Genomic DNA, 134976 nt, shown 5'->3' with positions numbered 1-134976 from the left:
CATTCATTGTCTCACACGTATATTCCGTCGTGATCCACACGAAGGTGATAATTGAAGCTTAAGCGGTGGGATGAAAACTGTAAAGTGGCATCTGTGGCATGGATGAGTGTTGGCAGTAGATTCATAGCATAGGAGGCTGGGTGGGGGTGACGGCACTGAGAGCTGAAGAGGACGGGAACTTTAGAAGAGTTAGGAGGAATTTGTGCTTCGTGGCCCCTTCAATGATAATGTAAAGACAAATATTAGACTTTGTTTTCAATTACTTTTGGTTACTGACCTGTTTCTTTTTCCCCTCTTATGTTTTTGTTTTTTCTCCCACCACACGGGCTGCCATTAAAAGGGTCACGTGCAGGAAGCAGATGGCCCCAGTTTTTCGCAAGCACACGCTCTGGCACTGCAACCTCACCAGCCCCACCCCCATGTGCCACCTGCCATGCTACCTCCCAACCCCTGCCCGCCCAACGTCTCTGCCCCCACCCATGCCCCTGGCCCCGCCCATGCTGTCACAGCCACAGCCCCTCACCCAGTCCCCACTCTTCCCTCGGCCCCCATGCCCCCCAACAGCGCCACCCCTCACCCAACCCCTAGCCAAGCTTGCCCCTGTTGTGTCCCCCACCCCCACCCCAGCACAGCGCTGCTCCCTGCTCAAAGCGCGCGATGCGGGGGGCTGAAACGCAGCACCCTTGGCCTGTTTCTTTAAAAGCCTCTCCAGATTAGATTGGACGTAATTTTGTGTTTCAGAATTAGAACGAGAATTACACAGTGAGGGAGAGAGAATCTTGGGGATGATGTGGCTATTTCAGCAGTGACTAGCAGAGGTGTGAGTGGAGTACAGAAGGGATGGGAGATGCATGACAATCACACAGGGAAGCTCTGTATGTACATGGAGATTTATTTCTTTTTCTTGTTTCCCTTTCATTATTTAAAAATATTTTGTTGTTTGCTTTTGTTATACATGAGTATAGATCTCATATCTATATGGAGATGTATCTGTAACATATAATCAGCATGAGTATCACCACTTAGAAATATTCATTGAATGAGGATTCCTGGTTTGTAATGTCGCACCTTGCTTATTAATTCAGGTATCATTAGGTTTCAGAAGATAGCATGGATGCTGGCAGAATCAACAAGAATGCTTCTGTTAGAACAAGTGCAGGTATCAAGAAGTGACTCTGGTTGGAAAACAGTGCTCTGATAGAACCCCTTCCTGAGATGCCTGAGTCAGTCAGTGACATATGAGCTGCCCTCACTCAGGGGACTGTAGAGAAGCTCAGCAGCATGGGGAATGGTGGCAGTCAGCACTGAATTCCACTCCAGACATTGTCAAATGTTTGTATTATTGGCTAAATGTATATGCTTGTGATAATCATGCAAAGGATGTAAGCTTTATTATTATGCAATAATAAGTAAACTTCCAGACTAGGGTGTGGTTTTGGTCACTGTGCTTGTATTGGTCAGGATAAACTGTGCTATGCTGTATAACAAATGAACCCGGAAACCTCAGCGGCTTTGATCTTCTCCCAGGTAAAAACATGATTCTCCATAGCTGCTGTTGCCTTTGTGTGACCCTGCCCACGTAACACATGGCCTCCAAGACTCTTTTCATTGCCTTAGCCCAGAGGTGACCTGTGGCACTTTTACTCAGGCCCCTCTGGTAGAAACTAGTCATGTGGCCCTGCTTAAGTGCAAAAGTTAGGTGGAGTGGTTTTCCCGAGAAGACGGGGAGGAAATGAAAGGTTTGGTGGACACACATCATTGTTTCTACCAAAAGGCTTTAAACATTATTTTCAAGTGAAAAGGGTTACAGACATGCTTTGGGGCTGGGCCAAGTCGATGCCAAGTTGGTGTGAGAAGCTGGTTGGGTGTAGTGCATAGATGTGCACAGGTGACTGGAGGGGGCTCTGTCTGGTGGGAACCCACATGTTGCTTCTAAGGAGGGTAGTAATCATTGCATTTGTTGCCCTGCAAGATTTTCTGAGTCTTATGTTACAGATCTTCCAATCTTTCAGAAGTACAAATGCAGATTTTAAGGTAAAATCTCCCAGTTTTAAAATGTAGGCTTAAGTATATGACAACATAAGCCAAACAAAATGAACTTGCAGGACAGATTTGACCTATGTGCTGCCAGCATAAGATCTCAGCTCTCTGACGTAGGAACCTGGATCTTGAATGGCCCTTTATTTATTTGTGTGGTAGAGCTAACTTCAAGTTTCTAAGAAGAATCTTGGCTCTGCCTGTGAGCATTCCCTCAAGTTCACCTTGGTTCAGGTTCAAGTCCTTGATCCTTGCACTACTCCATGCTCAGCTGACCACTGGAGCACTTGGGGCCACACTCAAAGGACAACAGATTCCTTGCATCCGAGGTCACTGCCAGGCTGTGTACTCTTGAGGCATCTGGGAAACCACGAAGTGTTGAGAGGGATTAAAACATGGGATGGTGGTTGGGCACTCTTTAGGAACTTGGAGAGCTGAACAGGAAGGTCATTGGGTAAGCTTTGGACAGGACCCCAAGGGCTGTGGGAAACAATGAAAGAGTTATAAATGGGGGGAGGGGTTCATCCACACAGCCCAACCTACATCTTGGACATATCATTCTGACAGGCCCTAGGGGTGGGGAGGAGAGCTCTCAGCCAACAGCACCCGTCCCCCACTCTGTACAATACCCTCCAGGGGATCCCATGCAGGGATTTCCCGTGGGCGTGACACCAGCGATTTTGTTCTCCCTTTTTCTGGGATGTTCTCAGAAGAGCAGGTGACCCTCTGAGGGTGGCCCGAGTTGTTGGGTTAGTGACAGCCAGCAAACAGTCAAGTGCAACCACCTTTCCCTTTCAAATGGTAGAAGCAGCTACTTTAAAGATTGCCTGAGGTCTGGGAAGCCCAGCTTTTTGCAGGGGGCCTAGATGAACTTCCGAGCAGAGCCCATTAAGGACTGTCTCTCCCCTTTGCTTTCTCAGTGTCAAAATGTCAGGTTAAGAACACGGGGAGGCAAAAGGCAGCTCCACAACACTGTGGGGATTGATTGTGGGAGCAGTGGGTGGGCTGGGCAGAGGAGGGCAAGGGGGAAAAATTGGGACAACTGTAGTAGAATAACAATTTAAGAAAAAGAGCACAGGGAGGCAACCAGAAGCCTTGACCACCTGTGATCTGGATTCCAGGCTGCAGATCCCTGTGCCCCAGGCTCAGGGGCAGAAATTTCTGGGCCCGGTGGTGAAGGCCTTGTGCCCTGTGGCCACTCCTTCAGGTATGAATGGTGATGAGGTGAGGACGGGTTCCCCCACCCAACCCAGGCTCCCAGGGCCAGTTTCCATGGCCAGGAAACAACATGGACTCACACTGCCACCACGAAGAAGTTTCAGTGAGGAGAGGTCCCAAGTTCTGTGCCTGACAACCATTGTCATCAAACAGGGCGGGATGAGGTATCAGCCAGAGGCCCACTCATTGCCACCTGCTCCTAGACCTGAGCCACCTGCCCTCCCTGGGTCTTTTTGTAGGGAATGAAACAATGGGAGGTGGTCTCTTTTATTTACTAGACTCCTTCCCAGTTTCTTTTCTGTCCTTGGCGACCATCGTAACCCCATCTTTCCATCACTCTCTGTCTCTCACACACATTCTCTCTCTGTCTGTCTCTCTGTCTCTCTGTCTCGCTCTCCCCCCCCCCCACAAACACACACATACACACACACATGAACACCTCTCTCTGGGTGTTAATGAGCCCATAGGATCCAGTCTCACCGCTGCCCCCCCCCCCACCAAGATGCTATCTTTCTGGACCTTTCCCTGTCCTTACAAAGAAAACATGTTTCTCAGACTTGCTCCTGTGTTCTTGGCTCCTCCCCTGAGAAGTGTTCTTAAGGCCTTGGAGCCAACAAGCCCATCGTGGCCTCTGGGTGGGGCGGCACAAGGACAGGGTCTTAGTCAAGTGTGGGTCTTCCCACGTGGGTTCTGCAGCCCCCAGTATTTCACATGGGCACTGGCCATTAGCGGTGCCTTGTGAAATCCAGCCCCTGGGTTTCGGTGCATTTAATGGGGCTGAACAGAAGCCAGCAGAGAGCATGCAGCATGCAGTAAGGGTCGATGCCATTCTGTGAGAAGGTTGTGTCTCTCCTGTGTCTTGTGGGCAGTGTGTGGTAGCGCTATAGGCTGCATTAAAGTCACTTCACATGCTCTTCGTGCCTGCCCTGTGGGCCTGACTGGCTCACTTCCACTGTGCATAAACCAGCGCAGTAACATGGACCTGCCCAGGTGATGTGAGGCTGAAATGAGACGAGCCTGTGACTGACCCTGTGTGGCATACAGAGCAGTGAACCTCAGTCTGACACGCGTGAGTATCCCCTGGAACTTTTTAAGCCCAACGCCCACTCTCCTGACCAGTGACATGGGAGTCTCTGGGGGCCAGTCCTGAGCTCCAGGAGGTCTTGCAGCTTCCCTGATGATTCTGGATGCAGCCAGGGCTGGAAACAAGCATCTAGTCCAGTGCTAGTCATTACACAGCTGGGCTCCTTGCCTGCCCTCCCTCGGGGCAGAGGCTGGAGTCTGGGCCCTGTGCTCTTCAGTCCGCCCGCCCTCTTCTTCCAGCTCCCTTGGAGACCTCACCTTCTTCCTTCCCTCTGTTCCACTCCAAGAACGCCACCAACCTTTTCCTGCTCTATTTTCCTTGCCCCCTCCATACTGGTGTTATCGCTTCAGCTGCATACACTTTAGCATGTGAAATCCCCAGCTTGCATCTTAGCCCCTAAGGGAAGGCAGCTGGAAAGGCCTGGGCCTTGAGCCTCTCTTACTAGCGAACAGTTTTCCATTTCTAATGGGCAAATAGGCACCTTTCTGAAAACTTGGGCCCTTGAGAATTTTCAATCTGGATCTTTCCTCAGATGTGAGAGGCTCACAAACTAGCTTTCAACAGAGACGAAAGTCATCAGTCAGGTAGGTGTGCATGTCAGGACCACTATGGGCAGGTGTGTCCTGTGGTTGTTCCTGTGGCTACCAGCAGGGGGCTCTGTCCCCTCAGCTCAAAAGGCTGGCGGAGAACTGGGTGGCTACTGTGATTGTTTGAACATCCTTTTGTTGTAAAGGCTCCTCTACCAGTGGCAGAGAGGTCAGATGCTCTTATACGGGATGAACAAGGGATATCACTTTCTACAATCACCTCACAAACCCTTTTCAAATACAGTTGGCCTCAATTTATCTAATAGCTGTGTTCCTGAGAGTTTGCCCACATCCTAGATCATGTTTAAAGTGTACTTAAGAAAGCTCTGCCATTAAAAGAAGAAACTGCTATTATGTCTTGCAAAGTAAATCTGTATTTCTAATTCAAATAAAGGTTCATCTGCTCTCAGACATCAGCTATTAGTAAGACAGGTTTGATAAAAGGAAGTACAGCTCTATATGTTTACCTCTGAGGAAGGCCCCATTGCCCTGCTCACTGGGTTGCAGGTTTCTGGAGCTATACTCCCCTATGGGGCCACTAAAAAGCTGCTCCTTGGCATGACCTTCAATGGCCTGTGGGCTAGGCGGTGGTCTCTGGACAGGCCTATCTCTGAGGGCTCTCTGAGAGCCCCATGCCTTCCCTGGAGGACTATCCACTACAAGAGAGGAAGGGAGTGGTGGCCTGTGTGTACCCTGGACAAATGTGTTATGTCATCACTCCCCACAAGAAAGGCAACTGAGTTGTGGTTTCATAGATGGAGCATCCAAAGCAGAGTGAGGTTTAGGGACACGCACCACACTGTGTCCGTGGTCAATTTTGCGTTTGAGGTTTTGAAATCCCAGTTCGTGTCTCTTTCTCTCATTTTTTAACTAGTCCGTTTTCTTAATGATGGCGAAGTGATGAATGCCTCTCTTGGGCCAAAAGAAATGAAAATGAGATAATATTTATGTTGCGTCAACTATTAGTAGTCTGCAGGAAGGCACAGAAGTTCTTAGCTAGAAACTCACTTTTAGGGAATAAAGTGGAATCTGAAAAATATGCTAGCTGAAAGGAAAGGCTTTGTAAAATCAGGAATTTCCATGACTTGTTGGCCTTGTTCCCTCTATTACTATCTGTAAACAAAGTATAATAAAAACTACTTTATTGATTTTTCTGTCCTTGGTGTCTACCATTTTAAAGATGAGGAAATGGTAACAAAGAGGTTAATTAACTTGTCCAAAGTCACACAGCTAGCAGAGAGTGGAAGTCAACAGTAACCCAGACTCTGTAGCTCTAAAACCAACAACTCCTAACTTATACCCAGGGTCCATAGCCACTTAGGTACAGTGACAACACACTGTTCCTAGTTCTGACACAGAAACCTCCTGTGCTTGGGTGTTTTGCACATTTCATGACAGAAGGCTACCTGAATCTAGAGGAGGATTTAATGGTTCATTCTGTTGGTTGAGTTAGAGTATTCTTGTTTCATAAGCCAGCAGGGTAAAGATAATGAATTGAAGCATGGAAAGAAAATATTGAACCTCTTTATATTTGTTTCATTCTTTTAAAATTTTGATTTTTGCACATATTTTATAATTTATACATTTGTAATCCATGCATGTATGTTATAAATAAATCCACAAACTCTGAGGAGGTACATGCAAAAACATTTTCTTTGTATACCACCAATGAGATTTTGACTATTGTTTGCTTTATTTTCTAAGTATATTTATACAAATGTAGAAAGCACTTTTGAAGAATCCATCTGGTTTTGAAGAATAGTGAAACATATGATTTAAAAGAACCAATCAGTACATCTTTTTTTGCAAAGAGAATTGGAATTCCAGGTATTTCTGTTTTGCGTGTCTGGATTTCAATGTGCTGTACTGGTCTGGCTAGGAGGGGCATACTTGTACTTTCCCCATGGGCTCAGTTCAGTCCACACACGTTTATTGAGGGCCTTGTGAATGCCAAGCTCTGTGCTAGGCATGTAAAATATAATGGCTTTGACCTTGGCCCTGCAGGACTTTATGGTATACTGGGGTGGACAGAGATATAACTTCAAATTGAATGGTGGATAAGATGATATAAGTTTACACAGAGGGCAGGAGATGACTTTAGCTTATGCTGTACAGTCATGGAGAAATTTTTGGAAGTGTTTTCAGCTAAATCTTAAAGAATTACTCAGACTAAGGAGGTGAGGAGGAGCATCGGAGCACTCAAAGGTGGAACCACAGAGGCTTGTGTTGGCAACTATTAACCTTCTGTGTTCCTGGAGCTTACATGTGGGGGTGAAGTCTGGAGTTACAGCTACAGAGGTGGTCTGGGGCCCCATCTAAGAAGGCCTGACATGGGAAGCCTCTATAGTATATGGGATATATCCAATACCGAAACCTTTTATGCAGCAGAATGACATGGTAAAACTTGGCTTTTATCAAAATTATTCTGGTAGATGTATAAAAGGCAGATGGGGGTTGGGCAGCTAAAATGAAGGCATGGTGCTCACCCAGTCTAGAAGCCATTTTGAAAGTCTTGGCAGAGGATGATATGGGCTGGATCAAGAACAGTAAGTGTGGAGGAAAGGAATGATGGATTTGAAGAATATCAAGGAGGCAAAGTCAGCGAAGCAGGGGATGTATAGAAGGTGCCAGATGGCTGGATCTAGGTCAGGGGTGAAGAAGGGAGATGCTAAGTTCAGTTTTAGGGATGATGAGTCTGAAGTACTTAATGAAACCACCCTGTGAAGATGGCAGGTTGGACCTTGGGTATTTGGGTCTGAAGAGAGAGAGGAGGAGGAGGAGGGAGTCAGGGTTGGCGATAGAGAGAAAAAAACATAATCAAGATGTTGGAGACAATGAAAACAGCAGATGAGGTCACCCTAGGAGAGCACATGGAATGAGAACTGTGTGCCTGAGGCACTGTCTGCTATGGAGAGAGAAAGAAACAGAGGGGCAGCAGCAGTACCATCTGAGGATGCAAAGGGAGGGGGTAATGAGAAAGACAGGAGAATGTGAAGAGAGATGACCAGGGGAACTAAGGAGGAAGAGAGAGGACTTCATCCTGCACCTCCAACAGGTCAGGAAGATGAGACCTGAGAGGCAACCATGGCTCCCTGGGTAAGGGGCCTGTCTTCAGGAGCTTACAGCTGAAGAACTGAAGAATCAACAAGATGGGAAAGGTCTTCCCTGGCAGCATCACTCCCCCGTAGAAGGAAAGGAGCTGGGGAAGATCTTCCCAGAGGTAGTACTAGAGCTGAGCCTTGCAGGGTACTGAGGAGGCCATTGCTAGGGAAATGGGTGCCATTTCCTCTTCTGGGTTAGGTTATGGATGAGAGACAGTTGGCCAGTGATGGCTGTCCAGGCATGATCTGCTGTCATGGAAGCTGAGAAGGGACATAATTGGAAGAGATTTTTTTTTTTTTTAAGTGAAGACAGGCATCAGTGTGTAGTGGGCATTGGGGACAGGAGAGCCAACTAGAGACAAACAGCACCCCCTTCTCTGGACGGTCTGGAGGGCATCACGTCATTCCAGCCCAGGCCAGCCACCAATGTCCGTTGTAATGACAGACTCAAGAAAAGTTTTTTTCTGCTGAGATGCTTAATGCATTTTGAAAAGATTCCCATTGAAAACCATTGTAATGAGAGGTCTCAGAGCTTAAAGCATTAGCCTGGCTCCTCCCACTGCCTGGTTAGTCACATTCTCCAGCCACACAAAGCAAACAGACAGTTCTCATCCACCCTCAAGTACCTTTGGAGCACCCATTCACTTATAACAGCTGCTGCCCTCTTCACAAAGAATGTAATCCCTGGGTCACCACCACTTCCCCAAGGACTTCTCGAATACAAGACCTTGTTATCTGGCTTCCATTAGTAAGGTACTTGAAATCATAAAGCTGCATTAAAAAAAAAAAACATTTCTTAACAACAACAAAACCAGTTACTATTGTGTGCTGGCCTTGCCTCCAGGAAGACTGAATTCCCCAGGGTATTTCAGTAGTCTCCACTGCCATTGTGGCCACCTTGGGGACTGATATCTGCTGACATCGTGGCCACCTTGGGGACTGATATCTGCTGATATCCTGTAATCAGGGGCTGGGTGTTTTGTGAGGATAGTGCTTAGATCCTGATGGTTTCTGTGCCCCGGGACCCAACACTACTTCTGAGGGACAGAATGATGACTAGGAATCTGGTCACCTAATTCTGAGTTGCAAGGTCATTAGACAATATGTGCCCTGAATGCTCCCTCTACTCCTGGATAAGATTTAAGATAAAATAGTAGTAGGCACACTACCCTGGTATCCAGAGTCCTGATGGAGAAGGTATGGAGTAGGATAGCAAAAGCTGCATTTCTAGGGCATTTTTGGTGACACCATTGTGCAGTAGCTTTTGACAACCACGTACAACCATGTGTGGAAGTCCTATAGGACAAGGGGACATTCAGGTAGGACTCCAGGCCAGAGCAGCTGCTGTTCTGTGACTTTTTTATACACTGGTCGTTCGTGTGATTTTGTTTGAATTAAGAGGCCTGTGGCCAAATATAGTTTGAACCCTGGTAGAGAAATGGTGAGGACCAACCTGAATGTCTGGGAAGGCCTGTTCAGGGCAAACCACTTGGAGGAAGAGTTTTCAGATTCTAAGGAATGAGACATGGGGGATGATATTTCAAGCAAAGTTTGAACCATAAAGAGAAACCTGGGAAACTCAGATAAGGGAGGTCCAAAGGGAAGTGAAGATGAATTAACAGGCACATAACTAAGCAAAGAAGGAGGGGCCAATGGGAAATGGGGATATACTAACAGGTATATAACTGATCAAAGATGGAAAGTAAATATTCCATTCTAGCAGGCTTTGCTGGAACCCAGTCAGTTCTCAATTTCTATCTGGGGTTCTTTATTACTTTTAAAAATGTAACAGCTTTCTTGAGATATAATTTACATATACAATTCACCTATGTAAAGAGTTTTTTAAAATATATTCAGATTGTACAACCATCACCACAATCAATTTTAGAACATTTTCATTACTTACCCGAGGTTCTTGATTCTACATAGTAAATGGAGAAACTGGGGAAAGAGCAAGCAAGATGATGAGAGGATTATAAAGTAGAAGCTCAGAGGGCATGAGAGGAGATGGGACTCTTGAGCCCTGCTGAAGGAGGCTGCAGAAAGGTCTGGTGTTTAAAATAGGGAACTACTAAAAGGAGGAGATTTGGCCTATGTTTCCATTAAGGACAAACAAAAAACTGGGCTCAATTACAGCAAGAGGATTTAGGTAAAACATGAGGGGGGAAAAACACCCACATTCCTGGCAATATTTGTAAATTCCTGGGTTATGCTGCCCTTGGAAATGAGACTGATGAATGGTCATTATGGGGTGAGTTTTGAGTAATGAGTTCTTCAAGTTTCACAGTTTTGGTACAATGATGAGGCATCTCTTCAGAACTGGCTGAATGCCTGTCCTTTCTGTGAGGTATAGTCCTGCCAAACCCTGTTTACTAGGAAGAAGCTTCTAGAAATCCCTGTTACATGCTAGATGAGTGATGGCTCTGTGGATGGATGAATGCAGGTTCCAAATAATATTTCCCTGGTCATATCAGTCTTGTGAAAGTCAACAAGAAAATATGTCAGGAGCACAAGAGAGCACAGCTACAGATTTTTCTTCCTGATTATTTCTTGATTAAATTATTTCTTCAAAGAATTTTGAGCTCCTGTTGTGGGCCAGGTGTAAGAGAGGCCCTAGAGATAAAGCAGTGGTTCTTAACCAGGGGGGACTTTGTCCCACCAGGGGCCTGTTGGCCATGTCTGGAAACATCTTTGTTCATAATCAGGCAGGGTGTGGAGACTGCTACTGGCACCTCATGGCTAGAGTCCAGAAACGCTGTTAAACATCCTACAGTGCACAGGACAGTGCCCCTCAACAGATAATTATTTAGTCCCAAATGTCAATAGTGGAGAGGTCGAGAAACCTTGAAATAAAAAATTAAAATTCAGTCCCTGCTCTCAAATAATTTGGTCTCTTCATTGTGCTGTTTCTTAATATGGCTTGGAATGTGTGCTACTTAAAATTTCTGCATTGAAAAAGAGACTCTTCAAACTCCTTATTTGAAGCAATTATACCTAAAACTGAATTTCCCAATACCATTCGGGATTGACAACATGCTGCTATCGATGTAAAGGGGTTCATTACATTCTTACTAATAGACTGGATTATTAAACCTTAGATTTAAAAAATATTTAGCAGAAGAAGGAGGGCAGTGTGAGGTGACCTTTATCACGTTTATCAGCAGAATAAGCTTACACTTTTATTTGAATGTATATAGAGACTGTAGCTAGATGGAAAATAACCTACTAGTTGGGATTATATAGTAAACCTCAAAAGCTCATTTCCTTTAACTTGAATTTATTTGCAATTTCAGCAGGGCATAGCTAAAATCTCACTTTGCTTAGAAATCCCTTGGTTTAATAACAGTTGCACATGTATTATTTGCAATATTTTAGAACTAGTTATTTCAAGCACTCGTATATACTGCTTACTGTAAAATCAACCAATATATTAATTAAAATAAAAAACCAATTTATTAAAATGGCACCCTAAGGACCTCAAATACACCCTATTTTGTTTAGCTGATGTGGGAGGTCAGTTATTTGACCTGGTGACAGTGAGCTGTTCTGGAAAATTGCCTTTTGTATTTAATGAGTAAAGTCAGCCCGAATGACTGCTAATGCTTTTTCCCTGCTGTTCAAGTTTTCAGCTTAGCAGCTTTTGAGTGTGGTTTTTAGAGGCCTGGCAAAGCCATCCTCCAGCTTGAAATCCCCCCCACCCTTTACCATTGTGCCAAGTGCTGCGGGCATTCTAGTTAACTGGAATGGTCTTAAAAATAATTTAAATAAATCTGTAATTCAGATTCTTCACTAATTTATACTGGCTTTTGCCCCAAAGGAACCAAATTCCTGTGGGTTCATTGGGCTTCAAACCCAATATTTAAGAATCATCACAAAGTACATACTTTTGAGCTATTGATGCTTAAAAACTGAAAGCAGAAAACTCTTCTGAGCCTCAATTTCCTCACTTGTAAAATAGACTCTAAATACTTTATTAATTATGCTATTTATGACTATTCATGGCTATATTGACATAGTCTGTCAGTAACTGGCTATCTTTCTCCTCTTCTTCCCTTCCTCCCTCCCTCCCTCTCTCCTTCCTTTCCTTCCTCCCTTCCCTCCTTTCCTTCCTTCCTTCCTTCCTTCCTTCCTTCCTTCCCTCCCTCCCTCCCTCCCTCCCTCTCTCCCTCTCTCCTTCCCTCTCTCCCTCCTTATTTCCTTTTGTTTGGAGTCTTCACCATTGAGGACATATTTTCTCATGCTTAAAGTATGAGAGTTTTGCCTTTGAATATAAACAAATTTTTACCTAACTTTAGAATTTTCTACTCATTGTCAAGGATTTCTTTGGTTAGGACATTAACTGTATCCTCTTTAAATCTTTCTTTTTTTTTTTCTGTAGATAAACTAGTTTTTACTTTATCAAGAAGATCAGTACCCCCAAATACGGATCTTTGTAAGTTGTTCTCCCCCCTTTTTTTAAATCATATCTGAACTGAAGCCAGCTGAAGCCATCTTGAGAAGTCTGAGCAAATATCAACATTCCTGGGGCCTAATCCTATTTTCTAAATGACTCTGAAAGGCTGTTCTTTAGGTTAGTTGGCCCAAATATTTCTTTTTGGTAACGAGATGGGAAATTAAGTCCTGAAAAAAAGCCTGATGGAAATCCTGCATGGCTGAAACCTACAAGCGGGTTAGCTAGAGACAGTTGTAAGGGGTAGGGATATATGAGTCACTACAGTTGCCTACATCAAGCAGAAAAATAATGGCTCCTGAAAGTTTGCCAGTGGCCCACTCTGTGAGCCATGTGGGGATCACGTGCCTCCAACCAGGCACCATTGTTCCAGGCTGATGGTTCTTACTTAACTTAAGGTTTGTAAAAAGGCTACAAACTTCTGAATGAGGTGGGAGCATAGCATTGAACCATCAGGGAACCCTAGGCCCACTCTGACCACAGCAAGCTTTTGCCCTTCTCCTGATTCCCTGGCCTGTGTTCCAGTTTCCATCAAAGGCTGGGAAGGGGGTCAGACAGAGGATGTCCCTGCCTCAGTAGCACAACCCTGGTCCCAACACAATACTATGAGCGTAGCCTTCACAGATCTCAAAGGGCAAGTCTCCCAACACTACAGCTGATCCCCACCACAACAGCCTCCACCCTGAGGCCCCCAGAGATAAATGGCAAGCCCATGGATGGGCACAGCTGGGATGGGCACAGCTGGGGTGGGTAGGGAGGCCTGCTGCAGGAACCTGTCCCAGAGCTTGAGGGATAGCCCACAGCAGCTCAACACCCAGGTTTGGCTGTGGAGCCAACATTTCTTACCCAACTGGAGCTGACATCTGAAGAGAAAAAGGCATTGCCAGATACAACAAAGAGAAATCTGTGGCTTGAAGTTTTATAATGTAATTACAGCCTACCAATGCATTCATTTACACCTGTGTGTCACTCAGCTTTAAGCAAATGCTTCTAAAGGGCAAGTAGGGAATTCTGTTTCCTCGAAGAAGGAGGAGAAGCAGTTCTTGCCAGTACTCTGTGAAGCCAGGGGCCCTGCTATGGTGGCAGCAGAAACAACTGCAACATGGTGAGAAACGATCTCAGGTGAATGGGAAGTGCTAGTCCCTAGGCACATTTGTTTTGGTTGTATTTGAAACTAGAATACACAGGCCATGCTCAGGAAACCTACAATGGGAGTAAAAATGGAAAAAGTCTATACCATGTTGAAGCTGAAAGGATAGAGTATGGCTAGGGCCAAAGAACCAACTAGTTAGCCTGACAAGAAACAGCTATTTGGTTATTTACCATCATGCCCCACTTTGAAAAAGAAATTTTAACAACACAGAAAAAGAGCAGGAAAGAGAAAAGCCATTCTGGGTGTATGGTACAGGACCAGCTAAAGTTGTAATCTTATACACAGAAGGCCTGGTAATAAAAGAACAGTCTTGCCTCCTGTCCATGTTCACAGTAACAGCTGGATACATACTAATTGCAAGAAGGGAAAGAATGAGCTTTAAGTTTAAAAGCAGGCATGCCATAATCAATGTCTCACCAGCATGGTTTCAGACACAAGTGAGCAGTGGCACTTAGCAGGTCTGTTTGAAATGCACGCTCACAGTTCTTCACTTGTGTGGCTGTCTGAAGAGAGCAGTACACTGTTCCCTCCTTCCAGGTACCTCACTTCCATCCATCAAGAAGTGGCCTAAACAGGGATTCTCAGCCTCTCTCTGGTGAGTGCTGTCTTGTGCATTGTGGGATGCTACCCACCAGATCCCAGTAGCACCTGCCCCCTCCCAGCTGTGACAACCTGAAGTGTTTCCAGGCATTGCCAGATGTTCCCTGGGGGCCATGGTCACTCTCAAGTGAGCCCCACTCTGCTAAACTAACAAGAAATGACTTTCTCTTCCCTCCCAGACCCCACTCCCAAAAACTACCTAGGGCCCGAAACACTGATGAGATAGACATCTCCCCATCCACCAGCAACAAACTTTCCTCTCTTTCTGAGTAGTCTTTGATAATACTTGTCACTTGCTAGGCTTTCAGTTATTCAGAACAACGCTCTTATTACCCTTGAAAATAAAGTCCTTTCCAGCTAAATTCTGGGGCATGGGTGAGAAGCAAGCAGGTAAATCGTCATTTTAGAGACATTTATTTTAGTCTACAGAAAGTTCAGACACAGAATTCTACACACCAGTGTCTCTGTGAACTGAAATAGGCCTCGGGTACTTGAAACTCATATCCTCCCACCCCATCCCCTTTGACACATTTTCACAAATGAAGAAACTGAGGCCTAGAGGAGGAAGTGACTTGCTCAAGGTCATATTCCTAAATATATTAGGCCAATAGAATCCTTCTTTGCCCAATATGCCTGAAGAGCTTTGGTCTCTAAATGCAGAGAACTTGTAGCACTTGACAGCCAACAGTTTGGGCCAAACCGTGCGAGTTAAGGAATGCATATTTTAAAAATGATGGAATGCTGCAACCAATTAGTGCAAACAAAGATTTATTGTGAAATAGTCATCCTACCCTTTATTAGGTATTACATCATCAAAGCACTTTGTGGCAATGAAAATAGCTTTTTTACCCCTCTGATTCACCCAATATTCCATTAAAGCTGCAAAAAATGTGCAATCTGCTTGAAAAATAGGCTGCTCTTATTTACTCATTTGTGAAAAGTCAAAAATTAAAAAAGGAAATGATACTAGCTTACAGGGCCTCTAAAACCAACTCACCTTCCTGCTTTCCAACTACTCCCCAAAATAATTAACAAAGATAATTTGTTTTAAATGCCTTTTTATAAAACGAATGCACCTTTCCCCATATTATAATCATAAAAATTTTTAAAAGCCATTATTTACTTTCTTGGAAAAAAGGTGGCCAGCCGCTGTTTTTTGATTGGGAGCATGTGTATTTCCTGGGAGTTCACTTTCTTGAACTTTATGCTCCGGCTTTTGACCGGTTTCCTAAGGAGCTCTGTGTTTCCCATGGAGTCTTCTCCTTGGCTGTTGATGTCGTAGCCCTGAAGCACGGAGTCTTCTCTTTTGAAAGAGAAGTTTTTGGTGGACACGCCCGAGAGACCTTTGATCTTGCCACAGAAGATAGTTGGCATGGCGTCTTCCACAGAGACAATTACCTTGGCCACCTGGGAGTTGCTCACCATTTCAATGTTATTTTCAGCCTTGACCTCACCGCTGGGCTGGCTGGGCTGGTTGGGCTGGCTGGGCGGCTGGGCAGCGTTGCTGCCCGTGTGGCTATTCATCATGGCTGAGGCCTCACAGGGTGTGGCAGGGGCAAAGGGCATTTCCACGCCTCTGGGCATTTTGTCCATCACTGTGTGATGAGGGCTGTCTACTGACCTGCTGCTGTTATACAGAGTATCAGGGGGAGGCTCAGATTTCCGGTGGGCTGCCAGTGACAGGTCTAGAGCTGCATCCTCCTGGCAGATTGGGGGGCTGACTTCTCCAGCCTTGAGCCAGGGCACTGACTTCATGGAGAGATCCAGTGCCTCATTCTCACCCCCCATCTTTATGACTGTATGGCGGCTGAGCTGGAAATAGTCCTTGGGCTGGAGGATGTCAAAGGGCTTCAGTTCCTCCTTCTCCAGAGGGGACTGGGTGCCTTTAAAGGGATGCAGGCCAAAGGAAGATGGTGGCTTGGATAAACTGGGGCTGAACTTGGACTCAGAACTCTGAGGCACTGGGATGGGGATGGGAATTGGGACAGGCACAGGCAAAGGGACAATTACAGGGTAGGGCACCAAGAGGGTGGCCGGTGGAACCAAGGGGGACAAGGGGGAGTTAAAGGGCTGGGGGGGCACAGGAGCATATCCAGGAGGAGGCTGACAGGGTGGGGGGCCAAGAGTGCCCTGAGAGGGAAACAAATTCTGGAGCACAGCTTCAAATGGCAACGTGGGCTCCTGCGGCTGGCTGGGGATACGCAAGTCCAGGAGCTGGGGTTGGGTCTCAGGGTCCTCGGCTGCCTGGAAGAGGTTGTTGTGGATGGCATTGGAGGAGCATGGGGCCTCCTGTGGCAGGACCAGAGGGGAGTTGAGGTGCTGAAAGACATGCTGCTCCAGCACCACGGGCAGCTGCACGGGGCCCTGCGTGGTCATAACATAGGTGGCATTGCCGTTAGGACTGAGCTCAGGTGCGGAGCTTCCCTCCACCTGCATGTGAATGGGCATCACCACTGGGCTCTCCCCGAGGCACAAGGGCTGCAACACAGTAGCAGCCACCTTTAGAGCCATGCCGCTCTGGGACTCGGCTGGGGGGTTCAGAATGGATGGGGCTGGCACTGTCACCAGGGCCTTCTTTACCAGGTCTGTGGAGTTGATGTTCCAGGCCTCTGTGGTGATCAGCTGGGCCATACCATTCTCCAGTCTGTTATTAGCCAAGGCAGGAGAGGAGTTGGTCATGTCCATGGAGAGGTTCTGTGACTGCAGATCATCCATCACTCACCTCTGATGCAACTCAACCTGCAACATATAACATACAATATGAATCTTCCTCCGGAGACAATTTGTAATAGCCTTAAGATCTCTCTCTACATATTTGTTAAGCTTCTATATCTTGGTTAACCGGGGAGCACACCCATCTCTCTATGTATACATGCAAGTCACAGACATTTCCTAATATATACGAACACACCCATGGGATCAGCTGAATGTGAAGAGTCCCAATTTAACAGATGATTTTGATATAAACACAGATGATGTGATGACTAAATAGCCAAGTGGGGTTAAACAGAGTATTTTTAAGCCTAATACTCAGCTTATATGTTTAGCCTTCACAACAGACACAAAGATTCATTCTACACTGCTATATCAGACAGTCAAAATATGCAGAGATTTGGCTCATTCAAATTCAAATAGACAGTAGGAACTTACTTTCCTTTAAGAAAAAAAACCATCACGTTAGAATATTCTATGAAAATGGAAGGGGGCTACTCCAAAACTGAAACTGAAAAAAATATTTAATTAAAAAAACAAAACTCTCTAGCAATAATTCTTTTGAAAGAGGCTTAAGAAGAGGAAAGCAGTGCATTTATACAAGGTGGTCATTACAGTTGTCTCACCATCTCCCTCCAACCAATTACATCTCTTTTCCTCCCAGCTCTCTACCAGTGAAGATGCAATAACTTGCATGAATGCTCATCAGATCCAATGTCACTTTCCCCAATCAGGTCATCTGTCTGACCTGTGACCTCTCCAAACTTCTAACTGTCAAGAGGAGGGGATGCTGATAATTCTAGGGCTGGGGAAATGGAGCACTTGTTGGAAACAAGCATCCTTAAGGTGAGATATACTCTCTTGATATCCATGACACCTCTGGCCACCTTCAGAGAGGCCAAAGGAACCCAGTACAGGTACTTCCTTGAGGAAGCAGGGCTGCAGCTGCCAATATGGCTCTCCATGGAAACGTGTCTGTATTTAGCCTGGTTACCATGGAGAAGGCAGGCACCATGTCTAACTCTGGGATCTGTGAAGCCCTAGAGTCTGGTTGGGATCAATAATAATACAATAATCCTCAGTATCGCTGGCATCTCTGATCCTTGACCTCACCTGTCTGAGCTCTCTAGACTTTAGTCCTGTGGTCATCTAGTCCTCTTTTGCTCATCACCAAACTATCAACACAACCTCCAAAACAAGTAAGACAGATGGGCCAGCACTCCGTGGGGTTAGAAATAAACAAATGAGACATTGCTACAGGAAGGCAGCTTTAACAAATGAATAACTCTGTGATATTTCTAGATAATTCAGACGTGTCAAGTACACAGAACAAGGAGTTTCTCTGAAGCAGAAGGAGGGGAGGGCAAGAGGAAGGATGCTGTGCAAAGCATAACTTTGTGCAGAAAGACTGGTGGGTGATGTCCTTGGCAGGGTACACTACAGTGCCTCTGAGAGAAGGCTCTGGAGCCTGGCTCCCTAGGGGTAGTGTACCCTCTGGAAACCACAAGGTGACCCAGCATACTGGCCAATAATGCTCTTGGGGCAAAGTAGGGAGGCAGCCTGCCTCCAGGAAGCTGAAGGGGCTTGCACTAGCTGCAGGGCCTGGTTTTTCCTGAGAAGAATGCTCCCTGATTCAGTCCAGAAAACACTGTACATCCAGTATATCATTCATTTATTCCTGGATGCAGGCATTCATTCACTGTTCCAAACAATTAATTTGCTGAATGCCTACTGTATGCAAGGACTTTGCTGGGGGGCTACAGATGCTGATGCTATCATGGGCCACTGGGAGAAGTCACATTCTGTGCTTCCTGTGGGTTCAGGATTATCCAGCAGGGAGACTGTATTTCTCATAATGGGCTGTGCCTGTCCACCCTTCCAGACGTGGTGGCCTCCCTCAACACTCCTTCCACCTACCAAGGGAGAGATGACAAACTCCTCAATGTCTCCTTCCCCTGCTCCTGGAACACATCTTCAGCTTAAGTGCCAGCTCTCATCTATTCCTGCACAACCTTACTTCTCTCCCTGCCTGGCCCTGGTTCTAGGCCTGGTACTCCCTTGGAACCTTCTTCCTCAGAGTGTGAGGAGGGGACCTTGCTAGGGCAGGGCACCTCCCACGGTCCCCTGCTCGTCCCTCAGATGGTGGAGCTGAAACTCATGGAGCATTTGCTATGTGCCAGGCCCTCCGCTGAGAATGCTGAGAACTCTCTATGAATTGCCTCATTTAATCCTCAGAACAACCCTATGAGATAGGTTCAATAATTGTGCCCATTGATGAGAAAACTGATTCCACAGAAATGTTAGATAAATAGGCGAAGGGTATATTGAAGCTAGGATTAGAGTTCAGGGTCAATCCCAGGCTCCTTCTCCTGCGGGAGCTGTGAAGGCCTCAAATACCTCTCCATGCATTTAGTTTCTTGGCAGAGAAGCCCCTACAGTCTCCTGTTCGATGTTGAGTGCAAGGTGCCTGCAGAGGTGTGTGTGACAGAGCATTGAGAATAAGATTTCTTCAAGGTGGTGGCCAGATCCTTTCCAAAAAATCACTGAACTATTTGGTTATTCAATTTTTTCAACCAGGGACCTCCTCTGTCCCTCTTGCCAGGGAAAGAGCTGAAGGGGTCCCCAGAGTTCTTATCCTTTGGCAGTGAGTGCAGCCCAAAGTGGCTATGGTTCTGTTACTGGATGGCTAGGAGGCTTCTATCCTTTCAGCCTCCTTCCAGTTACCCACCCACCCCACCCTGCCTTCCTGAGACAGAGATCATGTGGGTGGGAGGGCACATCAGCACTCATGAGTTCCAGGGAGGCCATCAGACCCTGTGCTGGGGCCTCAACTCTCTGTGAACAGGGCTGGGCCAGATAGGATGCAGGACAGGGCACGGTGCAGTGAGAGTGAGCAGTGTGCAGCATCTCAGGGGTAAAAGGGCCAAAATCTCACTTCCACCTCCTCCCACATGGCAGCTTTGGTCCTGCCTGATGACTCAGCCAATGCAGCCCTTTCCCTAGAGAGCCACAACCTGCTGAGACTGCCTTTCCTCCAGCTCTGAGTTGCAGCTCTCCACAAGGTAGAGCTGGGGCTAAACCAGTAAAGGAAGCAGGAGCTTGCCTTAGTCATGAACCCTCCCCCAACCATCCAGAAAGGCTCTCTCTCTCTCCTCCCCCACCCCCGTCGGTTACCCTGCCAGCAGGTACCTTAACTAGAGGTCAGCAGCAGGGTGGGGGCAGAGGGCACCCAGTGTGGGTAGAGTACCCCTGAAAGTAATAATCAGCTCAGGGATGAGGGTTCAAAGGGTAAGTCTCCCTCCCTCAGGATGAGCCCTGAAGTCAGATAATGACTGGAGAGAAGGAGGAAGCCTGTGCTCCCTGCTGATTGGCATGGAGTGAAGGGTGTACTGAGAACTTAGTCAAATGAAGCAGTGTCTCAGGAGCCACCACTAATGATCCAGCAGAGGGGGTAGTGCTTTCTTCTAAGGCCACAGGGAACTTTCTGTTTAGGTTTTTTGAAACATTGTTTACAAATATATTTAACCCTTTGAGTGCTAACTCGCTGTGAGCAACACTGACAAATTTTCCCAAAGTGCCAGCGTCGCTCCCAGCGGCTCTTTTATCGATGGCTATAAGTGTAAATAACAATGGAATAATTCATATTTTATGTTTTGTTACCTTTTTTTGTACCTCAGGTTATATATTGATATAATTTTTTCTCATGTTGATCCAAATTTCGAATTATGCATGGCACTCAAAGGGCTAAATGAGGTTACCAATCCATTCCCCTGTGGCCATTATTACTGGGAGTAGGGCAGGTCAGTAAACAAGGCAGTGTGGCTAGTGCAAAGAGAGAGATCTGGATCTCGGTTGTAGGAGACCCTTACCATCTTGGCCCTTGGCTGGGGTTGTAGGGTTGGGGACTGGGAGTTGGGGTCCAGCGCAGTGTAGGCCCTATGCCTATGCCTACTGCCTAACGACAGAGACTCTGGGGAAAAGCCCCAGGGCCCAGGGCAGATGGGAAGGTGTGGAGGGACTGTCTGGGGTAGCAGTTGGGCTCAGAGGCCTGTGGGGTCACAGAATTGTTATCTAAATCCCTCATCTTTCTATCACAAAGAACTAAGTACACCAAGAGCAGATTATACTAGGATCAGCCCCTCGATCTGGAGTCTTGGGCTTTTGAGGTCAGCCAGTGAACTCCTGCTCACCTGTTAAGACTTTGGGATCTCATCCTCTGAGACATCCCCTCTCACTCACTGAGCTCCCACAGGACCCTGATTTACCCTTTTTTTTTCTTTTTTTTTTTTTGGTTTTTCAATTACAGTTGTCCCATTTTCCCCCCATTGCTCCCCTCACCCAGCCCACCCCTTCTCCCACAATCATATCCCTCCCCATTGTCCATGTCCATGAGTCGTTTATACACGTTCCTTGACTAGACCCTTCCCTTACTTATCCCCCTTCTCTCCCTCTCCCCTCCCCCCTATTGACTGCTATTCTGCTCTTTGTTCTATTTAGTTCCATTGTTTGTGTTGTTCTTCAGTTTCCTGTATTAGGTGATATCATATGGTATTTTTCTTTCTTTGCCTGGCTTATTTCACTAAGCATAATTGTCTCTAGTTCCATCCATGTTGTCGCAAATGGCAGGAGTTCCTTCTTTCTCTCTGCTGCATAGTATTCCATTGTGTAAATGTAGCACAGTTTACCCTTGTCTAGTCCTGACTCTCCCCTTATACTGGGGTTGCCTATTTACTCCTGCCTTCAGGAGGAAAGAACTGTCTCACCACCTCATCTTTATATCTGTCAACAGCAGGTACTCAATTAGTACTTTCAGAATGAAGGAGAGCACGAATGAGTATCTCAACCTTTCTGGGCCTTGTGGTCTCATGTCCAGGCTCTTGTCACAGCCCCACCATTTATAAAATCATGGCATGTTAAGGCTGAAAGGAGCATTAAAGCTTACAGCTCTATCTTCTTCCTGACTCTTTACAGATGAGGAAACTGTGACCCAGAAAGATTAAGTAGAACTCACCTGAGCCCAGTTATTACAGATGGCACAGAGCTCTCATTGTGGAAAGAGCAGAGGGTCAGGCCCCACACGTGCCATGGAGGGTAACAGTGGCAGCCACATACTCTCACCAGCCAGTGGGAGCCTCCAACAAGACAGTAGATTCAAAAGCACTTTGTGGACAGAGAGAAGTCCTACGGGGGTGAGTGTGAATGAATTCATCTTGGGCTCCTGTGTTTCTCTGACACACCCAGAAAAAAGAAAACCAAGCAAAGCCACATGTGTGCTATTTTCCTTATAAGGAGTTACATTCGTGAAGAAGCCAACCTGGGGCCTAACTATAGTCAGTGGCCCACCTGCTTCTGTGCTGCACCAGCCATGCCTGTCTCTCAGGCTTTTGGCCTCCAGAGCATTGTACAACATGCTCATTTCACCCTATGGGCCTCCATACAAGTGCATATTTTTATGAGGATTCATTTATGGCTTAATTTAAAAAGTGGAAACACTTGACCATTCAGATCATTTAGACTCTTGTCCAGGTCCTGGAATCCATCTATTTTCTCATTGTGGGCATTTAACACTGTCTAAGTTACACACACACACACACACACACACAGTCCCTTACAAATAACCTAATACCCTCACTCTCAAGGCCCTCACACACATCTTAAATGATCCCACGGGGTCCGCTGAAGTAAATGTACCAACTCAAACTGAAGGAAGATCAGAATGTGACTGTGAACCCCACACTGACCTAAGGAAGTGTCTCTGAGACTACCTCGGGCAAAACCTGGTTTCTGGGCCAGAAATTTGTACAATAGCCCTAGGGTGTGTTAGGAGTCTCTCTCAAGAGGCCCAGATCAAGTTCTAGAAAGGGGCTTGATTTTATTTCTTGAATTGAATGCATCTTCACCACAAAAGCAACTACCAAGATGAATCAGAAGGACCCTGGTCCACAGCATCAAGCACTCCCGAGCAAAGGTTTTAGGACTGGGTACTTGGTATGGTAAGCACAGGTTAGTTACTTCATAGCAACTCAAGGCAGGGGCTCTTGCCTCCTTGGGGACACTGTGAGGATTCTATGACTACCAGAGTGAGTTCTCTGGAAGGTGAACTGAGCTTCAAGGGAAGCCATCTTAGTGATTTGGGCTACACTGGACAGATTGCACCTCAGGACCCAGCTACTCCAGTGTGAGCTTCAAAGTCTTCTCCTCTGGCCTCTGTCCCAATGCTGGAATCTGGAAAGGCTGAGACATAGGCACTGCTCCTGGGCATGCGCCCCTCAGCCCTAGTAGCTTGTAGATGTGGTTTGCTTTCCTCTTCCACTGAAATAAGTTTCATGTAGGTTGTGTCTAGCAAGATAAATTTCCTCCTCTAAAGCATTCATTTTAAAAAAGATATATATTCTGATAATTCTCTGAAGAAATGTGTTTCCCAACTATATTCTTGACAGCTGTTTTTTGTGGAGCCTGTAGGTAGTTATCAATCTTTCCATGTCAAATTTGGATCATCTGTGTCCTTGTGGCTCAAAGTGGGGTCCTTGTAGCAGCAGCAGCATCTCCTGAGACCTGGCTAAATATTTGGATTCTCAGGCTCCACCCAAATCTTCTGAATCAGAATCTGCATCTCAACAAGCTCCAGGTGATTTGTGTGCAAGTTAAAATCTGACAAGTACTGGCTTAGAGTTCTCAAACTTGGCTGCACATTAGAATTGGCTGGGAACTTTCAAAAATAATGATGCCTGGGCCCAGCCCCCCAGACTCTAATTTAACTGGTGCAGCCAGGGCATTGGAGTTTTTTTGGAGCACTGGGGTTTTTTAAATTCTCTGAGTGATTCTAATGTGTAGTCAAGTTGGGAACCCTTCATCCAAAGGCCAGAGAACAAGGCAGCTTGTCAGCCAACCTTCTTTGTAGCTTACCTTGCTTCTTGCTTCACAGAAAAGACAAAAGACTTCCCCCCCAGCCTCACAGTGTCTCCCCATGTTCCCCTGCCCCCAGGGCAAGGTGAGATGTCTTTCCTTCTTCAAGGGTGACTTTCCAGGGACCCTCTGCTAAGAATCCTACCCCCTTCCAACAGCACCCTATTCTGAGTCTATCTGCTGCTTTTGATCCAGTATTTTGGGTGTACCCTCACTGACTGACCTAATTCTGTATAAAATTCACCAACCACTTACTAGTTAGATAAGCAAAGCATAAATTTCATCCTTTAGTACAACATAGATATTGTTTCACCATTCAGGACCTGATATGAGCTAAATATCTAAGAGGTAATTCCAACTGGGTAAACAATGGTTTTGTTCTCTTGATAGGGTGTAATAGTTGTCAATTACTTGCTCCACTGATTAAATTTTCTGAGCTTTAAACATCAACACAGGGCCTTTTTACCAAATCTGTGAACAGAATTACCACAAGAATGTTTCCCTAAATTGTTTAAAATACAGAGAATACACAAAATAGTCACCCACCTTATGGCCAATCATCTTTTGCACTCAGAGACCAACACAGCCTTCCAAAAGGAATTCAGCTACCCAGGTTAGCTCCCTAACATGTTACTTAATGTATTAAAACAGTGGTGGCCACACAGTTCATGACTGAGTCTCACCTTCATGAAGATGGACAGCAGCTGTGGGGAAGTTCTGCCGCACAGAACAGAGTGCGAATCTTAGATTTGATGTGATATTGATGGAAAGTGGAAAAGGTGGGTAAGTCAGACAGAGAAAGTGGTGGGCCTGCACACTGGGCCATAAACTGGCCATCGACACCAGGGGACACCAAGCTGTTCCCAGAGAGTGGGTAAGGGAATCAGGGGGTGCCATAAAATTTAGTTATGTTCATGTTTTCATCTTATTCTTTTTATTCTCATATTTATTTTATAGCATATGTAATAAATACAGGAAGGCATATATAATGTAATGATATGTGCATTGAAGGAATGTTCAATTTTTTTTTCTGATAAGTGCAAAAATGAAAAAGTTGTGACTCAGCTGGAGAAATGACGCTCTAAAACCGCAGTGAGAGTTCAAGGGTTTCTGTCCCTGAAAAAGTCTTGGGGACACTGGCCCAATTTACCCCTCCCATTTTTCAGAGCAGGGAACTAAGGTTCAGAGTTTAAGTGAGGCTTAAAGGTTGTAGAGTTCACTAACTCCCAGACCTGTGCTCCTTCAAAAGCCCAGTCCTTCACCCATGGATTTGGTTTCAAATTTCACTTGTGCCTAAGAGGTCCCTTGCTACATCTCCATCTTTACCAGCACTGAAAACCAAAATATGTGAGATGGTCTGATTCAACAATCAAAATGTCAAACAGAGTTTGATGGGCGAGATTCTTGATTTAATAAAAAAGGTGAAATAAACCTTTGAGTCTATGATACCTAATGGGACAAGTGATTGAAACAGAAGAGATGAAATTCAAGACACACATATACATGAGCTTTTTATGACAGTGGAAAAGACATTTTGTGTCCCTGGGACTCGGTTTCTTCTTCTGTAACATGGGGGTACTGCCCCACTCTCATTGTGAGATGGAAAGTTAATTCAGGCTTCCTAGAAGTGAGTAGTGTCTACTGAGGAGTCAAACCTGGCCTTCTAGGAATTGCTGCATGCCACAGGATGGGGAAGTGTGGGCCTTCTGGGAGAATTGAAGGAAAGAAAGAAAGGGCACAAAGGGGTGGGGGAAAGAACAAAACTTGGGTGGGCCTGGCTGGCCACTCCCATGACCACTGAGAAGATTCCACTTCCCACCCTCCTCACTCTAAAGACAAGGCCACAGGGGGATGAGGGGAGTAGCTTTGAGGGAGGGGCCAGGAATCATGAAAAGGAAGACATTGGAGAATCAAGGTGGGTTCTTCTGAGAGTTCTAGTTCATCTTTAAACCAGGCCAGGGTGAGTGGAGTCTGAAGGGAAAGCAGAAGGTAAGAAAACCTCTTCAGCTTCAGTCAGAACATGGTTTGTTTTTCTTGGGACTCAACTTCCCATAGTAGGGCAGTCTCTGTGGATTAAAGACAGAATACCGGCAAAGGACCCACTATGTGCCCAACGTACCTACCATGTGGTTTCTGCTGGGTCTCAGGTTAAGGCTGTGCCTCGTGAAGTAAACAGGTTTGTGAAAAGAGAGAGAGTAAATCTGAAGAGTAAAGGGAAAACTTCACAACTAGAACCAACAGCTCACAGGCCTGGGTTTCTGTCAGTGGCTTTGACTTGGTCCCACCAGAGCACAAGATAGATCTGGGAGACTGCCCTGCCTCCTTTCTCACCCAGGTGGAGAGTGTCAGCTGTCTTTGCATTTCTGATCTCATTTGATATTCCCCATGACCTCTAGCCTTCCCACAAAGGATCTATGGCAGCCACAGGGCCATGTAAGCCTGGGTACAGGGCTGGAACAGGGAACCAGGTTTATATTCACTCATTTATTTATCCTTTCAAAAACTATCTGAGCCCTGGCCAGTGTGGCTCCGTTGGTTGGAGCGTCATTCCATAACCAAAAGGTTGTGGGTTCTGTTGCCAGTTGGAGCACATACCTAGGCTACAGGTTCAATCCCGGGTCAGGTGCATACAATCCCCAGTCCGAGCATGTATGGGAGGCAACCGACTGATATTTCTCTTTCACATTAAAGTTTCTCTCTCTCCCTTTCTTTCTCTCTAAAAACAAGGAAACAATGCCCTAAAGTGAAGATAAAGAGAAAAACCTATCTGAGCACTGACTGTGTGCCAAGGAGGCTCTTCCTATTCCTCCACCCTGACACTGTTTTCTCCATAGGCTTGTTGCTTCTCTTGGCTCAATTCCCAAACGATTAGCCAACTGATACTCTGCCAGGGTTATCTGCTTCTAACAGGGCCCCTTCAAGACCCATATTTCTTGCAGAGATAAAGGAATAAATCTCCAAAGAAGAATGTCAGTCCCTAGACAGCAGCAGAAAAAGACATTGGTACAAGGACCTCTCTGAGGTAGAGAAGAAATGCTTATTCTCTTGAGAACTGCCTTTGAAACAAAGAGGAAAGAAGTGCCCTCCTCAAATCCTGGTGAACCTCAGTGGTAGGTGAGAGGCACACCTCACAATCACAGGAGAAAATTATGACAAATTGCTGTTGGTGGCAGTGGGCTGTGAGAGTCAACGAGGATCTGACCCTGTGTCCAGCCAAGGCTCCACGGCCTTCAGCTGGACATGCAGAACCCCAAACACCATCAGGTGCTGCTGTCGGAGCAGCTGTCTTGTACAGGAGAGCACATGTCATGTTTAAGGTCTCAGGCCAGGGTCTGTCATCTTAAAAAGCTATGGTTCTTGGAGATTTTTTTTTTTTTTCTGGCAAAAATAAACCTCTTAAATATGGAACAAAGAACAGAGTGAAACCTGCCTCTGGAAGAGAAAATACTTCTAATTAGATTGAGATACAAAGGTTAAATTTTTGTTCTGGGAAAAGGGCTGTTTATAATCCCGTGTCATTAGCAGGACATTTTCCAGAGACTAGTATGCCAGAAATAGACCCTCTAAAGGGTCACTGGAAGGAAGGGGTGTAGATTTGTGAAGTACTAAGGACTGGAGTTCAGATTTTCCCTTTCTCCTAATGCATGTGGGACCCTTACCAATCATTGATATGAAAACAGTGCCAGCCTCCCCCTGAGTACTGGGTTCCTTGGGAGAGCGGTCAGAAGTACTAGCTTTGAACTGAGACAGGCCTAGGTTCAAATTTCACCTATGTCTACCTTTGCTAGCTGTTTGACCTTAGGCAGGTTAGTTCCAAGCCTCAGTTTCCCTCTGTGAAAAACAGATTTAAAAAAGACCCGGGTTGGTTGTAACAATTGTAGGAAATAATCTATGCGAAATACTTGGCACAGTTCCTGGCACACGAAAAGTGTTCAATAAAACATGACCATTGTTGACCATTGCCACGCTCATCATCATCATTGTCATCTTGTCACCAGAGTCATGGTTATCATTATCAGATCACTGCTTGAATTTCCTCTGGGCATCTTAAGTAGCATTACAAATGCTCCCAAGTTTCCAAGTTAAAACCCTGTTTATTCAAAGATTCATTTTAAAATCAGCTACTAAGAACTGGAAAGACATTTATCACAGAATTAATGTTACACCTGATGGTGAGGTTTCCACAAAAACTCACTTAATACTCAACATAGCTGAAATACTCCTATCAGACATTTGCACTGAAAATAGAAAGCCACATTATTGCAGTGTGGGAAATGAAAGACAATGAGAAAACAATTAAATACATACAAAAATCTATTTCTCATTTGGGCTGAAAAGGCTTTTGTATCTTGAATATGGACTTATGAGCATGTAGAGGTGCAGAACAATTCTCCCCAGAATGTGCCACCCTGGCATGCAGATTATTTTGTGCTGAAACAATTTCCAACAAGTTCAAGAAGAGATTTTCCCCCTCCCCCTTTACCTGCCTAAGGAATTGCAATAGCAAAGCCTGTTTCAGGAAAGGAACCTCAGCATATTCACCTCAGCACATAGGAACTAAGTGTGGCAGACAGGAAGGGCCCAAGCAAGTCTGTTTGTTAGGCCCCTGTGTACCATTGCTTCTGGGTGGCCTGGTAAGAATTTGTGTACCAAACGTTTAACCCCTTCTCATCTACCTGTAAACTGTCTACTTCCCCTTCGGAGTCCCAGACCCTTGCCTCCTTTTTCTTAGCCCAGAATGGCATATCAGCCTCAACTGCCTAATGTATCCTGGGGTCCCATATTCTTAGGGAACCCACATAGGCACATATGTAATATAAATCTGTTATTTTTCTCCTGTTAATCTGTCTCGTGTTAATTTGATTACTGGACCAGCCAGAAGAACTTCTAAGGATGGAAAGAAAAGCATTTTTCCACCTCTACAAGTACTTGTAAGGTTCAGAAGTTACTGCTAATTGGCTATGGTATATAATTCCACTTCAGATCCTATGGTTTTCCCTCTGGTTGTTGACACAAGGACCTAAGTAGCTGTCCTCTCCTGATCAGCAGTGGAATTAGTCATTTTTTTTACTCACAAGAGGGATTAAAACAAGGGAGGGATGGAAGAGGAGAGGAAGGAGAGTTAAGGACAAGCTGGAGACAGAAAGCAAAGAGACTTTCTAATATAACTGGGCAAGAGTTGAAGGAGAGAAGGAGGGAAGAAAATTAGAAAGCATGTGTAGGTCCAAATGAGGAAGAGGCTGCTCAGGTGCATGTGATAAATCAGAAACAGGAAAGCTATGAGGAAAGCATTCTATGAACGTTATTAAGATGGCCACAAGGAGGCGCTACTGACCTACAACAGCTTGGTTACTGCACAGTGTGGTGGAGAGAGGGGGGACTGGAGCTTCTTAGTAGAATGAGAATGTGGAGAAAATATGAAATTGTTCACTAGTACTAGAGGTACATAAGGAAGATGATTCAAATTTGGGGAAAGCGTCCTCCCGTCCAAGCTTTAAAGCCACCAAGCACATTCTCTTGTGACTTGGCTGTGCTGTACTAAAAAAAAAAAAAAAAAAAAAAAAAAAAAAAGATTTATCTTTTTTTGGTGATTAATCTTCATTTTTGTCTACCTCTCACCCCTCCTTGGGCAGTTAGAATTGGGTTTCCCCCATCAAAATTGAGTTTTCAAGAAAGAAGCTGAAAAACTCATTATCACTGAGGTCTATGACTGATAGGTTCAATAATTATGTTACCTTTATTGGTATGGACAAAGAAATGAAACTCTAAATGAGGGATTTAAGACACCAATCATGGGGAAGGACCTTCCTAATTGTCTTGAAATCTCTCCATACAGACAAGAGCCTACAATTATGGCCAAGTTGGCTGGCTCTGTTAAAAGGCATTGAGGTTCAAAGTTGTGGTGGGACATAGCCTCAGCCTTTAAGCACTCATAGGTAAGAGAGGAAGTGAATGCAAGTCAATTCTCCATTCCTCCTATGCTCAGTCCACAAACACTGTTCACACACCAGGAACCTCATGAGTACATGCCTCCAGGCTCCAGAGATTTTAGCAGTACCCAGACTGTCCTTCCATCATGTACTTTGTGGTCCTTACCCTGTTACTGAACTGGCCACCTCCTGCAACTCTGGTTTCTGTTTTAGCAGATTTCTACGCAGAAGTCAGGGACTCTCAAAAGACTGCAACCACCACCCCCCACCCTCTCCTCCATGCACAACATGCTATCTCAATGCTACAGCCACAATGGAAACTTGACCACCATCACCAACCGATAGTGCTGGACATGGTAAGGCAGGTAAAAGAGGGAAGCTTGTTTTTCGTGACCCTAACTGGCTAGTTATCTTAGTGGGGTTCCCCCACAAACAGACTGATTTGACTGAAAGTAGTTTATTTGGGACAAGATCATGGAAAACACCGGTGGAGGAGTGGAGAACATATGTCTCGGAGTTGGTGTGTTTATTCACCAACCCTCACCCATTACTGATCAAGGGCCACTCCTAGCATGTGTGTTAATTCTTTAGCAGTTCCAGCTAGCCCAGTAGGCAGGTCTAGTGTACTTCTGAGAACAACGACAAAAAAGCTCTCAGGGAGTCACAGGTATTTGCAATTAACAGTCTGGAGTAAGGAGGCCAGTCTGATGGGACATAGGAGCAGAACACCAACCATGTCTGCTTTACACCAGCCATACCCTGGAAAGTTCCAGTGCTTATTATGTGAAGACACAAATGTCACAAATTCAGGCCACCACAACCAGGTGTTTCCCCAATGGCCGACACTTTCAATGACCCTTGCGAAGAAGACATTGTTATGATAATCTCCAAGTCTGCTAAGACAGAAACCAGAGTTGTAGGAGGTAGCAAGTTCAGTAATAGGGCAAGTAAGGACCATGAAATACCATGACGTAAAGACAATTCTGGATACTGCTAAACTCTCTGGACCCTGGTGGCACATACTCATGAGGTTACTGGTGCGTGAACAGAGGAATCAGCTCACAAGACCTATGCCTTGAGATCTCATAAAAAGCCAAGCACATAAAGAGGCCAGGGATGGTTCTCTTTCCAAAAGCAAAATGGTTCGGAGATGGGCAGCTTGGCTAATGTGTTCCTTTGCTAGACCATAACTGGGGCTCTCGAGAAAGTTCCTTTAATCTTATTTGTGCTGGCTGGGTTGCAAGATGTTCCTGAGATGAGTCACAGAGGGAGTTTCTGTTCTGATGATCTTGTGTTCCAACTCAGGGACCAAAGAAACAATAAATAAACCAATGCCACTTCTCTTCATCAGCTGCATACCACCTAAAAATAACAATAACCACCTCAACCCAAGTAGTACGAGACAATGCAGGAAGATGGGGGTGGAGAGTGCTCATCTTTCAAACAAGGAGCCTGTTTTCTGGAATTGTTTTGTCAAAAGCACCCCTCTGCCTGGAGGCAAGCTTTCTCAAAAGTAGAACAATGTACTCTGAAGAACCTTAATATTGGTGAGTCTTTTGAAGCACAATAAATTCACTATATTTATTATCTTAAAGAAAGTATGGTGGTTGCACCTAATACAGCACAAATAGTGCAAGATTATGGATGTTATTTCCTATATTCTTTGGTGGGGGAGAGTTCTGGAATTTGTGTGTTTACACACACACACACACACACACACACACTGCCCCCATGGTGGACGAGTAGAAAGGAGGCCACCTGTTGTCCCAGTAACACTCGAGGCAGATACCCAAAGCAAGATTCACACCTGTTCCACCTCCAACTTCAGTCATTAAATCTTTATTCTTGGAAGTGAAATGTGAAGTGGGCTGGGCCTCTTGGGGAGGATCTCAGCATTGGGGAAATGCTGAAATGGGGGAGGTCCAGAAGTGCAGGAGAAAAGGCACAAGAGGAAAGGTGTGCGGATTGGCCATCAGGCTGGGCAGCTGGAGCACAGGGCTTGGAAGAGCTTCAGGGAGAGACAGGGTTCTGTGAATATTAGAGGGGTGTCTGGCTCTTCCAAAGTGTGTTAAAAGTTGCACCTCAACAATGAAACTTATGCCCCAAAGGATAGACAACTCAACCAACACAATCTTGATGTTTTCACAGGCCCTGAGGAGGTCAGGTTACAGTACTAAGGAAGGTTGGGAAGAAAAAAAAGGACATTAATTGGCAGGGCTGTACTAGCTTCCCCTTCTCTACCTTTCTCACACACTTTCCAGACGATATTAATAAACTATTAAGATTTACTTATTATGTGCCAGGCACCCTGCTAGGTACTTTACATTCATTTCTCATCTCAGTTTCTCAGCAACCCCAGCAGATCAGTACCATCTTGGTGTGAATTGGTTTGTTGTTTTTTTGTTCTTTTTTTTTCCCCCAGGAACAGAGCTGTGAGCCCCCAGGGAACGGTTGTTTTGATGAGAAGGAGGGAGAATGTTCTAGAATGTGAACAATATTCAGTGCATGGAAGGCAGGTCTTGGGGAGGTGAGGAAAACATAGGGCAAAGGTTCCTGATTCCATATGCGGGGGCCGGTAGGGGTGGGGAAGGCAGGAAGGGAGGAAGAAGGAGGAACTGTCTCCTCACCTCTGACCAGAGGCTAGAATTCTTTGACTTTCTGCACCTGGGGCAGGCCCAGCCCTGAACTTCCCCCTCCATCATTAGCACAGCAGCCAGCCATTACTGCTCCAGAAAAGACACAGGTGCTCTTATTTCTTCTTGGAGCCCAAGTCTCCCTTTCTACACCTCTGGACCAGCTTGCATCCTAGTCACGGCTTACCTCCCAGTCGTCCCAGGAATATACAGGGTGAGGCAAAGGTAGGTTTACAGTTTTTGGTATGGAAAACAGTACAATAACAAATAATAATACAGGAATAAATTCTGTGTTTCACATACTCACCCTTGTAAACCTAGTTTTGCCACACTCTGTATTTCATCTGTGGCAGTCTGGCTGCCTGTTCATCATACCTATTTCCTCTCCTGCCTGCACTACGTTTCCCAGCTTCCTTTGCAATTAGGGGTGGCCATGTGCCTGAATTCTAGCCAACAGAATGTGGGTGGAAGTGATGTGCACCTCTTCCAGGCCTGGCTCCTATAAACCTTCCTTAAATGGTGTTCTAATCTCCCCTTCCCTCACCTTGATGCACAGAAACCTCTTGAAAGCCACCTATTGTAGATAGTACAGCCACAAGATAGAAGGGCCTGCATGCCTGATCATGGTGTGAAGGACAGTAACTCACTGGTCATCGGGAACTCCCATTTTGCGCTTTATGAGAATGAAGAATAAACTTCCATTGCTTTTGAGCCACGGTACACTTTCATTTTGTTTGCAACAGCAGCTAGCATTACCTTAACTGACACACTGGGCACAGTGAGTGCTAGGGCACACTGACTTGCAGCCTCAGAGCATCCTGTACCCCACCAGCTGAAAACCAGACTGAAGTAGCAGCCCGACTGCCCAGAGCCCAATTCTGAGCTTCTGTGTGCTACCTTATTTGCACTAAAAGCACTGACATCTTTGGCTATTCCTTCTGTCTTGAATAGATTTATTGATGCGGTTCAAGACCATCCCTGCTTGGTTCCTGCATAAATATCCACTGAGTCTATTTCACTGCCATTCAGAGCTAACAAGGTTGGGGGGGAGGGGCAAGGCAGTGTGGAACCGCTTTCACAGAACAGGAGAAGCAGGCCTGCCAGCAGCTTCAACCCACCCCCAGCCCGACCCCAGAGCTCTGCAAGTGGCCCTCATCCCTTTGAGTGGGTAGGGGTGCTCAAGGGGGAAGCAGCCCTGGCACAACACAGGCAAATAGACCCTGGGGAGCTGGCACCCCCTTCTCTCTTTATATCCTTGGGTGTTTTGTTGTTTTGCAGAACAGGCCTGGGCTTTCTGCCCTTTCCCCAGTCACACTGGAGTCTTCCTAGGAACAGTCCCTGTGGATTTTCCCTTGGGGGAGCTTACCACCTATGGCTCACAGGCCTGGGCCAGCTTTCCTCTGGTGCCCTACATAATTAATTTTCTAGGCAAAAGACTGCCCACTCAGTAGTATCCTCCCCTTCCACCAGCCACTAAACTTTCACCACTAACAAGCTCTTGCCTTATGTCCAACATTATTGTCCTCTTTCTGGGTTCCTTTCCAAAACACCAATCTACCTAAAGACTTTGGGTCATTGCTACATTGGAGTGAATTGATCACAACACTTTCTACATAATAGCGTCACCAGCACCCACAGTGGAAACATTTGCTGCCCGTGCCTTAGGTGAAGCTCCAACCCACTCAGCCAGCAGAACTCCAGTTATCGTTTCATTTCCATCAATACCTGAGGCTTGGCTATAGAACACTGGGAATATTATAAATGTTCTTTGGGTGGTGAACTGGGTGCCTTGCTAATTAGCATGATGACTGTAAGAAATGGGTAAAATTAACAATATTCAAGATATATGGATAGATAAAATATTTTAGAGGCGCTCCCCATTTTGTGTGCATAGGGTTAGAGAATCAAGGAAAGCCTGTAGCCAGCCACAAAACTTGCTACCTAACTGATCCCATCCCTGGCAACTAACTGGTTTTTGAGGATTTCCAGTTGCCTATGTCAACTAGGAAGTAGCAAAATTCTGCCTTGGAAATGTTGTCATATCTGTGTTGAGTGGAGCTTTTATACCAGGTGTGGTCACAGCAGCTAAAAGGACAGCAGGTTGGGACTCCCTATCCTAGCACAGGCCTATGAACATGTCTGTGCCTATTGGCTACTTACATGACAGATTTTCATTGTTTGCGTGTGCGTGCCACAATTTGCCCTGAGACTGGCTGTCAGTGAGATTCTGAGCTCCCCGTGAAGGAGAAGCCCCTCCACTCTCCACTCTGAGACTCTGGCCCACCTCCTTCTCCTGCAGAGCAACCCAAAGACAGCCCTCAGGGCTGCAGAGACTCCACTTCAGGGACAGGATGATAAGCAGAAATCTCCTGTCTGGAAAAATGTAACACTTGGCTTCCTCTCCCATAGGACCTTTCCAGTGTCTGAGCTGGCATTGATTGACGTGCTTGAAAATTCTTATAAATGTCTTCAAAATCAAAAAGGAATGGCATCACATGCATTATAACTAAAATTAAAAAGACTGTAACAGCAAAAGTCAGCGAGGATGTGGTCCAACCGGAACCCTTGCTGGTACACTGCTGGCTAAAAGGTACCACCATGAAGGGGACTTGTCTGGCAGTTCCCAGTGAAGTTAACCAACTGCCCGCCCTGTAGTTCAGCAATTCCACTCCTCGGTATCTTCCCGAGAGAAATGAAAACATAGTCACAAAAACTTGTACACAGATGTTTCTAGCAGTCTGGTCATAAGAGCCATAAATTGGAAACAACCCAAATGTCTGTCAACAGGTGAACGGCCAATAGGCTGTGTAACATCCACCAGTGGACTTCTACTCAGCAATAAAGAGCAGTGAACTCCTGCTGCATGCAACGACATAGATGAGTCTCGAAAACACTGCTGAATGAAAGAAGCCAGCTACAAAAGTGTACATGATATAAGATTTAATTGAGGCAAAATCCAAAAACAGGCCAAAAAATGTATAATGATAGAAATCACAGAATGCTTGCTCTGGGGAGGGGGAAGGGAAGGACTTTTCTGGGGCTGATGGGAATCTTTTATTGATTCTTTCATGCAGTGTTTACACAGGTGCACACAATAGTCAAAACTGATCCATCTGACCACTTAAGGATCATTTGATTTTATGTTAATTATTCCCTGATTTAAGAAAAAGAGACATTGAAAATATTATCAAACTGTAAAAGAGAAAAAAAACCACCCAAGTGGTCCTAGGTGCCTGTGTTGCAAATTGTGATCAATTCTGAGTGTAGTGGACGGAGGGGAGATGGAAGCAGAGGCTGCTGGTGGTGATGGGGTGTAGGCACACCCCCAGAGCACCTGCCAGGGACTTTACCTCAGCTACAAATGAAGGAGGCAGCATAGTCAGCCCCCAAACAAACAAACCCTCAATGAAATAAAAACCAGAGGCCCCAAGGAAAGCTGGCCCAAGAGTGTGGGATAGCTATCAGGCTTTGAGCCAAAACCACTTTCCAGGAAATGGCAATATTTTTGTGTTTGGGAAAGGGGAGGGAGTATTAAGGCCAGCAAGAGCCAAAACACATTGCTCTTCGGACAATTGCTGCCCAACTAAGGGGCCCTGTGGGGGAGGCTTCAAAGTGCTGCTACTGAGACCTCCTCAGTGGGTCACTGGGGTGGTGAACCCAGGAAAGCCCCAGCTAGAGCAGAAGTTCAAAGTTCCTTAAGGGTGAAGGCCTCCTATTTTGCAGGGTTGAGAGGAATCTTTTATTTTCCTAGTAAGAGGTCTGGCAGTCCCACCCATTTGCCCTGTTCAGCCCACAAACAGCCCAGGGTAGCTTTATAAGGTCCTGGCGCTGGCATGAGCTTGAGAATCAAGCAGCCACAGACCCTGGCTCTATCCCTTCAGAAAAGAAAAGCAGGGGACTAACCACATGGCCTCCTAACTTTCATTTTACAAACACCATCTAGTATAATCCATTTTCAGATAAGGAAACAAAGGTTCAGAAAAAGTGATTTGCCCCAGGCTAGCATCTAGTTAGGGGCTGGATTATGGTTACAATTCTCCTTTGTTCAAAGCTGTGTACATCTTCCATAACAATGTGCTGCCCTTGGGCCCTCAAATGTTTAGACTTCCACACAATGCCTCCAAGTGGCTTTCAAGTATTGAGGTGACAAATAGTATATTGGAATGGTGTTCCCCCAAGCAGAAGTTCTTTCTGGCAAAAAAAGAAAAAAAAAGGATTATTTAAAGACTAATTAGGATTCTGACATTCTTTAATGGCCCTAGGGCCATGTCAAAATCTTTGTGAATATCTCCAAGTTATTTTCTTATCATGGGTGATATTTATTCTCAAGAGAAAAATCAAAGATATGCTAGTGACATTCTTTGAAATTTGAGTTGGGTGCTATGATCATATAACCAGAAACAAGAATTTTCCTTAAAAACCTACAAATAATTTAGAAATATACAAGTAGTAGATTAATAAGTTTACATACATTTTGATGCCATTCCTTCAGTTCAATAAATGACAAGAATTCTTACTCCTAATAATATGCATAAAAATGTTAAGGTTAAGGTTTAAAGGCTCATCTATCCCCTCATTTCATTCTTTTTATATAACTGTCTTAATTTATTTATTAATTTTAATGTTTTTATTTTTTAGTTTTAACAACAGTTTTTAATTAATTAATTAATTATTTAACCCCACCCCCCCTAGCCAGGCCTCCATTTTTTTCCCCCTGACTACAGGTATTTTATTTTTTTAAATTGTTGTTCTACTACAACTGTCCCATTCTCCCCTCATTGCGCTCCCTTGTCTGGCCCACACCCCCTTCTCTCACAGTCAATCCCTGCCCTGTTGTCCATGTCCATGTGTGATTTATACTAGTTCCTTGACTAGACCTTCCTCTTCTTTCCCCTCTTCTCACCCTCCCTTTTCCCCTCTGGTCACTGTCAGTCTGTCCCTTGTTTCCGTGTCTCTGGTTATATTTTGCTAATCTGTTTGTTTTGTTCATTAGGTTCCCATAATAGATGAGATCATACAGTATTTGTCTTTCGCCCTGTCTCATTTCACTAAGTATAAAACTCTCCAGTTCCATCCATGTTGTCACAAAAAGTAGGAGTCCCTTCTTTTTTCTGCTGCATAGTATTCCATTGTGTAAATGTACCACAGTTTTTTGATCCACTCATCCACTGATGGGCACTTTGACTGTTTCCAGTACTTGGCTATTGTGAATAGTGCTGCTATGAACATAGGGGTGCATAGGTTCTTTTGAACTGATGTTTCAGGATTCTTAGGGTATAGTTCCAGCAGTGGAATCGCTGGGTCAAAAGGCAGTTTCATTTTTAGTTTTTTGAGGAAATTCTATACTGTTCTCCACAGTGGCTGCACCAGTCTGCATTCCCACCAACAGTGCACTAGGGCTCCCTTTCTCCACATCCTCGCCAGCACTTGTTGTTTGTTGATTTGTTGATGATTGCCATTCTGACAGGTGTGACATAGTATCTCATTGTGGTTTTAATTTGCATCTCTCTGATGGCTAGTGATGGTTGAGCATTTTTTCTTATGCCTATGGACCCTCTGTATGTCCTCCTTGGAGAAGTGTCTGTTTAGGTCCTTCGCTCATTTTTTAATTGGATTGTCTGTCTTCCTGGCATTGAGTTGTATAAGTTCTTTATATAGTTTGGAGATCAAACCCTTGTCCAAGGTATCATTGGCAAATATACTCTTTGATATGGTTGGTTCCTTTTTCATCTTGCTGATGTTTTCTTTCACTGAGCAGAAACTTTTTAGTTTGATGTAGTCCCATTTGCTTACTTTTTCCTTTATTTCCCCTGCCCTAGGAGATATAGGAGCAAAAATATTGCTGTGTGGCATATCTGAAATCTTCCTGCCTAAGTTTTCCTCTATTACTTTTATGGTGTCATGACTTATATTTAAGTCTTTTATCCATCTTGAGTTTATTCTGGTGTGTGGTGTAAGTTGGTGGTCTAGTTTCATTTTTTTGCACGTCCCTGTCCAGTTCTCCCAACACCATTTGCTGAAGACGCTCTTCTCACTCCATTTTATGCTCCTGCCTGCTTTGTCAAATATTAATTGACCATAGAGATCTGGGTTTATTTCTGGGCTCTCTATTCTGTTCCATTCTACAAGAGACCCACCTCAGAACAAAAGATCCACACAGACTGAAAGTGGAGGGATGGAAAAAATATTTCAAGCAAATAGACATGAAAAAAAAAAAAACAACTGGGTAGCAATACACATACCAGACAAAATAAATTTCATAACAAAGGCCATAAAAAGAGACAAAGAAGGACATTTCATAATACTTAAGAGAACAATCCATCAAAAACATATAACCCTTGTAAACATATATGCACCCAACATAGGAGCACCCAAACATATAAGGAAAATCTTGGACAACTTCAAGAAGGATATTGCCAGCAACACACTCATAGTAGGGGACTTAACACCTTATTGTCAACGATGCACACATTTTCCAAGGAGAGAAACACCAAGGATATTGTGGCATTGAACAACACTCTAGGTCAAATGGACTTAATTGATATATCCAGAACCTTTCACCCCAAAGAAGCAACATATACATTCTTTTCAAATGCACATGGAATATTTTCAAAGATAGACTACATAGTAGATGCAAAACAAGCCTCAACAAATTCAAGAAAACTGAAATCGTATCAAGTATCTTCTCAGATCACAATGGCTTAAAACTAGAAACCAACCTCCAGGAAAAAAATCCCAAATCATTCAAATTCATGGAGACTGAATAATATGCTGTTAAATAATAAATGGGTTAACAATGAGATCAAGGAAAAAAATCAAAAATTTTCTGGAAACAAATGAAAATGAACACACAACAGCCCAAAACCTATGGGACACAGCGAAGACAGTCCTGAGAGGGAAGTTCATAGCAATACAGGCCTACCTAAAAAGAATTTAAAAATCTCAGATAAACAAGAACTAGAGAAACAACAACAAACAAAGCCCAGAGGGAGTAGAAGGAAGGAAATAATCAAGATCAGAGCAGAATTAAATAACATAGAGACTAGAAGAACAATTCAAAGGATCAATAAATCCAGGAGCTGATTCTTTGTAAAGATAACAAAATTGACAAGCTTTTAACCAGACTCATCAAGGAAGAAAAAGGGAGAGGACCCAAGAAAATAAAATTAGAAACAAAAAAGGAGAAATCACAACAGATACCACAGAAATACAAAATATTGTAAAAAATTACTATGAACAACTATATTGCAAGAAATTTGACAACCTGGGTGAAACGGACAAATTTCAGGAAACATATAATCTTCCAAAACTGAATCAAGAGGCAGCAGAAAACCTGAATAGACAGATAACAACTAGTGAAGTTGAAGCAGTAATCAAAAAGCTCCTGGCACACAAAAGCCCCAGACAATATGGCTTAAGGAGACTTTTACCAAACATTTAGGGAAGAACTAACTCCTATCCTTCTCAAAATATTCCAAAAAATCCAAGAAGAGGAAAGACTCACCAATTCTTTCTATGAGGCCAGTATTATTCTAATTCTAAAAGCAGGTCAAGACACAACAAAGAAAGAAAACTACAGCCCAATATTGCTGAAGAACATAGATGCTAAAATCCTCAATAAAATATTGGCAAACCAGATCCAGCAATACATTAAAAAGATCATATACCACTATCAAGTGGGATTCAACCCACGGATGCAAGGATGGTATAATATTCACAAATCAATAAACATAATACATCACATAAACAAAATGAAAGAAAAAAACACATGATCATATCAATAGATGATGAAAAAGTATTCGATAAAGTACAGCACCCATTTATGATAAAAATTCTCAGCAAAGTGGGAATAGAGGGAGCATACCTCAATATAATAAAAGACATATATGAGAAATCTGCAGCCAACATCATTCTCAATGGGTAAAAACTGAAAGCTATGTCCCTAAGATCAGGAACAAAGACAAGGATGTCCAGTTTCTCCACTTCTATTCAACATAGTTTTGGAAGTTCTAGCCTCAGTGATCAGACAAAAAAATGAAATCAAAGACAAATAAATTGGAAAAGAGGAAGTAAAACTGTCATTATTTGTAGATGACATGATAATGTACATAGAAAACCCTATAGGCTCCACCAATACAGTACTCGACCTAATAAGTGAATTTGGCAAAATAGCAGGATACAAAGTCAATATTCAGAAATCAAAGGCATTTTTGTACACCAACAATGAAATATCAGAGATAGAAACTAGAAAAAAAATCCCATTTACCATAGCAACAAGAAAAATAAAGTACCTAGGAATAAACTTAACCAAGGAAGTAAAAGACCTGTACTCGGAAAACTGCATAACACTGAAGAAAGAAATTAAGGAAGAAAATAATAAATGGAAGCATATACCATGTTCATGGATTGGAAGAATTAACATCATTAAAATGACCATGCTACCCAAAGTAAGTTATGGATTCAATGCAATCTCCATTAAAATACCAATGACATATTTCACAGAGCTAGAACAAATACTTCAAAAAATTTATATGGAACCAAAACTGACCCCGAATAGCCTCAGTAATCTTGAGAAAGAACAAAGTAGGAGGAATCACAATACCTGATATCAAACTATACTACAAGGCCACTGTAGTCAAAACAGTTTGGTACTGGGATAAGAACAAACAGACCAATGGAACAGAATAGAGAGCCCCTTCCTTTGAAACTCTGAGCCAGGTACAAGATAAAACCAGGACAGACAGTGTGGAAAGACACTGGAGTAACTCTGACCTGCATTCTCTTTTAAGCTGCGTAAATAGAGTTCTCAAATCTGTTTTCCTCCTTGACTGGCTAATCCCTTCCTTCCAGGAGGAGATTTCAGCCCTCTATTCTGCGTCTCTTCTATGGCCAGACAGCCACTTGCTGTTTGCATCTGTGTCCCCACACTGAACTCTGATAGAACTGCAGAAATGACTCAAGAGGTCACAATCACTGGCTTCCAAGAGCATCTGACTTCCCCAGGAGAATAAGCAGATGAGAAGTTCTATGGATTTTCAAAGAGATGAAGTCAGACTGTTCCTAAATCATGCCAAGGCCTTTCTCCACCTCTCATTTTCCTTGAGAGGACAATTCCAAAAGTGGGCAGATGTATCGATGCTAATGGCAGAGAGGCCAGACATCTCTTGGCATAGGTGAGAACCATCTGCTTTTAGTTACTGAAACTGTGTCTCCACAAGACCAAGACAACTTGGTCCAGTGGATGTAACTAAAGTGACTCCAACTGTTGGCTGAGAAGCTGTTGACAGATTCCTTCGCTAAACTCTTTGTCTTAAGCCACTCTTCACCACTATGAAAGGAATGGGGCCTTGGTAGAGCTCACAGGTGCATCCTCACTCACTGCCTGTAGTTCTAACTTGAGAAAAAAATACAATGTAAAAGCAGAACAAATCCAAGACAAACCCTTCTGACTTGTAGTAAAGAGCCCTACTTAATGAAATACATTCCCAGCTCAGCCATGGACTGGCTGTGAGAACAGGAGCAAGTTCCTTATCCTCTCTATGTCTCAGTGTCCTTATCTGTACAATGGGGGTAGTAACAGTATACAAGGTCTGTCCAGAAGGTATCCAGCCATGTAATATGAAAAATGGAGACATTTATTGAAGGAGATACAAGATACAAGAAAGACTGTATACAGGACAATGACACCTTAGTCCCCTTCAACGTAGGCACCTTGGGACCTCACACAGTTCTCCCAGTCACCATCAGTTTCCCCATCATATTTTCCTGAATCTCATCAATGGTCTGAAATCCCTTCCCTTTCAAAGGTGACTTTAGTTTTGGGAAAAGCCAGAAGTTGCGGGATGCCAAATCTGGGCTGTAGGGGGGCTGAGTCACCTGAGTGGTTTGATGTTTCACCAAAAATCTCTGCATGAGACGTGATGCATGAGTGGGCATGCTGTCGTGATAAAGCTGCCAATCACCCATTTCCCATAGCTGCAGCCTTCTGAACCACCCAATAGTTTCTGTAGAGGAATGTTCAAGCTTAACACAAAATTTGATGCAGATTTGTGGCTCTGTTCACTCAGTCATTTTGAATGTGATGGCCACACAGTACACACACTCACTCAGTGGTACCTACCACCCCCACTGACTAGTACAGTGAAGTCATCATTGTTCACGCATGCGCATTCCAGTCCCCTCTCCTTGGCTGACAGGTTATATCGATGTTGCGCAACCGTTCTCATTATATTAACAATGGTTGGACTTTTTTCTGGACAGATCTCGTACATGCCACAGGGTTATTAAGGGGAATGAGTTAACATTCAAAACATTTAGAACAGTTCCTGGCACACAGTTAAGCACTCGACAGAGATTAGCTATTGTTATTTTAATATAGGGTGTGAAAAGACAATCACTGTGAAACAGTAAATAAATAAGGTGATAATTTCATTTTAAACTTTAAATACACAATAAATAAAATGAAAAGGAGGTGTTCTTTCCTCTCAGTAGTTCTAAGCCTGGCATGGCACTGGCCTCCCATGGCCTACAGTGGCCAAGGTGCACAGGGGAATAGTAACTGCCATAAAATCTGAAGTGACAAGTTAAGGTCAAGAGCAGAGGGAGCAGTGGAGGGTTTTCATTAGGCCAGACTGCCAGGGATAAGGGGTGGGGATGGACACTCAGCTCAGGCTACACCAGAGGCTCAGCTGAGGCACTTTGAAACCCCAGGCCACACTGACACCAATGAAATCAGAATTTTCCATGGTTACCTGGGCATTAGGATTTGTTAAAGCTCCTTAGTTGTTCCAGTATATGACCCGGGGTAAAACCCCTGACTCCAAGCCTGGACACCCCTCCTCCCGACATGAATGAGTGCTTATTCTGGTTGGTCCTCAAGAAGCCCAGACACAGTTTCAATCCTCTTCACAGGGACCGAGAAACCCACAAATCCTCAAACCAGGGCAAGAATTGATTAGGATTTGTGTATGAGTCCACAGTGCCTTTGACAGTCTTGGTGCTGAATCATAAGTGAATGAATAGACATGTGGATGAATGAATGAGTAATGAATGAAACAGCACCATAGCAGATGTCTGCTGATATGGAAATGGTTAAAAACTTCTGGAGAGCAACTTAAGAGCATTAATACCCATTGACCCAGAAAATCTACTTCTTGGAATTGCCCCAAGGTAATGCAGGCCTGGCTGGATTTTTTTCCCAAGTGCCTGCAGTTCTGATTAAAGAGAGATCTGTGGGTGAAAGAAGGGCACCCTCAGACAAAGCCAATATTTTTTTTGTTTATTCCACTAGGTTTGAGATTTGTACAGAATTTCAGATAAGAACTCAGCTTAGACCCTAGAGTTCAGCAGCATAAGCACAAAAGAGACTTTCCTAGACAGGTGAAAGATTATAGGAGGCTCTGAGGCATTATGGCAACACACAGAAGATGGGTATTTAATTTGGGGAAGTTAACAACCTTCCCTTTCTGAGAATGGGATAAATATGCCCTTGAGTCCATCTTGAAGGCACTATACATCAAGGTGAATCCATTCATCAAAAATGAAGGTCTACCCTTCAGCTCACTCCCATGCAGGTGATAGGGGGCCTTCTCTACTGTGTATGCAACAGCATTAACATGATGGGGCTTTGAATGAATGGTTGGAGTCAAGAACACCAATTTTGCAAATATGCCTTTAAAAAAGGTCAAATTATTCCATCTGAACCTTTTAAATGTATTTGCATGTGTATGTATTTCTTAAGAGAAAATAGAATCATCTTTAAATTTAAAAACATTGCCTGAGTAACACCACTTATAAGAAGTTTAGTCCAGAAAAAATATTATTCTTGTGTTACAAAATCAAAGCAGTGGAGAGAAAAAAATCAAAGGGAACAATCAGTCAGGAAAAATGTCACGGCTCCAAAATGCTGCGGGAGACCGCATAAAAAGCACAGTAATATTTAAGTTTGTGCTAAACATACTTTTTTTTTTCTACACTTTTCACCAAGTGTGACTTTATATATGCTTTGTTGAATGCTTCTTTAAGGATTTATTCTGAGGGATTTCCAAACATTCTTGGGCTTAAAAGTTCAGGCAGGGTTAAGGAGGTGGGTGGACTTTGGAAGTAAAAGGACACACAGAGGACAGCAATAAGAACATGGCACTAAGGACGCTGAGGTCACCCCCTCTGAGCCCTGCATGGCTCACTTAGAAGGGGCCTGGGTATTTCTCCCATGTCATAGGCAGCCACAGCCTTGGCCAGCCATTCTACAATGAGCATGGGTAATGAATTGCATGGAGGCCCAGGGGCTGTGTGTGGCTGGGCCAGCAGTGTCCCATACTGGAAAATCACCAGAAGGCTGATGGTGGACATGCAGTGATGTCTTAGATACCGAGGGTGACATAACCACCAACACCATCACTGTGACCATTGCTGCAAGACTCTTACTAAAGAAAGAATAAAACCAATCCCCTGAAAACTGACCAAAGCAGTGTTAAGAAATGTTATCGAATTATTGATCCCTTCAAATGCAAACACCTATTCCTGGGTGAGACTGTCTGTTCTAAAACCAAAAGACAGGGAGCTCAGCTGCTGTCTCCTTCTCCACTGCAATTGCTATGGTTTAGGTTGTGTTGATTTCCACATGGCCAGATCCACTGAGAGAGTCTCTTGGCCCTCATATTACTCATCTCAGCAGTGTTCCACACAGCTGACCATTCCTTCCTTATCTTCAAACATAAATCAGATTGTTTCACTCAGCTGCCTAAAACTCTCCGATGGCAAGCTCTTTGGGACCTGCCCCACTTTAATGCCTCCAATCTCATCTCCTATTATATTCCTCCTCCATCAGAATAGTGCTTTTCCTAGAAGCCACCTCACTTTTTCCTGCCTCAGGGCTTTTGCACTGGCTGTTTCTACAGCTTGGAATATCCTTCCTGAAGCTGGTTCCTTCTCAGCCTTTGAATGTTTCAAATCAAAGCAAACTCCTTAGAGAAGATTATTCATTTGGATGAAGGAAAGAAGGACAGAAAGGAGAGAGGGAAAGAGAGAGAAAGAGGGAGAGAGAGAAAAGGAGGGAAGACAGTGTTCCCAACTAATGTGCTCAATGACTTACATAGTTCAAATTACTCAGAGAAGTGCCCCTAAATTTTGAATAATGATTCCATTGATTTTGGATACATTGAATAGTTGAGGCCATGTAGAGTTGAGCAGTTGAGCTGCTATCAATGAGATGTTGAGCTGATGCAGAGTAAAGTAGCCTTCAACTTTGGATGAGTAAGAAGCACTGCATGGGCCCTAAGGCTGGAAGGCATGTCCATTGGGATACTGAGGACCTTCCCTGGGATCAGATAGGACAACACCATCAGTGCAGTGGGCTTTGACACCACAGTGCTGCCTAGAGATCAGAGGAAGGAAGGGAGTCTTTGACACCCCCTCCATCCTCCCACCCTGCCCTTGCAGGCCAAACTCTGAGCAACTGGAATATAGAGGTAGAGCCTTGTTCAGCACTCAATAAACATTTGTTTACTGGCTGTATTTAACAGAGGCTCTTCATTCAGAAAATTGATGTCTTATTCGTAAAACATATAAATTATTATGTGCTGATGCTGGTATTCTTCTAAATATTTAGAAATATTCAGTTCTCACAAACAGTCCTACAAGGGGGATGTTGTTATCATCACCACATTACAGATGAGGAAACTGAGGCATGAAAATAATAGGGTACTTGCTACTTGGTGGTCGCACAGCTGAGATTTGAACTTGGGCTGCAGCACTGTGTACCAAGGTCAGATGGGAGGAAGGGCAACATAGAAAAAAGGAAGAAGAAAGTTGGACCCTAGATGGTGAAGTCTCCCACACTTTATATGCCTGAGGGAAGGTAGGGAGGGGGAACTGTGGGAATCTTGCCAGCATTTTCTACTGTGCTCTTGGCCCTGCCACAGATCTCTTTCCCTTTCCTGTATCTACGATAGGTCTAGGCCAGTGGTTCTCAATCTGGTGCCATTCTGTCTCTGCTGCCAAGGGGACATTTGGCCCTGTCTGGGAATATATTTTGTTGTCACAAGTTGGGGATGGAGGTTCTACTATCATCTAGAGAATGGAGGCCAGGGATGCTGCTAAATGCCCTGCAATGCACAGGACAGTCCTGACAAGAGGTGATCTCACCGCAAATGTCAATGGTGCTAAGACTGAGTAATCCTGGTAGTCCAGACACCACCACCACCACCATTCAGAAAATTAAAGAAAATGATAGCAAGGCCAGCAAAGGAAAGCCCATCTGGGAGTTCCTGAGGAACACCAGTCTGGATCCTGCTTCACTGCTATAAAACCTCAAGGGCAGAAGTCTTCCTGCTTTCCTGCTTCTCTCTGCTGTCTCCTGGCACCACAGCCACCCCCTCCCAAAAGCAGCCCTTGGTCTACGTGGCAGACAGCAGAGGCTGCTAATACCCACTTCCTTTGGCAGCTTAATAAGCTTCTTGGCTTAGAATTTGGCATTCCTCAAGCCCTTTTTCTTAACTACATTCTAGAGATGAAGGGAAACATACGTGCAATTTGGTATTCCTTGAGCCCTTTTTCTTGATTACACTGTAGAGATAAGGGAACCCTATGTGTATATAATTCAGAAATGATTGATCGTACCTTTGATTGCTCTCAAACATGCCAGATCAGAACAGAGTGGTACTGCTTCTCCAAAGAGATTATAGAGGTCTCTGTAGAAGCTAGTGGACCTTGATGAGCCAAGCTGTGGCTGAACCAGATCTCCAAGATGGGCCTCAGAGCAGTGCCCAAGAAGATTTAAAATACCCTTTATACACGATAAGAAGAAAACTCAGGATCTGACTTAGGGCAGAAGAGAGTAGGTGGCGTGGTAAATTCGGAAGACTGCTCTGTGACCTGGGATAATCACTTCCCCACGCCCACTTCTTAAATGGGGTGTACAACATCCCCATAAAAATGTTTAAGGGTAAGCGGGGGTGCTGTAAAGGATCCAGAAGCTATTTATGTCTCTAGCCCACCAACCCAGGAGCAGTCAAATTTCCTGAGCAATCAGTAGAATAACAAACAAAAATAAACCCTGAGAAGTACTGCATGTGACCTGATTTGAAGGCATTTGAAGTTGATTGGATTTTAAAATTGGGCTTCTGCTAATGAATAAACGCATAATCTAGAGTCCATAGCATTTGCCAAGATGCTATTTCATGGCCATCTGTGTGGCAAAAAAACTGTCTGGGACGGTATGGATAAAATCCAGTCCAGATAAATGGACCAGGCCAGCAGTTCTCAAACTGAGTTAATCATCAAAATCCTGTAGGTGAGCTCTCTGAGCATACAGAGTCTCTGTCAGACCCAATACATTTAATGGGGTCCAGGACCTTACAGGTTCCAAACTCTTCCCAAGTAATTCTAAGGTCAACCAGATTGGCTTCAGGAACCTCTTGACAAGGTTTCTAAACGGTGTGAAGCAATTTACCAAGTACCAGGTACTAATCCATGATCCTTAAATCATTTTCAAAATCCTTAACCAAGGTATTTCCCAAGCATTGTTTGAAGCTGCCTTTGCTTTTACATCTAAGAGAAGGTTTTTAGATATGAGGTTTGTTTTCCTCCCAGCAAGATGCTCTACATCACTACTACCAATTAGGCAAGTTAATTTAAACACTTTCAACCCATAGTTTTAACCGCCCCCCCCCCCCCCGCTCATCCAACTTTATGCCTAAGCAGTGCAGTGGATGACTGTATAGTTCCATTTGTGAATTCCACTCTTGTGAATGTATTTCCAAAACTGTTTCAGAATTTCTTTGTCTGGGAAAGCCAGGACTGCTGGTTTTAATAAGAACATGGTTTAAACACAGTTATCCATGCCACTGAGATTTCATGACTTCCCAGAACACAGGCAGCATGCAGCACCCAGAGTACCCTCTCTTTTTTAATTTAATTTTTTATTTTTATTTTTCATTGAATGTATTGGGATAACATTGGTTAATAAAATTATACAGGTTTCAGGTACAGAACTCTACAACACAGCATCTGTATATTGTATTGTATGTTCACCAGACAAAGTCAGGTCTCCTGTTTACCCTCTCCTACCTCCCCCACCCCTTTTCGCTCTGGTGACCACCATGCTGTTGTCTGTGTCTATGAGGTTTTTTAATTTTTTTTTTACTTAATCCCTTCACTGTACCTTCTGTTTTTAAAACAAAGACTGCCCACAGACATCCATACCCTTTCCTCTTACAAAAGGCCCCCCTCCCTACTCCCTTCTCCCAAAGTTTTCTTTAGAAAGTGTGACCTGACTTAAAAGAATGAAAACTGAGTTTAGACCAAGTGAAAAGCAAGTCCTGCTCTCAGATTAAAACTCATTGACATCACAAAGATTCATTAACAGTGGCTAGAACACAGTAGGTGCTCAATCACTAACAGAATGAATTCAAACTATTTGATAAAAGTCTGGCACCTCCTTTTATGAAAACCCAAACAAGAATTCTCTGAACAACTGAGATATTTCATAGCATTCACAGCTGAGAACATGTTCTATTATGTAATCAACAAAGTAAAAAAGAACTTTATTTTTAGGTACTGAACTTCACATGGAAGATCCCAGTCCTTTTAAACTTCGCTTTCATCCCTAACCTTCAAATGACACTCACATGATTTGCTTTTTTTAATTTGTATTTTTAAAGAAAGACTCTAAAGATGGCCTTGAGCATATTTAAAACAATACAAAACAACAAGAGAAATAAAGCAGATGCCAAAACGTCATAAATCAGGACTAGCACGCTGAACAAGCTACAAAGGAAGGAATCTCAAATTGTAAAAGGGAAGAGGCACTTCATTCCTCATGGCTAAGTCTCCGTTGTTGCTCCCTTGCAAAAGAAAGCTGGGAGATCATTTAGGGGAGGGTGTCACCGTCCCTCCTTAACTTTTCAGTCTAGACTGGAAAGACCTGCATGATAATTGGGAAGCCCAAAGGGTGCCTACTGAGAGCAGGTAGAAGGAGTGTTGCTTCTCACATGATAGAAAAAGAATGGTTTGGAAGGGTCTCTCTTTTTTTATTTTCAATTACAGTTGACATTCAATAGTTTTTTGTATTAGTTTCACGTGTACAGCATAGAGGTTAGACAATCATATACTTTACAAAGTGAGTCCCCCAAAGGATGTTTTAATTGTCCAAAGGCACAGGTAGGGAAAGAAGAAACAAATAAACAAAGGAAACTAACCCAACGTATGTTCGCTGTTTGTAACACATAAAGAAAACAACAAAAACTCTTTTCTAGAAAAATCTTCCAACCCTATCTTTTCTATAGATATCAATAAAAGGACACCCCTTATAGAAACACCATTGACACCCTCTAGGCTGAGGAATATAGTCATGGTCACATAACGATATTTTGGTCAACCACTGACCCACCTGTATGAAGTGGTCCTGGTCCCAACAATTATAATGAAGCTGAAAAATTCATATCATCTAGTAATACCATAAAACAACACATTATACAAATACTTACCCTTGTGTTACAGTTGCCTACAGCATTCAGTAGAGTAACCTGCTGTACATGCTTGTAGCCTAGGAGTGATAGGCTGTACCATGTACCCTAGGTGGGCGGTAGGCTACATACCATCTTGGTTTGTGCAAGTGCTCTCTACGGTGTTCACACAGTAATGAAATCCCCTAACGGTGCATTTCCCAGAACATATCCCTGTCGTTAACTGACACGTGACTATACAAAAGAGACTCTAAAATTCAAGACCCATACTATTTGGCTGTCTTTGACACTGGACTATATTTGGATCATCCCACGGAGATAAAGGCTTTAGTTTTGAGGGATTTGTTTTCTTTTGTTTGATCTAAGTGATGGCTGGGTAGAAAGTAAAATATTCAGGAGCATATATGCCAATAGGTATCTGTGGAATGAATGAATGAATGAATGAAAAACTGCATTGGGCTAGCCTTTCAGATCTTACAACAGCTGTCATGTATTTCTAATACATTAAATGGGTTTTTCTTTTAACCAACAATAACTGGGTCTGTTAGGCAAGAACACATGTTCATTAGTTTCAGGTCCTTTTGGAGTACATGCTGTTCTGTTGTAACATAACAGAGAATCTAGCACGAACTTTTTGCTCCTAGAGCCCTGTTTACAAACATACTGTACTATTAACCCTAGTACATCAGCTCTGCATCCACTACCACATATTATCTACATGACCCAAAAAGATGCAGAAGGTTTGCCAGGGCATGCTTATAAATATGAATTCATGGGCACAGACAACTCCAAGATCTTCTGCTCACCCTACAACTGACTGCTTCATAACATCTAATAATTGCCTTCTTGAGTAGAAGGCACAACTGGGAGTCTAAGCACCACAGAGGATTACATCAATAGACCTAAATATGTCTACTTCCTTGTAATCCCCATGCCTACCATCTTTGTTCCACAGCATTTTTAATGCATCAGAGTTTGCTGTAAATTGCTTTTCTGAGCAGCTCTAGAACTCTGTGGATAAACTAAGGATATAAAGAACTGGCAGTGCATTGTTCCCCACCTGCTTCATCACCTCTGGCATTTCTCCAAAGCATTCATTGCCTTATCTCTATCAAGACAAGCTGTTTCACTGTATTTTAATCACTTCTTTAAACCCACTTTTCTCTCTAGTGGAAGCAGTCTGGAAGGGGGGAGGGATCACTTGTGCCTTGTTGATTAGCACTCTATCCCCCAAACACTGCAAGGTGCCTGATGTGTATGAAGTTCAATAATATTTGTTAACTGAATGCACAAAAAAGTGAGTGAAAAGCTAGTGTGATCAACCATCCTCGAGCAGGGGCCTTCCCAGGACTGCAAACTTTCTGTGCTCAACTGGCAACAGTCCCAGGCAAAACAAGACTGTTAAATGCTTACGCTCTCCCTTTGTTTCCAGCTTGTAGACCCACCCTTCCCAGGAGTTCCCAACCTGCCAAACCTATATGTACAGCTGCTTGCCTTACCCATCAAGCTGGAGGAAGCCTTCTAAGGTGACAACCCTTTGTGCCCCATTTCTACCCAATGATAAATGCCTACCCTAGCCGTGCTGCCTGGTCAGCTTCTATAGGATGATAATAAGTTTCTTATTTCCCAGATTCAGATAATGGGAAGGTGTCAGAATGATCAGGCATGATGCCCCCATTTCAGCTACATCTCTGAGTGTACCCAGATGAGAAATGGGTCCACTCCTAGCTGCCTTCAAGCCACCCTGAGGCCCACCTTCCAATCTGTTTGCTAAGCTGTCTTGACATGACTGGCTGAGGTCCTGCTCACCTCCTTTCCTTCTATCTCAGGGTTAAAGGAGGTGAGGCAATGAAGCAGCCTCTTTGCACCAAAATTCTATGGCGGATGCAATAATAGAACATGGAGCTGGCTTTATTCTTAGGGGAGAGATAACCCAAGACAGTCCTGGCCTTCAGGATATAGTACGCTTGCTTATGCGATGATGAGTGGATTCTGCCACCAGTTTGGAAGAAGTTCACCTGGGGCCATCTCATTCCTGCTTATTTCTCAGATGCTTATCTACAGGCTATCTAGAAATATAAGTTAAAACAGAAAACAAGGGCAGAAACTGTGCTCTAGTCTCATAATGGAATATTACAGAGCAGTATTAGAGAATGAATTACTGAGACATGCAACAACCTGGAGGAATTTCACATTGAGTGAAGAAAATAGACTCCAAAGGAACTTCTATGACATCCAAAAACAGGTGATGATTTTCAAAAACTTTTAGAAATCAGGGTAGCAGTTACCTTGAGGGCAGGAGAGGGGCATTATATTGATTGGAAATGGTCTATATCTGGATTTGGATGGTGGCTTTACGAATCTACACAATGGAAAACATTTATTAAGTTGTACATTTAGGGTAGGCTCACTTAACATACTTCATATTGTCAATTAAAAAACTAAAACAGGGTGGGCCGGACAAAGGAGGGCAAAGGGGAAAAATTGGGACAACCGTAATAGAATAACAATAATAATAAAGACATTTGGGAAAGAGAGCAAATGATTTGTGACTGCTTCCCATTTTTGCCAAGTTAATCCCTATTATATAAAACCATCCTCCAAAAACTGAAAACAAACAAAAAACTCAAACAAAACCAAATAACAAAAATAGAAAAGCAATAGGGGAGAGATACTTACTGACATGTGATCTAGCAAGCAGTGTCATTTACCTCCTGGGATGCTTTCTTACCTCCTCTGTAAGTACATTCTTCTACCCACCTGGCTTGGCTGTCAAATTAAATTAGATGAAACCGAGTGAGGTGGTTGTTCACTCTCATTTGTTAAATGTATGCTTGATGAAGGCAACACTGTCAATCTCAATGAAATTAGGTTTTGTCAAACTAACGATCGGATATTTTTCTTTTTTTTAAATAAAAGACAGCTTTCAGCATTTAGGACTCACTCTCAGATATGTTTCCAGCAGCTGTATCTCTCATCCTATTAGTCAAGGGCAGGCACCCAGCCAGCTGTTTGCCGTATTTGGCTTCCCTCTACATGACTATTTCAAAGGTTGTGTATATGTTAATTTACTACCTGGTTGTTATTTAAGAGGATTTTATTACATCATTTTATGTTGATTTATTCTCTCTCTTCCTCTAGGAAATTCTGGATTCTAAAGCAGCCAATGGTGGGGTAGCCTTGGGTGAGTATGAGACTTCAAAGAAATCACTGTTGTCATTTTTCAAATTAAAAAATGAATACACACTGACAATATGTTTTGATCGAACAGGATTATGATTGCCATTGTCTGGAGCTAGAAGAAAGAAGTGGCTTAAACAAAAATTGTTCATGTGAAAAATTTAAAAAAGCAAGTAAAATGACAGCCACAGCATGCCCTATTTAAGTTATTTGACAGTAGCAATGCCCCGCTGGCAAATTTCACAATGTCTAGGTCTTAAAATTTTGATTCAAATTACTTTTTCCTGGAGGCAACCTAAAGGCTTAACTATTTTATTATAAGGCTACACAGTTTCATTTTCTATGGGTTCTGTGTGGCCAACAGTATTGTAAAGCTGGAATAATATGGGAAGAGCCTGAATACCAGGTGGAGAAAGAAGGAAAGGAGAAGGCGAGGTTAGAGGTGAGATACACTCCCTGTACCCCCACCAAAGCAGCTTCCAGGAGAGGAGGGAGGGTTGGCGGAGTGGGGATCCTATGTGTAAGGCCTTTCCATAGGAGGAGTTACAGAAAACAGCTGGTGCTGATTGGTTCTGCTGCTTCAGGGAGGAGAATGATGATGGGAGAGGGAAATGGCAGAGAGCCACAAGCTGAGGAGACCTGGAGAGATAAGGCCCTAATAAAAGCACTTACTGGCTTTCAAAAAAACAGTTCATACCCCTTTACTTTTCACCAGTACCTGTATCTGTGAGGCCTCACCTCAGAGAGTGACTCACACTCAAAACTGTCAAGTGAGTGATCATCACTGTTCTGCTCAAATGTCACTTCCAGACGCCCCTATGCTGCCATTCAGAGTAACTTTCCTGACCTACATGTACCAGAAAGGGGAGCTTCTAATTCTGCAATCAGTAAAATGGCAAAATGATTAGAAAATGTGTGTGTTGCTGTACCAGATCAACCCAGGCAAATACAGCCCTGGGGAAAGCTTAATAGAATGCAACTTAAACAGCTTTTGTGCTTCTTCTGAAGAGTGGGGGGATGGTGAGAACCAGACAATAGGGAGTCCTTCAGAACCAAGAGTATGTCCTCCCCCTCCATCAGCCTGACCCCTGTATAGTGAGTTTATCTGTGCCCTCAAATCTGCTCTCACACACACTCTTGCTGCTCCATGTCCTCCCACAGATGAACGGTTATCTGTGCCTGCAGTGTGACACTATGCTCTCCCTAATGCCTCCGGATTGCCCCAGTCCCATAGACATAGGAATAAACACACAGGACCTATTCCTCTAGAACCACAAACCCAAACTCCAACTCCACCTTCCTCCTCTGTTCCCTTTCTTAAGTTATGTGGAAAAATACTCTTCTAAGGAAAAAATTGGAAAGAAACTGGACAAACTGCTTTGTGCTTTATGATTTTTCTCCCCAAAAGGATTAATCTTAGAATTCTTTTAAGAATGTCCACAGCTACATTACAACTGCATTTTGGAAAGTCAAAAACAAAAGAAAAAGTTCATTCAGGTATCTTAGGCCCTCAACAAATAAAAGCTATTCATTTGAGTTTATTGTTTTATTTTTTAAATGAAATGACTTATCATGGCAGGGATATACTTTTTGTTTTTACTTTTTCATTCTGTATTTTATAATAAGTCATTTTCCTTGGGGCTACAGAATGGCTTGGAATCCCTTTAAAAAGCAACACCCACCTCCATTCCACTCCCAGACCCCCATGTCCCCTGACACTAGTGGGTGCTTTAAATGATTCCGTTTACCCACACCCTTCTGCACTGTTACATCCATTGTGCACAGTATTGGGAACAACGCTGACAGGGAGAGAGCAATGAGCCAAAAGCTGTCTGCCCTCACTGCAGCTTGAAAATTAAACACTATTTATTACTGTCCTCCCTTGGGTTAGCCACTGATCTCAAACTTCTCCACAGCAAAGATACTTGGCGGTGGCTTGGATGAACCCCACGGGAGTGACGCAGATGATACACGTAATGTGCAAAATTCTCAAACAGAATTAATGCATGTGCCAGAGAGCATTTTTAAAAATTTTGTTTTTCAATTTTTGTTTTTCAATTGCAGTTTACATTCAATATTATTTTGTAGTAGTTTCAGGTGTACACCATAGTGGTTAGATGAGCATATACTTTACACAGTGTTCTCCCCCTGATATTTCCAGTGCCCACTTGGAAATATCCATACATAGTCATTACATTATTATTGACTATATTCCCTATGCTGTACTTCACATCCCTGTGACTATTCTGTAACTACCAATGTGTACTTCTCAATCCCTTCACCTTTTTCACCCAGCCCCCCAACCTCCTTCCCTCTGGCTACCATCAGTCTGTTCTCTGTATCTATGACTGTTTCTGTTTTGTTTGTTCATTTCTTTTGCTCTTTAGATTCCACAGATAAGTGAAATCATATGGTACTTGTCTTTCTCTGTGTGACTTATTTCATTTGGTACAATATCGTCTAGATCCATCCACACTGTCACAAATAGTAATTCTTTCTTTTTTATGGCCTAGTAATATTCTGCTCGGCGGTGCAGATAGACTCTCAGGAAGCTACGCCATCGTCTCTCGAGACGGACGGCTGCCGACGACGACGACGATGAATATTCCATTGTATTATATACCACCCCCCCCTTTTTTTACCTATTTGTGTGGCTTCATATCTTGGCTTCATGAACATAGGGGTGCATATGTTCTTTCAAATTACTGTTTTGGGTTTCCCAGAGATCATTTTTTCTTAGGGAGGGGCATAGTTTCATTTGGGATTCCCCACCCCCACCCCTGCCAAAGCAGTCCTTGAGGTAAAGACCCAAGTGCAGATAGTTTTGTGGGAGGAGGTCCCAGAATGCTCTGGTGTGGGGGTGGGGATGTGAGCCTGAAAAGGTACATAGATCTCTGAAGGTGCTTTAAAGAACAGGTGCCTGCTGTGGGCAGCCAGGGATCACTTCCTCTAGAAGTTAACTTCAGTGCTATCCTCCACAGACCCAGGTGGGGTAGGGGTACAGAAAACCTCTGGTGTCTTACCTCCCAATTGCACTGCAGCATTAGTTGGGGACTGCCTCTGGGCACTAACTTTACCGCCTCTGCATAACACTGAAGCAAGTATGCTCCAGATTCAAGACAAGTCACATGGAAGTCAACTGCTTCATTCTTCTTGGGAAACCTGCTGGAGTAAATTGGTGGCTTTGCTGTTGTTATTTGATTTTTGCAAGCTCTAGCTTTGTCAAATGCTATCACAGGCAATGTTAAGGTGGCTCTACATACTAGCACCAAAAAGACATGCTCAACAATGTGTGTATCACCTTTATTTGCAATAGCCCCAAAACTGGAAATCAACTACATGTCTGATAGGCGAACAGATGAACAAACTCAGATACAGCCATACAATAAGATACTACACTGCAGTAAGAAGACATGAACTGCTGATATATGTGGCAACATGGATGGATCTTAAAAGCACTGTGCTAAGTGAAGGCAGCCAGACACAAAAGACTATATATTGCCTGACTCCACCTCTATGAAATTCTAGAACAGACAAAATTAATCTATGGAGACAGAAGTCAGAATCATAATTTCCTCTGGGGGATACTGACTGGGAAAGGGCTCAAGGGAGCTTTATGGGGTTCTGGAAATTGATTCAATTTGGATTGGAAGGGTGGTTACATTGGTGTGCATACATGTAAAAATCCATCAGCACTTAAGATTTGTGCAGTCCATGTGCTTCACTGTATTGTTATATATATATACATCAACAAAAAGGTAAAATAGAATAATACTTTAAAAGAATAATAAAACAAAATAAGACAGCTCTGGGGAACACTGCCTCCCTCTCTCTATCTCTGCCAGATAATGCTATGAAGAGCAGAAACATAAGTGCTTCCCTAGAGCTTGGCTTCCTAAGGGAGAAAATGGTCGAGAGGCTTCTCTTGGGTGAGGCTAGCACTTTTGCCACAGGAAACAGGGAAGACAGGAGGAAATATTCAAAGTGAGCAGCTTGGAGCTTTTGGTAGGCAACATGAGTGCCTCAGGGGATTTAACTGGTGCCCCCTCAAACATATCCACACAATACAGTCACACACTACCACTGTGATACACCAATTATCCACATACAATCTACACACAGAGAGCACCAGACATATTCACTACATACCACATATAAACATAACATCCACATACAAAACCACATCACACTGCACAGATACACATACACAGCTGATGTTCATCACACGAAAAACACAGGGGAAGCAGCCCTTCTGGCAGATTCAGCTCTTAGTGTTCCAGCCCTGTCTGGGTGATCATCTCCCTCCTCCTGCCAACCAAAGCCGCTGTCATCATCATTATCACCATCGCCATCACTCCAAGAACATCCCTCATGGACAGGATGTCTCGGAGAACACACAGCTGTGCCCACAATGCCATCTGCCTGCGGTTGCCTGCTCACACCGAAAGCTGTCCAGGAACATCAGATGTATGCCTGGTTCTGAGGAGTGTCTTGCAACCTTCAGCTCAGCCCCAGCAGGAACCTTGTGGCAACGGCTATACACCCTCTTCCTCACTTTCTTCCTGGCCTACTGGCCAATGCCCCCTCCTCTGGAAGGAAGTCTTGCTTCACTTCTTAGTGATGGACAGTATCTTCCCAGGAGCCCCAGTCTTCCAGACAACACTAATTTTATTACCAGGTAGCAGCCTTTCTTCCACTGTTCTATGTTATCTTAATTTGAAGAACTAAGCCCATTGAGTCCAATTCAATATCTGTCGACCATCTGGCCCTTCTATAACAGTAACTCTCCACATGTGGAAGATAGGGAAACAAGCCTGTCAGTGTCCTTACAATTTTTCTCCTAGAATTCTACTCCAAAGGGAAAGGCACAAGCACATTTGTCACAGCTCTTCTGCGTTGTAAAGATTGAGGACAACCTAAATGATGACCAAAGGGAAAATGGTTAATTGTTACAGATCATTACATAGACTATTACCAGTTATTGCAAAGGATGACACAGATTGGTATGTGTTGACATGGAAATAATGTCCAAGGAAATTATTTAAGGGCAAAATAAGTGAAAAAGTCATGTGGTGGGAGAGAAGATAGATTTTGCATACACAAAGTGAGATAACTTTTGCTGAATGTGTGTATATGCTAAGAACATAAAGAATAAAACCAAGCTCATACCAGTCTTTTCTGATAAGATTACAGAGTGTTTTCCTTTGTCTTGGGTGTCTACAATATTTTCATTTTTAAATGTATATTATTTTTTCTAAGGGCACATCACTGGATCCCTACCCATTGTTTTTAAAGCCATGGATTATGGGTACTCAGAGTAGCTAGATCTTTAACCCAGGCAGACCTGGATAAATAGTGGGTCTACCATTTTCCATCTGTGAGCCCTGGGGTTGTGACTTTGCCTCCTTGAAGCTTCCTTTCCTCCATTATCAACAAGTCCCCTTGAGAGTCTACTCAATGCCACCTTCTTTGTCAACTCTGGAGGCCATCATGGTGGACAAAATACTCACCCCTTTCCCACTTGGAGCTGTATCTACAGCTGTAAAATGGGGGTAACTTTGCAGGCTTACTGAAGGGATTATTGTTAACATAAACAATTTCTGGCACATAAAAGCCTTTGAAAACTGCCACCTACTTTTTCTAAACACCCACAGAGTATGATTTAATTAAGGTAGGATAGGATGCCTAAGAAATCACACTTGTAATGGCTCACTAATGGAAGTTTATTTCTTTTTTATGTAATAGTCTAGGGTGGGAGCTCCAGACCAGGCACTTCCATTTCATGCAGTGATCCTCCCCAGACAAAGGAGGGTCTGCCATCTTCCAAAGTTACCCTGGGACTTTGCTCCATCCTAGAGACCCAGTGAATTAGGAAAGGGCATGGAGGAAAATCTGGAAAGCTTTTATGATTGGATCAGAGGTGCACACTCACATCCTATGGGTCAGAACTCAGTCACATGGACTGCAAGGGAGACTGGGAAATGTAGGCTGGCTGGGTGCCTGGAAAGATAAACAAAACAGGTTTGAGGGACTAACCTGCAATTGCTGCTGCAGTGAATTATAGAAGAAACACACACCCCTGTGACTGTATGTTTGTGTGTTTATTTTGTGGCCAGTCTGCAAAAAGGCAAAGCTCTGGGAAGTTCTGAAGCTCTTCTTTGCTGACCTTTTCGTTTTCTAGAAGAACTCAATCACTCTTTTTTATTATCAAGCTTGTCTTGCCACCATCTGAGATATTACTAAAAAACACCATCTCCCAGCTCTGACTTTCACAAGATTTGAGATGCTGTCAAAAATAAATGCCAACTCATCAGATTCTGTGTGAAAGAGATGCCAACACACATATAACTCAGAGATGGGTGCTTTACTGTGCATACCTTGTCATTCCTTCTCTTCTAAAGAACCTTATATGCCAGCCAGCAAATCCATGGATTTAATCATGAGGATTAAGAGAAAATATGGTTTTTTTTTTTTCCTTAAGCGACTACTCTGCAGAGCCAATACTTATACGTCTATCAGAAGCTTACATTATAGAGTCTGAGGGCTAGAAATTAAATTCTATAGTTTGGTTTGTTTTTGTCATTCGGAAGATTGTAGAAAGCCCAAAGGTATGGTTAGGATGAGGCAAGATGTGTCCAACATGATATTATTCATTTATTCATTCACTCATTCATTCAATAAATATAATATATATTGAGTGACTCCTCAGTTACAGTGGATCCCAGGTTGAGGATAGCAAGATGGAAGGCCTATTCCCTGTCGAGTGAGGGAATCAGTTACTGGACATACAGTTACAGTGCAAGAAGCTCCATGCTGCAGGGGAAGAATGTACATTGGCAATGGAAGTGCAGCTTATTAAGAAAGGCCACCAATTCTTTGCCATTCCCAATTTACTTGTCACAAAAGCATAAAGTAACTCACCAGAAAGTCTCCTATACTCATTAGATGAACCAACTGGAAATACAAAGAGAAAGATGATGCTCTGAGGCCCCAAGGACTCTTTATTTATGCTGTCATTGTCAGGCAGGTATCACCACTGCCCACTTTACAGATGGCATTTCTGAGGCCCAGAGAGATTAAGACACTTGCCCCACTATGTAGTAGTCTGCAGACCTGACAGTCTGGTCTGTTTGACCCCAAAGACTGGGCACTTCTCACTGCCACCCCTCACTACCTTTCCACGTGAAGATCAGGGGAAAGCAGACCTAGGAGACACTGTTGGGACCTATGGCTTGGGAGAGGCAGCAAAGGAAGGGGAAAGAGATCGGCCTTAAGAATCAGTGCTTACCTCTTGGAAGTAATGTGACAATGGACTCTCACCACTCATTTATTGATTCAACACTATTTATTATCAATGGCTAGCTGCCAGGTGCTGTTCTAGGTGCTGGTGATACAGCAGTGAACTGGACAGGTGGGGCCGGTGGAGGGGGGGGCGTGCAGTGGGAGAGTGGAAAGTAAATATGCTCCAAATTTTTATCACATCTGAGAGGTAACAAAGTAGACACTTCTTTGTTATTGATGTTGATAATTAGAGGAATGTATGTTAGAGATTTTGGGGGAGGGGAGTCAATTTAAGCACAAGGAGACACATTGATAGTGTTGATATTTGGGTGGCAGGGCTACAAATGATATTTATTCTTTTCTTATTGCCTTTCTATATTTACAAATTTTCTAAAATAAGTATATCGTCGTCGGCAGCCGTCCGTCTCGAGAGACGATGGTGTAGCTTCTTAAGAGTCTATCTGCACCGCCGAGAATGGCTGTGCAGTCCGACTCGGGAGTGACACGGTATCTGTCTCCTCCCGTGTTGAATCAAGTGCGATGACGCTGAAGCTACAGAGCCTGGGCAGGGTGATATGGAGGGTCTGCTGTTGCCCATGCAGCAGACCCCCCCTCTCTTCACAGCTGAAGGGTCCAAGGGAAAGACGGAGTCAATACAGCTTGGCTTCAGGTGCGCCGCAGGAGTTGCCGGTGTTGACTACAACGTCAAACCGCCTTAGGGACTCCGGCTCCGGATTTTCTGTCGGGGTTTACTCCCTTAGCCTTTCCCCTGAAGAGGTATGCCGCAAGGCAGCGGAGGTTTTTTGGAGTCAGAGTTTTCCTTCTCTGATGTACCCTGACTGGAAGATCGAACCAGCGACACTTAGCTCGCAGGCCGACGCTCAATCCACTGAGCTAAACCAGCCAGGGCAGAAAATAAGTATATATTACTTTTATAATCATAGAGAAACAAAATTTACTAAAATGTTAAAGAAACTAAAGCTTCAAAGAACCAGATTCTTCCTCTTCTGGCATTTAGGTGGTAACTGACAAGTCAGCCAGACAGGGCAATGCCTCGCTCCTCTAATCATGCCGAGTGATATCTTATTTCAACACACTGCTTGATTATTTCAGAATTCACTCACAGGGGTAGCCACAGGAGGAAATATACACTCATCACCGAGATATTAGGGACGGAATCCTGAAGTTTAATTTTTCATTAGGGCATAGTGCCATTTTTCAATTAAGACAGTTTCATCCTTTTTTTTTTTTTTGAAAAGTGCTGATGTGTAAAACCTCATTTCCTTCCTTAGCACACTGGCCTATGGATTTTATTTTTAATTGACTTCCATGTGCTCCTAAAGAGTGGCAGAGAAACTGGGATGGTGAGCTTTGTTGCCACAGTGTTCCTGGTACTGGAAAGGAAATGTAGCTCTGTGAGAACAATGCTTTGGAAAATCCGTAAAACCCAGTGGAACACACCTAAGGTTTGTATGAAAGGGCAGGCATTACTCACAGCGGCTTTGACAGTGAGAATGGAGGGAAACTGAAAAGCCGTCCAGCCCTTCAGCAATGAATGTGCCCAGATGAATTGGCCAGGTCTCATTTAGAAGCCAAGGAAAAATCGTCTAATAACATTTTGATATAGTGGATGCATTGCATTACTTTTTTATTAAAAGTATTTTCTGTGTTTTTCAATAAAAGCACATTGCCAGCATCCCACCCCCACTGAGCGTCAAATCTAGAAATGGAGATATCCTCACTCAAATTAACAGGGTCTATGAAGGACTTAGGCTTCTTACCATAAGATTTTCTTTCCTGATAGAAATATTGTTTCAGAAAAAAGTAGATGCAATGATAGAAGGACCACAGGAAACATCTGTGTGTACAAACAGACCAGCTGACTTGGAATAAAAATGCATTATGCCTCACAAAGGTCTAAATACTTTTATTAACACAGTTTGTTAACCAAGATCTGAGAAATAAGGTCCTCTAAGAGTCCCCTGTCAAATGCTTTCTTCAGTATTTTATTTTATTCTCAGGAGAGAAGTAACTCTGAAATCTTATCTTAGATTTTAGCAATGAGTTTTCTATTAAAAGTTATTTCTTTTCCATCTCAGGCTGAGCAAAGCTCTGGGCCAAGGGGGTTAGAGAATTTGTTTCATAAAACTGACAGCTTGGCGAGCATTCAATCACTCGGCACTACACAGCCCAGGAGAACAAATAAGTCCTTTTCTGATGCCTTTCCAGACACATTACGATGTATGTTCCATAGCTTTATTCCTGCATTTGCCCTGTTTGCCTCCTGCAACAACATGGAAAGGGGGCGGAAAGCACATCTAAAACTGTGACCAAACACATGAGGGAGTGATATTAATCAGTCATGCTCTCATTTGGAAGCTGCAGGTAATGAACACACTGGATATGCTGTTTTAGTGGTGGTACCTGGCCTTCCTTTCTAAAACGCCAATACTTTCAGGGGACTCTTGGCCATTTTGTTGTCCTGTCCTCAATGCTTCCAGATATGTGTCTTTGCAAGATCCAAGAGAGGCTTTAATGGGGCAGATAAGGCCTGCTTGGTGGCTGCCTTTGGCAGAAGTGATGCCTAAGGCAGGCTACTGGCTCACAGTCTGGGCATTGTTGTGGGCAGCAGAGACCAGCCTTTCCTAAACCCTGAACCAGTGGAAACTTCCTGGTTAACAGGCCTAACTCAGAGCAGCCAGGAAAAGGAAATCATTACCAAATCTCTGCCCTCCTTCTAAACTACAAGGACTTTTTTGGAGGGTATTCATACACAAAGCTATGACTGAAAAATTCTTGTGTGAGACACAACTAAGCCATGCTGTTGGAAGATAGTGGTTACTGTTGGTGAGGGGTGATGAAGAGGCTGCAGGGCGGAGGGCTCCTGCAGGCTGGCGCGGCCCCTGTCTCCATCAGGGTCGTCGGCAGCCGTCCGTCTCGAGAGACGATGGTGTAGCTTCTTAAGAGTCTATCTGCACCGCCGAGAATGGCTGTGCAGTCCGACTCGGGAGTGACACGGTATCTGTCTCCTCCCGTGTTGAATCGACATCTTGCGATGACGCTGGAGTGTCCTCTCCAGTGAAGCTGAAGCTACAGAGCCTGGGCAGGGTGATATGGAGGGTCTGCTGTTGCCCATGCAGCAGACCCCCCCTCTCTTCGCAGCTGAAGGGTCCAAGGGAAAGACGGAGTCAATACAGCTTGGCTTCAGGTGCGCCGCAGGAGTTGCCGGTGTTGACTACAACGTCAAACCGCCTTAGGGACTCTGGCTCCGGATTTTCTGTCGGGGTTTTACTCCCTTAGCCCTTCCCCTGAAGAGGTATGCCGCAAGGCAGCGGAGGTTTTTTGGAGTCAGAGTTTTCCTTCTCTGATGTACCCTGACTGGAAGATCGAACCAGCGACACTTAGCTCGCAGGCCGACGCTCAATAATGTGTGTACTTTTCTGTATGTATGTTAGAATTTTAGACCAAAATCTGAAAATAAAAATCTATGGTGGGTAATGTTTAGGACTTCTCCTATCCATATAGCTGGCTTTAAAAATCAAACATAACCAACAAAAGAATAAACCATATCTGCTTAAAACTTTTCACCTATCGAAAGTGTATGTAAAATAGAAACCCTTTTAATAATGCTGATACTATTATGTAAGCCTTAGCCACCATGTCCTTTACGCTTGGGACAGAATATACTGTAGGCAATTTTGTTATAACTAATATCCATTCATCATAACGTGATACAAATGGGCACAGAGAACTGACAAAGCTCATTTTCACTCCCAGCCTCTTGGTAGGAGTTGGAGGCTCTTTTGAAACACCCAAGTCCCACTTGGGGTCGGTCTTGCTCTTTCACTATCTGAACCATATGGCCAGAGGAATCCCATCCTTACATTTTTCACATCTTCCTCTATTTTTCCCTTTCCCTTTTATTTCCCTGCACTGAATTCTTCCTTATTCCTGCTGCTGCACAAAAACGGACAGATGCTTTTTCCTGTCACTGGTGTCACTAGTGTCAGATGAACCTGTCACCTCACCCTCCGTTTAGCTCTGGATTTCTGAATGTGCCTGAAGTTTGCAGCAGGCCAGGCCAGGCCAGGCTTTCACAGGAAACATTCTGGGGCTCCTCTGTCCTCCACTTACAACATGCTGTCTGCTTATTTACTGAGGTTTGTTTTGCAAGAAAAATAGCTGGGGTGGGGTGGGGAATGAAAGCTTTTTTCTTTTTTTTAAAAAAATTTGATTTATTTATTGTCTTTGTATTACAGTTGCAGGAAGCTTTTGAAGACAAGAAAGTTGTCATTTGGTTTCAAAGAGTTACAAATAATGGAGGGCTAAGGTTGCTTTGCAAAGTAAGATCTAAATTGTCTACTGCTACAAATTAATCTGCATTTCGCTGCTTTCTAACCAAGGTTTCAAGAATGTAGGAACGCATTGTATGAAGAAACTATTTTGCTCACCTAAGACCTAGTTCAAAATATCCCCATGTCTGGTTAAGGACTTGCAGGTCCCAGATGCCAGCAGGACCAAATGGCTCATTCAGCAACTTGAAATTCACCCAAAATGTCCGGGTGACTCCCTCAAATGAGTGTGGCACAGGTTAGTTTCCAGGAAACAGAGTGGAGTTCTCAGGCCCTTATTTTAAGAAAAGCGTGTCATTCAGACCTAAAGATGTTATCTGAACGGGCTTGGAATATGTTCTTGCTCTTTCCATTCCCAAGCTCCCTTTCTGTTCTGTGGCAGCATCACTGTACTGAGTTCCCAGGCTGAACTGAGTCTTCACTGCTTTGGCCCCAACTAGCAGAGCTGTGCATGTTGCAACACCTGCCCTGGCAGGTGGGGTGACCATCTCACCCATGTTTGCCCAGGACTGCCTGGGTTTTAAAACTGAATGTCCCTTGTCTCATGACCCCACACCCCCAAATCCCAGGCAAACCAGAACAGCTGGTCACCCTAGTGGCAGGCCACTGGCCAAATCCGTCTCCTCTAGCTGGGCCAAGTCAAGATCTGAAGGAGCAGGATTACCCCACCATGCCTTCTGCTGCTTACAAATTTGGACATATTTAAAGTATACGGATTTGAAAAATGTGTTTAAAGTTGCTGACTGAAGATGCTCCTGGCTGTTAAGTATGTCTGTCAGGTTTTCTCCCCCCACCCCCAATTTTCTGGCCCATTGTTTTCATCAGACTCCCTTCAGAAATTGGGTCTCAGACTATTGCATGGGCCAATGCCAAGAATTTCTGACCACTCACCTTATTCTGGGCTGCCTTGACCCTGGCTGCAAAGGGAAGGTGGGGCCCAGGTGTCCAATCTCTCCCCCATCACCAACTCCTACAGAGCCAGTCTTCTAAATACTTGTAGAATTCAACCACTTGCCTCCCTACCCACTTATGTTGCTTCAATTCAAGTGCATTGCTCTCCCTGAATTACTGCAACGAAGTCTGTTTTGGTCTTCCTTCCCTCCTGCCCGAGCTCATTCTCCCCTAGGGGAAAAAACAAACACAGAAAGTAGATAATGTCACTGGCCTCAGGATAAAGTCCAAGTTCTTTATTTATCAAGGCTTAATAGGTATTTCTAAACATTACTGTGGGTTTGAGGGAGAGCACGTATATTAAATTCCCAGCCAGGTGCTTCAGCTCCACCATGTATTTGAATAACTTGGAGTGCTTCACCTGTCCACAGAAGTCGTCGTCGTCGTCGGCAGCCGTCCGTCTCGAGAGACGATGGTGTAGCTTCTTAAGAGTCTATCTGCACCGCTGAGAATGGCTGTGCAGTTCGACTCAGGAGTGACATGGTATCTGTCTCCTCCCGTGTTGAATCGACATCTTGTGATGATGCTGAAGCTACAGAGCCTGGGCAGGGTAATATGGAGGGTCTGCTGTTGCCCATGCAGCAGACCCCCCTCTCTTCGCAGCTGAAGGGTCCAAGGGAAAGACGGAGTCAATACAGCTTGGCTTCAGGTGCGCCGCAGGAGTTGCCGGTGTTGACTACAACGTCAAACCGCCTTAGGGACTCTGGCTCCGGATTTTCTGTCGGGGTTTACTCCCTTAGCCTTTCCCCTGAAGAGGTATGCCGCAAGGCAGCGGAGGTTTTTTGGAGTCAGAGTTTTCCTTCTCTGTCCACAGAAGTAGTAAAGAAAAAAAGGTGGGCATTTGGCATTGACAACTACAGAGAGTGGGGCAAGCGACAGAACTGAAGAAGTCTCTCAAACGGATGAGAGATGAAGAACTTTGTGTCCAAATATCTAAGATGGAGTTGAAAGTGGGTCTGGTTAATTAGAAGATGATGGGTCTCGTCCCCTGATGAGTAGCGGTGACAGAGATGAGAGGGACAGAGGTGCGGTTCCACTGGTGTTCTTGGGTTTGCCAACCTCTGTCATGGGTGGATGGCACAGAGCTAAGTAGAAAGATGGAAGTACTCAAAACACAAGAATGTGACATTTCATCATTGATTCATGGTGACAGAACCCATGTAAAAACAAGAATGAGACCTTGAGTTCATGCCTTTGAAGGCTTGCTTTTGGAAACAGACAAACTGGGAAATATTTGTGTGTTTGTACTTTTTATTAAACATATTATATTATCAGCATCTAAGTGCTACAGAGCATACTACCAGGAGCCAAGGAGGTCTGGATTGTAATAGATGGTGATCAAAATGAAATTTAGGTAGTACTGCCTGGCTCAGGAAGATGAATGCTGGTTTTAGACTAAATCATAAAAAAAGACATATGAATCCCACTCTCAGAAAATAAAACAAAAAGGGAGAAACAGCCAGAGAGAGAAAACAAAGAGCCATAGGTTCTAGGGGAGAAAACACAGGTTTGGGCAGTTAGAAAAAAATTATTCCACATTACTCTTTTATTTTACAAATATTCATAAGAAAAACAACCTCATAGCTGCTTTCATGAGTAACAGCAGCTACTTCTTTACACTTCCGTTAAAAAAACAAACAAACAAGAACAGCATTCTCAGCACTGATGAAAGGAAGCTAGATCAAAAGTCAAGGTGGCCAACATAACAGTTCCCTTTCCAAGGACCTCTCCAGGCCCCCTTGCCACTCACACCCCTTCACCTCCAACCCTGTCCCAGGGCACCTGGCCTGTGCTCTACAAAAGAACAAAGGCTTCAGTTAGGGTGAAGACAAAGGGGTTGGGGGAACCCAGCTCCCTTATCTGTCTGCCTCATGCGCTTTTCTTTTTTTCTTTCCTAGTTAACTTTTCTGCCACCATTTTCATTGCAGAGAACAGCAGATCGGACAACAAATGGGCCCCTCTGTCTGGGCTTGCCCTCCATCAACAGGGTAGCCAGACAATTCCTAGACATTGTTCTTCTTTCTTTACCCTGTCTGGTTCTTTGTCACCTCTCAAGGCACCCCAAGTTTAAATGAATGCATTCCAGAACAACTGCCAAAGGAGCAACCAAACCAAACTGTGGCACAAATAAATGTGGAACTGTCTAGGTCCCCAGGAAGAAGGCTCCTCCCAGCTGATGTGAGCCAGTGATCACTGCTCTCTGTGTACCAGGAGGTAACAGTGAACCCCAGGCCACACCACCTGAAGATGCAGAAATTAGTCCTTAAGCCCAGAAAGATTAATGGTTAGCTGAAGGTCCTAGCACCAGCAGCATGAGCAGCACCTGGGAACTTGTTAGAAATGTCAACTCCTGAGCCTCACTCCACACCTGCCTTGGAGGAGCAGGTCCCAGTAATCTGTATTTTAACAAGCCCTATACGTGATAACCAATGCACATTAAATGTTTGAGAACCACCCAGTCTACAGGCCTCTGAGAAAGGAAGGAGGAAGAGAGATGCCAAGCCGATGGGTGTCACAAGACAGGTGCATATAAAGCTGGGAGCGGAGGGTCAAAATGGCACAGGGAAATAAGTGTGTTTTAGAGCTGCACTGTCCAATATGGTAGCCACCAGTCACATGTGCCAATTTACATTTAAAAATAAAAATAGAAAGACAAATAATGCATGATCTCACTTTAATGCGGAATTTTTAAAAAGCCAAACTCATAGTAACAGAGAGTAGAATGGAGGTTATCAGAGGCTGGGATGTGGGGGGAACAGGAAAATTTTTTTAAAGAAAGAAAAAAATAAAGTAGAAGGGTGGCTGCAAGGGACTGCGGAGAGGGGAGCAAGGTTATTGTTCAATGGACAGAGAGTCAGTTTGCAAGATAAAAAGAGTTTCAGAGATAATGGTGATGGTTGCACAACAATGTGAATGTACTTAATACCACTGGACTGTACACTTAAAATGATTAAGAAAAAAACTTTTAATAAAATTTAGAAGTCAGACTTCAGTCACACTAGCCATGTTTCTAGGGCTCATTAGATACTGATAGCTAGTGTCTACCATATTAGACAGAGTAGGACATTTCTATCTTTGCACAAAGTTCATTTGAACCAGGCTGTTTTAGAGTCCCTGTTCCACGTCCTGTTAGCTGTGACCTTGTATAAGTTTCTAACCCTCTCTGAGCCTGATTCCTCCTTTATGAACTGTATATCATAATACATGCCTCTCTCATATGATTGTTATGGAGCTGGAAATAAAATAATACATGTAATTACTGGGCACAACTGTCCAGCCTATAGCAGGAATTTGATAAATGATAGGTAATATTACTGCTATTATGATCTTATGAACAGCCATTGGAGACATCTTCTAATGAAATGGACAGTCTGCATTGGCTAGGATGTACTCCTTCCACTACATCTCAATTGCAAATTTCCAGAGCTTATGTAAGTGGCTTTATTTTCAATAGGACAAGCCAGCAGTGCCATCTCAAAGCAATACCCACTTGCTAGCAGGTCAGAAAGGGAGCATCTTAATGCAGAAGCAGAATGTAAGAGACTTGTAATAGGGCTACAATTCTTAAAGGCAGAGAGCCTCATGGTGGAGGGAATTCTTTTCTTGCTTTTTTAACACAACTAATGTCATAATCCGTGGGATGGTCCATTACATTAGACTCAACTCTTCAGTGTTCTGCATCTAGAAAGATGCCCAAGAGGTCTTATAACATTCTTGCAAACCTCCCGGCAAATAAGAAAACAAAATCCAGCCCAGAGCAATTGCACAACTTGGAGACATCCTCCCTACTGAAGGCAGGAAAATGCGAAGAGGGCTTCATGTGTGGTGTTCTAACTAATTAGGCAATAGGGGGAGTCACTGTTCTTGAGCTAGGGTAACTGCTTTATCAAGCGGAATAGCAGCTGGGGGAGCAAGGACAGCAGTTAGGGGGAGCAGTGAGAAGACTGGGGCAACACCCAGGTGAGCCCTCCTGAGACCTATGATAATGGCAGCAGGAGAAGCTGAGGACAGGAGGAAGGGGAGGGTCAAGCCTATGTGAACTGTCAGCAGAGTTGACAATGGGAGCCAGGGATAAAGGGTCCAGGCTCCCAGCACTGAGGCTCCATTTTCAGACATGTCCAAGAGCCCAGTATATGCCTTCAAAGTACTCTGTTGAACCAATTCCATTCTTCACATGGGGTTTGGACAAAACCGGTCAGGTAAGGAACTTGGAGCAATACCTCTCGGTTTTTCTGGCTTAGGAATCATAACAAAGTCTCCTCCTCCTGATCTATTCAGGCCTCCCAGGTGAATCCTAGACTTTCTAATGTTCTAGATGAGTAACATTTTTTTTTTTAAATGGAGGTTCTATTAGAGCCTCCATTTTCTTTGTCAAAAAAAAAAATGTGAAACTACAAATCTCAATCATTCATAAAAGAGACTTTAACATTAGGAAAATTAGGAAAGGCCATTTTTAAGAATAAAGGGCAGTTCTTTAAAATGGAAAAGGTTTAACTTAAAAAAAGAAACTCACTACATTTTCACTTGTCTTCCATTTCACTATGAATGGGTAGAAATTTTGTCCTATGTAGGCAGATGTCTGCAAGACTGCTCTGTGGGGACCACTGGTTTAGGTGACATTCCAAAATGGTTCTCTGTGTGGTTTAGGCAATCAGAGTCAGCCCTGATGACCCCAAATCCAACTGCCCAGCTCCTAAGAGCAAAACCAAAGCTGAGGTTTTTGGATTGAGGGCTGTGTCCACCATGGAAAGGCTGGGCAGAATCAGTCTGTACTAGTCTTCTTAAAATGCAAGTGATAAGCCACAAAGGATCCTAGAGCAAATGGTCTCATATTGATATAGTCACATTCAATAATTTCATATTTAGTCTAGTGGGTTAGTGATTTTTTTCATAAAAGGAGATTACAGCCAGAGCTAATTGCTCAATCTGAAATGTATCTGGACGTTGTTTAGATGTTGGAAAGGAAACAGTAACATTGTAGAATTTTAGCAAAGAGGAGGACATCATGTTTTTTAAATGTAAATGAATAAAAAATGTGGCCCTGTATGGTTTTTAAAGCTCTGACATAATGGTTAGGGAAAGAACACCCCTATTTTGAGCTCTCCTTGACATTTTTCTTATTTCTAACAAATGAAAGTAAATTCATCAGCACAGGTTCAATCCATTCCCATCCATTGATTTGTTAGCCAGTCAATGGTCACTGTAGTGTGAAAAAAATAGCACCCGTTTCTATGAACCTTTCCAAGTGAGGCCAAGTTCAGCTAAGCTTAATAAAGAGAAAAACAGCAAGGACCATCTGGAAAACACTTCCGGAGTCGCAACAGATAGTGGCAGCCTTTGCCCAACCTGCTATAAATAAGTGTCTCAGGGAAAAAAAAAAACACCCAATTTTCAAATCTGTTTCTACTTAATACAGCTGCAATACAGTTTACTTAGCTTTTTCCTATAGCAGGAAGACTGCCTTTTTATGACAAGGGTCTAAATGGTTTTCACAGCCATTTCCATTGCCATTATTTTGAGGAACAACATATCATGAGGACCTGTTTGTTTCTGCAGCACACAGCAGTGGCCCCAATGGCCTCTGCACCATGAAACTGGCCTCCAAAGGCCAGACTTATGCTCTTGTTTCCTCTCCCAGTGTTGCAAACATCACCCAAATCCTGGCCCATAGAATGAACAAGTGTCACGTGCAGCAAATCAATTATTTATCTGCCTGGACCCAGCACACTGTGGATGTCTGCCAGCTCATTGCCTCTTCTTCCTGATGACAAGGAATGGTCAAGTTACTCTTCAAATGAGGCTAGTACTTGCCAATGAAGGCTTGGCAAACCGCTACACACTTTCCTTCCCATCTTTCCTCACTGGCTAAGCTTGCAAAGAAATTTTTCTACACATGACACTCCAAACTCCTTCAGACACTCTTTGGGGAAAAGGCCCACCTACCTTGGATAGCTACAAAATGAAGTGGCCCTGACTGATGTGCACACTGAGTATCTACCGATACTCTCCAGCACCCCTAAATGGCCCATCCCACTCTGAAGACTTTCAGGGCAGGATTGACCCCAGGACACTGTTCTGTGTAATGAGTGATCCACCTCTCTGTTCTCCCTCTGTCACCTAAGCGCCCATCCCATTTCCATGCATAGGCAGGGCAGGGTTCACCCCCATGATACCTTCCCTGTGAATACATGCCCCTCTTTTCTTGCCTTTCAAGGGACCATCAGAAAGAAGATGGTTGAGGGCTTGTCCTGATGGCAGCATTTCATCTGTTGCTGCAGACCGCAGGGCATTATCAGGTTTGAGGTGCCCGAGGAAGCCCTATGGACATTCTCTTTCCCAAGGAGAATTGCTGCAAAAATCCAAATGTGTATAAGGGGCAAAAATTGGGAGGGGTGGTGGAGATCACCTGAATTTGAATTTCCAGTCATTTTGAAATTACTCCATTTAGCCACCATTAACTTTCTTTCTCAACATTACTGAAATTAGTGGTGGGTAGAGGGCTCCCACATTCTGAAAATGAGTTTATTACAGTGTTATGAGCAGAGCTCCCCCAAGTACATTAAGGAGCTAGATTAATTGCCTCAAGTTTAAGATGCTACAGGAGAAATGACAGTGGAGAGGGGGCAGCGGTGGAGGAAGATGAGCAGTGGCTCTGAAGGCATGCTTGGAATAAGGTGCATATTAAAAAGAAATTAGGGAGGGATAAACCTATTCTTTTTATGAAAAGCCAGAGAAGCCATTTGTTATTACAATGTGCCCCCCAATTATCTATGACTTATTCAATGCCTGCCTTAAAAAAAAAATCCTGTGTTCATACAATCTTAAAGACCCATCTACCAACCTTAGAATTAAATCAAGCACATGACCCACTTCCAAATGTTAATTAATAACCCCCATGAATTGCATATATAAAAGTCACAGGGGGAAATTGTGTCTTTTATTACTTCAAATTGAATTTCCCAAAAACCACAATTTACTTATTAAATCTTCATCTAGACCAGTGGTTCTTAACCAGGGGTGATTTTGTCCCAGAAGGGACATTTGGCAAGATCTGGGGACATTTCTGGTTGTCACAACTATGGTGGAGGAGTGATGCTACTGGCATCCAGTGGGCACAGGTCAAGGATGCTGCTAAACATCCTGCAATGAATGCACAGGACAGCTCTCCCACATGAAGATCTGGCCTAAACTCTCAGCGGGGCCAAGATGGAAAAAAATGTGCTCTTCATAAAGCTAAGTATGCTCCGTTTTTAATATTCTTATCATTGGCATTTATCAAAGGCAGAAGCCCCAATTGTCTTTGAAATCTAAGGTTGGCTTACATATATGTCAACTAAGGACATATTTACTCCTTTCAGAATAAAGGAAGTAGGGTCTCAATCTGAATCTAGGAACATTAAAGAAATACTGTGACCATGGTGGGGGTAGGTAGGATGCACTTTAAACGCATATTTCATCACTCTAAATGGATGGAAATTAATATCTCACAAAATAAAATGATTATCTACTTATGTTCCATACAAAACCAAAATCAATACAGTGTATCTTACTTAACCTACAATTAGAGTAAAAAAAAAAAAAAAAAGAAAACTAAAACAAGAACATGCCATTCTTTCCCGTTTCTTGCTAGCTGGGTACACTTTTCTGAGCAAGAGGCATTAAAACACAAACAAGCAGACAGAAACCTTTTTTTTTTAAAGCAGATTTTTCCAGAGCATAAAAAGCTTCCTGAACCATTCCATTTTATTTATTGTAGATTCAATCAGTCTTTAGTGAGCAAAACATGCAGCCCATTCTCTTGGTTATGCCTGCCTGGCTTTCCAAATGCCCTCAAAACTGGGATGATGAATCACATACCTTGGCCGCACTGTGCCAGTTAATAGTAAGCAAAGAATTCCACACAGCTACACAGGACTCTCTGCCTGATGTGTGTACATGTGTGTATATGAGTGTGTGAGTCAGTGTGTGTACAGAAGGCATCTATGTGTATGTGTGTATGTGTGTGTGTGGGGGGGAGTTATCCAGCCAGCTGTTTCCAGATGGTCTTAAGAGCAGGCATTGAGATTCTCTAAAATTTCTTTAGTTCTAGAACACTCTGTGCAGCTCTGCAGTGACCCCAGTATGGGGGTGGGCTTTGGTCAGGAAAACTGTATATACCTAGAGTCAGCCTAGAGCTTCCAGGCTAAGGAAAGAATGGCTAACAGCTTACCATTTCGACCTTTCCAGGCCACCATTCCTTTTTCTGAATTATACAACCAAAGTGGCCATGCACACAAAGGCGAAAATAACAACAACAACAAAATGCCCAAACACACCCAGTCTTGGCTGCCAGCAAGGCCTCATTCTTCTTCTGAAAAAGAACAGTTGCTACAGTGCAGCTGGAGGAGCTTTTCCAGGGAACTGGTAATACCCTGGCTGTTAATGAATTATTTTTCGCCAGAATGTCGGCTTCTTCCTGTGCTCCAGTAAACAGTCTGCTTCTGCCATGGGAAACAAAACCATCTCCTTCCGAGGAGCTAAAGGAGGTCAGCCAAGGGTCCCCTGTGGGGGCAACCCCCTTAGGAGCCAGAGACACAGCCACCTAACCTATAAATCACCTCAGCCCCAAGTTCATTATTCCAGCTCTTTCTCTGTACTTGGGCCATGCCCAGTGCCAGGAAAGGGCCGAGGAAGACCACCGTGCCACTGCCACCCCCCTGAACTGTTCCTTGGACAGGTTTCCTCATCTTCAGCACCACAATGTGTGAAATTGGGCCCCCTTGAATTTATTCTGTTTCTCTCACAGAAACTGTATTTATCTCTTTCCTCACACCTTCATCAAGCTGTCAGGAGATGACAATGTGTCCCTTTTCTCCTTTCTCTTCTTTAAGATTGGCCCAGCCCCAAATAACCTGCTCTCACTATTAAAATGTCTACTTGGGACACTATTCTCCAAGTACAAATCTCTGGGAAGGATATTACTTGATCAGATGGCAAGGAAATCAATTGCTCGGGCAGATAACTCTTCAATGAACAAGGACACAGGCCTCGGGGAAGGAAAGGGGCCACTTTGTTCCAAGCCAGCACTACTCCCCACCCCCACCTTGCTCTCTGGTCTTCATTAAGTTTCAGGAACCACATTTCTAACTGAAGTTGACTCAGCAAACATGCTCATGGGTAGGCTTGATGGGGACCTCCCAAAATGGCACCTTAACTACCAAAAATCTAAGTTGCCTGATGACAGTCCATTGTGGCTACTCCATCAGCCCATGTCTCCCATCTGCCATGGAGATGGAGTGCAGTTATGCCCCCACAAACATCTACAGGTGCTGTGAGGGTGAAGGCATAGGTTTGGAATTTGCTCTGGAGCAGTGCTCTGTAGTAGAAATACATGTGTAATTTTAAAGTTTCTAGCAGGCATATTAAAAAGATTAAAAGAAACAGGTGACATTACATTTAATACCATGGCTTATTTAAATGATATATTCAAAATATTACCATTTTACCATGCAATTGGTATAAAAATTATTAATGAGCTATTCTGCATCCCTTTGTTGTACTAAATCGTAGAAATCCTGTGTGTTATATTATCCTTATAGCTCATCCTACTTTGGACTAGCCACCTTTCCACTGCTCAATAGTGACTAGTGGCTACTGTATGGGACAGCAGACATAGAACATATCCATCATCATAGAGAATTTAATTGGATAGTATTGTCCTGAAAGGCCAAACTGGCTGTGGGAAGAAGAGTGACAGGTGACAGCAGGATGGACCATACAGTTATTAGAGCTAAGAATTATAGCAGAAATGGAAACTATGAGGATTGTGATGTTCTAGGAGCCCCCAGCCCTACCACTAAGTGGAGAGTAAAATGGGCTTTTAAGAAAGATCCAGGTCCCATGCTTGCATAATGAGTACAGTCATTTACTCAAGGCATCTGCTGGTTGAGCTGCCTCCATCTTAGCTGTTCCAATCTGTTTAAGACAGGGGACGGGACAGAAAAATCACCCCAGTCAAGTACGTTCTTTTCAATAACAATTCTGGGTTTTCAATCTAATTTGGTGAAGCAGATACAGAAACATGATCAAATTATGTGTGCCTGTGTCTGAGTGTGCATGTGCATATGTTCTTGGCTGGAGAGAGAAGGAGGGTCATGTGAGAAATACAGAAGTACTAACATGGCCACCAAAATCACCTCCTCATCAGTGGCCATAAGAACACAAGAGAGCAGTAGAATCAAGGGGCTCATCAAACATTATGAGTTCCCAAGAAAACACTTTCAGTCTGGAAAGAATGAGATGATGGGCATCAGGGCAAACAATCAAGTGGAAGAGAGGAGTGATAATCTGAGGCATTCTCCAAAGCCAAGAGCTGCCAACTCTACAGCAGGGATGTCACCCTGATCCCTAAATCAAGCTTAATTCAGAATCTGGCAAAGGCCATCTCCTCCTCCCCTCAAGAGCCTCATTCTCCAAGGTCTCCCACATATTTTGATAAGGGAGGCAGTAGTGTCAAAGACAACTCATATATGGATTCAAATCTTTGCTCTCCCAATAGCTCCAGAATTCCTAGGGGGTTAAGGTTGACATCTGGTTGGAAGGCATCTAAGGGACTAGCTTTGACAATACATTTGCATAACAATGACCCACCTCATTTTTATTGACTTTATTTATCTGAGGCAGTTAAGAGAGAAATACCTACACTGGGCCTCGGGCTAATTAGTTAACCTGTCTCAGCCTATTTCCTATTGACAGGGTGGTAATGCCTTGGTCCCACAATGGGCCTCGGGCTAATCATTTAACCTATTTTAGCCTCAATTCCCTCAACCCCAGGGTGGGAATGCTATTGCCTATCTCACATGTACTTGTCAGCCTAGAACTAATCCAGGCTAGAACCAGAGTTCTCTGAATCCCCAACCATTCATAGCTCTAGATTTCTCCCTGCTGGGTCTACCTTGACAATGACTTACAGCTCCATCCCCAACACCACTCACTCCACCAGGTCCATCATTCGGCCACTCAATTCTCATGAATTAAGCAACAATTAAGTGTTGGGTATTCCAAGATATAAAGGCACAGTCTTTCCACCTGACATAATTAGGGACTATTTGCAGTCTATCTACTTAGCACATAAGCCCTGGGTGACTGTGCTGCATCACTAGTAGTCTTCCCTCGTCCTTAGGTACCATATTTTGTGAATGGCTAGGGTTTGAGGATTCTGGCCTTTGGGAAAAATAAATGAGAGACTTGGGGAAAGGTAGAGGGACATGTTGCCCCTTTAAATCGTAACAACTAAAGCCTAGAGTCAGACATGCAACTGGAAATTTCTCTGAACCTCATATTCCTTATCTGTAAAATAATGTCTCTATCACGTCATAGATTCCAAAATATAAAGTGCTTGGCTGACGGCAACAGCAAATGTCAATTCCTTTTCCAATTTATTTCACTCCACTACTCTCCTCCCCCAAATCTAAGGTTAGGGAAGGAGCCAGAGAACAGAAATTTGGTATTTTCTGACTGGAGATTCACAGCACACTACATGTGAATATATCCGCATTTAGAATACCTCCATTCTGGTTCCAATGGGTTGGGGGAGGCCATTGTAACTAGGGCTATATCTCAGCAACACCTGGTCACACACCTCCCATCCTTTTTTGTTTTCTTTCTTGCCTTTCAGAGGCCCTATCTCAGAGGCTTTGTTTGCTGACTACCAGATTTTTTATTTTACAATTCTTACCCTACTGGACACCAACGAAGCTCTCACATTGGCAACTGGCATCATGTGGAAAGCTGTTTTTGCTTTTAATCCTAAAATAGGAAGGTATTCCTGGGTGTAGCCTGGCTGCTGGAGGTCTAGGGCTTCTTTGCATTATAAGGACCCTCCCTGGATAGCTGGTTGGTGCTGGTACCAAAGCAGCCAGTACCCTAAGTTCCAGTCTAACTTGGCTCACAGTGCACCAACCACCTTGTGGATGCCTCTAGTTGGCACCTGTCAGGATGAGATAAAAGTGCCTATTTGCAAGATATTGTGTGTGGGGTGGGGTAGGTGTAGGTTTGGTGGTAGGTGGGTGGCTTCTTTGGGTTTCTAAGGGGCAGAAGAATTGTAATGACACCGGGCTTATGAATCTGTGCCTTCCAGCCAACCCCCAGCTTCTGAAGGTGGCACAGCTCCCCACATTCCCCTTTGAGAAGAAACGCTAAGGACAAAATTAGGTGGGGTAATAACACTGCTCTAGTGAGCAGCTCCCACTACCTAGCTTCCCCCCTGTTTTCCTCCCACACTGCCACCCCTCTACTGTAACAAAGGCAAATCACTATGCATTTTCAAAGTTATCAGAAGTCTCTTGGTCAATCAACAAATGATTCTGATGACTCAAAAGGAGGAAGACAGGCATTCAGAAAACGGTGGGAAAGATTTCCTGGGTAAAACATAGTCAGCCTTGCCCTATGCATGCAACGCTAAGAATTGTCTCCTTGCTGGCTGCTTTTCTCTCTGTTCTAAAGAGAAGCTTCCAAGAATCAGCTAAATAAAGGGATCACACCAGAGGATAAGAGAGAATGCTAAACCAACAAAAACAAAGACCCAAATGAAACAGAGCGAGCCATGAGAATCCACGGTTATCAAAACTTTGGCTGTATCTATTTATCATTGCTGCACACCCGGGCTCTGCGGAATATCATTCTGTTGATGTCACTTATCCTCAGCAAAATATTTACACATCCTTAAAAACGCCAGATGAGGGGGGCCTGCCCCGCGCACCGCTGCAAGCCGCCCCTGACTCTCCGTCACCGAGTTCTGGAAAACGGTGAAGTAGGGGCACGGTGGAGGGTGGCTACTGCAGGGTGGCTCCTTTCGGGCACAGGTAAGAGCTGTGGACAGTTCCCAGAACACGGGAGCCCAGTGCTGCGCCCTGCCCTGCCAACGTCTCCCCCACCTGAGTCTGCAAGCCGCAGCCACATCCCCTACATGGTGTCAGTGCCTCCCCCTTCTCTCCCTGCCTTTCTCATTGATTAAGTTCTCAAACCATTGTTAAAGCCGAGTTGATTTTCCCTGGAAAACTGGGCTGAATTCATTAAGCTTCCCCATGCTACAAAAGGAATATTCATAAAAGTTTGGCAGGCAGAAAAGGAAGCTGACTGCATGCCACGGGGTGGGTGACAATTCGTTCCTCCAAAGCCACCTTCTTCCTCTGTGCCCCATCCCTTTCTCCATCCATCCATCGTACCCCAAACCTACTCCAGGGACTTCTGATAGGGAAACACAAAGCAGCAGCTGTTTGGCAACATTTCTACCTCTTGCCGGCAACTGTAGTGGGATGCCATTTCCCCACCCAGGCGGAGCTTATCCCGAACAATAGTCGGGCTTTAAACAGCAAACAAGCAAACACAGAGCACAACCTCAACCCCGAAAAACCCAACAAGGCGAGAAGCAGTAACTCCCTCCGCAGCAAAAGGCACCACGGAAACGCACGCAAAAATGCAGCGAGAAGGCTGCTCGGTGCCTAACATGGCAGAAAGCCCAATTCGGTGCGGCCACTCCGATTGCGGGCATTGAGGGGCAAGAGGGCTCCCAGGGCGCCGACGCACACTCACCCGGCTCCGGGAGGATGCGGGGCTGGCCAAGCGTCACAAAGGCGAGCCCAGCGCGATCTGGCAAAACCCAACTTTCCACCCGGCTCGCCAGGGCCTCCAGATACGTCAACAGAATCCATCTTTCGAAGGGCCTGGAAGGCGCCGGGTTTTCCAGGCTGGGGCATAGCGACAGAGCCAGAGGTGGCCCCGTGCGATGCCCGGGAGCGGAGTCTGCCGCGCGCCGCCCTCTGCGCCCGGTGCCAGCGCCGGTGGCGGCCCGAAACCCACTTCGGGGCCCCCGCCCCGCTGGCCGGCGCCGCCTCCAGAGCCGTCCCCAGCTCCGCCGGCAAGTGCACGGCGCCAGGAGCGGGAGTAAGAGCGGGGCCCGGAGACGCCGCACCGGTAGTGGCCTCCGCCAGCATCCCCGCCCCCGTCCAGCCCTTCCCCCTGACCAAGGCTTCAGGGCGCCGTCCTGCCCCCGGGAGCAGGCCCCTCCCCGAGCGCCGGGCCCCGCCAGGCGCTCCCAGCCCGGCGCGCCCCCTGCGTCCCATGGCAGGTCCGCACGGGGTGGGAGGAGGGGGACCCCGGCCCGCACGGGAGCGCCGCACCCGCTACCTCGCAATCGCAGCCGCCGCCTCCAGGAAGCCACGGGGTGGTGGCCGGTACGGGAACTCTCAGGTTTGGCCTCGCAGCCGGCCTCCTGAAGTGGGGTGAGCAGTGGTGGGAGCCGCCGTTGCCGCTGTCACCGAACTGCTGTCGCCGCCGCCACTGCTGGTTGTGCGTGAGCGTCTGTGCGCCTCTGTCTGGGCGAGTGTGTGACTGCGTGCGGCGCCTGGGCTTTACTATGTACACCAAGGGGTGGGAGGAGGCGGGGAAGGGGAGGGCTTGGGGGAGGCGGCGGAGGAGGGGGATCAGGAGCGGGGAGAAAGGGTACCCGAGGAGGCGGCAGCGGAGGAGGGACAGGTGATCTCGCCCACGGGGAGGGCGTGGCAGTGGGTGTTGCGGGCTAGCAGCGGGAAAGGGCACCCAGGGCGTGGTGTGGGGGTTGGGGTGGGACGCTGCAGAGGGCCCTCAGAGTGGGGACCCTGCCGCCTCCCGGCAGGCTCGGGACCATTCCAGACCCCACGATGGAGAGGAAAGAGAACAGAGCCCAGGAGGGAGGAAGTGACTGGCTGATGGAAGTGGGAGAGCTGGGAAGGGCCCAGCAATCACCTAAAATGCCAATTGTGATGCATGTCGAAGATCCTTCTCACTGGGTGTGAAATTATTAAAGACAAAATTAGTCCATGGGCATAATTTCATTTCCACATAATTGCTTGAGAGGTGATTCATTTATTAATCTAACATTTATTAAGTACCTAGAGTTTGCCAGACACTGGGCTAAGAACTGGAGCTGCAGAGATGATGCATATATGGTTACTAACCAGTATATAAATAACTGGTATCAGTGGTACTGTTGATCATTTTAAAACAAAATAAAAAACCGAAATACTATAAAATGTTTTCAGAGTGCAAAGGAAGCAACTACATCAGTTTAATTAATCCCTAGAGGTGTAAAGATTTTTTAACAGGATGAAGATACTTGAGAGAGAATGTCAGAACAGAAATGACTTTAATCAGAGCAGAGAGTAGTATGAATCTAGCTGTCCTTTGCATGTTCAAACCTCTTCTTGTCTCAACACTGTGAATAGTAATCGTGACTTAACCTCTTGTAGAATTTGGGGTGGTCAAACAGAAATACATAGAGAGCAGCATCGCAAGTTTATAATTAGCATAGGAACCTGAACTTGGGTTTGAAAGGTTCTATTCTAACCTTGTTGTGTTACAAGCATAATGTGGTAGAAAGCATGGATACTTTGCCTTTGCAGACCCCTTCCTCCATAAGCAAAATAGTAAAAATTACATTTTTTCAATTGTGTGGTGTAAAGCTGAATATATTAATATTATATATTAAATTTTTTTCTTCAACCTAAAAGATCACTTTTTCTCCTAATTTTAAAATAAATTAAAACACTTCTATGGGCCCCCAAAAGTATTGTGGGCCCCAGGCACTGTGCCTACTTCCCCTAACAGAGAAGTCAGCCCTAATGGTACCATTCCTTAATACTGAAGTTCCTCTTTTGAAAAAGAAGAGTTAAATGAAGAAATATCCAACCAATATAAGGGCAGAAAGATACACAGTGCAAGTTTAAGATTTGATAATAATGAATATCAACAGAAAGGACCAGTTCCTACTTGTTTCAATCAAGCTCCTAGGTTTTAAATGAGCTCTGAGTAACCAATGACACCTGTGGAGATATTTGTGAATGTGTCTTGAACCAGTTCAGTAACCAAAGACTTCCTCTATGAATCCCATAACTGTTCTCATCAGGGATGTGAGAGCTCAGTTACCAGGACGTAGCCTGAATACAACTAAAGACACAGCTGGGCAATTATAATGCGGCAAGTTCATGGATCAAAGATCCATAAAGGTTTTGTGTGTGTTGATGGGATATGTGTGTATAAGGTAGGGACTGATATCCTGGAAGGCAATTACTAGACTATTTCTTTTATTGGCCTCATCACAACCCTGGGTTAATGTTTGATCCTCACTGGCAATTGTGATTCATATTTGCTGCCCTTTGAAGTGCTGTTGCTTTCAGGAAAAACTATATTGATTCAGATTGTTGCATAATAAACAGGCATCGTGACCCCCATTCCCAAAGAAATGTATAGTGGTACATAGTCCTTTGTATTTTCATTGTGGCTGCCCTTGCAGAGAGAAAAGAAAAAGTGCAGTCCAAAAAAAGAGGGTGTAGATTGGGATGGAGGAGATCTTTTGGGACAGAAATAAGACATTAATATGGAAGAATTATGTTCACACAGTAAAGGGGTGGCTAAGAAAATGGAGGTAAGAAATGACATGCACAACAGAACAACAACAACAACAACAATGGAAAACCTTCCTGAGTTACTCAGGGTGCTTTTTGAGACGTGTAATTCTAATATTTGGTGATTTTAAATAAAGACTGAAGAAATTGCCTATCTCAGATCTGATTCTATTATCTCTATCCTGCTTCTCTAATACAGCATCTCCTCATATCTAATTTTCATATTCTTGACAGATGGGCAATTCACTCATTTATCCAATAAACATCCTTTAAGCACCTGCTGTATGGCAGTCACTGAGCTAGGGACTGTGGTTAGAGACATGGTTAATGGAGGATTGCTGACCCTAAGGAGCTCAGAAGCCAGAAAGTAAAGTGTTAATAATCCAATGTGACACTATATGATATATGAGGAGTTATAAAATGGGCCAGGTGAATACCAAAGGAGGGGCCTATCCCTGTACTGGGAAGGAGTAGTGAATGGCATAGAGCAGGGCAGCAGAAAAGATTTCACAGAGAGGGTGACAAGAGCTGAGTATTGAGAGATGAATAGGAGTTTTTCCAAGTAAAGGCATTACAAGTGAAGGGAATAGCAGGCACCAAAGCTTGGATATAAAGGAGGCTGCAAATATTTTGTGAGGCTGGAGTAGAGTCTGTGAGGAAGAGTGGGGGGGGGGCAGAGGAAGGTATGGGTCAGTTGAGGTTCCTGACCAGGAAGGATTTGGGTTGAAGAATGATCACTCCAGTGGTGGGTGTGAAGCACTGATTGGAGAGGGGTGAGATTGGCAGCATGGAAACCAGCTGAGAGAGACTGGCCATGATCAGAGTTTGAGTCAGGTTAGTGCCAGCAGAGATGAAGGGTTGGAACTTGAGTCAAGTAGTACTCAGGACATAGAATCAACAGGACTTAATGACAGGGGAAATAAGGAGTTATGGTGACTGATACCTTGCATTCTGAATCAGGTGACAAGGTGGGTGGGGGTATGGTCACTGAGATACAGGTCCCTGGGAAGAGAATCAGATTTGTAGCTGGAAATCATGAATGCTATAGGTCCTCCAGAAGCAGATTCTGAGACAAATATTCGAGTGCGGAAAGTTGATTTGAAAAGCAAAGGAAACTCTAGTAGAGGTGTGGGGAAGGGAAAGAGAGGGATCACAGCCAATAGGAGGTATGTAATCAAGGCCAATTACTATCATGGGCAAGTGGAGCTTAATCCTGTAGGCAAACTTTTAGACATGATACAAAACAGCTTCTTCAAAATTGTCCCACTTGGATGGTGATTATTTTCTGGCAATTTCAACCTGCCACCCAGCATTGGCAGAGAGTCCTTCTGAGGTATAGGGAAAGGATATATTGGCTGGTAGCTTAGATGTCTGCAGAGCACATTGAAATGCTAGCATCCAAGGGATATGGGTGGAGCACTGTCACTGTCTGCTCCAGGGAGTTCTGGTTAGGACATCTTGAGTTGGAAGTATCTGTTGGTTAGACAGAGAGAAAATTCCAGCAGGCATTTGCAAGAATAGGTCTGGAGTTCAAAAGCTAAGTTGGAGACCTAGATTTGGGAGCTGTTGGGACCTAGGTGATGGTTGAACCAGTGGGTGTTGATGAGCTCTACAGAAGACATATGTGACTTAAGTTGATGGCTGAGCCCATCACCTTTGGCCATGCCAACATGATTTGATCTGATCTGATGTGCATAAACATCGTTGTGAATTTCTCTAGGAGTTCCTGGAAGTCCTGAAGTTATAATGCCAGCTTGGTGCTCATGGGTGTGAATGTGTCTGGGGAAAAGAGTCAGTCAGTTGCTTTCACAAAAGTCTTAACGAACCTATAGTTTACTGAAGTTAAATAATGTATTTAAAATGGAAACTGTCTTTTAAAAATTTTAGTTGTCAATCATATTTATAGATGATTGAGTGACCGAATGCAGGTGAGCATTTAAACACATAAATACTGCAAAAAACTGCAAGGCACAATTAAAGGACACAGGACTGAAATCAAACCTAAGCTCAGAGAAGGAGGATGGAAACCATTCAGAGAAACAGTCCAGCAAGAATGACATTTTAAGCTAAGGAATATTCAGAGCCCATGGGGTAAGGGAAAGGTTTTAACTGTTTTGATAGAACAAAGACTTCTTTTTTTAAATTTTTTAAATTAATTTCATTGTTTATGGTATTACAGTTGTCCCAGTTTTTTTTTTTTTTAAGATTTTATTTATTTATTTTTAGAAAGAGGGAATGGGTGGGGGAAACAGAGGGAGAGAAACATCCATGTGTGGTTGCCTCTCCTGTATCCCCTACTGGGGACCTGGCCTGCAACCCAGGCATGTTTCCTGACTGGGAATCAAACCAGCAACCCTTTGGTTTGCATGCCGGCACTCAATCCACTGAGCCACACCAGCTAGGGCATCCCAGTTTTTTATATGTGGTTGGCAAAGCGGCTTCTGTATTCTTTTTTAGAGATTTCATGTGAACTGTATTATGCCCTGATTTTATCCAAAGGGCATAATAGAATTCATATGAAATCTTTGCTAATTTAGCAAGACTGAATCAAAGGATATGTGAGTTAGTCCTTCAGCTAAGCAATCAACAAACATATCCCAAGCAGCTATTACTTTACAGTAGTAAGCTACATGTTAGAACACTCAGGGTAATAAAGTACCAGCCCTGTCCTGCACTTGACAATTGAGAAATTGTCAAGAGTCAGAAGTGGGCTCATTATAAAGGGTTCTGCTTGTGGCTGCTCCATTCTGCATTCTCCATTCCTCTTTCCGAACAGAACCACAATGTTCAGGTATCCATCCCTTTCCTACAAAACCACAGGCCTTAGAATTTGTTCCTAGTTTTAGGGTGGAATCTATTTGATCTGAAGCAGATGCATCCCTAATGCTATAATTTGGACCAAACAGATGAGAGGAGAGATTTGCTGGGGGCATTATAGGTAAGTTCTTACTCTTTCCAGAGAACCACCTCCTTCTCCCAATGAATGTGAAGATAATGAAACCGCATTTGGAACTAGCAGTGAAAACACAATGCAGGTGACTGTATACTTGATTATCGAAACTGGGACACTACCGAGGGTGAAAGAGGTTGCTATTAATAATTATATAATGGCCTAAGACACAAACTGGGTCTTCCCAGCAAACCAGGATGGATGATAACTATGATGGTAGGAGCCAGGCCTAAGAGGGATCCGATGCTCTCAAGGCAGCACAACAAAAACAGACAAAGAACCGGGAACTCTGATGATGTTATTGAACTGATAGAACAACCATTCACTTCTGAAGCCACCTGAACTTGCACTTCACTTCCTGTTACATAAATTATTACATTGCCTTTATAGGTTAAGCTTCTTTGAGTCAAGTCTTTACTGCTTGCAATTGAAAGCATCCTAAGCCATACGTGCAGTTGCAGAATTGCTTTTGTTTTGTTTTGGTTTAGTCCCAGATGGAGTCAACAGATTTAACAAAAACATGGAGGGAGGAAGAAGGTCAGGAATTGGTATTTTAATCTGACTTTAAAGACAAGTGAAGGAAATCATGTAGACTAGCACGTGGTTGCGCTGAATCGGGAAGCCACTGTGCATGTGGCAGTTTTCCCTGGATTAGGGCCTTAAGAGGGAAACTCTTGCCTCTGACAGAGTCCAGGCTCAGTGGCATCTATCCCTGTCTCCTGCTCTCTCAATGCTCTGAGTGGCTGTGAATCAGCCCTTTCTCCCTGTGGACTTGGGACCCGTATCCCAGGAACAGCCATCTTCCCCCAATGTCATGTCTAGTCTTTCTGACTTGACTGTACGATGGCGTACATCTCCCACAGAACTTGCCCTCAATAAGTAATGGTTACATTCATGATTATCTCCCCTCACACCTGTGGTCCCTTACTCCTGAGGAACTTCAGTATCCCTTATCTTGTTCAATTCTTGTAACCACCAAACACACCTTCTTTTTCTATGTGGAGGGAGGATGCAGACAGAGGGGGTTTGGGGTTGGAGCCACATGACTGTCCCCTGAAGCTATCAGGGTGTGCCCAATCAATGTAGAGCCTTGCACAAGCCCAGTGAGAAGCCAGGTTGCATGAGACAGAGTCCACACATGTCACCAAGAAAGGACTAGAAACAAAAATTATAGCCGGAAGAGAGATTTAGAGTCGGGGCATGGAACAATAAGGCAGTGGATTTTGGTTAAGTGGAAAATAGACCCAGATTTGGTTTTGGAGAGGGAGTCATTTTGCTGGATGGGATAACAATGCCACCTGTGGCATGAGTGTGGTTGAAATGTGGACACATTAAGGACCAAGGATAGGCTGGCTCAGAGACAACCCTGCACTACCCAGCCTTCCAACAGGAAAAATGATGCTCACTGAGGGGTGGACAGGAGAACTGGACACACACACATATACCTTCACACATGTCAAGTCCTGTTCTCTTTCGTGGTGTCAGGGTTACTTTTTCCTCTCTTAAAAACTTGTTCACAAATGAGCCCTGGAGTAGTGAGCACTGACAATGAGACTCTTATCCCAAACAATCATTAAAAATAGCTACAGAGACACTCCAAGGCAGGATTAGTAGCCCCCCCAAATCCCCAATCACTGAAACTGCAGCCGCCTGTCACTGAGGTGAGAGCAAGAGCCTATCTCTGCCCTTGTCTCTTAGAAAAGAGCTGCTGAGGGCTTTCTCAGTCATGAGCCCATCGACTGCTGGAAATAATTAACTCTCCCATAGATACACCCTATCTGATCTACCTAGCATACAGTGTATAAACAAAGGAGAATGTAATGGTCAATTTCACAAGTGGTCCGTGCCACAAAATGTACTGTATGTTCCCGCAACCTTCGGCGTGTGGGTGATGGGTCAGGTTTGTCCCCATTCATGTGCCAGGAGGTTTCTGGCAAGGTTTCTCTTGCTGTAACTGTAAGAGGTGGAAGGAGTTGCAAAGTCACTTGCTTTTGAACAGGATATCAATCATGTCATTTTTCTTCAGTTAAGAGAATTTCTCAAGTTATAGATTTTATATTTTATTTTATTTTTTCCATTTTAAAATTATGTTTATTTTCAATTACAGTTGACATACAGTATTATATTCTTTTCAGGTGCACACCCCAGTGATTAGACATTACATAAGTTACTAAGTGATCATCCTGATAAATCTTGCACCCATGCATAGTTATTAGAATATTATTGACTAAGTTTCCTGTGCTGTACTTTATATCCCATGACTATTCTATAACTACCAATTTGTACTTTTTAATTCCTTCACCTTTTCACCCCTCTCCCCAACCCTCCTCCCATCTGGAAACTGTCAAAATGTTCTCTGTATCTATGAGTCTGTTTAGAATTTTATGATTGCAACAACTTTACAGAAGGAGGAAAAGAGAGCATGAGCAAAACCCCTCTTGCTAGCCGTTTTTATTGCTGTCCTTTGCATTTCTGGCCTTGCTGTGCCAAGTCAACATCCAAGGGCTCTCATGAGACTGCTTCCTGTCAGCCCCTGCTACCTCAGCCCGTCCCAGGGGAATCCTCATCCTCTTCACCTCTAGAATGATCCCTGCCCAAATTCTGAGCCAGACCACCCATGTGCTGGATATGAGATGAAGCTGGCCTCTCCCATTAGAGCTCCTCGTGTTCCTGATGTGTCGCTCCGCCACAGAGCCATAGCACTCTCCAGTTGTCCTCTGCATGACCCTCTCCTACATTGGCCCAGCCTGAGGAACAGGGTTCTGGGTCTGTTTCTCTTCATAGTTCTCACGCCTTCCTTTGGAAATGTAGCCCCACCACCTAAACCCACTCACCAAAGTGTCCCCATCAATCTCTGAAGCTCACATTGCAGTCTGCATGGTTTCTCATTATTGCTTTAGAAATACTGTATAATGCATATAATTTATTCTTTTAAAAAGGATTTTTCCTTATAATTAAATTTGGTTAAAAATTAAATTTAGGAGTAAAAGGCATAATAAACATTAGTCATAACCACTCTCGATGATCTGTATATTCCCTTGAAGTTTTTTTCCTTATAGCTTTTACGCGAGTGAAATGATATTACCTATGATTTTAGTCTGGCTTTTATCTCCTAATATCTTCAACAAAGAAGTATTTCCCATAGCATTCTAATAATATTACATAATAAGAGTAAACATTTTCAATGGTTCAATAAACAATTTCATTAAGTGGATTCATCACCATATACGTACTTAGCTTGTCCCCTCCTGTTGGAAGTGTGGGCTATTTGCAAAGTCTGCTGTTGTGAAGAACTCTATGTTTTCTTCCAGGAGTTTTAGATCTCACATTCAAGTCTTTAATCTGTTTTGAGTTCATTTGTAGATATCCAGTTTTCCCGATACTGTTTATTGAAAAGACTCTCCTTTCCCCATGTGTATTTCTGGTGTCAGAGATTAGTTGTCTGTATATGTGTGGGTTTACGTTTGGCCTCTCTATTAAGTTACATTGCTCTATGTGGTTTTATGCCATTACCATACTGTTTTGATTACTGTAGCTTTCAAATATAGTTTGAAATCAGGACGTATCATGCCCCCAGCTTTGTTCTTCTTGCTCAAAATTGTGTTGGCTATTTGGGTTTCATTTATCCTTGGGGTCAAGGGTGGTTTAACATGCAGAAATCAACAAGTGTGATACACCATATTAACATAATGAAGGATAAAACCATAAGATCATGTCAATAAATGTAGAAAAATGTGACAAAATTCAACATTGTTTTGTGATAAATTCTCTCAATAAGTTAGGTATAGAAAGAATTTACATCAACATAATAAAAGCCATATGTGACAAGTGGACAGCTAATATCATACATAGCAGTGCATGATTAGGAATATGAGGGTGCTTACTCTTACCACTTCAACATAGTATTAAAGTCCTAGCTAAAGTAATGAGGGAAGAAAAACTAAATAAAAGGCATCCAAAACCAAAAGGAAGAAATTGTCTCTGCAGATAACATTGAACTCTATATAGAAAACCTTAAAGACTCCACCAAAAAAAAAAACCTGTTAGAACTAATAAAAAAATTTAGTAGAGTTGCAAGATACAAAATCAATATACAAAAATCAGTTGTGTTTCTATATATTAACAATGAACTATCTGAAAATAAGGAAACAATCCCAGTTAAAATAGCATCAAAAAGAATAAAGCACTTAGGAATACATTTAACCAAGGAGGTGAATGATTTATATACTGAAAACTGTAATACAGTGATAAAAAGAAGTTGCAGAAGACACAAATAAATGGAAAGTATCTTATGTTCTTGGATTGGAAGAATTAATATTGTTAAAATGTCTACACCACCTAAAGTGATCTACAAATTCAGTAAAATCCCTATCAAAGCTCCGATGGCATTTTCCATAGAAATAGAAAAAAACAATCCTCAAATTCACAAAAGACAAAAAATAGTCAAAGATATCGTGACAATGAAGAACAAATCAGAGTTTTCATCACGATCAAGTGTTGAATTTTATAAAATGTATTTTCCGCACCAATTAACATTGATTATCTATTTTTCTTCTTTACTCTGTTGATAAGATATATTGCACTGATTTTTTAAAAGACTATATTTTGAGACTGTGATTTTCAAACAATATACTCATAACTGAAAATTCTCCTGCCACAAAATATCATGGGTGGGTTCCAAGGAGACTCAATTTAGTGGAGTTTTTACCCCTGCACCTTTACAAACACAGATTACAAAAATCACTTTCCAGGTACATAATATGGAGTAGACGTCGACAAAGTGAACAGTCCTCAGGGTGGGTTCCTTGCTTCCGACATTGCTAGTCTGGTCTTCATGCTCTAGTATTTTCCTTTTCTCTCCCCACACTGCTGTCCCTCAGTCAGGCACGTGAAAGTCAGCGATGGAGGGAGTGCACAGTCATGGAATGGCTTTTACCAGCACAGAGCTGGCAGTGACTCACATTGCCACACCTTCATTACTTTTACAAAATACACCACAAAATACAATAAATAATCCACATTAAGTTGCACTTATCAAAACATGAAAAGTTCATTTTGTGATACGGCACCATTGACCAGGATTGTTGCTAATTCTCAGTCATTCATTAAATGGACATGGGTGGTACCCACTCACTGACACTAGTAAGAGTTCAAGAGCGTCACTGATTAAGATGTGGGGTGTGGTGTCAGATAAGATGGAATGCAGAGACAAAATAAACTTAAATGTTCACTTATTTCTGCCTCCTTTCATTCACTCAACAGGATGCTATTGAGAAGAAGCTACTTTATGTCAGGCTCTGTGCAAAGTAATAAGGTTTCAGGGATTAAAGACCTCATCCTTCACCTCAGGGAGCTCTTATTAGAACCCAATATCCTGACTCAAAAGCCAGAATCCATTTATCTCTAGCCTAATGGCATCACTCCACAATTTGTCCAAATTTAGGTGGGGATAAGACAGAGAGATTACCTCGAGATAATTTTGTGGCTCTTGCTTTAGCCTGTTGGCCCGACATTGTTCACATTGTATATAAACATGTTTCTGAACCTCCTGGGAACTAAGAATCCTTCTTTCAGGGTTGGCATAGGCCATTACCAGGTCTTCACCCTGCTACCGACCTTTTTAGCCTGCATCCTCTCAACTTTGAATGTGTCTTTGTGTTAGAGTCTGCAGAGGTGTCCTTTATGCCTTGGGTTGCACCATGTGCACCTGTCAGCTCAATAAAAACCCATTGCCGTGTGAACCTAGTTGAATAGCAATTGGATTCAGGTGGTGTGGATTCCTGGCTGTGGCAGGGATGGGCCAATGTTGCTCACCACACCTCTTTTCTCCTCTTGGGCACACAGCTAGTCTTCATTTTCTAGGCTCCCTTGTGCTTAGGTGAGGCCATGTCACTGAGTTCTGGCCAGCAGAGTGTGAGCAGAAATTATAAGTATCACTTCTAGGCCTGACTCATAGAAACTTGTCACATGTGTTCTGTCACACCCTTTTCCCTTCATGCAGACAAGCCACATGTTGGTGGTAGAGCCACAAGGTGTCAAGCACCTGGATCCCTGAATCATGACACAGACCCCTGATTACCCCCATGAACAGGTACAACCACACTGGATTATTCTGGAACCCAGAGTCACATGCCTATGTATGATATCCTTGAAGTTTTGGTGTCTCTTAGACTAGCTACTAGTACCTTAACAAATGGCCCTGTCACACCAATAGCTTTGACTCATTGTCTTACCTCCTGCCTACCCTTGGGGAAGTCAGCCTCTCAGAGTGGCTATAACTTCCTGTTAATGGGGATACTGAGATAAGAATTCTTGGCCCCAGATCAAAATTTCTTTAAAATTCTTAATTATTTTAAAACTAAAGAATAACTGAAAAAAGTGACATTGTGAATATTATATGTTTGATACAGAAAATAATTTTGGCATAGAAATAAAGGGCATTTTAAAAAATGATCTGCTCCAGGTGTCAAATATACTAGCTGTGCCACCGAGAGTGAACAAAGTGAAAAGAGAGATTAGAAAAATTGTTAAGAAAGGACCTTGGAGCCAAGGGTAGAACAAGTGTTAAGCTGAGAGAGGTTATTATTATATTTGTTTTTTGATGGGATTAAAAACCAGCGGATCTGAAGCATTAGGTTGCTTGTCCAAAATTGCTTTGGCATTTGGCTGCAGGATGGTTGCTGAATTCAGGATTATGACATTGTAAGACCATGGTAACAACACACTGTTTCCCAGGATGCTGCTTTCAAACTCCAGAACATTTGCTAGAAGATACACTACAACAGTCAAGTAAGTTTTGCCTATCTGGCAAATGAACAAAAAGTTTCAATAGAAAAAAATATTTATTAAACTTGACTAGTATTAAATGTCTGTTATTAATTGTCTCTTAATCATCCTTGGAAGAGGATTTAATTAATGTTCATAAATTCATTTCAAGGTAATAACCAAATAAAGTGCTTACTCCTAGAGGGAGAGTATTAAATTATAATTGGCATTGGGATAAGTTTGTGAAACCATACAAGCTTCTGACTTCTAGAATTTATCCATAAAATTTCTTTTTTTTTTTTTTTCAGATTTAATGTGTTTTATTGATTAAAATATTACATTTGTGCCAATTTCCCTTCCCTCTGCTCCCCTCCACCCGGTGGCCCCCCTCCCTCCAGTTGTCCCCCCCTTTTAGATTATGTCCATTAGTTGTGCATACAGTTCCTCCCAATCTCTCTCCGTCTATTCCATTCCCTCCTACCATGATCCCCAATTCCTATATCATCTCCCTCCCTCTCCCCACTCCCCCTCCCTGTTGACCTCCCCCCACTATGCTTCCCTTACCCACAGTTCCTTTTCCACTCTCGTTGCCTGTTTCGTTTGCCTTTGTTTCATCTCCCTAGCTTCTGTTTTTTAAACCAGTCCCTTTAACATCTCATATAACAGTGGTTTGGATCTAATGAACTCTTTCAGTTTTATTTTGTCCTGGAAACACTTTCTCTGTCCTTCTATTCTGAATGACAATTTCGCTGGATAGAGTATTCGTGGTTGTAGGTTTTGGATTTTCATTACTTTGAATATTTCTTGCCAGTCCCTTCTTGCCTGTAGTGTTTCCCTTGAGAAGTCAGCTGATAGTCTAATTGGGACCCCTTTGTACATAATTCTTTTCTTCTCTCTTGCTGCTTTTAAGATTCTCTCTTTATCCTTAATTTTTGACATTTTGATTATAATGTGTCTTGGAGTGGTTCTCCCTGGGTCCAGTCTCTTGGGAACTCTCCTTGCTTCCTGGACCTGCATGTCTATTCCCTTCCCCAAGTCTGGGAAGTTCTCCTTTATTATATTTTCACTCAATTTTTCAAGTTCTAGTTCATCTTCCTCATTCTCTGGCAAACCAATGATTCTTATGTTGGGCCTTTTATAGCTGTCCCAGAGGTTTCTGATTCTCTCATCGTTGCTTCCCATTTCCTCTCTCTGCATTGGTTGACTGCTTGTTCCTTCTCCATATTCCAGTTTGTTGAAATGAACTCTGGATTCCTCACCATCTGTCTCGTATGTGGTTTTGTTCCTTTCGTTATGAAAGTTTTTCACTTCTTTCATATCTTTTTCCTGCTCTTTTGTGAATTCTGTAAGCCACCTGATAACAATGGCCCAGAACTGAGCCTCTGACAGGTTTCTTATCTGTTCATCTGTCAGGTTCTCTATCTGCTGTCTGGTGAGTTGTGCCACCGGGATCTCTATATTTGTCTGCCACATTTTGACAGATGCGTTTTGTTTTCCTGGGCCGGCTGTCGGGGGCGGTGCCTGTGTACGCGTCACAAATCAGCGACCAGCCGGCGCCTGCCTGTCCGCGACCTATTTCGCAGCCCTGTGGTGCTTTCTGTGGGGGCGGGGGTCCAAGATGGATTCACACAGTTATTCAGCTAGGAGACCGGGATCCGTCCTCCGGCCCCCCTGGGCCTCACTGTTCAAGGCGATGCTGCGGCTGCTCTCCCCAGCGCCCGGAGTCGCGCACGCCAGGGGCTTGATTGGAGTCACACACGCCAGGGGCTTGATTGCCTCCGGGATTTTTCGCCGCCCCGCCCGCCGCTCCGCAAACAGCTTTGCCTTCTTTAACTCTTACCTGCCCAAATGGCACCGCTGGTTTATAACTTCATATGTTGGGCTTCCGTGTAGTTTTATTTTCTGGAATTTCTAGTTATCCTTTGTTTTGAAGTAGTTGTATTCCTCTATAGTTGTAGAGGAAGACCTAGCGTGTCCGTCTAAGCCTCCATCTTGGCCGGAAGTAGCCATAAAATTTCTTATATGTCACTTTTCTCTGTTTCCTTTTCCCATAATCACATCCATATAAGCTAAATCTTTGTTCATAATAGTATACAGAGTAGTTCAGATTAAAGTTGGCCACTTTCTCATTAAATGTGTTTGAGTCTTTCATTCAATCTCTCCATATAATGATATCTATATCCCTGCCTTTTTCAGGGTCAATATTTAGGAATGCAATAAAATACTCAAACACATTTATATATGATTTTATATATTAAAACATATTTATATATGATATAAATTATTTATATTTCTTCCAAAAAGAAAAAAATTTTAAAGGAAACTCAAAACAAAAGACCTCTTTACCCTCAAAATTCTCCAAGAAAATTACCTCCAAATGAAACCAAACTGAGCAGAACATCCTAGATGAAATTTAGACTTTCACTACTCAGTACAAAAAGTCTACATATTTTCACAAGTGTGACTGCATCATGATTATTTATTATATTGACTCATGGGAAACTATTCACTGGAAATAGATTACGGTATCTTTGGAAGATCTCTTAACACTTTTAAGACCTCAGAATGCCATCTCACCCACCCAAAATTTATTCCAGCACATTAAATGGCTTCCTAACATCCTGAAAAAGTGAATCAAGCTTCCAAAAGTATCCATCTCGCAGTTAGCTGACACTTCTGCCTGAGATGCAACTGCTTTCAGAGATCTTAACTTTCTCATGTCTTAAGAGTATTTGTGGTGAAAGTTACAATGCTTTGGTAACTTGGGACCTTGGGACCTTGCCTCAAAGCTGAGTTATTAAATTATCTATAATTGTACAACTCAAGACAGCAAGAAACAAGCCTGCATTCACAAACTTGCTTAGAAGAAGCATTAATATTATTAGTTTTTTGCATTTGTTCTTTAATATTATATCATTAGCTGATGCTTCAGAATATTCCCCCAACACTCAACACTGCCCTCATGTGAACTAAAAAGGTAAAAAGTCATTGTTATTTTCTCTGCAGTGTGGCTGGATCTGCAGTGCCAAAGTAAAGTGGAGAAATGATTATTTGATGTTAAATAATCATTTGGTTATTTCATAGTAAAGAATCCAAATTATCATCATGACCCAAATGCCCCTTGGGGATATGAATGAGGTTGGTTTAATCCAAAAATCTTGGCTTTTAACTCCACCTGATTTCAGAGTCACCCAAAATTTCCTCCAGCACATTAAATGGCTTCCTAACATCCTCATGTAATCTTTGCTTCCAGCACATTGCAAAGTATTACAGTTTATATGTTCCTGGTTAGATTACATTACAAATTATGTTATCCAGTTTTAATTAATACCTCTCTCAAAATTGGCAACTAACTTTAAAAATTCCTGCAAAGAAAACATAGATCAAGATACTGCCATTAACTCAAGCTCACAAAAGTATAGAAAAATGGCAGAGCTGACAATTCTCCCACTCTAGCAGTAGCTCAGTATCCACCATATTATATAAAATAATGAATTCTAATCAGATTACTTAAAAATACAAAGTGTTGGACTTCCAGCCAAGAAGGAGGCCTAGACAGACATGCTGCATCACCCTCCACAACTAAGAAGGAATACAGCTACCTCAAAACTAGAAACAACCAGAAGTTCCAGAAAATCAAAGTGCATGAAAGTCCAGCAAACAAAGATATAAAGAAAAAATACTCATCCAGACAGGTAGGAGGGGTGGAGCCGGAGCAGAGAGGACAGGGTGTGGTGGTGGCAGTAGCAGCAACAGCAGCAGGCCAGCAGAAAGCGCAGTTACACATTTTAAAAAGTCAAGAGGGACACCTGGGACTGTTTCTAGCTCCTCACCAGACTGTGCAGCTCACTGTCCCAGCACCGGGGAAAATACAAGCCTCATTGCTTTTGACTATGCAAACCGGTGGGGATTGGGATGGAGGCAGAAACTGCTGGTCTCTCACCAGAGTCCACTTGTTTAAAGGGCCCCCACGGTCCTAGAACGTCTGCAGACCCACCCACTCTGGCAACGATGGCCAGGGCAGCAGCTAGAGGGGCGCCAGTCCAGTGCGGAAGTGGGAGAGCTGCTTGGAAAAGGGGCGAGTGCTGGGCAGATGGCATTGTTCCCTCTCAGACCCCTCCCCTACATACAGTGCCACAACGTGGTGAAACAGGTCACCCTGTACTGAGGAATCCCTAAGGCTCCGCCCCTTACAACATAACAGGAGCGACCGCTCTACTTGGGACGCAGAGGCAAACAAACACAGGAGCCTGTCAGAATGAGGAGAAAGTGAAGTATGGCCCAAAAGGGGGAACGGATCAAGGTTCCAGTGGGAGAACTAACTGACAAGGAGATAGCCAACCTCACAGATGAGGAGATAGACAAACTAACAGATGCAGAATTCAAAACACTGGTGATAAATATGCCCACAGGCTTGACAGATATGCTTGAATATGGTAAACGCATAAGAGAATAAGTAAAGGCTATGCTAAGTGAAACGAAGAAAAATACACATAAAATCAATGGCGAAGGGAAGGAAACCAGGGTTCAAATTAATGATTTGGAACATAAGGAAGAAAAAAAAGTCAATTAGTGCAGAATGAGGAAGCAAGAATTGAAAAAAAGAGGAAAACTTTCCAAATTTTGTGAAGGAGATGGACATACAGGTCCTGCGGGCAAGCTGGACCCAGAGGAGACCACACCAGGACACATCATGATTGAGATGCCAAAGGTTCAAGATAAAGAAAGAGCCCTGGGGGCAGCAAGAGAGAGGTGGAGAGTTGCTTACAGGGAGGTGCCCATAGGACTATCAGCTGATTTCTCAGAGAACACTTTGCAGGCAGGAAGGGACTGGCAAGCAGTATTCAATGTAATGAAAGGCAACCTGCAGTCAGGTTTACTCTATCCAGCAAAGCTATCATTTGGAATGGAAAAGCAGATGAAGTGCTTCCCAGACAAGGTAAAACTAAAGGAGTTCATCATCACCAGGTCATTATTATATGAAATGTCAAAAGGACTTACTTAAGAAGAAGAAGATCAAAACTGTGAACACTAAAATGACAACAGACTCACAACGATCAACAACTGAATCTAAAAAATAAAAACAAAATCCAACTAAGCAAACCAGAATAGGAACAGAATCATAGGTATGGGGATCATCTGGAGGGTTATCAGCTGGGAGGGCGGAGGGGGAGAAATGGGGATATGGTGCAGGGATTAAGAAGCATAATCAGTTGGTAAAAAATAGAAGGGGAAGTTAAGAATAATATAGGAAAGGTGAAGCCAAAGAACTTATATTCATGACCCATGAACATGAACTAAGGGGGGTGGGATTGCTGGAGGAAAGGTGGATACTGGGCAGAGGGGAGCAAAGGGGAAAGAAATTAGAACTACTGTAACAACATAATCAATAAAATATACTTAAAAAATACAAAGTGTTAAGGAGATCATTTAAAATATGTTAACAATTACCTTCATTTGTAGTCTCCCTCCCCAAAATAGACCCACCTTTTTTCCTAGGTAGCCAGAACTGGGCAACAAAGTTTGCTAAATCAAGAATTTTCTGGGATCCATTTTAGGCATTGGTAGCTGACACATCAATTGTCTGTATCAATCATTTATAGTGTCTCCAGAATATTAAGCTTCAAAAAGTGCTAGAAGAGTCAGGGTCATGACACATCTGTTCTAGTATTCTGTTTTTGCCAGGTGAACCAAAGGACAAGTTTTGGAAGGTTATATCTTTCTCACAGACTTCAAACTGAGAAAAGTATTACCAAAACATATACTTTGCTCAGCCATCTAACCTCAATCAACAACTGCTGACTGATTGTGTTAGGGCCTGTATTAGGTTAGGCAGGCAGGGAGGGAGGGAAGGAAGGAGGGAGGGAGAGAAATCATCCTTGGCTTCCTTCAAAGGTAGCTAACCTTAGACAAGGTGATTGTGAAATGAAGTAGACAAACATGGAGACATCTTGAGAGCTAAGATCAAAGCCCTTGTGATCAGGTAAGTACCTAGGAAGAGGTGAGATCTGAGCTAAAAATTATTCTCAAACTTGAATGTACACCAGAACTGGACTAGTAAATCAGATTGCAGGGTCCCCCAGAGATTCAGATTCACTAGGTCTATGGTGTGACCTGAGCATTTACATTTCTAACAAGTTCCCAGATGATGCCGAAGCTGCTGGTCCAGGGATTACACTTTGAGAGCCACCTCTCTGAAGGATTTTAGATATGTAGAAGGGAAAGTGCTGTCGAGGGCTGAGATAAGGAAGTGTTAAGAGGAATAAGTTGGGAAAAGTGGAAGACAGGTTTAGGATTCTGAAGTGAAGGGATTGTATAGTAGAAGAGTGGGAGAAAAGAATGTAAAGATCTGTCTGAAAAATATGGAATTTATCCTGGAATTTTAACTGGGAGTCTTTTGTATTTAGAACAAGTTTGATTTAATTGGGAGTCATTGAATGTGTCTGAGTAGTGACACATGATGAAAACCTTATTTAAGGACTTTAATCTGTTTATAGTGTATTCTATGGTGTGGAGCAGGGGAAGCAAAGAGATGAATGCAAAAAAACACATGTAAGAGCCTATAAATTTATTTACATTGTTTAAATATATATATATATATATATATATATATATATATATATATATTTTTTTTTTTTTTTTTTTTTTTTTTCAAATAGAGGTAAGGAAAAAAGTGCTTCTTGCGGGGTTAAATTTTGGTGAGAAGCTTGGGCTATCATTCCTCTTAGAAATGAAGACAGAGACAAACAAATAGAATTTGAGACTTGGTCTTCTGTTACTCAAGTTTTCCTAAAAGGTGACAGCATGGAAATCCTCAAGTCTACTTGGAATCTGTGTCAATCTGATGGGAGAATCTGCAGATTTTCAAGCAGTAAGTTGATCCATGGTGGCTTTCAACCCAGGAGTGAGGAATTTTCTGTTTATAGTCTTGACTTAAAAAATATACAAATTTGCCCCACCCAGGAAGTGCATCACTAAGGGGGAATTTTCAATGTTTAAAAATGATTTATAATAAGTTCATAGTGAAGGTATTTTCATTTTTTTTGCCTCTGTGAAGATAAATGCAACGTGACACTGATTCTACATCAGGCAAGAGAATTGTGCTCTGATGACACACACACACACACATCCCACTGAACATCAGCTAGGACCTCTGCTCTGAGATGCTTGGCCACATTTCTGATGAAGCAAAATCAATATGGACCAACCTTAAAACCATCTGTTGGGAACTTTTGGAAGGGTAGATGAAAGAAAAGGTGTGAGACAAGGATGAAGACCCAGGAAAGAGCCCAAAGAAGCTCTTTCAATGACTCAAGTCATTATTTAACATTGATGTAGCTATCTGTGAGGCCCCAAAGTAAGGCAAAGTGGGGATGGGGATGGTTGGAAACAAACCTCTGGCATCTCAAAATGTCCCTGCACCTTTGTTCTCCTGGGTTCCACCTCTCACTAGCCAACCCTTCTTTTTCTCTGGTTTTCCTCCCATTTTCTGCTTTTCTCCTTCTTTAGCTACCACCCAGCTCCTTGTGGGTTGAATAATAATTTAACACGAGTTCATTTTTTTTTTCAAAATGTTTTGCAATAAAATCTTGTTGCTTTTGTTCGTTGTGGCTAGAAGAGTGGTGCCCTGCTATGAACGCTCCAATTTTACAGACAGAAAAAGTAGGGAAAATTGATCAAGTGATTTGCCAGGCATGAAATAAATGAGATTAGCACCCATTACTTTTTATCCCAACAACTGAAATAAATACAAGAACTGTATTATAACAATTATTTGGGAAAGCACTGGAAAACATCATTCTTTGTGAGTCTCACATAATGAATGTGGTAACAGAGAAGACGGCTATGCCAGTTTTTAATTTAATAGAGGTTTTAAACATATTTCTAAGTCCTTTGCCACATTCCATTTCCTCATGCATAAAATGGAGCTAATACAATAATTAATATCTACCTTATAGGATACTTGTAAGTATTAAATGACTTAAAATGTGTTACGCACTTAGAACAGTACATGGCACCTAATAAACACTCAATAAATTTATTATTGTTACAGCAGTAGCAACAACAATTTATTTTAAAGTGACAACTTCAATATTCAAAATTTCCAAAATTTATACCAAAGAATAACACTGATTTTCTGAATAACCTTATTAGAATGAGAGAAACTAAGGGATGGGGATTGAGTTGATGAGTGACCCACTACTCTTCCAGAACATTTTAGAATTTAAGCCTTTCATTTTAGATTACTTATATTTGGGTTGGTAGTGTCTATGAGAAAATGGAGCTCAAATGCTGCCGGCACCATTCCTACTCTTACCTACCTGTACCTCATTGTAGCAAGAGTCATTTCCCAGCTGCTAAGAGGCCAAGAGTGTATTTGGATTCTGATGTGGCACCAAATTTATCTGACTATTAAGGCAGTTGATTCTGCTTGTCACACCTCTGTCACCTCTCAAATATAAACCCTACAGGTCATCTCTCTCCTCTCATACTCTCAGCCAAGGAATTTTTTTTTCAGCTTTTCAGCTCTTGCTCTTCCTGTCCCTCCCAATTGTTTATACACTATCCACTGGAACTCCAATACTCCTTTCCAAAGGAAGTAGTCCTGTGCATGGCCATTTCTCCATCAGCTAGTGCTAATTGCAACCTGGCTCTCCTTCCTTTAGGAAGCTCTACTTCCTAAAGCTCTTTTAGGCAGATAGTGTTTATCTTAATGGGTTTCATGGAGATTATCATCATCATCGACCTGTCCTTCCTCCAAACTATTGTTACTTTACCTCTATATAAAATACTTCTGGGGAACTTCCATTTTCAGAAAGATGGAATAGATGTACTTTTCTCTATTCTTCCCACTAAGCACAACTAAAAACCCTTGATTTTTTTATGTGTGTGTGTGGGTGACCCACGCGTGCGCACACACACACACACACACAAACTTAAGAAGACTCTGAAAGGTAGAGCGAGGAAGGCAGACTGGTTAGAGAGCTCAGAACCTGAGGAACAATGGGGAGGTGAGTTCACCGATTTTTTTTTTGACTTGTATATTACAGAATTGCAGCTGAAGACACTGACAGTCTGGAATACAAACAAATGTACACCAAAGAAGCCCAAACAAAAGCCTGCTCTCTCTAACCAAAGTACTAGGACAAGACCATCAAGGCAGAACCTTTTGAAAATAACCACTTTACTCAAGCCAAACACCATAGAACTGACTGTAATCTAGGCTTACAATGCCCCTCTCTCACCAGGGTGGTGTCACAGGAGGCTGAGTACAGAGCTATATTTTTCATACCTGCTGGGTGTTAACAAACACACTCCCCTTGCAGTGTTGGTAGGGACCACGTGAGCGGTCTGGATCCCCATACCCACCTAGCAGTAATGAGGCACCTCTCCCTTTCCTCTTCTCTACAAGGGTGATTTCAGAGGAAGCCTAGTGGAGAGTCAAGACTTTCAACATCACACACTGGTAACAAGACAACCACCCCAGGTGTCAGTGAAAGCTGTGTGGAGTGTTGGAACTCCCTTAGGATGACAACAGAGGCTGAGTGGGGAATCTGAACTTCTACATTCACATGGCAGAAACAAAGTGGCACTCCTACTTTACTTCCTTTGCAGGACAGTGTCAGAGGAAGTCTGCTAAAGCAGAAAGTTTAAATAAGAACCAGATTGTCATAAGTGTCAAGGTCTCATTTTAAAAAAATTACTCATCATACAAATAACCTGGAAAATCTCAATTTGAATGAAAATAACAATCAATGGATGCCAACGCCGAGATAGCAAAGATGTTATCGTAATATGATAAAGACTTAAAAGCAGCCAGCATAAAAATGCTTCCATGGGCAATTACAAACATGATTGAAACAAATGAAAAGGCAGCAAGTCTTAGCAAAGAAATGGGAAGTCTCAGAAAAGAAAGAGAAAACATTAAGAAGAATCAAAATGGAAATTGTAGAACTGAAAATAACAAAATTTAAAAAACTCAGTGGATCAACTCAATAGCAGAATGGAGAGGATAGAGAACAGAGCCAGTGAACTTAGAGAAGAAACAATAAAAATTATCCAAGCTGAGCAATGGGGAAAAATAGACTCAAAAACATGAACAGACTTCTGGCCAACATGGAGGCGTAGACAGATATGTTGCATCTTCCTCCACAACTAAGAAGGAATACAACTACCTCAAAACTAGAGACAACCAGAAGTTCCAGAAAATTGAGCTGCATGGAAGTCCAACAAACAAAGATGTAAAAAAGAAATACTCATCTAGACAGGTAGTAGGGGCAAAGCTGGGGCGGAGAGGATGTAGTGCAATGGTGGCAGCAGCAGCGGCAGCAGTGGCAGGCTGGCGGAAAGTATAGACACCTGCTTTAAAAAGTAAGGAGGGATACCAGGGGAGCACTCCCAGCACTAGATCAGATTACATAGCTCATGGCTCTAGCGCCAGGGAAAATAAAGCCTCGTTGGCTTCTGACTGTAAAAACCAGTGGAGGTTGGGGCGGAGGAAGTAACTGCTGGTCTCTCAGTAGAGTCTACTTGTTTAAAGGGCCCCCAGGGTCCTAGAATGTCCACAGATCCACCAACTCTGGGAACGACATCCAGGGCAAAAGCTAGAGAGGAGCCAGTCCCATACGGAAGTGGGAGAAGTGCCTGGAAAGGGAGCAAGTGCTGAACAAGTGGCATTGTTCTCTCTCAGACCCCTCCCCCACATACAGCACCACAACGCGGTGAAACGGTTTCCCATACTGACGAATACCTAAGGTTCCACCCCTTACAATGTAACAGGTGCGACATCTCTGCCTAAGGCACAGAGGCAAACAAACACAGGAGCCTGTCAAGATGAGGATACAGAGAAGTATGGCCCAAAAGGGGGAATGAATCAAAGTTCCGGTAGGAGAACTAAGTGATGAGGAGATAGCCAACCTAACAGATATAGAGTTCAAAACACTGGTGATAAAGATGTTCACAGGCTTGACAGATATGCTTAAGTATGGCACATGCATAAGGGAAGAAGTGAAGGCTATGCTAAATGAAACAAAGGAAAATCCACACAAAACCAATGGTGAAGGGAAGGACACCAGGGTTCAAATCAATGATTTGGAACATAAGGAAGGAAAAAATTGTCAATCAGTAAAGAATGAGGAAACAAGAATTGAAAAAAATGAAGGAGGGCTTAGGAACTTCTGGGAAAACTTTAAACATACCAACATCTGAATCATAGGGGTGCCAGAAGGAGAAAAGGAAGAGCAAGAAATTGAAAACTTAGTTGAAAAAATAATGAAGAAAAACTTCCTTAATTTGGCAAAGGAAATAGACATACAAGTCCAGGAAGCACAGAGAGTCCCAAACAAGCTAGATCCAAAAAGGACCACACCAAGACACATCATAATTAAAATGCCAAAGGTTAAAGATAAAGAGAGAATCTTAAAATAAGCAAGAGAAAAGCAGAGAGTTATCTACAAAGGGGTACCTATAAGACTCTCAGCTGATTTCTCAAAAGAAACTTCACAGGTAAGAATAGATCAGTAAGAAGTATTCAAGGTGATGAAAAGCCAGGACTTACAACCAAGATTACTCTATCCAGCAAAGCTATCATTTAGAATGGAAGGGCAGATGAAGTGCTTCCCAGACAAGGTAAAGCTAAAGGAACTCATCATCACCAAGCTATTATTAGATAAAATGTCAAAGGGACTGACTTAAGTAATAGAAGATTGAAATGATGAACATTAAAATGACAACAAACTCACAACTATTAACAACTGAATCTGAAAAATAAAAACAAACTCCAACTAAGCAAACCAGAATAGGAAATGAATCATAGGTATGCAAGTCATTTGGAGAGTTATCAGCTGGGTGGGGAAAGGGGGAGAAACGGGGAAATGGTGCAGGGATAAAGAAGCATAATTGGTTGGTACAAAATAGACAGGGGGGTGTTAAGAATAATATAGGAAAGGGTGAAGCCAAAGAAGTTATAGGCATGACCCATGGATATGAACTAAGGGGGGTGGGATTGCTGAAGGGGAGGTGGGTACTGGGCAGAGGGGAGCAAAGGGGAAAAAGAGTTGGGACTACTGTAACAACATTATCAATAAAATATACCAAAAAAACCCCAAAAAACAAAAAACAAACAAACGAACAAACAAAAACCCAAACCCATGAACAGAGGCTCAAGGAACTGTGGGACTACAACAAAAGATCTAACATCTGGATCATTGGAGTCCCCAGGAGAAAAGAAAGAGGATACAATTGGAAAAGTGCTCAAATAAATAATTGCTGAAAATTCTCCAAATTTGGTAAAATTCATAAATTGACAGATTTTAGAAACTGAGTAAACCCCAAACAGGAAAACTAAAAAAAAAAAAAAATCCACACCAAATTATAATAGTCAAACTTCTGAAAACTAAAGTCAAAGATAAACTGTGACAGCAGAGAGAGAAACAACTTATTTTCTATAGGTTGAAACAATTCAAATAACAGCAGGTTTCTCATCAGAAATCATAGAGGCTAGAATAAAGTGGAACAACATTTTTCAAGTGCTACAAGAAAAAAGAATTGTCAAACCAAAATTTTATATCCAGTGAAAATATCCTTTAGGAATGAAGAAGAAATGAAGACATTCTCAGATAAAGAAAAACTTAGAGTAGTTGTCACCAGCAGACCTATCTCAAAAGAATGGCTAAAGAAAGTTCTTCAAATAGAAAAGAAATGAAAAAGGAGTCTTAGAATATCAAGAAGGAAGGAAGAACAACAGAAAGAGTAAAAATATAGAAAATACATATTCCTTCTCCTCAGTCTTCTAAATTATGTTTCATGACTACAGCAAAAATTATAACTGTCTTATGTGTTTCTAAATGTATGCAGAGAAAATCTTTAAGACAATTATCTTATAAACTAATGACAGTAAAGGGAGTTAAGGTTTCTGTACTTCACTAGAACTGGTAAAAGGACTAGTAGACTGTGATAAGTTGTGTATATATAATGTAACACTTAGGGCAACTACTAAAAATCTATACAGGGATACACTCAAAAACAGCATAGATAACTAAAAATTGAATTTAAAAAATGTTCAGGTAACCCATAAGAAGGCAGGAAAAATAAAACAGAGTTGATAAACATAAAGAACAAATAGAAAACAAAATAATAAAATGGCAGGCCTAAGCCTTAACATAGCAATAATTACATTAAATGTAACTGGTCTAAACATATTGATTAAAAGAAAGAAATCAGCATAGTGGGTTAAAAAATAAAGACACAATTATATATGGTGTCCATCCATAAGAAACTAACTTTAAATATAATGAAAAACATATATTGTGCAGTCCAAATAAAGCAGAAAGTGGCGATATTAACATATTAGATAATGTCGACTTTATAGCAAAGAAACTTACCAGAGATAGAGAGGGACAGTAGATAACAATAAAAGAGTCAACCCCCAAAGCACCATAACAATCTTAAGTGTGTATACATCCAGTAACAGAGCTACAAGTTCTATGAAGCAATAAAATTATATAACTGAAAGGAGAAATAGAAAAATCCACAATGATAAATAGAGCCTACAATACTCCTCTCTCAACAATTGATAGAATATCTAGACAGGAAATAAGGAAGGACATAGAAGAACTCAACACCACTACCAGCAAACAGGATCTAATATATATTTATGCAACACCCCACACAATGACAGAATACATATTCTTTTCAAGTTCCCACAAATCATATACCAAGATAAACCATATCTGTCCATGAAACAAACCTAAATTTACTTAAAAGAATTAAAATAACAGTGTATATTCTCAACCATAATGTATGCAAGCTAGAAATCAATAACCATAAGATAAGAGGACAATTTATAAAAGGTTGGAAATTACACACTTCTAAATGATCTATGTGTTAGAGAGGAAATCTCAAGGGAAATTAAAAAATACATTGAATTGAATAAAATTAAAATATACACATCAAAATGTGTGAGACTCAGCTAAAGTTGAGAGGAAAATTTATAGCATGAAATGTTTGTATTAGAAAAGACAAAAAGTCTCAAATCAATAATATAAACACCCACTTCAAGAACCTAGAAAAAGAAGAGCAAAAGAAACCCAAAGCAAGCAGAAATAAGGAAATAATAAGAACGAAAATTAATGAAATTGGCAACAGAAAAACAATAGAGAAAAATCAATGAAACCAAAAGCTATTTTTTTGAAAAAAAAATCAATAAAATTGACCGACCTCTAGCAAGACTAACAAATGAAAAAGAGTGAAGACACAAATTACCAATGTCAGATATTAAACAGGGGTTATCACAATACCCTTTGCAGACATCAAAAGGATAATAAGAAAGTGTTGAAAACTCTATACACATAAATTTAACAACTTATATGAAAAGGATCAAGTCCTCAAAAAGTGCAAACTAGTACAACTCACCCAATAAGAAATAAATAATTTGGATAGTTCTGTAACCATTAAAGAAATTGAGTCTAATTTTAAGAACTCCCTAAAAAGAAATCTCTAGGCCCAGGTGGTTTCATTGGAGAATCCTACCAAGTGTTTTTATTTTTTAACTTGTTTATTTTCACATTTTCTTCAATGTAAGATACACATTTTATAACTAGAATATAATACTCTTATATTATATACACACATGTGTAATATGAATTTTACATTTAGCAATTTAGCCTTATTTTCTTCACATTAAAAATATGAACATAAACCATGTGTGCATTTAATGCCAGGAATAAAAATTATTTATAGAACTGAAAGATGAGCATATATGAAATTGGGACAGAAGAAAAATAGGAAAGGATAAACAAAGGACTAGTTAACACATAAGACAATACATAGACATCAAGATGTGTTGAATTTATAATTGATACACATTAAAATAGGCATTAAATTATTTATTCAACATATTTCACTAGAAATAGTGAAACTAACTTTCTACTTAAGAAAATTCTATTCATTTGCCTTTATTTTGTATCCAAATAGTAAAACTATTTATATTTTGTATCTTAAACTCTTTAACAATAATACATTTGATGATAATTTTTGATATTTTATTGATTACCAGGCATTGACTATACACTTAAATTATCTCATTTTTACCCAAACAAAAAACCCTTTATGTATTATTATTATTCACATAAAGAATCTGACACAGCAGGAAGTTAGTTACATATCTTGTCTTTACCACATATGTACTTGTGAGCAATGTAGTCTTTATTGATTTTCTTAGATGAAAGGATAGTGAGTTTCTAGCTCACAAAACATTGTATTTTATTTGAAAAATTATATTAAAAATGTTTCTTTTCCATATCTTTTCTCAGACTCCTAGATGCTGAGTTTCCTATCTCTCTTCCTTGATCACTCTCTCACTCTCTGACTTTCTACCTTTTTTCTTCATCTTTTTTTATTATTGTTCTTTTACAGTTGTACCAATTTTTCCCCCATTGCTCTTCCCTGTCCTGCCCTGTCCCACCCTCCTACAGCCAATCTTCAACCTGCTGTCCATGTCCATGGGTCATTTATACATATTCCTTGACTAGACACTTCCCTTTTTTTTTTACCCCATACCCTCTCCCTCCTCCCCTTTGGTCACCATCAGCCTGTTCCTTGTTTCCATTTCTCTGGTTCTGTTGTGCTTGTTTGTTTGTTTTGTTCATTAGTTTCCTGTATTAGGTGAGATCATATGGTATTTGTCTTTCCCTGCTTGGCTTATTTTGCTAAGCATAATTCTCTCTATTCCATCCATGTTGTTGAAAATGGTAGGCGTTCCTTCTTTCTTTCTGCTGTGTAGTATTCCACTGTGTAACTACCAGTTTTTTAACCCACTCATCTACAAATGGGCACTTAGGCTGTTTCCAGCACGTGAACATAGGGGTGCATAGGTTCTTCTGAATTGGGGTTTCAGGATTTTTTGGGTATAATCCTAGCAGTGGAATCGCTGGTTCAAAAGGCAGTTCCATTTTTAGTTTTCTGAGGAAATTCCATACTGTTTTCCACAGTAGCTGCACCAGTCTGCATTCCTAGCAACAGTGCACTAAAGTTCCCTTTTCTCCACATCATCACCAGCACTTGTTGTTTGTTGAGAATCATACCAAATGTTTAAAGAAGAGTTAACACCAATTCTATACATATCTTATAGAAAATAGAAGAGGAACACCCTGAGTTCATTTTATTAAACTATTATCACTCTGAGACAAAACCAGACAGACAGTACCAAAAAGCTATATCTCTCATAAATACAGATACAAAAATATTTAACAATATCTTAGCAAATAAATTTGCCAATATACAAAAAGAATTATTATTCTATGGATGCAAAGCTTAGTCAAATGCAAAACAATCAATGTAATCCACCATAATAACAGGTTAAAATAAAAATCATATGATCATATTAATTGATACAGAAAAGCCTTTGGCAAAATTCAATACCCTTTCATAACAAAGAAAAGTCTCAGAACTGAGAATACAAGAGAACTTCCTCAACTTGATAAAAGAACATCCAACAAAAACCTTCAGCTAACATTATGTTAATGAAGAAAAACTGACCTTTTCCCCCTAAGATCAGGAAGAAGGTAAGGATGTTTGCTCTTACCATTCTTATTCAACATAGTACAGAAATTCTAGCTAGTGTAATAAGGAAAGGCAAAAGACTTGAACGGACATTTTCCTGAATGATTTTTGACAAAGATGCAAATGGAATTCAAAAGAAGGATAGCTTTTTAAAGAATTAGTCCTGCATTACAAATTTAACTGCAAAATGTAAAACTGTAAAACATTTTAGAAAAACAGCATAGCTGAATACCTTTGCTAGAGCTAAGCAAGAAATTCTTAGACTTGACACCAAAACTATGACCCATAAAAAAGAAATACTGATAACTAGACCTTTTCAAAATTAGGAAATTTGCTCTTAATTTTGCACCCTGCAGGAGGATGCAGAGGAAAGCTACAGGCTGGGAGAAAATATTTGCAACCCATATATGCACAAAGGGCTACTATCCAGAATATATAATATAAAGAACTCTCAAAACTCAGTAGTAAAATACAAACAATCCTATTAGAATATGGGCAAAAGACTTGAATGGACATTTTCCTGAAGAGGATATATAGATGACAAATAAGCACAGAAAAATATGTTCAATATCATGAACCATTAGGAAAATGTTAATTAAAACCCCAATGAGATATCACTACACCTTCAGAACAGCTAATATAAAAAATACTGACAACACCAAATGCTGACAAGGATGTGGAGAAAGTGGATGACATAAACTATGGGTGGGAATGTAAAATGGCACGGCAACTTTGTAAAATAATTTGTCAATTATTTTTAAAAGATGAAATATGCAACTATCACATAACTCAGCAATTGTACCAGTAGGCATTTATCCCAGAAAAATGAAAACATATGTTCACATAAAAACCTGTACATGAATAGCCATAAATGCTTTATTCATAATGACCCCAAACTGAAAACAACTCAGATGTCTTACCACAGGTGAATGCTTTAAAAAGCTATGATACTGCCCAGTAATAAAAAGGAATGCACTATTGAGACACACATACCAAAACAAAAACAAAAACAACCTTGGTTGAATCTTTACAGAATTATGCTGAGTGAAAAAAAGCCAATCCTCCAAATTACAAGCTGTATGATAACATTTACATAAAATTTTTCAAATGACAAAATTTAGAAATAGAGAACAGAGTAATGGTTGCCAGTGGATGTGGTTATAAAAAGGCAAGAGAGGGATCTTTGTGATGATGGAAATGTTCTGTATCTTGACTATATCAATGTCTATATCCTTGCTGTGATATTGTACTATGGTTTAGCAAAGTGTTACTATTGGGGGAAACATTAGAACTCTGTGTTATTTTTAACTCCATGGAAATCTACAATGATCTTAAATGAAAGTTTAATTTAATAAAAACATAAAAAATAAACCTCATATTTTGAATCATTATATTCTGGATATATCACTCACTCTTCATCACTGTCATCTACCAGATGGGAGTCAATAATGACTTTGGCCCTGGCTGGTGTGGCTCAGTGGACTGAGTGCCAGCCTGTGAACCCAAAGGTCTGTAGTTCAATCCCCAGTCAGGGCACATGCCTGGGTTGCAGACCAGGTCCCTGGTTGGAGGCATGAGAGAGGCAACCAATTGCTGTATCTCCTCTCGCACATCGGTGTTTCTCTCCCTTCCTTCCTATCTCTCTAAAAATAAATAAACAAAATTGTTTAAAAACTATTAAAAAAATAGTGACTTTGACTAAGGTGGGAGTGATGCAAATGGTGATAAGTGGATAGTTTCTGGGTTTATTTTGAAAGTAGGACCAAAAGGATTTGCTGATGGGTCAAACATGAGAAATAAATGGAGGGATCCAAACATGACTCCAAATTAGTCTTGAGCCATCTGACTGACAGATTCATTATTTACTGAAATGGGGAAGACTGAAAGTGGAGCATGTTTTGGGGAAAGTAATGAGCTTGGTGTTGGATATGTTAAGTTTGAGATTCCTAGTAAGTCTCCAAGTGGAGATGTAGAGCAGGCAGTTGGGTACACTAGTATTAGAAAGAGAGGTTAGATCTGGAGAATCAAAGTGAGGTGACATCAGCACATGGATACCATTTTGCCATGAGTTTAGATAATATTGCCTAGGTAATATGTACAAGAGAGAAGCAGCCTCGTGACACCATAAAAGTCCTAGAGGCAGGAAACTTTCAGATATCCCACGTAACAATATCTTCACAGATACATCTCTTAAGGCAAGAGAAATAAAGGAAAAAATAAACAAATGGGACTACATCAAACTAAAGAGTTTTTGTTCAGCAAAAGAAAACATCAGCAAGATGAAAAGGAAACCAACCATATGGGAAAACATATTTGCCAATGATATCACAGACAGGGGACTGATTTCCAAAATATATAAAGAGCTGATACGACTCAACATCAAGAAAACAAACAACCCAATTAAAAAATGGGCAAAGGACCTGAACAAGCACTTCTCCGAAGAGGACATACAGAAGGTCCATAGGCACGTGAAAAAATGCTCAACATCATTGGCCATCAGAGAGATGCAAATAAAAACCACAATGAGATACCACTTTACACCTGTCAGAATGGCCATCATCAACAAATCAACAAACAACAAGTGCTGGCGAGGATGTGGAGAAACGGGAACCCTACTGCACTGTTGGTGGGAATGCAGACTGGTGCAGCCACTAAGGAAAACAGTATGGAATTACCTCAGAAAACTAAAAATGAAACTGCCTTTTGAACCAGCGATTCCACTACTAGTATTATACCTGAAAAATCCTAAAACCCTAATTCAAAAGAATTTATGCACCCCTATGTTCATAGCAGCCCTCTTTACAATAGCTAAGTGCTGGAAACAGCCTAAGTGCCCATCTGTAGATGAGTGGATCAAAAAACTGTGGTACATTTACACAATGGAGTACTATGTAGCAGAAAGAAAGAAGGAACGCCTGCCATTTGCGACAACATGGATGGAACTAGAGAGAATTATGCTTAGTGAAATAAGCTGGGCAAAGAAAGCAAAATACCATATGATATCACCTAATACAGGAAATTAAAGAGCAACAAAAACAAACGAACTAAATAGAACAAAGACTAGAATAGTAGTCAGTAGGGGGGAGCGGGGAGGGAGAGAAGGGGGATAAGTAAGGGAAGGGTCTAGTCAAGGAACGTGTATGAATGACTCATGGACATGGACAACGGGGAGGGATATGATTGTGGTTGAAGGGATGGGCTGGGTTATATATATATAAAGAAGCAGCCTCGGTCTGAGCTCTGGGACTCCATAGGTTAGAGGCCAGAGAAATGAGAAGAAATTAGCAAAGACACAGAATCAATGGCCAATGAGAGAGAGGAGAGCCATGAGAAAGTAGGGTTTGGAAAACCAAGGCTTAACTCTCTGATGGTCCCTTCTTGTCCCTTTTTATGAATGTATTGACCTCTGGTTTCATTCTCGGCCTTTTTAACCACCATGTATATTCAGGTTCTCCCCGAACTATTGTTTTCAGCATTGAGCTCTCACTTGAAGTTCTAACTCATAAGAGCCATTGATTATTGGATACTCTGTTGAGACAGCACATGAGTACCTTTTCTAGTTATTCATTAATACCTAGCAAATCACCCATAAACTTGGTAGCTTCAAACAATAACAACAATTTATTATCTCTCACAGTTTCTGTGGGTCAGAAACTTGAGATTAGTTTGGTTGGGCAGGTTTTGGCTTGGGATCTCTCAGATGGATGCAGATGGCTGGGGTTGAAATCTGAAAGCTCACTCATTCTTTCAGTCTGGCACCTGATCTGGCAAGACTCAAACCATTGGTGCAGGTACACCTCATTAATCTTTGAGTTATACAATACACAGTGCAAGTGCAGGGTATGACATTATTAAACATAAACAAAGTGGTATCCATCACCTTCCAGCTCTCCAAGCTGGCACAGTCTAAGTAGATACCAAAACTCAGTGGTTTGGAACCAGAACCAGATGTTGGTTTTCCAGATATGGAACAGAATCTTACCATATAGGATTGGATCATCATTGTGTGTCTATCACAGGTGGTCTGTCCTTCTGGAATGCTATTGCATGAAAGCCGAGATGGTTTATTTCAACCCCTAAAATCACTGCATTTCCCATATGATGGATAGTAGGCAAAATTCACCATGTTGACAATCCCAACAAGCCACTCTGTAAACTTTGGAGAAGATTGTCATTGCATGAGCATCTGTGTATCAAGGTTATCAGATGCTCCACTTTTCTAAGATCAACATCTCCGTTTTTATATCTGTTGTCCCATCCTAATTTTTAATAGTGCCTCCTTTTACTCACTCTCAAGAATGTCCTGGCTACCTGATAACGTATAGATATAATTTTCTCCCTGAATCAAATTGTTTAGGATTGGACTTGAAGTACAAGTTATTTCTCCAGGAGTCAAAAGACTGATGTTTCAGAAAGGGTTCTGAAAGAGAAAAGAACCAGCAATTCCCTGAGTATGAGGGCAGGGGACACATAAGAACCCAATGTGTTCAGTGTCGAAAGGGACTAGAAACAGACAATAAATGCAAAGACATAAACATTATAATAGAAATAAGTAAAGCATGCAGAAGCTCTCCTAGCCCATCTCAGTTTACCTGATTCACCTGATTAACCAATGCTCTCCACTGGAAATGATACAGATGCCCAGAGCCTGAAACTGCTCAAGGCTAGAGGGCTACTCTATAAGGTGCCAGAATAGTTCCGTTTCCAGTGATTGACTTGTATATTCAGCAAAAAGTGAGACATATTTTTCTCAAACCTGTTTATACTTGTAGTTGTCACCAGAATTCAGTAATCTTATTAGATATGAACTAAGTTGATGAAAAAAGTACTACAAAGATCCTGAGAGTTATTGAGTAACTTAAGTAAGACAAGTTGCTGGGGGTAAAAAAAAAGGCTGTTTGTTTGGATGAATTAGATTCAGGTGAAAAATATTAGGTGAACATTAGAAAACTCTACAGTCTATACTCATATTTCCTCTCAAAATATAAGGAAATTGTAAGTTGTGGCTACTCAGCATCTTTTGAAAACCCTTGCTAGGGTCAGATAATTTTCCTTCTCAAGTTAAAAGTTAGAATTCATTCTCCCAGCATCCCTTGCAGCTGGGTAGCAGGCACATGTCCTAGGTTGTACCAATCAGGATTGAAGGAGGAAGTAGGTAGGCTCCATGGGGACTCAGTTCAGGGGTGGGTGGTGGGACAAGTAGCCACATTTTGGGGAGGCAGCAGTAGCAGAGCTTTTGTGTTCAGTGATAGAGAGAAGTCTGAAGTGCAGAAGGTTTGTGAATGATGTCAGTAGTTTCATTTTAGACATGTTAAGATGTGTATTAGACCTCCTAGTCAATATGTCCAGTGGGCAGGTGGATATACCAGTATAGAGTTTAGAAGAGAGGTCTGAGCTAGATATACAAATTTGGGAAGCATCAGTAGACAGGGGGAGTTTTTGGCCATGGGCTTGAATAAAATCACCTACGGAGTGAGGGGATGAGAAGAGATATGAACACCAAGTCTAGGTGTTCTCCAAAGCTTAGAGGTTGGGAAGATAAGGAGGTATAAGGAAGAAGAGTGAGAAAGAGCAACAAGTAAGGAAAAAGGCAAACCAAGACAGGGTGATGTTTCAGAAACCAAATAAAGTTTAAGGAAGAGATGGTGACTAACTGTGCCACTATTGCTGATGGGTCAAGTAGGGTAAGGGCTAAGAACTGACCATGAAATTTGGCAACATACAGGCCATTAACATCCTGGATAAGAGCAGTTTCAGTGATTTCTCTGTGGCTCTTGCAGTTTAGACTATCATGTATTCTCATTCAGGGAACTGGCGGGAACTGTTGGGATAGGTCAATCAGTTCCCACTTCAGTCGGGTGGACCTGTTTTTGAAACTCTTCCCCCAAACTGGACAACTGTTGTCAAGGTTGGCTCTGGCAACCTGTTTCTTGGGTGGAATGGAAGGCCTTCCTTTCCAGTTGACCTGCTCAGGCCTAATAAACATATTACCCCCTGAGGGATCCATTAATCATCTAAGATGTTGGGAAGGATCCAGTCAGCCCAACCTCATAGACTACTATTTCACACCTTATCTTGTTTCTTCAAATGACAAACACCTCACCCTCTTACTCACTCTGACCTGGTGTTTTATTGCACTGGAAAGGTAGAAGCAGTCACAGAGAACTCCTTCAGGTTCCCACCACCACATCTACCAACCTAACTGCAACCCTGCTGACCCCTCCTCCACTGTGGATGGATGAACTCTCTGTTCTTTGTCAAGGCCAACCACTCGTGCATTGGTTCCCTTCCCCAATTGCAGGACTGGCTACACCATTTGGGGGGCCCAGTGCAGATTTAAAATGTGAGGTCTCTTATTCAAAAATTATTAAAGATTTCAAGAAACCAACAACAGAACATTAAACCAAACATGGTGCCTTTCTGAAGCCAGGGCCCTGTGTGAATGTACAGGTCACATGTACTAGTCTCTAGCCCTGACCAAAGAAAGTATGCCTATTCTTTGGGTTACCTTCTCCCACAGAGAGGAATCTGGCAGTGGTGAACAGGGCTCTCTCTTGACTTCTCACGGGGCTTTTATTTGGTATTTAATATTGTTCTAAACAAAGAAAAATAAAAGGTTTCAACTATGAGCATAGATTTTAGTGCACATGCTTGCATAATCTGATGGCTGCTAGGTTCCCCCTTCCCACCAACTGCTATGCCAACTGGCTGCACCAAGATGGAGGAGAGTTCCTAGAAAGTAAACCCAGCTTCTTATGGGTGTCTCCCCAATTCATGGCAGATGGACAGTCCTCAAGGACATTTAAGCCTCTGTACCAGGGAACACTAGGTACCTGGACTGAGGGTCCATGAGAGCCTTGTCTTCTCCAAGATGCAGCCTTTGTTAAGCTACCTAGATAGGCGGTGACAATGCCTATCTAGGGGAAAGATGGCCACCACCACAGCCTGCACCCAAAATCCTCATGGTATGCAAAGCTGTACCCAGTTCCCATTCTATACTCAGGGCCCACTGGGAGCTGAGGGTGACAGCAGAAATCTGGCCTTTCCCCTCTCTCAAAAATGCAATCCAGTCACCATCCTGGGCAGAAGGCTGTGAGCTTGTGAGGCAGGGACTGGGTGGAGGCCAGGTGGGGCCTGAGGTACCTGGGGGCTGGGGAGCAGGTCTCTAAGAACCTATCCTTACTAAGGGAGGTAGTACTGTGTGTGAGCTAAGGCTCCAAGTTCCTGGCATGAGCTCCTGTGTTCCACTGGACATTACTTACATAGGAAAAATCATTAGGAATTTCAATATTGTGACAAGAGAGCAGTAAACTGAGCAAAGGGCCTTTCTGAATGGGTCCTGGTAGCCTGCAAAGGTCACAGCCCATGATGCTAGTCCCACCCACCTGCCTCCTCTACAACCTACCCCAGAAATGCTCTCATCACTTCCCCTCTCTGTACTGGACAAAGCTGTACCCGCTTACAAACATGCTATAAAAACTTCAAAACTTAAAAAAAAAAAAAAACACACATGCATCTCCCTCAAGTTTACATCTAATGCCACTTACTGCTCTAATTCTCTACTCCCTTTACCCCAAAACTTCTAGAATGAATTGTCTATACTTGCTATCTTCACTCGCTCTTCTTTATTAATCTCACTCCAATCAGGTTTTGTCCATTGCTCTGTTGAAACTGCCATTACCTTGCCCTCTGGATTTTCCCTGACTGTTCCTCTTACAGAAGCAGCCCCAGCAGCCTGCTGAGTGTCCCTGCAAGGGCTGTTCCACATGACAGCCTTCCGAGGTCTCCTTTTAAGGTTGAGAATGGAACTTGAAACAATTTCTCCAGAATCTGTCCCACCCAAGTCCTCTCTTCTTGGAGAACAGCTCGCCTGCCACAAAGATTCAAAAGAAGAATCAAGCTGCCTTCCCCAAGAGTGGCTGATTTCTTTTCCTCTCCTTTTTATTTCTCAGCAAAGAGAACACCCATGCAAATGCTGCACAAGAGCGTTCTAACTCTCTGAACTCAGAATATTTTCAAGTTATAATTGTTTATCCAGAGACAGTAGTTTGAGTTCCACATTTTTCTATTGCTATTTTCTACTTTAAACATACCCCCAAAATTCAAATGAGGGCCAATAGAGTGTTATTGTTAGTTACGAAACACCTGGTTTTTTGGATACTCAGATAGCTATTCTCTAATCATGCCACTGGTTAATATATTTTAAAACTAGCAATATGTCTTCTTTAAAAATGTTCTTTTTGATACTACATCATTATCCTGTTCTTTTATTTCTTATTTATTTAAGTTTATTTTATTGATTATGCTGTTATAGCTGTCCAATTTTTTTCCCTTTGCTCCCCTCTGCCCAGTTACCCCCCTTCCCTCCAGCAATCCCATCACCCTTAGTTCATGTTCATGGGTCATGCATATAAGTTCTTTGGCTTCTCCATTTCCTATATTATTCTTAATTCCCCCTGTCTATTTTGTACCTACCAATTGTGCTTCTTGATGCCTGCACCATTTCCCCATTTCTTCCCTTTCCCCCTCCCAGCTGATAACCCTACAAATGGTCCCTGTACTATGATTCTGTTCCTGTTCTGGTTGTTTGGTTTGTTTTTGTTCTTATTTTTTAGATTCTGTTGTTGATAGTTGTCAACTTCATTGTCATTTTAATGTTCATAGTTTTAATCATCTTTTTATTAAATGTGTCCCTTTAATATTTCATATGATAAGGGCTTGATGATGATGAACTCCTTTAGCTTTACCTTGTCTGGGAAGCACTTAATCTGCCTTCCATTCTAAATGATAGTTTTGCTGGGTAGAGTAATCTTGGTTGTAGAGCCTTGCTTTTCATCACTTTGAATAGTTCTTGTCAGTCCCTTCTTACCTGAAAAGCTTCTTTTGAGAAATCAGCTGACAGTCTTACAGGAACCCCCTTGTAGGTAACTCTCTTCTTTTCTCTTGCTGCTTTTAAGATTGTCTCTTTATCTTGAACCTTTGGCATTTTTTATTACAATGTGTTTTGGTGTGGTCCTCTTTGGGTCTAGCTTGTTTGGGACTCTCTGTGCTTCCTGGACTTCTATGTCTGTTTCCTTCTCCGAATTAGGGAAGTTTTCCCTCATTATTTTTTCAACTAAGTTTTCAATTTCTTGCTCTTCCTCTTCTTCTCCTTGTGGCACCCCTATGATTCAGATGTTGGTACATTTAAAGTTGTCCCAAAAGTTCTGAAGCCTCTCCTTGTTTTTTCAATTCTTATTTCTTCATTCTGTACTGGTGAGCTGTTTATTTCTTCCTTATGTTCCAAATCATATGTTCCTTCCCTTCACCTTTGGTTTTGTGTAGATTTTCCTTTGTTTCACTTAGCATAGCCTTCACTTCTTCCCTTATGTGCTTGCCATACTCAAGAATGTCTGTAAAGTCTGTGAGCATAGTTATCTCCAGTGTTTTGAACTCTAAGTCTCAGGAGTGGGGCTGGGACGGGGCCTGAAAAAAAAAAAAAAAAGAACTCTAAGTCTGTTAGGTTGGCTATCTCCTCATCACTTAGTTCTCCCACTGGAACCTTGATTTGTTCCCTCTTTTGGACCATAATTCTCTGTCTCAACTTGACAGCCTCCTGCATTTGCCTCCGTATATTAAGTAGAGCTGTCACACCTGTTACGTTGTAAGGGGTGGAGTCTTATGTACTCATCAGCGCTGGACAACCCATTTCCCAACCTTGTGGCACCGTATGTGGGGGAGAGGTCAGAGAGGGGACAATTCTGCTTGCTCTGCACTCACCCCTTTCTCAGTCACTTCTCCCACTTCCTTAGGGGACTGGCACCTCTCTAGCTGTTGCCTGGTTGTGGTTCCCAGAATGGGTGGGTTTGTGAACATTCTAGGTCTATGGGAGCCTCTAAACAAAGAGACTCTGCTGAGAAACTGGCAGTTTCTTCTGCCACCCCAACCCCCCACTTGTTTTCATAGTCAGAAGCAATGAGATTTTATTTTCCCCAGCACTGGAACTGTTAGCTGCACGGTCTTGTCTTAGGCTCAGGATGGGGCTGGGCTTGGGATCACTCCCCAGGTGTCCCTCCCAACTTTTATAATGTGTGACTACACTTTTTTCTAGTCAGCTACAGACACTGCCTTGCTGCTGCTGCTGCTGTTGCTGCTGCCACATCCACACTGCATCCTCCCTGCCTTGGCTCCCCTCCTCCTACCTGTCTGGATGAGTATTACTTCTTTATATTCTTGTTCACTGGACTTCCATGCAGTTCAGTTTTCTGGCAATTCTGGTTGTTTTTAGTTTTCAGGTAGTTGTATTTCTTCTTATTATTGTGGAGGGTGATATCTACCTACACCTCCATCTTGGCCAGAAGTCTCATCCTGTTCTTAAGAGAGAAGCTGGTTGGCAAATTTGCAACGTAGATCAGCAGCTAGTTTCACGTTCAGGAAGTCCGGGGGAGGGGGATGAAGTTCTGGAGCATCAGCCATGTGTAGTATGTCACAGCTCTGTTCGATTAAACTTACATGTAGAAGTAAAGAAATAAAACTATCTTACTTATTTTTTCTGTATTTGACTTCCTTTTTAGTTTAAAAAGATCTAATTTTTAATTCAATTTAAAAGGGCTAGTCTCACTCATGTATATAAAGAGCTCCTAAAGACCAACAAGAAAAAGGCCAAAACCAAATAAAAAATGGACAACAATAGACAGACAGTCCATAGAAAAAAATATAAGCAAATGATTCTTAAATATAAGAAAATATACTCAACTTCATTCATAATAAGTGAAAACTACACTGAAACTATATTTCTCATCTACTCATTAGGCAAAAATGTAAAAGATTGACAAACACTCTGCTGGCAAGGCTGTGGGGAAGCAGTCGCTCCCCTACATTGCTGGTGAAAGTGAGACCTGATATAGCTACTATGGAGGGAAATCTGGCAACATACATTCACTCTCTTTACTACTGGAAATAGAGTCATTAGCATGTTTAAATTTAATCAGATTAGATAACCAGTTCCAGAACCACAGAATAAATTTAGAAAACTCATCCTTAAAATTTTGTTCCTCTAGAACAACTCTCTGTACCAAAATCCCTATTAATCAGGGTTGTCCAGAGAAATGGAACAGCTAGGATGGATAGATAGATAGATAGATAGATAGATAGATAGATAGACAGAAATTTATTATAGGTATCGGTCCATGCAGTTACGGAAGCTAAGAAGCCTCGCCCTCTGTCCTCTCACGTTTGAGAACCAGGATAGCTCGTGGTGTAATTCAGTTTGAGTCTGAAGGCCCAAGAACTAGAAAGGCTCAATGGTGTAAGTCTTGGACTGAGTACAAAAGTCTGAAACCAGGAGCACTGATGTGTGAAGATAGGAGAATATAAATGTATCTCATCTCAAGCAGAGAAAGCACATTATCCTTCTACTTTTTGTTCTATTCAGGCTCTCAAGGGATTGAGTGATGCCCACCTGCATTGGTGAGGGCAGATCTTTACTTAGTCTATGGATTCAAATGCTAATCTTTTGTAGAAACATCTTCACAAACTCACTCAGAAATAAGGTTTGCTAGCAATATGGTCATTCCTTAGCCCAGTCAAGTTGGTACATAAAATTAGCCATCACAAAGACTAATGGCAAGAATGGATTATAGCACACATTTGGCTACTTACTTCACATGTTTCAGCAAAGGGGGAGAGAGGGAGAAAGAGAGAGGGAGAAATAATGAAGTCATGTTAGAAATGATGTTAGGTGATTCTGTGAAGAGTTTACAGGTGATAATTGTATTATTCTTTCAGCTTTTAAAAAATGTCTAGGGAATATTTGAGAAAAGTCCCTTTCTGAGCTTGATCTAGCATCCTCAAGGGATAGGGATGTAGGCAGGGACTCAGAGACCTGCCATCTCCTTGTGACAAGTTTCAGATCCTTGCAGGTCTCAGTAGCAATGACATCCTTGTTCATTTTCCCCTCATCACCCTGCTGTGTCTGCTGCTGGAGTATGTACCTGGTAACTCTCAGAGCTGGGACCCAGCTAGTCAGGGCCCAGTCTCCTTGCTACTGACTCTTGCATGTGCTGTGTATTCCCTTGAAGTCCAGCTGGTTCTCCCTAGGGTCTCTAGCCTAGGGTTACCATTCATCCCTCAGCCCTGGGGTCACTCTGTCCCCATAACAGCACCTCCTTTGGTGGTCCCAACAGCCAGCATCATGGCTACGGTGGGTGTCCCTCTGCATGCCCTCTGAAAGTTTGGAGATGTTTGAGGATGATTCTAATCATCAAAGACTGGAGCCTGTTGCTGGCATCTAATGGATGGGGGCCAGGGATGCCAAACATTCTAGAGTGCACAAAACAGTCTGAAACAACAAACTTCTGTCTTGCCCAAGATGCCATTCAAACTGCTATTGAGAAACCCCAAGAAGCACAGCAATTTTATAGCTGCTCACACTACCTCATGAAAATCCTGTTTGTGCAGGAGGGCTGTAAATCTCGAGATTTTTGGGTTCACTTACGATATAACCTTCCAGAGGGCTTAACTTGCCTGTAGGTTCTAATGCAAAATTCCCTTGGAGTCTGTTTTTTAATGCCTAAGAACAGACAGGTTTCATGGGGCCTGAAGCTTTATAGAATTTGGTGGGGGGAACTCTTTTCAAAACCATACAAAATAGAGCATAGGCTGACAGCTCTGTCAGGGGGCGGGGGTTCAGTGGTGGAGGGAACAAGCGATAAAGGAAAAGAACTCATGGATGTGGACAACAGTAAATGATTGAGGGGGGAACGGGGGAGATGGAAGAGGTATAGGGTGGATAAATTTTAATGGAAAAATACAATTAAAATGATCTATTAAACTATTTTTTTAAATCACAAAAAACATACAAAATAACAAATACAAAATCACGTACAAATGTGAATATTTACTTAGAATGAAAACAAAACTTGCAAAAAATTATAAATTTCAAAAAAGATGACAAATAAAAATAACGTATTTTGTGTTAACTAGCTTCCAGAATTTATCTATAAATATTTTCTTTTGTGACTGGATACTCTTTGATCACATCTTCATGTGTCATAATTTTATAATATAATTTCTATATAAATAATAGAAATAATTTAGTCTTATCTCTATCAAGGTCAATGAAATTCATGTTTTTATTATTGATAGCTGGGATGCATGTAATGTAACTTTGTATGCACATTCTTACTGCTTACAGTATTGCTACAAGTTTGTACATACAAGCACAGGAATTCAATTTCTTCAGATTAATAAAAGATGTATTATTGCTTATAGTTGTAAATGATTCATTTATTAAGTGTATTAGTTTCCTAGAGCTGCCATAACGAATTGCCACAGACTGGGTGGCTAAAAACAACAGAAATTTATTCTCTCAAACTAATGGAGCCCAGAAGTTCAAAATCAAGCTGTTCAACAGGGCTATGCTCCCTCCATAGGTTGTAGGGATGAATCTTCCCTTGCCTCTTCCAGCTCCTCATGGCTCTAGCATTTCTTGGTCTGTGGCACTATCACTCCAAACTCACATGGCCTTCTTCTCTGTGTCCCTTCTCCTCTTGTTATAAGGACACTAGCCATTGGATTTAGTAGGACCTCATCTTCACTACATTTGCAAGGCCCTATTTCCAAATAAGGTCACATTCTGAGGATCTAGGTAGACATAAATTTAGTGAGACAGTCTTCAGCCCAGCATACCCCTGTCAGGAGACCTTCCGTTTTGATTAGGCATCAATGAGAACCAAATTGTCCACTTGTGACTATTGATTGGAAGAATTTTTCACAACATCAAGTTATATATTTTCCTAAGTTTCTTCCTCCTCCACTACCCATGTATTTCTGGTCTTAGGTGCCATAGGTCCAGTTGATATCTCAATATGGCTAGGAGTCATAGTGTGTCCTCAGTCTGTGTTATAATGCTGCCATGTGTTGGAACAGTGGAAAGCAAGATTCCAGATCCACTCATATTGGGCTGGCTAGCCATAAATGAACTATACACGCAAGTCATTGTGAACCACATAAATATCTCACACTAAGGCTAAACTAAATGTACCCCCAACTCAGCCTGATCTCAAAAGTGTTCTAGCCACTTTAATACCACCAGATTTAAAGGGAAGTATTACAGAGGGAAGGTGGGACTTGAGACAGAGGACTTAACCAATTGTGCTTAGAATATCTTATTTTTGAAAATTTTGCAGAAGTACATGACACGTAACACGTTGCTAGGGCCCCTTCCAGGGGCTTGGAAGGGGTATGTACAGATGAGGGGCCTCAAAGCTTAAGCTTTGATAATTCCTGCTTGTTAACTTTTTTTGATACAGCTGTCAAACTCAAACCAGGGAAAGGTCACAGACTGTGTATCTGGATTCTAAAGGAGCTGGCCAAGATCTTCATCATTTCTTTTTGTATAAACAAATTATGGCCAGCTGGGCTGAGTTTTGGCCAAGTAAATGCTGGTGAAAATGATTATAACATTTCTAGGCCTGACCCATAGACCACAGAAATCTCTTGAGCAATCTTCCATTCTGTCTTCTCTCCCGTATACTGGCTTGATGTTAACACCCAGAGCAACCTTGGAATCTCTGGGCTGTGGATGGCAAAGCTTCCATTAGCCCGTGGACTTGATTCCACATCACCTAATGATTCCACAGCCCCTCCCCACAACCCAGGGATTGGGGCAAGAAATAAAGTATGGTGTTTAGGCACCAAGATTTCAGGGCTTATTTGTTACATCAGCTAAGTGTTACATTAACTAATATAGTTGTCTTCTCAGTGAGACCATCACAGACTACCACATTTCAAATTGCAATGACTTTCCCTCTATTCCCACTCCCTATTTTCCATTCCTGCTTAATTTTCCTTCATGCTCTTATCACCATCTATGTAGCATTTAGACTTCATGAACACAGGAAATGTGTCTGTTGTGTTCACTACCATATCTCTAGCATCTAGAACAGTACTATCCAATAGAATTTTCTGTGACAATGGGAATATTCTTCCTTTATCCGTGCTGTCCAATACGGTAGCCACTAGCCATATGTATCTATTGAGCACTTGAAAATGGCCAGTATGATTGAGGAACTAAACTAAAAATTAATAACTATATATTTCATTTTAGTTAACTTAAATTTAAATTGCCAGACATGACTAATGGCTACCATTTTGGACAGTGCAGATCTAGAACAATGGCTCAGTTTGGCTGTTGAATTAATGTTTTTTTTTTTTTTTTTTTTTTGAGTGTATGAATCAATGAATGGATTCCACAGGCTGCTGGTGAGCTTCTACTATGTGCCACACATAAATAAGACACTCATTACTACTGGTACATTGGCCAGGTGCTAACCTGGGTGACTCTGAGGTCTTTATATGCTCTTGTAAGTTTATTATTCTATGAGCAGCCAGCTCAATGTTTGAGAAACAAACAAAAATTCTCACCTTTCTTTGTGAGTTTAAGTTGGACAAGATCCATTTCTAGAACACGTCCTATTCAATCTGGGTGTTGGAGTTCCTTCACCAGCACTTAAACCAAAAGGCCAAAATAATATAACAGAAAAAAATTAGTGCTTTGTGTAATGTGATCTGAGGATAGTGAGAAAGGCTTCATCTACCAAGAGCATCCTCTTCCTTTCTTGTTCTCCCATAGGTCTGAACTCAACACTCAGAAAATGGTAATTCTACTGTGGCAGGGATGGTACCTGGTCTCCCAAAGCCATTTTCCCATATTCTCAGACACATGGCCTGATTACATTTCCAAGGATTTTTTACAGTTTGGCTTGGTCATAATACTGAATATTAATCTGTATTGTTCCTTCACAAGTTATTTTCCTCTTTGATTTCTTTTGAGATTTTATCCCCTACTGGCGTGTTCTGTAGTTTTACATTTTTCTAGGTGTGGATTTATTTTAATTTATCTTGCTTGAGCCATGGCATGCTTTGCTTAGTCTAAAAACTCAAGTTTTTTTCTGTTCTAAAAAAATTTTCAGCCATTATTGCTTGAAATATTGCTTCTCCCTCATTACCCTTTAATGTTTCATTCAGCAACTTAGATTAGACATATGTTGTAACATCTCTCTCTCTCTCTCTCTCTCTCTCCCTCTCTCCACTACTCTGTACCACATATTTGGGGCAATTTTTTTCATATATACTGTCTAGTGCACTAATTTTCTTTTCACCTTAGTCTAGCCTGCTTTTTAAACTGTCCACTAATTTCCAATTTCCATGACTCTATTTTTCATTGCTAGAAACTCTGGTTCTTTCTGGTCTTTTTTCATACTATTATGGGCTTTCATTTTGGTTTCTCTTCTCTGTTTTATATCTTCAACTATTCAAAATATAGTTATTTTAAAGTATCTTTAAGATTCTTCTATTATATCCAATTTGGAGTGCTGAGTATCTTGTTTTATGAATTTTCTAACTGTACCTCACAATGAATGCATAATTTTATACATTTATAACCTTTTAATGTTAGCAGGTTCTTTTTTTTCCCTGGAGTCTTGTGAGCCACTAGTTGTGAAAATGAATCTGAAGAGTGGTTTTTCATTGGTTTCAACTGGGAATTCTGAAAGTTTCAAAAGTTCTAGAATAATTTTTATGTTAGCTGTTTAGCTTGGGTTTCCTATGCCATACAGGTAGTGTGGATTTGAATTCTACATTGAGCAGGGTAAAGTCCTAGGTTTATCATTTCCTACAGATGACTTCTTTCCACCCAAGGGCCCAGACACCAACCTCATAACTTCCCCAGGCCAGAGTTGCTTCCCTAGCAAGATTTCCAATCCCCCATTCAGAACCTGATGGGAGAGCTGTCTGAGATACTTTCTCCCCTGCATTGTCAAGTCTAGAGCCTCTTCCTCCTGTACCACACAGGTATTAGAACCCTGGGTGTGAAATATTCATGGTTCTGTGTTACTTGTTCAGTGTTACTGCTCTGACTTGAATTCCTTTCTTCATGTCTGGCATTGGGTATTCCCCTCTTATCCTTTTCTGGGCTCATTTATGTATTCAAATTCTGCGGCTATATTTTTCTTTGTCAACATTTCTGTGTATTAGTAATAAGAGAGAGGTCTTACTCATGAGCTCAGTCTGTCTTATTGCTGGAAGTAGTCTGCTGTTGATTCTTTCTAAAATGTCTCAGAAGAACTCTGTGATCTTTCTTTTCTATAATTTACTTCCAGCATTCTTGTGATTGGGGACTGGCTGCAGGGGGAGTATGATCTGTGTGACATTCTATAGACTGAATATCCTATCATGCAAACAAATCATAGAGGCACATAATTTATGTAAAATCAGTCCCAAAAAGACATGATATATGTGTATATGCTTTTAATGATATACAATGTAAATGTCAGACAGTAGCTTGAAAATTAGGGTCAGAAAACAGTGACCTTTGCATTCTGCCAAATTTGTCCTTGTGAATAAATTACATTTTTACTTCATTATATTCTAGTACATTACTGGAATCATATGAGATATGTTGGAATTTTGAATGTTTCTCTTTATCATTGTAAATAAAGATGTATATTATATATGGCAATTTAAGTGTTCTATAAACTTCTTTGTATAAAAATAAATTGGAAATGTGATAATTCAATAATGCCTGCAAATATGTTGCAAAATAATAGAACACAAGAGAAGTTTTGCGGCTTCTAAGAGTAAATATCTAAAGCAAATTGGGCCTTGGACAAAGGACCACTTTTATTTAACATACCAATATTCCAAACGGAAAGTAAAAAGAAGAAATCCTCAAAAACAAAAATGATTGTTGATAGCTTTCAAATTTCTACTGAGCAATTTTGGTAATGTATAGAAATCATGGCTTGAAACTATAGTTTTTTGCAAACAGTAATTAAAGTGTAACAGAAGGCTGTATTTTTCGTGTTGTATGGGTTCTAAAAAATGGTAAAAATGATCCTTTCAACTTTTCTTAGCTCCCTTGAGAAAAATGCTGAAAAGAAAAAAAGGGAGAAAATGTACTAGACTTCTATAACACAAACAAGACACACAAGCCATTCATTTTCTTAATTTCACACTGTTCAGGAGAGTGACAAAACACCAATTTCTATAAGGTGGTCTGTCTTACAAATATGAAACACTTCTCATTCAGATAGGTATCTGGGGCATTCTAGGTAATCCCACCAAAATGGGTAACAATAGCATGTAAATTAAAATAGCAACCTTCTTGATCCTGAGTGTTCATCCAACCCACTGACACAATGCAGAAAGGATGTCAGACCTTCCACTGACAGAAATCTCACATCTGCAGCCTGCTGCAAGATCTCCAAAAGCACCACTTCCAGCATGTAGGGTTCCTTTGTTGGTGGCATGAAATTGAAAGGAGGAAATAACATATTATTTGGTGTTGTCCAGGAAGGTCTATGAATACACATATGCTGGGGCCCTGTACTGCTTTTTTATGATGTTTAAGATCTGCATATGCTATGTGCTGCAACATACAAGAAGCATGTAAACAAACCTGTGTTGATTTCTGGGAAAATGCAATTACCATTTTAGGAGAATCATCACATTTGTCTCAACCCAAATGATGTGAAAAATGACAAATTGCAGCTTGTCAGCCTGATCCCCAGAAGTGTAGACATAGCCACATCCCCAAAGGAGGCCTGGTCTGTTGTAACAGACATTGCCAGGGTTTTCTGTGTCCCCTTGTCCTTCCCACTTCAGTGTCTTATAGCTTGACCTCTACTTGCCAGAGCCTGAATTTCTTTGACTTTTCTGCTCCCTGAAGTCTTCTCTGCCCTATCATGAAGCAGATCAGAAGTGCTGGGGAATGAACACCAGTTGCCCAAAGTGATAACTGGCTTGATACCACACTCTTCACTGGCTGCCTTCCCTTCCTTGTTTCACTTTCCTGCTCTCCTACGGTGTTTCCTTGGACCGACTCTCAAATCAGCCACATGTACTTAAGTCCTTATTTCTGAGTTGGCCTCTGGAGGAACCCAGTCTAAGACAATTGTCTTCTCCCCAGAGGTCCTTGCAACTTAGCATTTTGGCAGGCTTCAAGATGTCAGGGCTTCAGCTGAAGAGGACATATAGTAGGATATTGTGCCAATTGAGCACACATTTTCCAGTTTACCACTTGTGTTAAAAGTTATTTTTGCATTCCAAATTTACATCCATATATCTAGCATGTCTTCTTTCTTTACTGCTTGGTTCCTATGCTTCTAGCTTACCATAAGTTCCCTAGTTCCTAAAATACCTACAGGCGGCCTTATTATGATGGTGAAGGCATCACAATACTAGATAATCGACTATTTTAGAGGACAACCCAAGGGAGGACACTGGACTGTGTTTGGAAGTCAAGTTATGAGTGAAAGAAAGACCAGAGTGGAATTGATACTGATCCATACATTTAAAAACTAAAAATAACTAGGCTTTTGTGTTTGAAAGTAACAAAGAGTTACTTGGGTCCTCTGGGCCTAAGAACACATGTGAAAATAATCATCTTCTTTACCATCAATTTGACAAATATTTATTAGAAAGTTAGTAGGTGCAAGGCACTATTCTAAGTGTTTTACATGTATTAACTTATTTAATCTCTACAAAACACTGAGAAGTAGGCATTATTATTATCCTTGATTTATGAATGGGGGAACTGAGAGAGTAAATAAAAGTGAGGGTAATCTCGATCTTGTGCTTACACCTAGAAAGAAAAAGCAAGAATGGCAGCATGGGTGGCCTCAGGGGAGCTAGGATAGTATTGGGGGAGGGGGTTCTTCACTGGCAGCTCATGGTTTCATGGACGCCTTTCCTGGGCTCTACCATTTTGATGACTCTTAGACTTTGAAAACTACATTAGCCTCTATATTTGAAGAGAGGTGGATAAGGTGACAGGCTTTCTCTCCTTTTGTAAATGTTTGAAATTGAAGAATAACATACAGAAAGGCAAGTACACAAATCCTCAGTGTATAGTTCAATGAATTTTTACAAAGTAAACACATCTGTGTAACTATCAGCCAGATCAAGATATATAACAGGAGGCTTTTCTGAGGATTCTAGAAGGTCTCATTAACGTTCTGTAGTTGATAGGTCATAGGATCATAGAAGACACTTTTGAAACAATTAGGTCAGCATCATCACTTTTGCATAAAATAAGACCCGGAATGGTCAAATGTCATACATAAGGCTACGTTGTTAGAGAGCATCTGTTCTTTTGGTTTTGGTTTTAAAATATCAGGAAGTTTTTATGTTGCTTACTAAGTCAGTGCCTGTGTATTTGTTCTACATGCCATATTAAATCCCCTTTTCTTATTTTGTGCTCACTTATGATCAAACCATCTAGGACCATGATTTCTCCCAGGATCTCTACACCCAGTGCATGGAAAGATAGCTCTCCCCTCACTTCAGTAGCCAATGACAGCCTGGAATTGGTGACCCACATCAGCAGAGAGCATGGGATTGGTGCTCTACCCTTCCACAGAAAATCTTCCATCACCTTTCCCACTCCTGTTAGCATTTTGAGAAATTGGAAATTGTTCCATCTAAGATTCTCATAACAGAGATGACTAACTGACTGCACCAGGATTGACCTTCCCCTCCATGATGTAGAACTGTGGCTGGAAAGCAGTTGCCCAGCCAGGCAGTCCATTTCACAGGCCCTTGGGAGTGGCCATTTGACTACTTGTTACCAGTGGAATGAGAGTGGAAATATACTTTTCACTCCTAGGCTGAGGTGGCTAAGAAGCAAGTGTGCCTTCTTCAGGGTCTCTTTCTTCATCTATAGAGCTTAAGGGCCTGGCTCAAGACGGAAGGAGCTTGGGCCCCTGAGGGAGGCTATAGAAGGTTACCTGCTGAGTAAGAGCCCTAGTATTGGAGGTGACATTAGTAGGAAATAAATGGCTAGTGGGTTCATCTACTGATATTCAAGTGTTACCACAACAGGACTTAAGCTGGAGTTGGATCTTGGGGCTTGGGGGTTAGGGAGTAGGGTCTGAGGCAAATTAGCCACAGTAGGCATGGCAGAGGGAACCTCAAATTTTCAAAGGCTATTTACAAAATCATGTCTTGCTTTTTCCAGCTACTGAAGGCCACAGCAACCAGAACCCTTTATTTGTATAGAAAGGAGAGTTCTTAGACACTATATGCAAAAAGATAAGAAACCAATTTTTAAAAATAAGAACACACTTTCTATAGTCATGTACCTTTTTCAAGATTGTTTTTAGGCATCCCTGAGACAGTGGGGGAAAGATTGGTCCTCAAAGAGTGAGGAAAGCCTGGATTTCCATTGCTGAGCTCAGCTGGGCACCCCATACTTCCTTATTTGCTGAAACCGTAGACCATTCATCTGTATCTGTGATATAGTTTTTACCAACAGAAATGCAAATTTCTCTGTTGGAAAGCTTGTCAATAAAGAAAATGACCTTTATTCATAGTGTTCTCTGACCCATTTAAATAAAACACATTTTTCTATAATGGAAACTTTTTTAAAAAGGTCACGTAAAATTTGACAAGGGAGCGTCCTTTGTATGCTGTATTGAAAAATAATCAACATCAATGAGGCCACTGTTTATTATTTCATCTCACAGCCACAGTTGGAAGCACCAAGAGAATGGTTTCTGGCATTAGACTGCCTGACTTCAGACTCTGTCTTTACCATGTTCAAACCTAGTGACCTTGGGCAAGTTACTTAATCTCTCTATGCCTCAGTATCTCCATCTGTAAATGGAAACCACCAGGTATCTACCTGTGAGTGTTGTCAAAATTAAATTATTTAATACAGATAAAGCTGTTGAAAGTGTGCCTGACATGTAGGAATCCCTCAATAATGTCAGCTATTGGTATTACAATGATTTGAGGCCCTTATTTATCTGTGGTATATCTGGACTTGTGTCATAATACAAAAAGAAAACCAAAGAATTGCCTCGCAGGATCAGGTCTCAGGTCCTTTCTGTTTCTCCCAAGAATACCAAAAGGCAGCCCTATGGAGCTGCAGAGTGGGAGGGCTGGGGACTTCTCTTTTGACACTAAGCCTAAGCTAAATTAGTACCACACTTATTTAAGGAATTTACTAATGTATATTGAGAATTTCAAATACTCTTTTCTTTACTGACTCAATTTCTTGGAATAAATTTAAATATATTTTAATGTACCTTATTTTCTCTAAATACAGAAAAGGTTATAAGGTACAAAGATGTCATTTCAAGGAGATTTATAACAGCTGAAAATTGAGACTGCTCAGGGTTTAATAGGATGAAGTTTTTAAAAAACATGGTAAATTCTGCCACTGAAACTTACACAGGAAAATAATGATTAGAAAAACTGTAATGGCATGGGATATGCTTATGATATAATATTGAGAGTGAAAAGGCAGTATTAAAAATCATATCTAAAATGTGAATACAGCCCTGGCTGCTGTGGCTCAGTGGATTGAGCGTCGGCCTGTGAACCAAGTGTCGCTGGTTCAATTCCCAGTCAGGGCACATGACTAGGTTGCACCTCAGGTCCCAAGTTAGAGGCACGAGTGAGAGGCAACCACACAGTGATGTTTCTCTCCCTCTCTTTCTCCTTTTCCCTCTCTCTAAAAATAAATAAATAAATAAACAAATAAATAAATTATTTTTTAAAAAATAAATAAAATATGAATACAACTTAAAAACTAACAAAAACATACTAGAAAAAAGACTGGAAACAGGACTTAAGCTGGAATTGAATCTTGGGGCTCAGGGGTTAAGGGGTAGGGGCTCAGCCAAATCAGTCTCTTGTTTCAAGAGACAAAGTAAAGGTTAGGCAAGTGTCCCTGGGATGGCTGACAACCAAATCCAGGGAGGCTAAGTAACGTATCAAGCCCTAAGGCTGCAGAGCAGGCCAGCTTCTGGGTGTGGAGAATGGAGTTAAGGATCATGCAGGGAGAGACAGGAAGAGTCCTAAGATGGCCACTAATAATTTTAGGGGGCATGGGGAGAGTTAGGCTGGTTTAAGGGCCAGTGAGGAGGCAGAGAGGAAGAAAATAACTCTAAATATCAACAATAACCCTAAGTATGTTTGGGTGACAAGTGCCACTTTTGATGCTTTTTCCCAATTTATATCTATTTTTCCAATTTCCTTGGGTTAAACATGCATTAGTTTTATAATGGAAATAAATTTGTTTTATAAAAGTCTACGATATTTGTGTATAACTAATACCTTCATACATGTACACTGGAATTCAACAATTAAGTAAATGGATGGCAGATTTTGGGAGTCAGGTTTTTCACTGTTAGAGTGAAAATTTATAGATCAGCAAGTGGAGGAGGCTACAATGATCCATGTGGTAATGGATTACCTGGAGATAATCAGTATAAACTCATGTTGAGCTTAGTATAGATATGATGGATATATAGAGAAATATTTATATATATGTATGGATAGATTAGTATACACACACACATATATTTCTTTGTTCTGTCAGCTGAGAGGGCCTAAAAGAAACAACATCTCAGTAATGAAGAACAAACCTAGTACCCACATCCTGGTTTCTAATGATATTTTCCAATAAAAGGAACAATGACTCCTTGGAGAAATGGTTGATTCTATGATTGGGGAAGGAAATAGATAAAATGTGCCTGCAGTATCTTATAGTGCCAGAAAGTAAGAAAATGCACACATACACAGATACCCCACATTGATGAGGATATGTCAAATGGTCATAGGAGTCAACTGAAATAGCTTCCAATGGTCAAAGCTGGAATAACATGAGCAACAAAATATATAAGTAGCGTTGGATTATAACTCAAAGTAAAAATAAAGCCCTGGCAGGTGTGGCTCAGTGGATTGAGCACCAGCCTATGAACTGAAAAGTCGCTGGTTTGAATCCCAATGATGGCACATGCCTGCGTTGCAGGCCAGTTCCCCAGTTGGGGATGTGCAAGAGGCAACCAATCAATGTTTCTCTCCCTCTTTCCCACTCCCTTCCCCTCTCTCTAAAAATACATTAAAATCTTTAAAAAAATATATCCCTGAGTCCTTATTAGTAATAATAAATTATTGAATATCTGAGTCCTTACTGATATAAATGATTGAATATCTTAATAAATGGGAGACAAGAGACAAGTCTTCTATGCACAAGAATTCCAAATAAATTCTATGGATATTCACACTCAGGGAGGTGGAGCATTACTCCCCAGTCCTTATTTGTGGGCTGCTCATAGTTACTTTCTTTTGAAGCAGAAAGTATTGGAAAGGAGGGGAAAGATTGCTTTATACTGGAGAGACCTGAAAAACTACTTCGGCCAGATGATCAAGACCAGTATTGACACTAATCAATCATGTTGGTAGTATATACCCTTGAAATGATGCAATAAAAATGATACATTATCCCTGTGATCTTCCTCCCAAAGCCCATAACTCCAGTTCCATTATGAGAAAAACATGAGACAAATCCCAATGGTTGGGGAGGGGTATCATGCAACATACCTGATCAGTCCTTCTCAAACCTATCAAACTCATTAAAAACAAAAAAAGTCTGAGAAACTGTCACGCCCAAGAGGAGCCTAAGGAGACATGAGAACTAAAGTAAGGTGGGATTCTGGTATCCAGAAAAAGGTCATTAAGTAAAAGCTCAGGAAATCTGAATAAACTACGGACTTTAGTTAATGATAAGGCATTGATATCGGTTCTTTAATGGTAACAAATGGATCTTACTAATGTAAAATGTCAATAAGAAAGTAAATTTTGTGCAGGACATAGGTATATGAAACATTTTCGTACTATCTGCTTCACTTTTCTATAAATCTAAAACCATTTAAAAAATAAAATATAGTCGATTCTCATTACTTGCAATGATCATGTTCTTTAAAATCATTGTGAATGCTGAATTGGTTTGGAACACAGAATAACCTTGTTTTAAGTGTGTTTCTGTTTAAAGACACCTCATTTAATATGTATTGTAATTCATGGCAAACAGTACTCTAACTCATGTCTGAAAGAAGCTTATCTAATACATACACATACTTTCTCCATAGGGCACATCTCAGCTTTTTTGCACTTAAGAACACTAGACAGCAAGTACTTCAATGCTATGCTTGGGGCCATTTTAAACAGTGAAATCAGGCACTTCCCACCAAGATGGACTCGTAGGTAGACACGTTTCACTTCCTCACACAACCATAAGAAGCATTACATCTACCTCAAAACAAACAAACAAACAAAAAAACAACAACCAGATGTTCCAGAAAATCAAGCTGCATGGAAGTCCAACAGACAAAGATATAAAGAAGTAATACTCATCCAGACGGGTAGGAGGGGCAAAGACAGGGCAGAGAGGACACAGTGGGGCAGCAGTGCCAGCAGTGATAAGGCAGTGGCTTCGGTCAGCCAACAGAACAAGCAGTTACACATTATAAAAGCCTGGAGGGACACCTGGGGAGCGATCCCAGTCCCAGGCCAGACTGCACAGCTCATGGTTCCAGTGTCGGGAAAATAAAGCCTCATTGCTTCTAGCTGTGAAAACGAGTGGGGGTTGGGGCAGTGGAAAAAACTGCTAGTCTCATAGGGGAGTCCAGTAAGAGGGCTCCCATGGTCCTAGAATGAATGCAGACCCACCCACTCTGGGAACCATCACCCGGACAACAGCTACAGGGGTGCCAGTTGCATATGGGAAGCAGGTGAAGTGACTGGAAAAGGGGAGAGTGCTGAGCAAGCAGCATTGTTCCCTCTCTGACCCCTGCCCCATATACAGCGCCACGACGTGGTGAAACGTGTCACCCAGCGCTGATGAATACCTAAGGGTCCACCCCTTACAATGTAACAGGTGCGACAGCTCTACCCAACACACCGAGGCAAACGCAGGAGGCTGTCAAGTTGAGGAGACAAAGAAGTATAACCCAAAAGAGGGAGTAGATCAAGGCTCCAGTGGGAGAACTAAGTGACAAGGAGATAGCCAACCTAACAGAGTTTAAAACACTAGTGATAACAATGCTCACAGAAATTATTGAGGACAGCAAACATATAAGGGAAGAAGTGAAGGCTACAGTATACCAAGTGAAATGAAGAAAAATCCACATAAAACCAATAGTGAAGGGAAGGAATCCAGGATTCAAATCAATGATTTGAAACATAAGGAATAAATAGTCAACTAGTACAGAATAAAGAAACAAGAACTGAAAAAAAAAATGAGTAGAGGCTTAGGAACCTCTGGGACAGCTTTAAATGTACCAACATCCAAATCATAGGGGTACCACAAGGAGAAGAGGAAGAGCAAGAAATTGAAAACTTAGTTAAAAAAATGATGAAGGAAAACGTCCCTAATTTGGAGAAGGAAACAGACATACACATCCAGAAAACACAGAGTTCCAAACAAGCTACACCCAAGGAGGACCACACCAAGACACGTCATAATTTACATGCCAAGGGTGAAAGATAAAGAGAGAATCTCAAAAGTAGCAAGAGAAAAGAAAAGAGTTACCTACAAAGGAGTTCCCATATGACTGTCAGCTGATTTCTCAAAAGAAACTGCAGACAAGAAGGGACTGGCAAGAAGTATTCAAAGTGATGAAAAACAAGGACCTACAACCGGGATTACTCTATCCAGCAAAGCTATCATTTAGAATGGAAGGGCAGATAAAGTGCTTCCCAGACAACGTAAAGCTAAAGGAGTTCATCATCACCAAGCTCTTCTTATACGAAATGTTAAAGGGACACGTTTAAGAAAAAGAAGATCAAAACTATAAACATCAAAATGAC

The 134976-nt window shown here is 42.3% G+C and overlaps 1 protein-coding gene across 2 annotated transcripts; it reads right to left on the bottom strand.

Moving 5' to 3' along the window:
- Window positions 1-15009: 15009 nt before the first annotated feature.
- RAI2 (retinoic acid induced 2) lies at window positions 15010-79999 on the bottom strand. Of its 2 annotated transcripts, none has more exons than XM_090264601.1 (2): window positions 79807-79999; window positions 15010-16969 (listed from the first exon to the last, which is right to left on the bottom strand). In XM_090264601.1, the coding sequence occupies exon 2, from the start codon at window positions 16943-16945 to the stop codon at window positions 15350-15352; it is 1596 nt and encodes a 531-aa protein (XP_090120727.1). In that variant the 5' UTR covers window positions 16946-16969; window positions 79807-79999; the 3' UTR covers window positions 15010-15349. The 2 variants fall into 2 exon arrangements, with proteins under 2 accessions (XP_090120727.1, XP_090120729.1); XM_090264603.1 differs by lacking the exon at window positions 79807-79999 and adding an exon at window positions 79213-79568.
- Window positions 80000-134976: the final 54977 nt, after the last annotated feature.

The sequence above is a fragment of the Furipterus horrens genome, unplaced genomic scaffold, assembly GCF_987537825.1.
Source record: "Furipterus horrens unplaced genomic scaffold, mFurHor1.1.pri manual_scaffold_17, whole genome shotgun sequence".
Classification (NCBI taxonomy): Eukaryota; Metazoa; Chordata; class Mammalia; order Chiroptera; family Furipteridae; genus Furipterus; species Furipterus horrens.
Note: the sequence above shows the minus strand (reverse complement) of the source record. Positions and strands in the feature narration are given on the sequence as shown.

Bases quoted from the DNA above. Each gene is read 5' to 3' on its own strand.
- RAI2 (XM_090264601.1), bottom strand. From the start codon at position 16,945: ATGGATGATCTGCAGTCACAGAACCTCTCCATGGACATGACCAACTCC.